This window comes from Astyanax mexicanus, chromosome 9, assembly GCF_023375975.1.
Source record: "Astyanax mexicanus isolate ESR-SI-001 chromosome 9, AstMex3_surface, whole genome shotgun sequence".
Classification (NCBI taxonomy): domain Eukaryota; kingdom Metazoa; phylum Chordata; class Actinopteri; order Characiformes; family Acestrorhamphidae; genus Astyanax; species Astyanax mexicanus.
Genome location: NC_064416.1, coordinates 19,381,043 through 19,525,221, shown reverse-complemented (window position 1 = coordinate 19,525,221; position 144,179 = coordinate 19,381,043). Strand labels below are relative to the sequence as shown.

The following is a 144,179-nucleotide window of genomic DNA, read 5'->3' as shown; positions in this document are numbered from 1 at the left end:
ATGGTTCTATGATCAAAACAGGGAGTCACATACATTTATTAATCTGCTTTAATTAATTAATCTATTAATTGAAAATGTGATGTAAAGGCTCGAATCCAATTATTTTATTTTAATCAGAATTCTCAGAATTCAGTTATGCAAGTCCCTCTAGTTCCCCAGATCTCTGCCTATTTATGCCAAATTAAAGGCCAGTTTGTGCAGACTACATAACTGCTCAACAACCTCCTACTTTGAAGAGACGAGGTAATTTGACTGATATGCGAATCTCAGAAAAAAAAATCTTGTAGTTGTGGCTGGTTTATTAAGGGTATTCTGATATATAAATGCTGATATATTTTATAGTTTTCAACATTATATCAGTTTTAGGGCACAGTATGGATATTAATTTTAACATCTTAGGTGTGAAGATTTGTGGCTGACCATAGATTTATTTTGTGTTGTGTTATTGCTCAAGCTCTATCTTCAGAACATAAATATTAAAGTAATATTTTTCTAAATTTGATTAAAAGAAAAAAAATCTGTTTGCAGTAATATGGTGCTCCATATTTAAGTCTTTTATCAGATATTAACAAATCCCTTCTGCTTTCTAGTATAGGTCAACAAAGAGTCCATGGTTTCTTACCTGAATGTTATCTGAAATGTCCTGGGTGAGCGCTACATGCAAGACCACCAGAGGTTCTCCAGGCATGGAGGCGTGGGTGAAGGCATAGCAGCGTCTGTAGGGTCCCACTCTGCGCTTAATATCGGTCCAGTTGCGCACTGGATGGACTGCCTCATATCTGTTATAAAAGGTAAAACAAATAGAGTAAAACTTAACAAGAATTTAACCAATGAAAGAAGGTATTTGAGATCTTGTGAGCTAGTTTATGGAACAAAGCTTTGTTCATGAAGAGGTCTTGGATGCCTTCAGCCAGTACTGTAAGTGGATATGTTTAATTCCATTACCAGCTTACATGATTTAACATCAATAATCACTGATTCATCCAACCAGGTTTTGCATTATTATGCAATTACTATAAATCATTCTAGACTCCTACGAGGAGACCTTTGGAGATGTTCCATTTATTTTGGTTAAAAACATGCAAAAAAAAAAAAAAAAAAGCATTTTTACATTGCGGATGTAATCAGTTTTACATTTAAGAACCAAGAAAAGAGCACATTTGAGTAATTTGAGTAATTTATTTAATGGAAAAAATATTCTATAAATAAATATATATACATATTTACATTACATTATTATATTACATTGTATATATCATAACATGAATGGGATCTGGGACGAAACATTTTCAGTATTCAGCATAATGTTTCCAAATGTTCATAAACTAGGGATTAGTGTATCCCAAGTTTTAATAAACACTACTTTTACTATTAATATTATGTGTATTTATTGTAATATCAATGTTTAACTAAGTTAATAAACACTAACAGTCCAGATAAGGAGCTTTTTATGTATCTCATGAAACACTGTGTTGTGTGCATTTCTTACTGGCTGATCTTCTGTAGGAGCTCACAGGGTGACTGCCAGGTGATTCTCTCCAGCCGGAGCAGCCCCACAGAAAACCACTCAGACAGGAGGCTCTTCAGAGTGCTGTTGAGTTCCTGAAACACAAACAGATACACACATAATTACACATTCTAAGCACGTAATATCAAAGACATGTGTCTGTACAGCCAAGTCCAGCACTGAATAGGATGACTAAATAAAGCATTCTGTTATTCGATAAGCCGTATAGAGCCGTATAGAAAAACTAATCAAATCTCCTCTAATACGCCAATGAAAGAGTCCGCTGAAAAGAGCTAATTCAACACGAATTTAATTTTCCTCTGGATTATGTTATATTTGCATGTACCATCTATCGTCTCCTCAGCCGCGTTAATATTTCCGAGACCGTTTCTGATCACATGCTGCCTGGCGTGCCGAGTTTCAGATTTAGACGCGTTTCATTTCTCTGTGCCGGCTGCAGCATTTCAGGCCTGTTTGTTTGCCCTGCAGGTGGTTTTATTAGATGTGCTCCAGGAGAGGAGGCAGAGATCAGAGGTAAACACACCGGCCTTTCAGCAAGGAGCTGTCCCAGTCCTTCACTCAAGCAGCTCAGAGATTTACAGGCCCGTGCTCCAGCACATGGAGACACAGACACACGCGGTCAGAGTATACATGCACCCTCAGGCACAGCTATCAGCAAAATCAGTCTGACCATTTCCTCATCCACACAGGCTCTTTCTGAAGATAACAAGCTGAACAGAAATGCCTCACAATCGATAACCACACACACTTCCACTATAGGACTGTAGCCTAAACTCGCTGAACTGTCCAAACCAGCACACGAGAAACTGCACAACAAACATCTCACCTACTGCTCCGTTTTCTTCTCACATACAACAACAGTCCACTCAGCTTAACAAGTACACTGAGAAGACATTCTCCTCAGTAAGACAGAGAGGTGAGGATATAGGCACACAGAATTTCTGGGCTGAAAACTGATGCTCAAACCAAAAATGTATCATTCACCTACATACATGGGATATAGATCTCTACTTACTGCTGTCCACTTCTGAACTGTGTTCAACATCACTAGGGACAAGACCAGGAGAATGTGACGATTATTATCATTATTTAATTCCACACAATGTCAGTGTCAGAAAATAAGTCAGAATTAATTTTTTTTTTTTTTTTTTTTTTTTATTGCTGTTGCATTTAAGGTGGAACAAAATATTAAACGTGTGTAAGATATAAATGCACTAAAATTGAGATGAGTCTTGTTTAAACCCTTGAACAGGCAGGCTAATAACATTGTGTGGTGGCGCTCGTGACACACCATAGACCCAAGTAAAAGGCGCTTCAACTAAATTGCCCAACCTTTTTGTTTTGTCCAGGCAGTGCTCATCACAATCCATAATAATTTTTAAACAAATGTATGCTATTTATTTTATATACATTACTTACAGCTGCTGTCACTGCCTTATGTTCATTCAATGATGCATTACATTCACTGTAATTACATTACATTTATCTGTTTTTCAAAGGTTTGTAGATGCATCCATCTAGAGAAAACAATTCAACTGTGCAGCTCAACTGGGTCCCCTTAGACCAGGGTTGGAACCACTGGGTTAAAAAATACCTCATTTACCAGTAAATAGATGATGTAAAATGTGGCAGATATTTTACCTAGCATCCCAACTCACAGGCATACAGCAGTGCATGAAGAAAAAAAAAGGAAAGCAGTAAATGAACCTGAGGCATTAAACCCCCAAACAGCAACATTTTCCCCAACAGCAGCAGAAGCGCACCAGCGAGCAGCAGAAGCGCTGCCTAGGAGGAAGAGGAGCACAGGGGACAGCAGGCTATTTCCCACAGCAGCTCAGGTATGGATATAGTCTCCCTCGCTCCACTTTTCTGTCAATCACAGGTCTCGTCTAAGTGCTATCCCTGGCCCGTGGCCCCCCGAACCAGGCACATTTCCACTTAACTTTAAAAATTATCAAACCCACTATGGACAGAGAAATTACTTCTAAGCACTTACTGGATGTTATTCCACTTTGCACGCTAGGGCAGCTGGCAGCACTTAAAATTCTGCACCCAGCACACTTTTCTATTTGCTTACATGGCTGAATTTCCTCCAGGGCCGGAGGTAAATCAAGGAATCACACGCCGATATATGGCATCATGCTCCAGGCCCAAACTTCTAAAACTGCAGCGTTCTCAGCATTTGTGTTTTGTACATGTTCATACCCACATATACACATACACTTAAAAATTTCATCAGACCAGAAACATACCACATGTGCTTTTATCCAACATAAGCAACAAACCTGACAACAAGAACAATTAACACTAGCCCCATATGTTGATTAATCCATCTAAAACTTTTTTTTCACCACAATGTGCTTAAAGTGATGTTCTGCTGCCGTTCTCAGCCTCCAGCGAAAGAGAGATCTAACTTCTTTCCCCTCTCACAAAGCAGCAGCAAGAAAGAGGAAAAGTCCGGGACAAATCTGTACTTCAATAACCTTGCGGCTGATCAAAACTCTTTGAAATCGAGGCTGTGCAGTTCTCAACTCTGGTGACATGACGGAGAGCAGGGCAGGGAAGAGTGAGGAGAACAGATGAAGGAATGAAGTACTGACTTTGATAATTTACCATTTTTCATTAGACTACAGTAGACAAGTAGTGAAACAATCAATTCATTAAGTCAATAAAAGTTAATTCCTTAAAGTATTACAATGCACAGAAGTCAAACTTTAGCTTCACACCACAGTTCAGACCCTAATAGTTTGATTCAAGTTTGGTACAATGTGAGTAAAAAAAACTATTAAATGCGCAAGTCTTTCCTTTTCCTTTTTTTTTTTTTTTTTTTACTTAATTTAAACAGATAGTTGTGCAAGTTCGTTTGTTACACCTAGTGTTGTACAGTGTAAATATGACTATTGTAATACATTTAATTACTGAAATATTTTACCCTGATGCATGTTTTAAATCTATAAGCATAATTAATCCAAACTAGTTGAATGGAGGGCAGTGGATTTTGAATAAAGATTACTCTAGTAAAGGAAAGGTTCTGCATTGCAGTTAGCAGTTCAAATCTGTTGTAGAGCTGCAATTATTATTATTTTTTTATAGTCAAATAATCGTTTGACTATTTTTCAAATTAATCAATTATTCAACAATAATTTATTCCATACCTTCCATCACTGCTTTCAGTGGATACTGTTCCTAGTTTTATTTATTGCTTAAAAACTATAGAAACAGCTAATAGAAGAATAATCTGCTGATTAGAATTGCAGTTATGGAATTGCAGTAACAAATTAAATATTAGACAATGCCAGGATTTGAAGTCAACAAATCTTTATAATCAATATTGTTGATTATGTACACTAACCATCGCAGCCCCACACTATATTTTGAATTTTGTCAAAATACTATGATCAATATGGTACTGTAAAAAAAAGGTGAAATATTGTGCCATAATATATACCATCGCCTGGTCTTTGTATCATTTCCATAAAAAAAGCACTGACAATACACTCTTCAATATAGAGGAAGAACCTTAATATCAAGCCAAAGAACACTTATGTCAAACAAAGGGTTATTCCAAATCATGCAGCTCTATTAATAATATTGACGCTCAAAGGTTTTAAGAGTGCTGAACAGGACACTCTGGTGCAGAACAAGGGAACATAAGTGCCACCAAGGTCACAATGTCAATGCCAAGCACTGGCTGCAGTTCCTCAGCACTGAGCAGTGGAACTGCATTCTCTGGAGTGATGGGATTCCATCAAGCACCTACCATCGCACTGAGTTTGTGAAGCAGAACAAATCATAAAACATCAGGTCCTGACCTCACCAATCAAACGGTCAGAGCAATGTTATCCAGACTTCTCATATGAATAGAGGCTATTACAGCAGTAAAAGGGAAGCCATGATTAGTTTACTTCATGATCTCATATATTCAAACAAAGCAGCATGATCATGCATCTACACAGTTGAGGCCTACAGTACATAAATTCTATAGATTACAGATCTGTTTCTCAGTTATGGATGGGAAATCTCCATTCAAAATGCTTTGCAGTCCAAGACTAGACATAATTCTTAACAAGTCCAATCAGATCACATTAAATTACTGGCTGTAGTGTTTCAGTCATTTAGTGCAGATGCACAGTCTCAACAGAGAGTATAGCTTTCAGGATACTTAACAACAGAACCAAAGCAGAACTTTAAACCCTATTTCATGCTCCCCCAGAATCCCTGAACAACCCAGGCAAAAAAAGGATCAGCAAGTTAAGTGCATATAGCTTTGAACTTGCTGCAAAGCTAAAATGACTTACAGCCACAAAGTCTACGGCCCTTATACTCAACTAGGGGGCACACAGCGTGCACTTATCTCAGGATACACTGCTGCCTTTAAAAATCCATGGGAATGATAGCAATTTTTAACGTGATTATTTTCTCAAAAAAAAAAAAAAAAAATTGTAGAGTCAATCGATTAAAATAATTAACTGGATTAATCATACCTTTTCTTCTACTTAAGACTAGTAGTTTAATCAAGGATATTTAAATGTAAATAAAACAACGTTAGATAGATTATTAAATAATACAAATTATATTTCGATTAGTGGTGTTAATTGCTTATTCACTGTAAAAAGTCACAAAAATATTCAGGGATTAATCATGATTAATATCATAAAGAAAGCATTTTAAATGATGGAACTTTATTATTTATTTATTAAATAACAAACCAAATTTGTTTTGATGTGATTAACCTGCGTTTAAAAACAAAAAAAAAATCCTTAATGCATTAAAGTTTTCAGATTAATCACTTGTGGTAACATTTACAGCACTCATAAAAATAAATCAATGTACACTAGAACTATAAGAGAGAGAGAAAAAAAATATTATTATCAATATTTATATTATTGTTATTATTAAAGTCATATAATTTCTAAAACCACTTAACTTTTAAAATCAAGCTTAACGTTCTAAAACAATACCTGGCCCATTGGTTAGTCTTTTTACATCGTTTTAAAGCTTTGTCTGGTCTGGTCACAATGCCTCAATACTTGGGTTTCTGAATGAGAAACCAAATCAACCTTAAGCCAATGAAACTGGTCTTAAATGGCAAAATTGGATTTCTCAAACTCAGTTTCACTCAGCCCAGTGTGTGAGAGTGTGTGAACATCAAACACAGCTTCAGTCCTGCCCCAGTGCATCTCTGAGTAGCGAAACAGCAGGATGCGTGATACACGGAATAGTCTAGAGTGCTTTAAATCATTTTACAGAGCTTTTGAAGTTCCTTTGATTTCGTCTCTATGTCAATTATGAGTTCAAACGTCTCTATTGACAACGCACCACTTAATCATCCTTCACTTCTGCTTTTTAATGGACCCGTTACGAAAGTTAAGATGTGAGATTTAGCCTGAATCTAAAAACTGAGGTCAAAGAATATATATGAAAATCACACTGTAAATCAATAGACTTATTTTCTTAAGAAATAACCTTGAAAAGTGTGATTTAAATAGCTGCGCAAAAAAATAAAAAATAAAAATAAGGCTGAGCATTTCGGGCTTAGTCTTTACTCAAATTCATAAACAATCAGTGAAAGCAGAAGCTTATAAATATATCTATCCAACAGAACTAAAACTTGGCAGGTAGTTGTATCTACCAGCGAATGTGTGTGTGGTGGCACCTTGGGGACTGGGGGTACAATTTCTTACAATACCAGATTACCTTTAGTGTTCATTACAGGCACTCTGACAGCCCAATGTTACAATAATCAGGTCCTGCAACCAATGGACTTACCTTTGCACTACTCCAACAGGACAATGCTAAATATGCTCACATACTGCTGCCATACCAAGACCTTTCCTTGAGGACACAAATACTACGCCATGACCAGTATCATCGCCAGACCTATCCCTGACTGAAAATGCTGCGATGCTATTGGATGCGCCATCAAGCAATGAAATCAGACACTTCCTTATGGGTGCAACTATTTATTTGCAGAAGAGAGCACATCCAGGACTGAGCCAAATACAACTTTCTGAACATGTATCAGTCATAACATATACAGCAGCACAGACATTTAAAAAAAAAGCATAATCTTAACTACCAAACAAACTGTTGACACAGCACATTAGAAACTTAGAAATCCTTCCTGCAACTACAGCTATCTATAAAGAGGCCAAATAATACCTGGAGGTAAGACGCCAAAGGAAAAAAAAACTAAAAAAGATGCTATGCTGAGCAAGGATTCCTTAGCTGATGAGCCATTAGAATTTCAAGCTTAGGCAACATTCACACACTGGAAATGACCGCTCCATCTCCTCCTGTCCACAGAATTACCAGATATATAGGATACACATTTTGCTGATGCACCATCCACAGTGTCTCACAGAAAAGTTACTGAAAACCCAGATCACTACATCTTCACAACAGTGCAGGAATTATGCCTTAATACCAGCAGGGAAAATGGTCAGAAGAGATAAGCTAACAACTCCCTAACAGGTACTGCCAAAAAATAAGACCTACAGATAAAGCAATGATAAAAAAAAATCATATTAGGTTTTAAACTATATTTAGTGCAGCACAATTATCAGGATAAAATGACTGAGCACAATCTAAGGCTAGGGATAGCTTAGATTTCAACAATAAAAACACCTCTAAACATCTGAATGTATAATATATAAACATATGCAAGCAATTACAGTCAACACTGTGTGAAACTTACCAAAATAAAATTACTTACACAAATAAAATAGCCTGAGTATGTTTCATTTATAATATATATTTCTTGGTCACACTTCTGATCAGTGTGTTCAAGAGCTTTGGATCAGGGGTGCATAAACCTGGTACTGGAGATCTAGGGGCAGTTTCCAGACAGGGATTAACGCCTGACTATGTAACATCTAGTTTTTATCCAGCACACTGAATCCAGGTAATGAGGGCCTTCAAGCGCATTGAAATATTATATCTGTCGTATTTGCTGTATCTTATCTCTTCAGAGTTGTACAAACTTGCTAAAATATGCTGGATGTACTAAGACATCCTGCTGAGGTTCTTTAGGTCTTTTTCAACCAGATTCTAACCTTTTTTTTGTTGCATCTTTTAACTGGGTTGGGTTGGGTAGCCGAGTTTAACGCCACATCAGCTCGTCGGCTATTTCGCGGCAGGAAAGGTACTGTCTAATCACAAGGTTCTACGATCTAAGCCATCGCAAGGCAGACAGACACAGACAGACACACAGACACATTCACTCACACACTCACACCTAAGGGGCAATTTCAATCAAGTTCCAATTAGCCTGAACGTGCCGTCTTTGGACTGTGGGAGGAAACCGGAGAACCCGGAGGAAACCCACGCAGACACGGGGAGAACGTGCAAACTCCACACAGAAAGACCCGGGTCGCCCCAGCCGGGAATCGAACCCAGGCCGTCTTGCTGTGAGGCGGAAGTGCTACCCACCGCGCCGCCCCCATCTTTTAACTGCAGTAACTAAATCTTTAATGGAGTGTGGATTCAAGCTACTTAAAAAACAAAATAAAGAAATAAATCAAAATAAGTAGAGTGGTTACTTTTCTCTCTCACACCAGTACTTACAATTAGTGCAGAGTGATATGGCCAAAATGTATGTAATGATATGCATCTTAATTTTGGTCGATACAATATAATTCAGATATCATCAATATGAACATTGCAAAAGCCCCCTTGGTGTAACAAAGAGTTAATACTCTTTCATGCATAGTACAGTGATTTTAGGACTGGGAAGTAAAAATGAATTAATCTGGTTAATGTAAACATGTAAAGAACTCTATGTGTCAGTGATTTCCATATTTTGCACTTTTCTCAACGGAAATACAAGGACACTATGTTTGCGCCGTGTTTAATATAAAAGCTGCATGTAGGGTTTAAATGCTGTTTATTTACAAATGTTTACAAATACAAAAAATGAAAAATGTTATGTAGGACCTAAAAATCATAATCAAAATTACGAATTGCTCATATATATGAAGAATATTTAGATATATATATTCATTATACTTATATTGCTGCACCTAATCTAATTTAACAAATTTTTTTACACTCTCTGTAATGAACTGTACAGTTGGGTCAATGTTCATACTGGTGATATCCTCAATAGGCATATTGTCGATATGATTAAAAAAAAAAATGTAATACAATATGATCAAATATCAATATATTGTCCAGCTCTACTTGTAATAGCAGACATAAAGGATATAGTTAACTCTAATAACTTGCTTTAGTACATGGATAACTTGCATTCCATACATGTAGGAGTAAATTCAGGCCTGGCTATTTACAGCCCACCTCGTGATTGAGTAAGAACACAGGGTTTAGCCATGAAGTAGGGCAAAAGTCACCCTCTTTACTGGGTGAGGGTGTTATTTACACCCCCCTCCTCTCAGTGTAGCTCAGTGTTGTAATGGAAACCAATGCCTATGTGGGTGAAGGGCGACTCTGACGTCATCAAAAAGCTTCCAAGCACCTGATGAAATTCCAGACACCAGAAAAGGCATTACTATTAAAATCACCTCAACATACGACTAAACTAAATATACACTATCAGCAGCCAGGTCACAGAGGACACTGCTGCATGTGTTAGCTAGCAGTTAGTAGTGTATTTACCCTCATGTAGGGACTGTCAGTGATCTTAGAAGACGTAAGACCAAGCAGATCTGCACGCAGGTCCACCAGAAACTTCACTCCCCCTTCTACTCTGCTTATATGGCCGAGTAAATGTCTGTATCTGGGGGTTAAACTGTAGCGCAGCCGGTCCTCCGCCTGCAGCACTGTGGCCGAGTCCCTCAGCTGCGTGTCCAGCAGCTTCACAGCCAGCTCCGAGACACCCCGGTGGTCCACTCCGTACTCCCTAGCCAGCTTGTCCAGAAGCGTGTGTTTTCCCTCCTTGTCCAGCTTCCTGTAGAAGTACATGAACTCCAGGCTGCTGGAGTCTGGCGGCGGGGGGGACTTGTCTCTGGTCTCGTATGTGGGCAAAGGAACCACCGTCCTGCGCAGGATCTCCTCCATGCTCCTCATATCGCCGCCGTTCAGCTGAGCCGAGGAGCACCGTGGCCGAGCACCTCCACACTGCCTCCCTCTGAGGCTCTGCACGCTCCTCAAAACACACCAGTGACGCCAAGCCCGCAGAGGAATGTTCAACCGGGCAGGAGGCATCCTTAACCCCGCTCACCAGATCCAGCACAGAACCAAAATAAACCCCTGACCTCTAGCAACACAGCGCTGATCACTTCCGGTGTCTTAAAGAGACAGAGCGACTTTCAACACTGCTCAGTTTCACCAGTTTTTTTCCAACAGGACAATGCTAAATATATGCTAAATTTTTTCAGCAGTTTAAATCAGGTTTTAAAAAGATTCGAATCTTTTGAAATAGAAGTTCAAATCAGTTAAAAAAATTAGATGAGTATTTTAAATAGTAGTTCAAATTAGTTAAAAAAAACTTTTAAAATAGAAGTTCAAATCATTATTTTAGGATTCAACTCTTTTAAAATAGCAGTTCAAATCAGTTTTTAGAAAGATTACAATATTTCAAATAGTAGTTCAAATTGGTTTAAAAAAGAATCGTTTAAAATAGTAGTTCAAATCGGTTTAAAAAAAGAATCGTTTAAAATAGTAGTTCAAATCGGTTTTAAAAAGAATCGTTTAAAATAGTAGTTCAAATTAGTTTTCAAAAAGATTTTAATTGTTTAAATAGTAATTCAAATCAGTTAAAAATATATTTTAAAATAGTAGTTCAAATTAGTTTTCAAAAAGATTAAATCTTTTGAAATAGAAGTTCAAATTAGTATTTAAAAATATTTAAATATTCAAATCAGTCTAACACAATCTTTCAAAATAAACGCTAAATCAGTTTTTAAAAAAAGATTCGAATAAAAATAGTAGTAGATTTAAATAGTAGTTTAAATCAGTTTAAAATATATAATATTTAAAAAAGAGAAGTTCAAATCAGTGATCAATCTTTTTAAATATAAGTTCAAATCTGTTTTCAAAATTATTCCAATCTTTAAAATAGTAGTTCAAATTAGTTTTCAAAAATATTTTTTTAAAGATCAAATTATAAAAAAAGATTCCAATATTCTAATTAGTGGTACTAAAAAGATCCAATTATTTTAAAATAGTATTTACCATTTACCATGTAAACCGCTAGAGGAAGCCCGCGAGCCCTCAATGTATGGGGTAAAAAATTAAATTTAATAATTTTTAATTTATTTAATTAATTTATTTATTTTATTCAGATTTATCTATTCTTTTAAGCTCACCTTTCACCTTTGCCACCCCCCGCAATTCCATCAGACGCCACTGGGGGAGCGCGCCTCCTTTTCTGGAGTCAGTGAGGAGAATTATCAAAGCTCCGACCAATCAGAACGCTCGGTTTCGCGTCTGGGAGTTGAGCGTTGTTGGTGAGTGTTGAGCAGCACGTGGTGTAAAAATCATATTATGTTGTTAACTATACCCTGGATAAGAGAATGCAGGATTTCTGCGGCTCATTTAATACTAAATTAAGTTTTTAGAGATACGTCAGCTCATATTCTCATATTCTGAACAATCACATCTACATTAGAGATATATTAGAACTGTTAAGCTGTTAACAACAGCATGGTGACGATGCTGTGCACGCTAGTTATGGTTAACCAGGTTAGCCAGCTGAGTGTCATTATGTTCGCTTTTAAACGTTACTGTAGTTATTTAGCTAGTTATGTTGGACTGAATATTTTGTAACGTTATATAGATCATGTATTAGACATTTTTATGTGAAGGATGGAGAGTTGTGAGCTAGTAATGTTAATTATACTTAGTAAGCTACTCTAAGCTACATATTTTTTGTTTGTATGCCAGTACTAGCTAGATACACTTTCTATATGGCCTTGTCAGTGGGAAAAACTCTATTCCAATTGTAGTATAGGCTAGCCCATACCTTCCAATTAATGCAGTCACCTGGCTAGAGGTATTGCCAGCAGAACAGAACTCTTGGGACCAAATGAGCTAAGCCTTAACCTGTTGGCACCTAAGGACAATATGTTAAATGTCTGCTATGGCTCAGTGGGGTATAAACCCCCTCAGCATTGAGCTGTGGGGCAGTGGAACTGTGTTCTCTGGAATGATGGAGTTCCATCCAGTACTTTTGGGGTGATTTAGGGAGTTGTTAATACTGTGGATTAAATCGTCCTGAACATCTTGACTAATCTAATGAGTGTACCACTGAATGCAATCAGATCCCCAGAGTGAATCATTACTATGGCCAAGCTGGTTACCATCCATTATAGCAGAAAGAATTACGTAACACTTATATTTTAATATTATTTTACTTAACTATTAACTTTTATCAGTTGTTTGTATTATAAATCTTGGATTAACCATAGTTTATAGGGTTGGATTTCCAGACAGGGATTATGCCTAGTCCCAATGTAAAATCTCTGTTCACAGTGCTGAATAATCCAAGACTAGGCTTAATCCCTGTCTGCAAAACCGGCCCTAAATGTGATTCATTCAATATTAAAGAGACAGTGGATTGTCTAGTGGTTGCTAGTCCTAAGGGAGGGACCCTCTCTATTTTAAACAATCTCAGCATCAGTACTCTAACAAAACTTAACTTCCATATTATGTTTGGATAATATTATTTTAATCAGGAGTGCTCTAATTTCAGGAACCACAGATGTAGAGCCTTTGATTTAAGGTTTTATCTGAGCCTTGTAAACATAGTAAACATAAAGTCGAATAAATGTGTGCTGTCTTACAACTTTGTGTGAATGTTGGCAGGTAAAATTAGTACTCAAACTAAGGACATGTTGGTTTTCCATCAGCACTGCTTTTTCTAAATACTATGCTCTGTTTTGTGTCCAGTTTTAGCTGTGTGTGTTTTTAAGAGACTGTGTCTGGCATCTGACTGGAGCGATGGCGAAAGAGGGCAAAGAAGGGAAGTCCAAACTGAAGAAAAACAAGAAGAAAGGCGCAAGCAATGACCATTCCAATGGAGATGTTCTACGGTTGGTAGCAAACTTTGATTGTTGGAAAAATTAGATTTTTACTACTACTGCACAGTATTGGAAAAAAAATACTTTGTAATGTTTTTTTTGTTCGGCATAGTATATTGCGAATTTCTAAAGCAAATTTTGCCTGCCGTCAATGATTCAGCGTGTCAAGATATTAATCTTGAAATCTGTGCATTATTGCGTTGGGCTGAGTGCCACCCAACCACTGAGGACAAATTTGTATTGCAAATCTCTCTCTCTCTCTCTCTCTCTCTCTTTCTCTCTGTATCTCTCTCTGTATCTCTCTCTCTCTCTCTCTCTCTCTCTCTCTGTTTACACTGTGTAAATGAAGCACATGCACATACACGTGCACATGCGTGAAGTTTTTCTTCTTTGCCAGAATCACAGGAGCTACTATGGTGTTCCAACTAGGCTCACAGAGAACACACTCTGTCCAGGGGAACGTATTTGCTTTGTGCCCTTGTTTTTTTTTTTTTTTTTTTCTTCCCAGACTTTCTAATAATTTAATTACGGCTGCATTTTCCCTTCTTTTTACGCTCATTGTTTTCCTTTTTACTGCTTTGGACCAAATCTGGGATAAAAAATTCCGAATCAATGCTCAGTATTTTGAACTGTCTAAATGTTCTTTTTGCATCTCAAAATGTAAAAGGCCCTTGGCTCCTCTTGATGTGGCACACTTTGTATTCCATACTCCGCTCAGTGTAATATTTGTTATTCAAGTGAAAGTAACCAGAAGTTAATAGCATCACAAACAACAGCTGTGCATTATTATACACAACGCTACGTTTCGCAGCAGAAAAACGCCTTCCGTGTTGGAGCCAAAAGATGGAGACAAATTAAGCTTCTGAATAAATGATCTGCACCAGCAATCGTTCATCTAACCAAGTGTGAAGTGAGTGGGTGGGAGCTTGCCTTCATTATTGGGCGCGTTGTATTTCATCTTTTTTTATGAATAAATTAATTTCCCATGATATCTGATGTGTTATATGGACAGGAGAACGTGGGCATAGCCATCCGTCTCTGGCGTTTGTAATTAATCAGTCGAAAGGGAGAAGAATAGACACCTGTAACTGTTACTGACAGCAGCCTCTTGTGACGAGGCCTGCTGGCTTGCTGTCTCACACTCCAGTGAGCCAGCCTGGGTTTGTCTGTATTCGTCTCTACTATTTGTGTTGTTCACCAGCATGTCCTCTTCAGCCCTCACCTCCTTTGTTCTAACCCTCGTTAATTGTTTAACATCTTTCTTCTTCTGTAGTGGGAAATCCGATAAGGCCAAGGCCAAAACCACAGAGAAGTCTCAGCTGGGACAGAAGGGGACAAAGCAGCAGAAGGTACTTCTTCACTGTCACTAGCAGCTCCTCTTCTTTCTACCTCAGGGAGAAGGACTTCAAGTTCAGCTTAATTAAGAGGCCCAATTACCTTTTCTATGACTGCCCGTTTATCATAGTTGGTCTTTGAGCTCCTTTATTGGTGTTGGACGCACAGAACAGTCTGGCCTTTTATTCAGTTATTAGTTAAACACTGATACTCTGGCCTTGATCCTATTCAGAAGTATTTCATAAGCTGTCAATATGAGCAGTAAGTTCTCTCCCTTATGTAAGAGTCCTTTTATGCTGTCATATCCAGTGAGATATTTTTTGCTTTATGAAAACGACACCATGTTCGCTCATCTTGGCAGCTGGCTTGGCTCATATGATCTGCTGGCTCTGCCAAACAGTCTGAGTGCTCCAGTGCTCCTTTGAGTGTGTCTGTAATGAGCCTGGACACAAGAAAACGCCGCCTCTGTCTATGTTACCTGTAACCGGCTTTTTCCTGCCAGCTTAATGGACAGTCTAGAGTCTTATCTGTGCAGAAGGGTTTTGTTTGTTTCTGCGTGTTCATGCCCTGCTCAATTTTTAACCTTTCACTGTGGAAGTTGACTCAAGGTACTCACTCTCTTAAGCTAGGTCAGGTTTGATGGTTTTGCTCTTAAGTTCAAAGCTTTTGAAAGTTTTGTAGATTACACTTCTGAGTTGTTATATTGTTTTTCTTTGAAATATTCACTTTTTGACTATTTCCTATTTTATGCCAATCATAAATTGACAATTGAATTGTAGAAAATTTAAATCTGACCTCTTTAAAGAGCAGTAAGCTTTGTAATTCGCACATTGGAAATGGATTATAAATAATAATAAATAATACCAGTAAAATCATGAATTTCAAACAAAGTCAGCATACCAGCCCATATTCATGCACTAAACATTTTGTGGTTTCTTTGTTTTTTTGATGGTGCAGAATCTTGGTAAATGATGTTGTTTACAAAACTGAAAGGTTTGCAGACATTTCTTTCTACTGAATGTGTAAGACGGTTGCACACTATTTTTCATTTATTTTGTTGCAATAGTATATTCTTGAGTTAATCGAATACTTTATTCTAAATGTCGTGTCAGACGGTCTCAGTAAGGTGTAGCAGATCTAAATTATCTTCACTGTTAGACTTCAAAAGCAGCAGAGTGTTTATTTATGCAGGAAATGTGTTAAAATTAGGTTGTCAGAACAGATGTTATGATTAAAGTCCATCATGACACATTAGAGTCTGCCTTAGTATAAAACTGGCTCTCAGCAGATTTCACGTTCATCAGAAAGAAAAAAGAAGCGAGTAAAGACAGGAAAGCAGAGGGGAATAGAGTGAGAGAATAATGTCATTTCTAAAATAGGGCACAATGTGGACATTTTTGACAACAGTGCTGGATGTTGCTATGCAAAAGGTAGGATAATTATTTCTTATTATTTCTCTTAGTTTTTGTTAGTTATTTATTATTGTGACTTTAAAATAAAGTAATTCTAATTGTGTTTACATGCAATAATTAATAATGTGGTTATTTCACAGTCAGCCTAAACACCAGGTTCACCAGTATCATCAACAATGAGGAGCATCACACTGTTTAATTACACTAACTTGCCATAAGTCATGGGAAAGCAGTAATAAAATGAATAGAGTTGTTATCTGAGAACACAGCTTTTGGAACAGGTTTAGGTGTTATCTTGTACAAGAGAGACATGATAGTGGTTGCCAGGACAATGAATGTAACATTCCAGTTCTGAAGTTTTGTGGGTATTTACCATTCCTTGATCCACAGTGTCATCTGTGTACTGGGAATATGTTATAGAAATCATTACCACCCACAGTGGACAGCTCAGTGGGAGGTAATGATTGAGTGGACTTGGTTGCTTGGTGGACATGGTGGACAATTCTTGCCAGATGCCGTCAATGCTGTTCACTATGGACGTCATTTTATAGCGTATTCCTGGTACACGTCACATTATTAGGGCTGGGTATTAAAATGTAATAAAAAAAGGCACTGACTGAAAGGTCTAAAAACAAAATGTGTTGCCTGTTTCCGATACTCGTGCTGTCTCTTGCTAACTCAGGCTGTCTTTCTTACTCGCCCTGTCTCTTCATCTCTCTCTCTCCTGAGATATTATAATGCGGTAAAAAAGCTCTAGTCTTCCTGACCTAAACCACACTACACTATTATTACTGCCCCCCTCACAAAATACAAGAAACTTGCAGCATTCAAAAAATGAATCATGATTATAATTATTTTTTTAATGATTGACACCACTAAAATAATTTTATTTTGTCAATGTAATGCTTAAAATAACTTTTAAACTGAAATGCATAAAGAAATATGCATATGAAACATTTTTGTAGTTTAACCACAAGCAATGATTTTTGTTCCTAATAAAGTGCCACAAACATGCTCACTGTTTGTTCCTACAAGATCCAGAAAGATGATGAGATTACTCATGTCGGCTGTTAAATAAATACACTGTGTAATAATTTTTTCGTTACAATTTAAAAAAGGTATCGAAAAAAAGTATTGTTTGGATATCGGTACAGAAATAAAAGTACAATATACAGTTATCGAAAATTTCAAAATGATACCCAGCCCTAGACATTTTAAAATGGAATGTCCCATCCATCTGACACCCACTACATCAGGCCTTGCTCTAATTAACTTCTGTCTTGCTGTGAGCATGCTGACCAGTGTTTAACTTCGCTCACAAGATAGTACCTCACTATGTCTACAGGTGTGAGCATTTCCAAGCTGTAGTCTCCTAAAGTAACCTTTCATAATCAATATACAAACTGCAGTGGTACTGACTTGGCATGGTGTATGTGTATGAATGTGTGAATTGTGAATTTTTTATTCTTTAATGCATGTTGTGTTTCTGTTTATTTCGTTCTTCTTCAGGTGAAAACAGAAGAAGAGAGCACAGAGTTTGAAATACCTGAAGACCCAAGGTACTAAACATTTTCTCCTCCGTCTGCATCTCCTTCAGTTCTGTCCGTAATTCAGCATCATGCTGTGTTTCTCTCTGCTCTGAAGCTAGAGCTGATTCTAGGTGCAGGCTGATCTGGAGCTGTCCCAGTAGCCAGCAGCTGCACTTGGAAAGCAGCTGGAATCCACTTATGATTGAATTGCAGTCACACTTTTTCGTGCCTTTGAGGTTGATGGAAATTAACTCTGATGATTTGGATGTCCGCAATTGTGGACAATATCCGGTGTGATTGTGCGACTGTATTGGCTGGCTGTCTTTCAGGAAATTAATTTCTTTATTGGAAGGAAATCTGTGGTGTGTCAGGAAAGCTATATGTGATAATCCTCTCGGCTGATGAGATGAGCCGTGCTGGAACGAGGGGGAGGAGGAGGATGTCCACCACACATTACATCACGCCTTTCATTTGACTGCTTGCTCCAGTTGCTTTCTCTCTGTCAGGTTCCTCACAATCTTTCTCTCTCTCTCTCTCTCTCTCTCTTTCCTCTCTCCTCTCTCCTCTCTCTTCTCTCTCTTCTCCCTCTTTCTCTCTCTTCTTTGTTGTCTCTTGCTCACTTATTCTTTGACTCTTGATCTTTCACCCTACCTCTTGCTTACTTTCTCTCCCTCTCTCTATCCCTCTTCTTCTTTCTGCATCTTTCACTCTCTCGTTTACTCAGATTCTAACTCTCAGTACTTCTCACTTTATCTCTAGCATTTTTCCACTCTCTTGCATTCTCTTTCAGGTGTCCTTATGTTTTAGCTCTCAGTCCCTTATTAATTTTATCGCTATAATTTTTCATTAATTTCTTTCTCTGATATTACTATTATTCTGCTTTCTCTCTTTTATGTTTTACACTTTATTGCTCTCCTTTATTCTCTCTCTACTGTTCTCTCCTCCTTGCTTACTACTTGTCTCACTCCCTCAATTCCTCACATTCTTGCTTACTCTTAGTTTTCTTACCTCACCACAGTTTCTTGCTCTCTCATTCTGTCACTGTTGCTAATGCATTCATCCTTTCTTACGGTCTTTCTTACATTCTCTTTTGCTCTCTAAACTTTGTCTACTTTATTCTGTGTTGTATGTTTGGTTTCTCTCTTTGCTCGCTATATCTGAATCTCTCTCTCTCTCTCCCTCTCTCTCTCTCTCTCTCTCTCTCTTCATTACTTGTTCCTTTATTCTTTCTTGCTTTGACACTGATTCTCAGTGTCTCCCACAGGTTTTCTTTTAGTCATTTTCTCTCTCATTCTCTTGTTCATTTTTTCTTGCCTGCTTACTCCCGCACTTTCTCACAGTTTCCCACTCTTTCAATCTCTGTTTTTCACTCTATTTCTCAGGCTCTCAGTCTTTCTCGTTTATCTCTCTCACTTTGCCTTTGACTATGGCCTCTATTTTTTCTCATGTCGCGCCATCTTACTTTTTTCTATATCGCTGTCTTTCTCACTGTTGCTTTCTCTCTTTGTTGCACGGGTTGTTTCTCTCTCATTCTCTTGCTTTCTCTTTTTCTCATACTTTTGCTTTTGTTCTTTTCCTTAATTCTCTTGCTTCCTCTTTTTTAGGCTCGTGCTTTTGCCCTTTTTCTCTCTGTTTATTATGCCCTTATACTCTTTTTCTTCTCTCGCTTGTCCTGTTTATCTCATTTACCCAATTGCCTCATACTGTCCTTAATATACACAGTGATGGTATTCCTCTTTAATCATTAGAACAGATTAATCAGATGGTTTTTTTTTTGTAAATCAGACCCTGCTGGTGGTTTGCCAGAGGGAGGGTGATTGTCAGGAAGGGGGTCAGATGTTAAAATGATAACACTACTGAAGTGTTACTTCTCACTTATTCTGTCTGAAAAGAGATGTGTGATTGAGTGGAACAGGATGCTGTTTTGGTTCTTATGATTAATTTATTTGATTCAGTCGGCCCCCCTTTCATGTGGGCCAGGCTGTGTGACGATCGAAGCCTGAGTTTCTACAATTATTCCGGCATCTAATTGCTGTAATTATATAATTATCATCAGTAGCGATTAAGCAATATTGTGTAATTGCTGTAATTATGTCCTTGCCATCGGACAATGAACGCTTGTCTTTTAGTTTTTAAGTTGAGAACTTGAAGGACCCCTAATGAGTGTTTTCTACTTCATTTTTCTCCCCCCCCTTCTCGCTCTCTCTCTCTCTCTCTTGTTTGCTCTTGCTCTCTCTTTCTGATTTTTTTTCCAGGTTCCAGCTAAGTGTGAAGGAGGAGGCAGGTGATAGTGACTTTGTAACAGAAAAGAAGGGGAAGAAAAGGAAAAGGAAGAGAGAGTCTGTTTCTGGTTCTTCTTCAGGACCTTCTGTGTAAGTAAAGCAGAAGTGGTGCTAAGGACTATAAAACGAATGGATGCACCCCAATAATACCTAGTTTTTGACTAAAATGTATACAGTATGGATTCAAGTATGGATTCAGTATGGATTTAATACATTATGTTTTTGTTCATTTTTGAAATACTTTGCAAAGGTAGAGAGCAATTATAACCAATAAACCTACCAGAACACTCTGTTTTAAAAATGAATGTATTAGTCATGGGGAGTGGTCATGCCAGTACACTGAAGTACCAGTCATTATAAGTAATGAAATACCAGAAATACCACTGTATTCAATTTAAATTAAAAAAGCTTAGGGAAGCTTAAATGAGCTTTTTAATAAAATAATAATAACAAATAATATATATATTTTTTTGTTTTATGCCTCACAGGCCACAGAAGAAGAAGAGGGTGACAGAAGAGGACGAGGGAACCTCTGGTGCTGAAAAAAAGAAGACAAAAAAGAAAAAAGAAAAAGAGAAGGTATGCTCCTCTACTCAGCAGGGTAGCAGTGTGTTAGAAAGAGACGAAGAGTCACGGACCGCTGAATAGCTGGTAATGGATGTGAGAAGAAGAAAATATCTGTGAAGATTATAAAGTCTCCAGATTTTAGCCATGGACTTAAACCTGAATAATTGAATTTGTCACGAATGAGTGTCTAACACTGATGTTGAAATACGCTTTTATCCTGCTATTATATCGATTGTCAGACATTCTGTAGATCAATTTGTAGAAAATAGCTTAATTTTATTCCATGACATTTTTCATTACATTTTGAAGACAATACTTATTTCTAAAGTGACTGCTACACTTTTTCCATCTTTTATTTTACAGCTTTTTGTTTATAACCCATTTTTGACTAACCTTTTTGACTCCCACCCCCCCAATGAAATTGGTTTAAAAGACTTTCATCAAAATAACAAAAGTCTCTGATTGCCTATTCTTAAGAACAGTAATCTTCTGCACAGTTGTGAGCACTTTTTTCTCGTTCACTACTTTTTGAAGTGGTACAAGGTGTTCAACATCAGGGCAAAGTGGTTATTTTCGTTTTATTGTTTCCTGTTTTTTTAGATTTATCAAAAGGCTTTACAGAAATTTAGAGAAACTAATGTGCCTTGTACTGCTGACAAATAGTTGTTCTTTCTGCTTGTCAATAATAAAGCACATTGTATATTATTTTTCTACACTGTAGCAAAGTTAAAGTTAGCTAAAGTTAAAGTTCTTTTTATTTTGATGCGGAAAATGATCTTCTTTTAAAAATCTGCATTTTCATTTTATGTATGACTTGAAAGTGTTCCTGAGTAATCTGAATTCCTTAATTAAGCAATAATTGCTATAGTGCTATAACATGTAATATTGGCACTGCAGTTTGATTATCAATGTTTATTGAAAGATTTTGAGTTAAAGAGGAGGAAAAAAATACGATCTGTTTGGTTATAAAATCTCTGCGATTTAAAATAGTTCCATTGCTGCTCTGTTTGTAGCTCTTTGTAGCACTGTTTGGCTTGTAAGTGCTGCATCATTGCTAGGATACCTGTATGTGGCGGAGTAATACATGGAGAGCTTATAGATAGTGGCACTCACAGAATGCCTCTTAGCCAATCACATCGCAGGGTCCGAACTCACTGTGGTATAATTTAAAATATAGAATGATATTACAGTTAGAGAACCTCTTCTTCTCGTTAATATTTTTAGGCATTTTGAGCCTAAAAATCCTGGAAGGTATAGCATTTTTATGTAGATTGAAAATGAAGACATGAAGCACCAACAGTTTTGTGTTAATTTTCTTGCCAAGCTCTAATTATATTCTGCTATTCTGCCACTATTAAATCACAAAACTGTAAGAATAAGGACTGTTGGTGTTTTAATTCTTTCAGAAGGTCAAAAAGGAAGAGGGTGAGAAGCCAGTCACAAAAAAGAAGAAAACAAAGGAAGAGATTGAGGCTTCCAGAGCCCTTAAAATCAAAAAGAAAGAGGAAGAGGAGCAACAGCGATGGCGCTGGTAATGTATTTGTTATTGTAGACTCCTTCATATGCAGAAGACAAATGTATTTCAAGTTGGCTTCAATAATCAGTGACTTAGCACCTATCCTTTATACCGTGATTGCCTTCCCTGGTCTTGGAGGCCCCCTGTCCTGCATATTTTAGTGGTTTCCAGCTACAACACACCACCCATAACTCAGGATTGGCTCGTTAATTGATTAGCTGAATCATGTGTTGGGAGCAGCACAAGCTCTAAAAGATGCAGACAAGGTTCATTCAGAATCAGGTTTGGAGACCAGTGCTGTAGGATTATCTGCAAAGAAAAAAAAAACAAATCAAGTTTTACTTTACCCAGATGCAGTCAATCAGCCCAAGACATGTTTGATATCTGAGGTTTGAAACGTAAGTTTGGAACAGGTGATGCTAGTTTAACACTGCTAACACTAAACTTGGGGTACATACTCACCACAAAACATATATAAACAGAGTCAAAAGAAATACAGCATTAGTTTGGCACAGATAAATCAATATGGTTTAGGGTGCTGTTAGAAAGTTTAAGGGGGTATGATTTAATTTCATTTATAAAAAGCAAATAATGTTTGCAGAGCTTAATGAAAGTCTAGTTTTTATGTTTAATAGGGGTAAAAAAAATCTTGGCACCTTACGATTCTATTTGATTATGATTCAGAGGTCTGTGATACGATTATAAAGAAATTATCGATGCATCTTTATGCATCTGTTTCTTTTTTCCTTTTTTTTTAAACAAGCAATGCAGTTACAGGGAATGCAGAAACAAGAAGGTGATTATAATGTTATGCAGTGCAATGTATATATGTGGCTGATCTGTTTTGGATCTGCCTGTAAGTGAAGTATTCATAATTATATATATATATATATTAGAACTATATATAATAGAAAGTAACACATTTTAATAGGCTTCGTAATGCTTTATATATGCACAGAGAAATAGGTTCCCAGAGTGGCTTACCTGATATTTAAGTACAAGTAAATTTGAAGAATTTACATAAAAATAAATGTAATACCACAAGGAGAACAACAGTAGTAAGCATTTTTTTATTTGACATTTATTAAAACAGAAGTGAAATAATCCAGGGTAATGCAGGTTTATTAAAAACTCTGCTGTTACACTTTTGCACTTTTGAGTTTCATCATCGTATAGAAAATTGATTTGTCATTTGTGAATTGAGATGCATCTAAGAATCAAAAAATTCCCCAATCCGTATTGTTTAAATAAAATCTGTTTTTGGTGTTCTGTTTAATTTTTTAATCAGGTCATTAAATATTTTTGACATATGTTTTAATTTAATCATTTTTTAAGTGTGATGTTTATTAGCAGCATTAACTTAGCAGATCTTCCATTCTAAACTTTAGAAGCACTTGTCAGGTATGAAAAATAAGAGTGCTGTTTGACTCCTTTTGGGGTTAGTGATGAATCATGATCATTTTAGATGTCATATTGTTTATACAAGATGATCAGCTTCTGAAATAAAAATACTTTCTTTTCTGTGTATGTTCTTTTCAGCATGGTTGCGTTGGTTTCCATTGTTTAATGGAAAATTCAAGAAGTGTATTTCTGCTCTGTGCAGTCAAAATGCACTCTTTGTTCCTGCAGGTGGGAGGAGGAGAAGTATGAAGATGGTGTCAAATGGAAGTTTCTGGAACACAAAGGACCATATTTCCCGCCCGAATATCAGCCTCTTCCAGACAATGTCAGGTTCTACTATGATGGTACGTGTTTTATGTCTGTGTCCAAGAAAGTGCCAGCTTCTGAAGTCGCTTAAACTTATTTTCTCAAACAAGGTGGGTGCTGGTTAAAGCCCGGAGCAGAGGAGGACACTTGGCGAAGAACACTTTGTGAAAGCTTCGAAGACACATTGAGAATAGCTTTACATTTTTGTGAAATCCTCTTTTTTTCACCTTTCCCCCCACTTCATCTCTCTCTGCCTGGGCACGGAGCCCAGCTCTGGGCCAGCAACGTCCACCGTCTGGGTCAGCGGGCCTCTGGAGAGAACATAGAGGAGCCTCTAATCGTTTTCCTTTAGCTGCATCTGTTAATATCCACTCTGCAATGAAAAGAAGAGACCCCTCTTTTAAAGTATGAGGCCACGCCGCGGGGCAGAGCCCATTCATCTTGCTGGAGCAAAAAGCCTAGCCTCAGAAAACATTTAGGTTTTTCAGGCTCTAACCCCTCTCAGTGTTTAGATGGAGGTTTGATTATAGCTGCTAGAGAAGCAGCTCCCCAGAATGCATTTAAACAGATTTACTCTCTCCCTGCATCTCTACTCTGAGCGTTTCCTGAGTTCGTCCTGCGGGATGGCGCCCGCTTGCTGACTCATGCTTGTTTTGTTGAAAGTAAACCCTCACACGCTCATTGATCAGACTAGAATAAGACATGATGAATGAGCGATGGAGGGTTGTGTAGCTCCTGCTTTCACACTACTGCTGCAGCAATGTAGCAGGTAGTGCCTGGCAACAAGTAAATGGAGAGTTTAAATTCTGCAAAATTAAATTCAGTAACTTAGTTGAATTGCATTTAAATGACATCTTTTGCCAATTCCCATGTTAGGAGTGTGATGCTACCTGTATACATACTGAATCCTCACTATACAAATCAAATCAAAATTGTCAATACAGAACCTTTTACAACCGATGTTGTTGCAAAGCAGCTTTACAGAAATTTGGCAGCTGGAGAGAGAATCAGACAAAACATTAAACGTACAAAACAGAACCCCCAGTGAGCAACAGAGCCAAAATAGAAACTCCCTCAGAGCTGGAGGAACAATAAATCTTCGGAGGAACCAAGGCTCACATGTACTTTGTACTATCACTTGTACTTTCTATGCTAATATATAAGGGGGACCCATCCTCCTCTGGTCAATCAACCTGTAAATGAATGTTTTAAAGTCATAATACATCCATATAGGTCAAACATATTCAGGTGAATAGCCACACCGTCAGTGGACACAGTTAGAAAGTTTTTTATCTAAAGTGTATATAATGGATGACATATAAAGTTTATATGTGGTGGATGCCTGGGACTTCCATCAGCCTGGAGAACAGGTGACAGGAGAACCTGGCAGTCAAACATCCATCAGTATCAGGCAGTAGCAAATATACCATGCATAAAGATATATGCAAAACCATTTATTAATGTTTTATTTAAACGTAAATATATCAACATATTAAACAGCCTAATCCAGCTCAGTTTACTAAGTCTTATTATTAGTATCTTATTATTAAAGATCATACCCCTTAGTTACACAGTTAGGTGTTTACTCTTTAAGTTTATATCAGAAAACAGCCCAGGTGAGAAACACCATTAACTGGATTCCCCTCTGTAGAGTCCATCACTCAGCCTAGTACAGTATCAGAACACAGCAAAGCTAACAAACACCACAATCCCAACCAAAATAGCACCAGAAGTAAAGCAGCAACATTTGGCTACAGTAATCATACGATGAAGCAATGTCTTGTTTTAACATTAAATCAGCATTTTGGTAGAGTTTCCACTTTGAGTTGCATAGTGCAGTTCAGAATAGGACACACACAAAGGCTCTATAAGCTGATGATGTCATGCTTTGATGTAATACCTTCTGGGTGCCCTCGTTCCGCCATTATAAGAAAGAAAAAAAAATCCAATTTTAATAAGCTGACTCTGTGTGAATAGGTCTTCAAATACTAAGCTTAGGTTAGACTTATTGGTGTCTAAAACAAAATAAAAAAATGAAAAGAAACATAGTATTATGATTTTTTTTTTCATGAAAAGAAAGAACACTGTACCAAAGGTTGTACCAAAGTCGTACCTGCATTATTTGTACTCAGAATACCCTGATTCCGTGTTTGTTTTCTACATGTTCGCACAGAAACATTTTGCTCAAGCAGTGATCTGAGAATAACCTCAGCCTCAAACTGCTGACACTGTTGACATAGTGTTGCTTGGTGATGTATCTGTGAATCTTTTTGTGTGAGAGAATATCTTACTTGTAGCTTCTTAAACTGCTAATATCAACTTTACAGCAGAAGCAACACAAGCCTCCAAACGTTTAACAGAAAATAGTATAAAATACTTTGTTGCAAGTAATTTGTGAACATTCCTATGTATAGGATTGCTGTCATATTTACATTATTCAAAGTGAATTGTATGAAACAGGTTTTTGGTGGGATACTGACAGTAAGTATGCCTTTGCGTTTGTGTGAAAAACAGGTAAGGCTGTGAAGCTGAGTCTACAAGCTGAGGAGGTGGCTCTGTTCTTTGGCCAGATGCTGGACCATGAATACACCACTAAAGAGGTGTTCCGCAACAATTTCTTCAAAGACTGGAGGAAGGTGCGTGCAGTATATATGTGGCCGTGTCTGTAATCTAGTCCTAAAGGAGACTATGGAATGTATAGCTTTTAAATAGCAGAAATCCCAGGGGTTTGATTCAGTGTTTCACTCATTCACCAGTTTTTGATGTGGATAGACATGGAAATGACAAAGATTCTATTCTCCTTATTACAGTTAGTAAAGCATTGATGTGATTTAAGGTGATTCTGGATTTAAGTAAAGACTATAGCAGTGAATGTCTGTTCACTCCATTGGAAGATAATAAGTTTTTGGGTTTAGAATAAACTGCAATGTGATTTTTTTTTTTTTTTTATGTTGATCTCATTATAATATTTTTCAATATATATTTTTTAACTTTGCGATTTCTCCCATGTCTTTCCTCAGCAGGTGATTTTTATCAGCTTAAATAGATTTTTTTGTAGTTCATAGCGGTGTCCAGACTCAAGATTTTTGGGTAGATTTGTATGGCTGTAAAAGAAGAGATGAATGATGGATGATTGATTATTCATTTGGAGTGAGGTGGGGAGAGGTTGGGGGGGGGTTAGGGTACCATGGCCGTGCTCGCCGCACCCCAGCAGGGCCTAGGGCCTATCATGCAGAATTAATTTTGTGCTGCTTAGCGCTCAATGCTCTTGAAAATATGATTTGTGTAAAGGCATTGATATGCTAATCCAGACAACTCGCTCCCCACATACGAACAAATCCAATTTAACTGTTTTATTATAACACGGAAGCCTCGCCTCGCCTGACTGAGCACAGTCTCCGCCCACTGCCCTGCTGTCAATCAGAGAGAGAGAGAGAGGGGGAGGGCAAAAAATGGAGGAGATGAGGGAACAGAGGCTGATAAGATGACTGTAAGATCAGTCTATCTCTGCACACTCTGTTCTGTATGGAGTTGTATTCTGCCTGTATAGTGTAGGTTCACAGGCAGTTACTGCTTTAGCCTGTTCCTTATTATAGCCTCCTTATTGCTCTGGAAACAGATCTGTTAGATCTGTACTAGCAACATACGGACTGCTCTGCAGTACTGATGTCAACCGCATATTTATTTATTTATATATTTATTTATTTATTAAACTTTCAGTTAGATCCTCATTAAATGTAAATCCGTGTCATGGCTCGGGTGCAAGTGCTAATGAATTCCATGCATTTCAATGCATGGCTTACTTGCCCTTAGAACACAGTGTGGCTTCTACAGGAGGGTGTTGGGCAAACGGTAATGAGGAGACAGGAGGTTAAGTGGAAGTGCACACATGGGAATGTGTGTACAGAGGAGGGTCTGGTGTGCTTATGTAGATTGTCTTTGGTTGTTGGTGGTAATTGGCTCACATTAGAGGGTTGTTTGTGGTGTTGGTGATGAGATATAAAAAAAAAGCACATGGCTGTCCTTACATGGCTTGTGCTATTTCCTTTGTATTTCAGTTGTAAATGTTATATAAAAAACTGCCCAGGGACCATAGGGATCGGGTTTATGAAAGCCTACTGTTGCTAACAAGACAGTGCTAAGCATTTTATGCCATTTTGCAACAATATATAGTCCCAGATATGACAGATATTTTTGTCAGTATAGTTGTCCCCAGATAATATAAAATCATAACAATGCACAACAAAAGCACTATTTTTAGAGACATATATCCCCAATTGTCAATATTGAGGAAGAACATTTTTTTTTACATTTGTCCTTATATTGTCGATAATTATTTACGATGATTATTGGAAATGTCCTAGTTTCAGTTTAATTCCTATTTTCCAGTCCTAATGCCAATTCTTCTGCGTCAAACCTATGCCATAGCCTTCACATAGCCATGTACCCTGTACCCCACTTCTGAGGCGGCAGCTGGTTTGCTGAGTCTTGTGTTCCGTCCGCACATTCTGGTCTTTGAGGTTGAACTGCAGAACATGCAGACACACAAATGCATGAGTATAAACATACACAGCAGCATAAGGAACTCTCACAGGCTACACCCTAAATGCGATGTCTCAATGCAAAAAGTATAAACCAGCCTTTCTCCTGCATTCACACCGGCAGTTTTTCAGGTAGTCTCAGGTTTGTCTGTTATTTATATGTTTGAGGTCACATGTACAGGTGCTGGTCAACGAATTAGAATAATTTGAAATAGTGCAATCATGAAATTCTTTGAATGCATTTTTTGTGCAGAAAGCAAATCAGGTGTTCACCGCACCTGTCCTACTCGTTAGACTAATCACAGAACTCGTTACCTGGAAAGAAATTTGCTCATCTGAGCTTTCCAAAAGGCCCATTTAGGCCATTTAACTGTGACACAGTTAAATGAATTATTATTAAATTAGAATAATGGAGAAACCGTTTCATTGAATTAGAATAAATGCTCGAATTTTTGTTTTCTGTGAAGAGTGTTCACTGTGCAGTATAAAGTCAGGGTTGAGTAGAATTTCTAAGTTGTAAAATCAATCATGGGTAAGCAGCGCGACCTCTCAACCGGAATAGTGGCTCAAATTCAAGCCCTTCGCCAACAAGGCTTGACCCAAACTAAAATTGCTGAGCAGCTCGGCATCAGCCAGTCTTCCGTCTGCAAAGCTCTCAAGAAAAACTGCAGCAAGCGCACCAACTGTTCCGGCGTCCGAAAAACTTCTGCTCGCGACAACAAGCAGCTGAGAAAGATCGCAGTCAGCAACCGGTTCAAGTCCACTTCCGAGCTCACCGACTTGTGGAACAAGCAGACCGGCGCTGACGTCTCCAGATCAACCACTTACCGTCGTCTGCGCGAACTCGGCTTCAAATCTCGCGTTCCAGCAGTAAAACCGATGCTGAACAAGAAACAAATGGAGAAACGGCTGAAGTGGGCCAAAGAACACGGCGAGTGGACTGCTGAAGACTGGCAGAAAGTGGTCTTCAGTGACGAATCACGCTTCTGCATCTCCTTCGGTGACCAAGGTCCTCGTGTCTGGCGTCGTGGTGGCGAAACCTACAACCACGAGTGCGTGAAAAGATCCGTCAAGTTTCCCCAGAGCGTTATGGTCTGGGGATGCATGTCCGCTCGAGGTGTAGGGAAAATCTGCTTCCTCAAGAAGACTGTCAATGCTGCCGTATATCAAGATGTTCTGGAAACGTTCCTGATTCTGACTGTTGAGGAACAGTTCGGCGAAGAAGACTTCATATTTCAACAGGATCTTGCACCGGCTCATGCGGCAAAGTCGACCAAAGATTGGTTCACTAAAAAACAGCTTGAAGTTTTGGCATGGCCGGCCAACTCGCCTGACCTCAATGTCATTGAAAACCTTTGGGCCATCGTCAAGCGGAAAATTCGCGACAGAAAGCCTACTACGCTGGACCAACTGAAGCAGAACATCGCCACTGCCTGGGAAGCTGTGAGTGCGGAAACTTGCGACAAGCTGGTCAAATCGATGCCGCGGAGACTTCAGGCAGTCATACAAGCCAAGGGGGCAGCCACAAAATACTGAGAAAGTGATGATTGTAATTATAAAAAAAATTATTCTAATTCAATGAAACGGTTTCTCCATTATTCTAATTCAATAAAACAACAGTGTCACAGTTAAATGGCCTGAATGGGCCTTTTGGAAAGCTCAGCTGAGCAATTTTTTTTTCCAGGTAACGAGTTCTGTGATTAGTCTAACGAGTAGGACAGGTGCGGTGAACACCTGATTTGCTTTCTGCACAAAAAATGCATTCAAAGAATTTCATGATTGCACTATTTCAAATTATTCTAATTCGTTGACCAGCACCTGTACAGCCTCTAGAAGAGGATCCGGCTCGGTTTTACTGAAAGGAGACGGCATTACACCCGCCCAGTTTAAAATTATTCTTCTGCATCTCGGTGTAATTACCCATTCTCACCAGAGAGGGCCCTCAATTGCAAAACTTAAAAACAAAGACATGTATAACTTGATCAAATAAAGTCTCTCTCACAACACAACTAACCGCTGGAGTCACATACTAATGTGTGAAAACACATTCACAGTCACATAATGGGATCAGATGATTTCTATTCAAGATTTTGCAATTATGCAGGATTAATTATAACTCTCTTTTTAGTGATAAACTGCTTCATGCTGTTGTTTAGTGTTCTAAAAGTACTACAGATACAGTATTACACTGCATTTTTGCAGGATATCCACAGTGTTCAGAAAAAAAACAAACGTGGCATATTTTGTGATGTAAGTTATCGCAATAAATGGGATTATATTTACCATAAACTGTTATTTATACCTTTTTGTTTTTTTTTACTGTCAGCATTGTTTGTTGGTCAGGTCATCGGCAGCCGGCAGTATTAGAGCCGTCCTGCACTGAAAGCATTGGCTGGGAGAGTTATTATCAGAGAGCGGCTTCAGTAAACCCTGATTGCTTTGTGATTGCAGGTACTGAATTAGATTTATTCAATAGCGCAGGCTCTGAGGTCAAGCTGGGATTATGTCAGAGGTGATTGATTCCTGATAGTGTGCTGCTGGGTCTCGGAGCCGCTGTACGTGCGGAAAGGCCAAAGAGTTTGTAGTCCATTTCACTCTCTTGTCCTTTTTGCCTCCCTCTCTCCGGCTTATGTAGAAGCACCCCAGGGGTGCCATTGGTGGGTGTGTGTGTGTGTCCACAAGAGAGAGTGGCAGGCGGGTCACCCTTTTTGAAAGGATAAAATTGAAATTGCCTGTATGAGGGCCTGTGGTTCCAGCCCCGGGAGAGGAGATTACAGTGATTCACTGTTAGGGTGACATTTAACAAAGGGAAAGACGAAACTTTGGAATTTATAATAAAACAAGCCGGAGAGAAAGTTGCGTGGCGCTCCCTGGAGCTGTAACCTCTGCACTGGTCAAACCGCTCTGTCTTTTTTTTTGTTTTTTTTTCCTCTCCCCCTCGAGCTCCCGGGATGGAGTGCTCATTACAGGTGAGGCAGGTCGCTGCTCTGCCTCTCTCAGGTGGTTTGAATTAGTCCAAGTGCGCCAGGCTGCATTATGGCACTCATTATCCAGCTGCTGAGAAGCAAAGGTCCAATTCAAATCCCTCAGAAACATCAGTTTGAGGAGTTGCACCCTGATGGAAGTCATAACACCAGTTCGTCCACAAATATAATTGCATATAATGCAACCTAGTAACGGTATAAAACATGCTAACGCTAGCCCCTTTAGCTGAATAACAACAGAGTCAACACACTGTTGGATCTCGCTGTGTGGTCAGCTGCATTGTGAGATGTGAGTCCAATTTATTTCTGAGGCACGGAACATAAAGGATTGAACAATGGTATTAAAAACATTTTTCTGTATAGGTTTTCTACAAGGTTTTGCAGCATTGCTGTGAGGATTTGATTGAAGATCACCCATCTAATCCTCACCTAACCAACTCATCCCAAAAGCATACCCGTCAAGTTTTAGATTTAAAAATAAGGGATATTTTCCTCTGTCCGCTTAAAGCCGCCCCACCAGCCCAACGAAGGTTCAGTATCCCTTACATTTTAAGACAGGTTTACAAAAAATCTAAAATAACCACATGTGAACCACTTACACACTACAATTAGATTATCAGAATCTGAAATGTTGTGGACATTCCTACATATGTCATTCTTTTAATACAGCCAAATTAAAAATCCTTTTCTAGATATTAAAAAAAAGTTAAGATTTTTTGCCATAAATGCACTCTTTTATATTATATATTTTTTATTTATTTAATAGATTTAAAATTGAACAAAGGGTGCACAAATTCTGCTAAATGACTGTAGGTGACCTAAAAATAGTATTATGAGCTTTTACTAAAAGGACATGGATCAGATATATTCCATCAGTAAAAATTAGTCTTAAGGGGCCTACACAATAATTTTTAATTAATACTTCTTTCTTTTGATCACTCAACCCCTGATCAGTTCAGTTAATTTCGGTCCTCTCCACATTTCTAGTTAAACTGAGTCACAAGCTGTAATTTTTTTATTTTAAAAGGTTTCATCTGTGTGTTTTGTTTCGGAGACGAGTATTTTTAAGCAGCTATCAGAAAAATCTCATCACAGTTTACATGATTAGCCTACCGTTACCTTTCTTTTAGAAAAATCGCTGTATATCCAGATATGTTTTAACATCAGCAGCTCCGACGAGCTGCCTGAACTCACAGCGACGGGGGGCTTCCCCACACTGACCCTCCTTTGCAAGCTGTTTGGCTGTTTCTCCTGAAAGGCGGGACTTTCTCCTTGAACCGGCTCCACGATTGGTTAAGAGACACAGCGCGGTCAGTGCACTGTATCCTCAATAATATATATTTTTTTATTTTAATATAATACGGGAAATTTACGGGAAAATACTAATACGGGAGGACGGCGGGGAAGAGGAGTAAAATACGGTAGTTTCCCGGCCAAAACGGGAGACTTGACAGGTATGCCCAAAAGTACTGGAAGAAGCTCCACCATTCCAGAGAATTAAATGCTTTCAGCAAACTCTATGACTCTAGATGTGCAAATGCACACCGACAGCTTGTAACAGTTAGTGTGCCCTGTAGAGAAGTAAAAGTGTATTTGTCCCATGCCTAATGGCAGGTGTAGGATAGAGAGGGGCTATAAATTAGCCAAGCATTGAGCTTTGGAGCAGTGGAACTGTGATCTCTGGGATGATGGTGCTGCCATATCCAGTACTTTTGTGATGAGTTTGGGCATAAAGTATGGTTGTGATCATCCAACATCCTCACCTCACTAATGCTCTTTTTGCAGATAGAAATCAAATCCTCCTGACTAATGCTGCTCCAGCTGTGCTAGCTGGGGTTAGCAGCTGGCTGCAGGCTGAAAATACTCACCCTGAAATGGCAAAAGAGTTAGCGCTTAGTGGTTGGCGGCTAGTCCTAATGCTACTTTAACAGTTAGCAGCAGGCTACAGACCGATAAAACTCAAGGGCCAAAAAATTAGCACTTCGCACGGGTAGCGGCAAATGCTGCTCCAGCCTCGGTGCTGTGTAACGCTGTACTTCAGCAGAGTGGCTTTACTGCTCCTTTACAACCTGACTGGTAAAAATCATACAAAAGGCGCGCTGCATTATAAGGCACACTGATGATTTTTGGAAAAAAAAAATGAAATTCATATAAGTGTGCCGTATAGTGCAAAAAATACAGTACTATAGTTCTTCCACAGGGGGCGCTGTTAGTCCTTGAATAGCATTTGGCTGCTTCATGTTAGTGAAAGATTTTATATTTATCATGAAGCGCAAATAAGTACTTTTACATTGCAGAGGGGGCTCATCAGTGTCTTATGGTGGATGCATTTCACCATTAAAAGCAATTGTAGAATGTAATTTTTTGCCAAATTGTGTAAAGTGAAGCTGTGTGTTTGTTTAGGAGATGACTCTGGAGGAGCGAATGCTGATCACTGACCTTAATAAGTGTGACTTTGGAGAGCTCCATACTATGCATAAGGAGAGGGTGGAGGTCAGGAAGAACATGAGCAAGGAAGAGAAGCTTGTATGTTCCATATTTCTTATAAACAAATGTAGCAAGACTGAAAAAGAGAGTTGAATATAGCTTTTCTTAGGCACACTTATCACTTAACACTTATCAATGTGTTGTACTACATTTTTTAATCATTTACAGGTTATTAAAGAAGCCAATCAGAAGATTGTTGAGGAGTATGGCTTTTGCATGTTGGACCACCACCGGGAGCGCATTGGAAACTTCAAGATTGAGCCTCCTGCGCTGTTCAGAGGCAGAGGAGAGCATCCTAAGCAGGGTATGCTGAAGAAGAGGATCCAGCCGGAGGACGTCATCATCAACTGCAGCAAGTAACTATCTTTATGCAGCATTGTATTTAAATAGAGCCTGTTTTAGCCTCCTTTATTAGGGTGAATTGTTTGATATAATATGTGGGCAAAGGACAAAAAAAGCAGTGAGAAACTTTCCATGTGTTTTAAAGGGTCTTTGACACACTCGATATGTCATATTTGGGCATTATTTATATGAAATTATGGCTATTTTTTTGATACCACACATTGGATTGACATGTCTATGACTCTAAAAATGTAAGGTATTTTAATGAATCAGGACACAGAAAACTGGGACAGCTCTTGCGAAACTGTTGCATAATTGTAGTATATAAATGTATCAGTTTCTTAAGTAAGTCTTATTTTTAAACGTGTTCTACATTCTTTTTGCAATGTCTGTTTCTCATACTGTATCTGCCCTGCAGGGATTCCTGTATTCCACAGCCCCCTGCTGGTCACAAATGGAAGGAGGTTCGGCATGATAACACGGTCACATGGTTGGCTAGTTGGACTGAGAATGTGCAGGGTTCCTGCAAATACGTGATGCTCAACGCAAACTCCAAACTCAAGGTATAAAGTTCTGAAAGTCTGTCTCTCATTAGCTGTTTGGCAAATTTAGATTTTTATTTTCTCTCATCCTCTCTCTCCCTCTCTTTCTCTCTCTTCCTACCTTGTTTAGTTTTTTCCCCCTCTGTACCTCATGTCAATCTGTATTTGCCTCTCTTGGTTAATAGATTAGGTTGTGATGACATTTAGCTGTAGCACTTTCTGCTTGTTAATCAAACAGAGCAGAAAGCGAAATGCATTCCGAGGCGACGCGGAGTTTTCACTCTGTCCCTCTCGCCGTGCTTCATCTCATCATTTGTCTCGCTCCACTCTCTGCCTCTCTCTCACACACAATCAAATCAGGATGCAAAGCAATCAATTCCATCATTACTCAATTACCGACGCCTCACAATAAGCAAGGTTATTCCCCTGAGAATGCAGATTCTTCTGTTTCCCTTTTACTTGCTAATGCAACTGTCTTTGTTTCTCTTTCTCTCACACACACACAAGCACTCACACTCTCTTTCTGTCTCTTTGTACTTATATTTCTTTAAATCTTCTTTTTCCTGCCTCTCCTTCTGCTCTATAGCAGCGGATGCAGAGTGTTACTGTGGCAACACAAGGTGTAGAGGGTAACTGTGTTGTGGGCCAATTAAATTGCCGCAAACCACAGGCACCAAAACATAATCTAACCTCTGACACGCAGATTCATGGAAAATTAATACACAAATACACCTCGCAGTGGAAAATCCAAGCCTTCCTCTTAACCTGCACTCTTTATATAGTGTGTGCATGCACTTAACTGACGGCACTGAAGGTACATACATAGGAGTTGCGTAAAACATTCATAAACCCTTAGTAATGCATTCATAAAGCAACACTTGAATATTTATAAATAGTTTTTATGCCAGTCCCGAGCAACATAAGACATTTTCTGAATAACTGAAACTGTGTTGAAATAACTTGCATACATGCAACTATGCTGAATATCATATTTAAATTGAAATTCAGTTTATTTAAATATACATAAACCCCCACTATTTACAGTGAAGCTGTATTTATTGGAGCTGTATTTAAGACATTTGTGTTTGTATAAAGTTGTGGCAAATCATTTTTTATTTTTTATTTATTTTTTATTCTTTGAACAGATGTACACTACTTTAATATAACTTTAAATATTACAGAGTAATGGGATAAGCCTCCATGTAGGTATCAAATAAAATGTTACCCAGTATTTATTGTAATGTGATTAGTAGTGGAAATCACAGGGCGTCACACAATATAACATTATTATTGTATGTTGCCCAAGGTAATGATTTCACAATGCTGTGTTACTACAGTGCTCAATATATATTACAAGACAATTCTCTGGTACTTTACCGCATCTGTTTTGCTGAAGAGGTAAAATACTCCTAAATAACCAGTAACCATTCCTTACCGCAGGTTTACACTATTCGTTGGATAACCAACAAGATGCAGAGTAATGAAGCAGTAACCTAGAATGTCAGTGTTTTAATAAAAAAAATTATATTTGTCGAGTTAAAAATTTCTTTTTGTAACTTAGAACCTGAGAGACACCTTAGTTTGAATGGACACAGCATTATTCTTAAAATAAAAATCTGATTTCACCAGATTAAATTCTTTCCCAGGTAGATAAATATGAAGTGATGCCGTTTACTAATGAAAGCCGTGAAGGGTGTTTCAGGGTCCATCTCCGCCACTGTGAAACAGTACACATTATTTGATTTCAATATGTTTTTTTCTACCAGCAATTGTAGAGAAATACTGCTGGAATCTGGCATCATCGAGCTGGAGCTCCTATGCCAGCCGGTCATACTTGCCGTGCCAGATAAAACGGCAGTGGTGCAATAGATGGCTGCAATTGCCAAAAACAAACACAGTTGTTTACACAGACAGTGATGCACTGCGCTGGGATGGAATGCATAGATAAGCAGTTCTATTTTAGGATTTTTATTTTTGCAAGAACATGGATATAATTTGTAGTAAAAAACGTACAGTAATATACAATATAAAAAAATTAGATGCATCAAGTGTCCGATTGCAGTGCTATTCGGCAGGAAGTGATAATCCATTTCATGGAGCTTAATTATTCACAAACAGTTCCTGCAGATTTTGCGGTTAAGCTGTTAATAGAATGTTGATATGCATCAAATAGCATCTGATATATTTTTTATTACGGGTAGGTCTGGTGATGCAACTGACCATGGCCTAGCATCTATGTCTTCTAGGCAAGCTCATGACACAACAGCAATATGTGGATGAGCATTGTCTGCCCAGTGTAATGTAATTTAATGTAATCTCAACAGTGTGTTCAGAAAAGATAGGGCTACTGTTTGCAGGACCTCTTTGATATAACGTTGGCTTGTCAAAACGCTTATAATGTAGGCCAAAGGTGATCTTGCATTTTACAAAATTGTATGCACCTTACATCATGACACCAGGCCTTCTGGACCTATAACACGTCAACAAGAATCATGCTGGTGCAGATCGTACTGCCTCCACACAAGGATTAATTGGTATTCTACACAAAGACAAAAGCAGGACTCACCATTTTGTCTTGTCTTCACAAAACGCCATTAGTAGTTTCTTCAAAAGATGCCAAGACATCTGGCATGTTGCGTTAAACATGCTTTACACACTTGCATGTTCAGTAAATTACTGTGAATGTAAAGTAATGGATCTTGTTTTAAAGCATGCAGATGCTGTCTGAAACTGAACTTCCGCTTGTGTCTGACATAAGCTGGCATGTTTCACGGTGTGCAGGGGGAGAAAGACTGGGAGAAGTATGAAGTGGCTCGCAAACTCAAAACCTGTGTGGATGCCATCCGATCCCAGTACCAGGAAGACCTGAAGTCTAAACAGATGGGCACTCGCCAGAGAGCCGTGGCGCTTTACTTCATCGACAAGGTCAGGCCTCACACTCATTTTCTGTCCTCTTGCTTGATAATGGTGGGCTTTTGGGCACCATGCTGTAATTGTTCATTTACAGTCTTAGCTACTGGAGCTTATTGGTAAATTCATGACGATAAGAAAACTGCAGCAGGTGGAGAAAACATTCATTAAAGTGCAGAAAGTTCAAATAAAGAGCCCTGCTGCACATCACATGTTATGACCTCAGCAAAGGTCATACTTTAGCTCATTTCCACCATATGCAGTGATGAAATATTGATATTTGACAGTGTATAGAAATGTAAGCAATGCATGTTTGACTACGTGTCAGTTACCATGTGAGAGCAGAAGGCATAATCTTTTAGAATAATTTGTGAAAATAGGGATTGCTGCAACCACAAATTAGAATAAGTTAGGAATTGTGAAAAAAGGAAATAAAATGTTTTACGTTTACTTTTATTTATTTATTTATTTTTTACTTTTATTTTATTTAAGACAGAACCCACAATTTTTCATTTGTTAATCTATATCCCCGTCCTGCATTTCAGGCCTAAATGATGATGGGACATTTAAAAGATTTCCCACCTTGTAACATTGCCTTTCTCATAGAACATACCATACCATACCATACCATAAAAGTACCGATGACACAGTATTGATCGGTTATTTATCTCAGTGTTACTGAGCTCTACTAAAGCATGAGTAGACTGATAAATCACTGTGCATAAACAGTCATGTTTCTTAGTGTGAATGAGCTCTACTAAAGCATGAACAGACTGACAAATCACTGTGATGACCAGTTATTTATCTCCGTGATTATTAGTCTACTCATGCTTTAGCAGAGCTCAGAAACATTGAGATAAATGACTGATCTTCACAGAAATTCTTCTAAAATATAAAAAATAACTCTACTGTGGTTATGGTTACTGCCTTCATAAAAGTCGTTTCACTTCTGTGTTCTGAATATTTATTTCCCATACTTTTATTCTATGACATCCTCCCACTGTAAACGCCTCTGTGTAGAGATAAGGAATCAGAAGTTGACACACATTATTAGCCTCTACCCTGCCCTGGAGTGTTCAGGGGTTAAGTGCTTACAGGACGCAACAGCAGCATGCTATGACTGACACAGCCACAAATTGAGCTCATGACCTTCTGGTAGCTGGACGGCGTCCCGTCCTGCAGCGCTGCCCAAACTCCTTCACACGGGGCCTGGGTCCAAGTTTTATTTTAAACATTTGTGTGTGTGTGTGTGTGTGTTAACACAGCTGGCTCTGAGAGCAGGTAATGAAAAGGAAGAAGGAGAAACAGCCGATACAGTGGGTTGCTGCTCTCTGCGAGTGGAACACATCACTTTACACGACACGATCGACGGAGAGAAGTGTGTGGTGGAGTTCGACTTCCTGGGTAAAGATTGCATCCGGTACTACAACAAGGTTCCTGTCTCTAAAAGGGTAAGATTCACAAGTATAATCATTATGTCAATCACCGTCTGCCTACACCTGCCATCTTCAGTCTCCAAATACACTACAAATGTCTGTGGACACCCTTTCTAATGAATGCGTTCAGATAATCTTCAGCTATGTTGCACCCATTGCTGACACAGCTAGTCAAGTCCCTGTGGAGAAGTACTCCCAATAGAATGGGGCTCTCTGTATCAAATAAACATGAAGCTATTGATACCATGCTTAAAACCAGGTGTGGGCGTGTGGGGTATACTGCAAATCCCCTTGGAATTGAGATGTGGAGCATGAAACTGTTCTCTGGAATGATTTTGCTCCATCAAATACTTTTGGGATTAGTTGGGGATGAGTTGGGGAGTTGAGGGTCTATTGGGTAGTTGAGGATGGGTTGAGGATGAGTTGGGGAGTTGAGGATGGGTTGCAGATGGGTTGGGGAGTTGAGGATGCATTGGGGATGCGTTGGGGAGTTGAGGATGAGTTGGGGGGGTTAAGGGTGGATTGGGGAGTTGAGGATGCATTGGGGAGGTAATATGCATTGGGGAGTTGAGGATATATTGGGGAGTTGATGCGTTGAAGAGTTGAGGGTGGATTGGGGATGGGTTTGGGGGGTTGAGAGTGGATGGGGAGTTGGGGATGAGTTGGGGAGTTAAGGTTGGATCGGGGAGTTGGGGATGAGTTGAGTGTGTATTGGGGAGTTGAGGATGAGTTTTGGATGGGTTGGGGATGTATTGGGGAGTTGAGGGTGTATTGGGGTGTTAGGGATGAGTTGGGGACTTGATGCATTGGGGGGTTGAGAGTGTATTGCTGAGTTTGGGATGGGTTGGGGAGTTGAGGATGAGTTGGGGAATTTAGGGCGTATTGGGGAGTTGAGGATGGGTTGGGGAGTTGAGGATGGGTTGGGGAAGAGTTGTGGTGATCATCCAACATTTTGATCTCACTAGCAATCTTGTTTATTCAATTAAAGCAATAAATAAGCTGGTGTCCTAAGATAGAAGTTAGCTAGAAGACTAAACCCTACAGAACAGACTGTTTTCTGGCTAATCAAGGCTGAAATTACACACGTTTAGAGGACAAAGCTTGTGTCTGAGTGCACAAATTTGAGTGAATGGTCTTGGGAATAGCTCACACTCAATATTTAATGTGTTCAGGCCACCGCCAAATTATAGTACAGTGCAATAGGGCCATGTCTGAATGTGATTTGAGTGATCTAGTCATAATCCGATCACAGTTCATTCTGGATAGGGGTGGGAATTACAGGCCGTCTCACAATATAATATCACAAAACGTTGCCCACGATAACAATTATATCATGATACTGTGACTGTGTGAAGCTCAATTTAATGGGGGGATTATTATTCATTGGTAAGTTTCTCAGAATTTGAAAAACAGTAATATTTACTGCATGTAAATACCTATTAATTTGATTAGCGCCACCAAGTGGAGTAAAGAAGCAGTAACTTGGACGTACCACAAGACGGAAATAGACTCCCTGTTGCATGGCACCACATACAGTGAGGCAGCTGTAGGTTTAATATTAGGAAGCATATTAAAATATGAGGAGGATCCATTGCCTGATGCTGCTGCTATACAGCAGCTGCGGTCACTCTTCTTGGCTCTGGAATTTTTGGTGCAGTTTTGCTTCTACTATGGAGCCAATCTAGTTCACAGTGCAAAACAGAGAGAATGTGAGAGTGCGTGAAAGATGTTTGCTTCTATCAGGCTCTGTTTGCCGGCACAAGCTTTCATTATTTAAATGAGAACATTTAAGTGAAAGTCATCAGGTAAGAAATAATTAGTTCCCTGAATATTTAACAGGTTCATTGGGAGAGGAGAGTTGTTGGAAATGTCAGACATAATTGAAGGGAAATGTAATTTCCATCCCCCCCCTCAGTTCCTGTCTTCACAATGAATAAGAGGTGGAGCCCCTGGATCGTGGCATCTGGTGCCAGCTGATTCTGTAAGCTTTGTGTCATATTGGTCTATTTTGTCTTTGTGCTTCTAATGACGTGTTGAAAGCCTGCTACAGTGTGTGTGTGTGCATGCATGTGCGTGTGCATGCGAGCCATGCAGAGGCAGTTGCTGCCGTGTGGCCAGATTGTGCCGCTCAAACTATAGTGTAAGCGTGGCAACGCTGTGGAAAGCTTGTTGCTTGCTACACTCTCCATGATTATGATTCTAACGGGTCTGCATACAAGTTAATCAGCAAGTCAGAACTTTGGTCAGCGCACTGTTCGGTCAGTCAAGGCCCGAATCCTTCACTGCTTGACAAGCATGTCTGCTGGATTAGTTATTTCCTCTGCATTTGGCTCAAGGACAAACAGTTATTCAAATGAGGCTGTTTTAAAGGAAACACATCTGCTATCATTAATTAGTAGCGTGCATATTTTAGCCTTTAGTTGGTTGACAGAAGTGGAAGAGAAGGAAAAAAAGGAACTCCATGGAAATGTCAAATATGATTGAGTGCTATTCCTTTCCCAACCCCCTACTAGACTCTTTCTCTCACACACACACACACACACACACACACACTCCGGAGTACTAAATTCTAAAGTACTTTAGTGGTGGTACAGGCCTAAAGTTTGATTTGTTGTCCTTGTCTTTCAGGTTTTTAAAAATCTCAAGCTTTTCATGGAAAACAAGCAGGAGGGGGATGACCTGTTTGATCGACTGAATGTAAGTAAAGGATTAATCGATTCAGAATCTGTTCACAGTCAGGCCATAAGTAAATGAGCTGCAGCTGATATTGATTAAATACTGTTCAATATGTTTAGCCTCTGTTCGTCCTTTTTAATTTATGTACTGTTTATTTCCAAGTCTATCACATATGGGATGACCTTCTGTTCTCAGGCTTCTGACCATAGAAGGCTGTGATGTTCTGTTTCTTGACAAGCAGGCAGTTAGACAGTTGCTCCACTCTGCAGCTGTAAAATAATGTAAACATTTGTATCCTAGAATGCAAAGGTAAATTACCTTGGAAGTGTGTTTTATGTAGTGTAATTTTACAGCTTAAGTGGCCCTACAGTCTAACTGCTCATCCTATCCTGAGTGTGAGGTGATCGTAAGCTCAAATCCCAGCAAGGCTTCAGTGATCCATTATCAAAGGGCTTCTGATCAGATGTGCTAAAGAGGGCACACACTAAAATATGATGTTCAGGGTGTCTTCGGGACCAAAGTTGAGTTAGATAAAAAAAAAAAAAAAAAGTCAAATCTTGTCTTAAGACCACAGTCAAGCCAATGTATTTAAATAAAGCCAAATAACAAGTAACGGGCAATTCAGTATGAATCATCACTAGCAAAACTATCCACTATTATCTACGATGTACTCAGGAAAATGATTTATTTCATTAAAAATTGTTACATTGTTACATTGTTCAGAATTTGTCCCAGCTCTATAACAAATCTTCATGTTTGCACAGTTCTCACTTTGGTTTTAAGTTATCTAGATTACTGAGCAATCCTGCTGTGAAATGTCCTCCTGGCATGTAGATTTTTTATTTCTTTATTTATTTTTGCCCTATTTGTCCCTTATCTCTATGTAAAACCTCTGTGCTCCCTGACAGCAGATTTATTGGCAAGCTTTAGGTCGTGTGTCTGACCTGACACGCGCTGTGTTTTAAAACGGAATGTGGGTGGCTGTATTATCTGTTGATGCCTGGCCTGAATGGCAGCGATAGAAAATGTACAGAGAGGAAGAGCAAGAACGAAAAAGAAAGATAGAGAGGAGAGAGAGTGAGTGAGTGAAAGATAGAGAGGCAGGCCAGTTTTGGTAATCGTAGGCGGAAATGCAGGAAGATGATATTGTGCTTTGTGTTACACTTTTGACACTGCAAAGGTCCAAGTAAAGGAGAAAGAGAAGCCACAGCTTCCAGTGTCTGGCCTCTGCCATGCAGGCCTGCGAATCTTACAGCAAATCATATTATATGCTGCTCCGTGTGTGAACATGTGCATCTGTATCAAAGAGGTGCTGCTATGCTGATTTCTTTATCCATGAAAATGGGCAAATACCCAAATACCTGATCTTTACACAGGCTTAGTTCATGACTGGGTCAGATATTTCACACTCTGCTTAGCTTATACCAGTTTAATGTGCAGACTTTTCCTTCCATCTCTCTCACAGTGTGGAGTGTGAAGAATGAACTGTGGAGGTTTTTAGTGTGTATGCTTTTGGTTCAGAACTCCATCTTGAATCTGAAATGAAACAAAACAGCTTCGAAGTCAAAGTGCATAATGTCAGCTTTTATTTGAGGGTATTTATATTTATTTTGAGTGAACTAAACAGCAATCTCAGAATCTGTTTTGAGTGTACAAGTGGGTGGATACTTGGCCACTCATTTTTTTTTTTTTTTTGCAGGAATATATCTTACTGTTGGAACAAACCTCATATTTGGGTTTTTAGAGGTGTGGTGTACAAGTACCCAAAACACACAACAGGTTGGAGAACAATGAAATTCCCAAAGTTTACAATAATTTAGGATTGTTTCTATATATTTTGAATAGCCATTAGGGCAAGTGTCATAGAGTGCCCCCCTGAGGAAGTGGGGGGGGGGGGGGGGTAGTCTGGGGAAGAGGTCAAATCAAATTTATTTGTATAGCGCATTTTTACAACTGGTGTTGTCACAAAGCAGCTTTACAGAAACATGATCACAAGACAAAGAATCAGGCAAAACATTAAACATAGAAAATACAGAATTCAGAACCCCCAGTGAGCGCGGAGGCAAGGAAAAACTCCCTCAGAGCTGCAGGAGGAGGAAGAAACCTTGGGAGGACCAAGACTCACATTTAAGGGGGAACCATCCCACCACTGGTCAAATGGCTTTTAAATTAATTTTAAAAAGTCTTTATACATTCACATAGGTCTTATATATTCAAGAGCATAGCAGTGCTATAGGGCAGTGATGGCTCAGTGGGTAAAGCACTGGGCCATGGATAACAAGGTTGTGGGTTCAAGACTGTTAACCCTCACTGCTTCCAGGGGCCCCACAACAAAGGCAGCCCATCGCTCCAGGCAAGTGTGCTCACAATCAGTGTGTGCCTCTTCTTAGTGTGCTCACAGGTATGTATCTGTGTGTTCACTGCACTTGTGTGCACTTGACTTGTCTTGTTTTTTCTGAAATTAAGCAGGAAAATGTTAACATTACATTGTAGCTCATAGCTTTTCTATCTCGCTATGAGTATCCAATGACATCATTAGGGACTGTGGTTAAGAGCTATAAGATTAAGCTCATTTTTATGCTCTACTTGCGAACATTAATGAAAAAATGGATTCAGCATCACTTATCACACTAGGTGTCTGTTTACTACCTCTTCACAAACTGGAGGTTTTTCAGCTTAAAGATGTGAGCTGCACAGGTATAGGATAGTAGAATTAGTTGAGTTGACTTAGCCTTGGAATTTGTTTGTTTATCAAAACACAGACTTCCTTCTGTGTCTGCAGTTAGTCTAGTTCTGTTATTGTGCTGTCTATGAAAAGCAAGACAAATACATTTAGTTTATTAGAGTTACTGAATGGTAAAGACAGTTAGCAAAATTAATAAAAATTGAAACACGTTCAATCAAATTTTTTATTTTGTTCAGTTTCTGCAAAATATTTTAATTTTGGTGTAAAATTGAGGGTTTGTTCTGAAAGCAGTAACGAAGTAACGAACTGCATAAACATGTGCTCAGAGCTGTTTAAGATACACATGTGAGTTAGACATTCAGCTTCATGCAAAGTTCCTGTCGCATCTAATATAAAGTGCTAGTGGAAGGTGTGTATTAGATGCAGGTAATTTGAGAGTGTTTGTGAACTCTGCAGTCCCAGCTGGTGGTGTTGAGGTTTAGTAGATGCTTCCTGAGCTTCGCAACTGTTTTCACTTTGAATGAAGTCTGGTGCGATGGCACGGTTAATAGGCTCCCCGAAGCCTGCGTACGGCAGTAGTCTGAACAGTCTGAGTTTCACTTTGTGCAGACATAATTGTATGTTGTTTGCTGTGTGTGTAGACTTGCACAGAGCATAGTCCCCAGTTTGCAGACCTTTTTTTTTATAGGCAGGAATTTGTACACACACTTGTTTGGGTTTTATTTTAAAAAACCTGATTTTATGAGGAAGTAAATTTTAGCCCCAAAATCACTGATTTGTTGGTCAATCAGATTTACATGTCCATTTTTCAACTTCACGCACTTAAAAAAAATCCCTGTTGTTTTAGTTGCTGTGATTTTTTTTTTTTTTTTTCTCCCCGAATATCGATTTGTCACGACATCATGGCTCACGGCTCATGGCTATACCTTTGTCAATACCCAGTGTTAAGTGTACTGCTAAAAGAAAAACAGGTGCATTTTAATCAGATTAGAGATTGAGAGATATTTTTGGGTGTCTGTTTATAATGGATGAGACTGATAACAGTCCAGTCCATTGTTAATTAGCAACACTAGCCTAGCATCTTTCATTTTTAATTAAAGGCCCATAAGAAACAAATGTTGTTTTGACCTTCACTTATTTATTTGGTGTTTTTTCTTCCCTTTTTTAACTCTTGTTTACTCCCCTTTTTGCCCCTTATCAAATCCCAATCACACATTTATCCAAAATCCACAACAAGTTCTAGTCCACAGCCATACTGACCCCATACTGATCATTTTTATTTCAGATTTTTATCCCATTTTTACCTCAATTTTACAGGGCAAATTACCGAACCCACTCATTGGGACTCCCCCTATCATTAGTGATGTCCCGACACCAGGAGGGCAGCACATGCCTCCTCCGATACATGTAAAGTCAGCCACCACCTCTTTTTGAACTGCTGCTGATGCAGCATTGCTGAGTAGCATCACAGCGCGCTCAGACTCTGTTCCTATACATCAGCTCACAGATACTTTGTTCTGATTGACATCACCCTTTGGAGTGATGTGGGGAGAGAATGCCATCTACCCACCCAGAGAAAGCAAGGCCAGTTGTGCTCTCTCAGGGCTCCGATAACCAATGGCAAGCTACATGAACAGGATTCAAACCAGCGATTTGCTGACCATAGTTGCAGCGCTTAGCATTCTATTGCAAAACCTACAATTGCTGCAGATGGAGTACTGGGCCAAAACTATTCCACCATATTCAGACACTGTCTATTGAATGCTAACTATTGAAATGTCATAAGAAAGGGTGTTACATATTTAATCTTACAAATAGAATAATTATCATTCTTTTCAATTAGGAGTTTAAATTAAAAGTAGCCATCTATTGGTGGAACAGTGTGGAATTTGAAGAAATACTGGCTTCAGTGAATTTTGCCGGAAACTTTATATTTACCTAATTGGCCTGGTCAACAGACAGAGCTGAGGGGTAAAAAGCATCCAGATGCCGGAAGACTCGGCGTGTGAGTTAACAGTGTATGGACATAAAGAATTAGTCAGGCTTCAGTGGAGGCAGCCGCAGCAGTTGGTGCAGATGTTCTGCCAGCCTTATTACAGCTCAGATTTGCAAATATGCTCCCAGATCAAAGCTAAAAGTCTACACTGCCATTAATAGCTAGAATATATTATAAGTTAACCTTGGTTGGGGGAGATTGCAGGAGCAGAACTAGGCTGAAGTCGTGAGCCGGAAGGGAAAATAAAGCCGGTCCGTGGTGCATTGTTTTGGTGTGTTCTGGTGCGTTTGCTGCTTGTGTTGTGTGTATGCAGCTGATGGGAATTGGTGTGCGGTGTTGTGGGTATGCCTGCAGTTGTGCAGTAATGGGCTGTAGGTGTTTCTGAATGGTAATCCTTTTAGACACATGGATTCTTCTACAAATGGTAAAACACTAATGTGTGGATCCAGGATTAATGGCTGTGTGTTGCTTCTGTTTTACATACAGAGCCCACACTTCTGCCCTCACGGATCTGTTTAAATGGGTCTGCGCGTTAACTAATGTCTTTAAAGACCCTGTCTTCTCCTCTGAATGTTAGCCTGGGTAGTTCTAAAAACCTTTGGACATGCTGAAGACCGTCTGTTCCAATCTCAAGACAACAGTGCCATCTAGTGAAATGAAATGTGGATTGAGATAAAAAAAAAAAAGCTTACTGTGTGGGATTTAGTTCAGGTTTGTACTGTGTTTGAATACGCCTGTTATGATAATTACTTTATCGACTTATCGTACAATATATATTTATTACATCCAATTTTTTGGCTGGTATCAATTTTGCCCATTGTATTGACTGGCGTGTTTATTTTAAAAGAATAAACTTATTGGACCAATATTGAACCCATACTAGTACTAGTGTTTTTATTTTTTTATTTTTTTATTATTAATAAGCTGCAAACCTCTGACAGGCCAACAAACATTTGGCTCTGAAACTATTATTAATAACAAGTTAATTGTTTTTTAAAGTGGCAGTTTATATGCTTTGGGAATTTAAATATCTCTTTGGTAAGTATGTGTATTTGCACAGAGTATGTTGAGAATTACTTTTAAAACGTGCATTGTGGTGAGGTATCCTTTTTAGAATGGTATCCTTTAAAATCTGTCGATTTTAGTGCACACTCTCTTAACTTGCCAGCTCTCTTCAGTCCTATTTTTTACATTTCTTTGGTTTAAAGATAAATGAAGGAACAGACAAAGACTTGATTTTGCCATTCTGATATCTCCATGTTTGCAGTATCTCTCGTGTCAGTGCCAGTAGCAGTGCCACAGCAAAAGCTCTCATGGACCACTCTGTTTTCAGAATTGATATATTTGCAGGGATGGTCACAAGCACACTAATGCCATTTATTGGAATATTTTGTCTTTACTATGCCACTTTTAAAAAAGTGTATTTGTGTTATTACGCTTTTATATTAATAATCTGTCAGTGGCATAAAATTAGGATATTGTATATCGTAATTATTTCTTGAAAAGCATATTGTCTCAAAAAATAGTTTTGTATTTCTTTTCCCCTTCAGACAGCAACATTGAATAAACATCTGAGTTCTCTCATGCCTGGTCTGACTGCCAAGGTTTTTAGGACATATAACGCCTCCATCACACTGCAGCAGCAGCTCAAAGAGCTCAGCAACCGTGAGTATTTCTCTGTTTTCCTGCTTCTTTAGTTTCAGTCCATCAGTTCTAGTCTTTTCACACTTTTTTTTTTTTCTTCAGACTGTGCTGTTAGTCTTCACCTCCTTTTGTCCTGTACTGATCAAGAATATCATTATGACTACCCCCTTGTTACTTTACCTTTTATCCTTTTTTTTATACTGAGCGTATACTGTAGGACACTGTAGTTCTATAGTTGCCGATTCTAGTCCTGTAACTGTTCCCCTCCATATATTAATTAGTCCTCCCTTTACTCTTTTCTTCAATGGTCACGACCCCACATCACCACCACAGAGCAGGTATTATTTGGGCGGTGGGCATAAACCAGCCAATAAAGGCAAAATAACAGGGTAGTAAATAGTCTTGTAAGTCATCACAATGTGTGCAAGTGCAATAGTTACATCGCAGTTGCAATGTTTTGATTCTTGACACAAAAAGAAGATGCACAGCGTTGTCTCTATGTCTCTATAAGTGACAGGCAGCTGCTGTCTAAGAACCGTAAACAGGAAGTAACTGCATAGCCTCCATCCACATGGTTGGGCACGGGTTTGTAAAAAAAACAAGCACGTGTCGAAAGCTGTGCCCCTCAGTCCAGCACAGTTTTGTGCAGATATTAACAGTTACAGCTGAATTCACGCTGTTAATCCCAGAAAAACGCTCTTATTTACGGGTGGGGGCGATGCTGGTGACGTCATGGGCCCTGTATTGTTTAATATTGCGATATAACGTCGAAAAAAAGAACATTTGCAATGTAAAATTGTTCCAATATCGTGCAGCCCTACTTGTAAGCCAGTGTCTGAGCATCTTGTACCACACCCAAAGTTACCCGAACACTCTCACTATTTCTACTCTCGCTATTTCCTCAAGTGCATACTTTGGCACCTCTAAAGCAGTCACTGTTGCCTGTAGGTCTCTAAATTGGTGTGAGCGATGCTGCTTACATTAGACAAATTAAGGAAATGGCTATTGATTGTGGCACTGGACCCTGAAACAAAACAAATTACGTTAAAGACTCTTAGGAAGAAAACCGAGCTGTTTGACAAGCTTCTTGCTATACAGAACCTTGTTTTTGAATGTAAAGTCATTCCTCGTCATTTCTCAGCAGTAGCTCGCACAGCTGTACAGTAATGACCTTCTCTTACTTTAGAGCGAAACAAACTATTCCATTATTGACCAGTATGGGGTCTGGAGGAGAGTCCACAGGAGCATATGTCTCAGCGCTGGCGTGCTTTGTGCCTACTCTGCTTCTCCCAGCAGGCCATATGCTTAACACATCCATCACTGAAGTTCAATGTGTGTGTGTGTGTGTACACGTGTTTAAATCGTGCTGTATGTTTGCATGTTTGTGGCCACGCTGTGCTCCATTTTTAGCTAATAATTGCTGCGGGTGTCCGCTGTGCCAGTGTTCCAGGCTTTGTAGTGTGTGATTGGGGGTGGGTGTAAGATCTCTCTGTCTTCATGCGCTGCAGCTAAGAGTAAATCTGTTTACTGTATCTGCTACAAGCCATAATTAAATCAGCTACACACACAGCACCGGCTCAGCCCACGGGTGGCGTGTATGTGTGAGCAAGCATGCAAGTGGCAGATGGTAGGGATGTGGTGTTAAATGCACCCGCACACAGAAAGCACACTTTTAAACGCTACATTACGTACAAAAGTGGAAAGGATGGTCGGGGTCCTCTTAACCTTTTTTAAGGTCATGTTTATAAATGATTTAACCCTTTCAGACCCTGCATTAATTACAATGAACATAATTTATTTTCTTTATTTCTAAATGTCTTGTGGCACATAACACTATTTGAGAGCTGTTGTCCATCAGCATATCAGAATAGACCATGAACCAGCCAATGAACAAGTTTATAAACCGATGTAACAGTAACTTGGCCCCACCCACTGCAAAAACAGTAGTACTAGAGCATAACAGCATATTTTTACTAATTTAATGTGATTTAGAACATTACATTTTTAATCATGTATATATAATTAGGTATGTATATTTTTATAGTAGGATATTAAAGTCTTCTTTTCTGTGCATTACAGACAGAAAACGGCATTCTTAGCCACATTTTCTTTCACCATTGGAGATGATTCAGGTCTGGAAGGGTTAAGGAAACGTATTGGGACACCTGCTCAACTGTTTGTTTGTTTTTTCTTAAAAAAAACATAGGGTATCAAAGTTTAGAGTTTATTCTGCTTTTGTTGGAATAACATTCTCTGCTCTCCAGGGGTTTTTAAAATATATTTTCTAGATTTTGGAGCTTTACTGTGAGGATTTGATTGCACTCAGAGATTGTGAGAGTGTAATTGAGGTCAGGATGTTGTATCATCACCATCAAACTCATTTCAAACTCATCTTGACTGTACTAGATGGAGCTCAATCATTTTAGTGAATACCGTTCTACCACTTCTCCACAGCTCAATGCTGGGGGAATTTATTACCCTCTAGACATGCATAAGTATTAGAATATGTGTGCGCATTTGCTCTTCTGTGTCAGCAATGTGTGCAAATTAAGGTAGCTAAATGCATTTTTAGAAGGGGTGTCCAAAAAGATTACATGTGGCCCACAAAAAACACCTTTTATCCCACATTTTAATCTCTTTTTCTTCTTCTTCATATGTAGCATCAGACAATGTGCCTGAGAAGTTGCTCTCCTACAACCGGGCAAACCGTGCGGTTGCAGTTCTCTGTAACCATCAGCGGGCGCCACCAAAAACCTTTGAGCAGTCTATGGCAAACCTGCAGGCTAAGGTCAGTGAATAGAAGCCTACATGTAGACCTGGAGTGTTTTAACAGTTGCACTTTTAGCATTTTCACTCTTGGTGTTATATATTTTTGAATAGTTTAACTGGAACTGGTACTGGAAGTGTGGCAGCTTACATTAAACAGTTTTAAATGTGTTTCTTCTCCTGTAGATCGACAGCAGGAAAGAGCAGCTAGTGCTAGCCAAAAAAGAGCTGAAACAGGCAAAGAAAGAAGCTAAAGAGAGCTCTGACAACAAGCTACTTGTGTAAGTGTTCTTTACTCTACTGAGAAGTACTTGGTAAAGATCCTGTTTTCTACCCTGTAGAAAGGTTATTAGAGGTTATTAGAGGGTTTGTTTGTGTGTTTATGTGCTCGTGCATTTGTGTCCACAGTCTGGTAGAAAAGAAGAAGAAAGCAGTGCAGCGCTGTGAGGAGCAGCTGCTGAAGATGGAGGTTCAGGCAACAGACAGAGAAGAGAACAAGCAGATCGCCCTGAGCACCTCCAAGCTAAACTACTTGGACCCACGCATTAGCGTGGCCTGGTGAGAGAGAGACACACACACACAGCATGCACTTACATTTTTATAACATGTATGTAGTTTCCTGTGAAGCTTTAAGGGTATTTTTTGTATAATAGTGCATCTCAATTTTTTTTTTTTAATTAGTTAGTAATTAGTTGTAAAAATGTGAAACTCATATTTTATATAGATGTATTACACACAGAGTGATCTATTTTAAGCGTTTATTTCTTTTCTTGTTTACAGACAATAAAAACCCAATAATTAGTATCTCTGAAAATTTGATTATTATATAAGACCAATGGATATTTGATACCAATTGTGCCCACTCCTGCTAGAAAATGAAATCCTCACCTCCCTAAAAGTTGTCAGCAGAGAGAAGCATGAAGCTCTGTAAGAGACCCAGGAAAACACTGCACTGACTTTAGACTTGATATAACAGTGCACCAACACCAGCAGATGACATGACTCTCCAAACCGTCACTGATCATCAGTAAATTTTGCATTTCATTTGTAAATCAAGGGAGCAGAGTCTGGAGGAAGAGTGGAGAGACACACGGTCTAAGCTGCTTGAGGTCTAGTGTGAAGTTTCCACAATCAGTGATGGTTTGGAGATGCCGTGAAGTATTGTAGAGAATTGCCTTTTGATTATATAGGGTATTGCAGAATCACAGTATGATTATAATTATCCAAGGCAAATTATTGAGATGACATTGTATTGTGAGATGCTCCTGTTATTTACAGTTTTATGTTTAGAATTAGCTTTTTATTTCTACTGAATGTTTAAAATGGTTATACTAAAGCAAAAAAAAAAATCTGGAGTGAAATGGGCTTGGGTTATAGTGAAACATGATAATGAGTACCAATTTTTGTTGAATAGCTCACCTTAATTTCATTCTGAAATACAGCGCTTTTAGCAGATGTTCCCAACAAACAATGCTATCAATAGGGGTATAGAGCTGCCCATGCAAAAACATTCATATTTTTACACCATTAATAAGCTCAAAGCTCCACACTTTATTGGAAGAGTTCTGAGGGCCTTTTGAGAACTTTATTAAAAAAACACACACACACACACACAGTACCATAAGGTAGTTCTCCATAAGTGCAGTCATCTAGAAATTAAGTCACTTATCTCATACATGTCAACTATAATTGGTCACATGTGTGGAGTTTTGCTGCTTGTGCAATCTATAATCATGGTGTAGAGGTCTGTCTAATCTAGCATGGTAGGATATTTGATTATTTTTTCATATTGTGGTATCCCATAGGGTTATATATTAGAACCTATTAAGCTGATGTTAATAATTACAGTACTGTAGTTATGGGAGTGAAGAACTATAATGTGGGCTTATAAACAGTGTGTGAGGGCCACTAATTTTAGCGATTGTGTATTGACAATTGACAAAATATTAGCATTCATTTCCTATTGTTTGTTTGTTTACTGTTGTGTAGGTGTAAGAACTTGGAGGTGCCACTGGATAAAATCTACAACAAGTCCCTGAGAGATAAATTTGCTTGGGCCATCGATATGACTGAAATGGACTTTCAGTTCTGACCCCCTCACATCACTTCTATGTAGTTGAAAATAGACTTTGAAATTAAGTTCTTTTATAAGCAAATTTTAAAATCAAGTTGTTGACTTGCAGTTGCAACTATAAATGTTTTATAAATGCTGTTGGCACTTTAACTGTTTTTTTACACATATATATATCAAGTCTCTACTTTTCTATGAAAGATTTCAATAAACGCATGTGCAAAGGAATCAATGTGTTCTGTGATTAATAACAATGCAGTGCTTAACCTATGACTTACTCCCTGCATCCATTCACAAAATAACACTTTAATAAATGCAATTAATTCATCCATTTTTTAATGGAAACTAATTGTGACATATAAGCAAGTTTATTTAGCGTTATAACAGCATCACTACTGTAGAGAGTTCAATGTTACATTAGAGTAATTTCCTAGATTAAAGGTCTCCTTTAAAACAGTTTCTCAGCACATTAAATTATTCTAATTGAACTACCCTGAGATATAAAGATATTATAATAAAGTATAAAAGGCTCTATTCTGCCAGGGCTCATCCACACCACACTATTATTAATATCTCTACAGGGAAATACTAGCATTTAAAAATGTAATTATGATTTGAATATATATTTTTTACACCTCTAATATAAATATAAATTAGATAAAAAATGTACACATTCTACCAGGTAGAAATGACTGAAAGCCTAATATCGTAATGTCATTTATGTCCAGTGTATGTATACTTCTGTCCACAGCCATGGGTGGAGAGTTTTGTTGCATACATCTTCTAAAGCTGACAAAGCATCTTTACTGTTGCCTTTAAAGGTTTTATATTCACACAGCCCTTGTATTTGCCTGCATTCATACTAGTGACTTTGTTTGCTAGACTTTGCATACAAACATGATTTACATGTGATGTGGGAAACGCTCCTAATTTGCTTCAGCATAGTAAGGCTTTTTGTTCTCTTTTGTTGCTGTACAACTGCTGTGTCTCCACGGAAAGGTTTGTGATTAAGCAGTCGCTATTGGCCTTTATCTGACAGAACAAAGGAAACTGAGGAAAACATTGTTTTGTATGAAACCATTTTAATAGCAGAAATTCAGTGGAAACTGGAATGAAGTCTGATTAGCACACAAGAAGTGCTCATAATAGAGTAACTAAGGCCTCGACTGGGTGGATAGCTGGCCTTAAATGGGTTTAAAAAGTGACTTGAAATATCTGTTAAAGAAAACAACCTAAAGGATAGCAGCTCTATCAGGAAATATTACCATTATTAGAACTCAGTATAAAAAGAACTATACAACACATCAAATCAGATCAGTCACCACTAGAGGGCAGGAGAATCATCGCTGCTCTTGAATGTCCTTACTTCACTTTTACTTGGCAGCCTGTAAAAAAAAAATACACAAATTTAAAGAAAATCAGAAATCGGAAATACTCTAAATTATTAAAGTATGAAAATGGAGAGTAAATGTAGGAACAAGAAGGTAACCTTAACAGGTGTAATATTTTTTATACTTGTTTGTTAAAGTATATGTATTCAGTCACAATAATGTTTGAGTAAAGCATATTTCATCTAAAATAGCTCTACAGTAAAGAATAATTTATTCTTCAGTAAAGAAGAATTCATCTGCAGCACGGGGGCTCCACAGGGAACAGTTCTTGCTCCTTTCTTGTTCACCCTCTACACTGCAGACTTCAAGTACAGCTCTGCCAGCTGCCACCTGCAAAAGTTCTCAGACGACTCTGCTATCGTCGGACTCATCAGTGATGGAGATGACAAGGAGTACAGAGAACTGATGCAGGACCTGCAGATCAACACAGGAAAAACCAAAGAGCTGGTGGTGGACTTCCGCAGGACCAAACACTCTCCTCCGGTGCCTGTGAACATCCAGGGCTCGGATATTGAGATAGTGAGGTCCTACAAGTACCTAGGTGTCCACCTTAACAACAAGCTGGACTGGACTGACAACACGGCTGCTCTCTACAGGAAAGGTCAGAGCAGACTGCATCTCCTGAGGAGACTCCGGTCCTTTGGCATGCGGGGGACACTACTGAGGACCTTCTTTGATGCCGTGGTGGCATCAGCCATCTTTTATGGAGTGGTCTGCTGGGGCAGCAGCATCTCCACCGCTGACAGGAAGAGACTGGACAGAATCATCAGGAAGTCCAGCTCTGTCCTGGGGTGTCCTCTGGACCCAGTGGAGGTGGTGGGAAACAGGAGGATGAGGACTAAGCTTAACAACATGCTGAAGAACCTGTCCCATCCCATGCATCACTCTATGACAGCACTGAGCAGCTCCTTCAGTACCCGGCTGCTGCACCCACGCTGCGTGAAGGAGAGATACCGCAGGTCCTTCCTTCCACACGCCATCAGACTTTACAACACACCGCGCTCCCAGTGAACACTAGTTTACTATCTCAGGACTTCATACAAACCTACATACTACTCAGTGTAGCTGTAATGCTTACCGTGTGCAATATCCATCTCACTACGAGTACTGTGATCATCATTTGTGCAATCTCACTTTTGTTTTTATCTATTATTTATTTGATATTTATTCACTGTTACTCTTTAGAGGTGTGCCAAAAAATCGATTCACATAAGAATCTTGATTCTCATTTACTACGATTCAGAATCGATTTAAAATGTCCCAAAATCGATTCTGAGGGGCGGGTTTTAGACTGATTTTGGGCTGGGTATTTTTGTTGGACCTGGCAACCCTGGGGATAGCGCTTGTCCTTTCAAACGGAGATCTTCCAGACACACACAGAGCGTAGGTGTTTGAGAATCACCGGTAAGATGGCAGAACAAGCACTATATTACATTAGATTAACGTGTAGTTTCAATGTTTTATGGCAGAATGCTTCATAACAAGCATAAAAAAGATCGCTAGTAGTTAGTTTCAGTTTCTGTTAGCTAGCTAACTAGCTAACTTTCCAGTTCCACCTTAAATAACGCTACAGGTGGCAGCGGGCTGCAGCATTTAAGGCGGAACGGAAAAATACAATAAGCTAATCAGAGCTAATTTCAGCTCCTCATCACAGAGGAATTAAGGAATGGACCATATGAATTAATTTCTCCACCTCCTGCCCCCTTTCTGAAGAAATACAACGACCTTAAATTAACTAGTTAATCAGCAGCTGCTCCTGAACTTTAGCGCTCCACTGCTATCATCACATCAGCCCAGCAGCGTCACCTACACACCACCGCTAGTAGCCTGGTAATAAAGCAGTGTTATTTATTATTTATTTATTGTTCATTAACGTCATTGTGATATCCCAGTGATTCCTCTGTCACTGAGGACCCACATTCCTGCACATTTTATTGTTTTTGTAACACATTACCTGCTCCAGGACCAGTGTATATTATGGAGGTTTTTTTTTTCAATAAGATTCATAAGCCAGAAGCAGAAATTTTTATAATTCAAATCGTTTTGAATCAAAAATCGATTTTGAATCGAATCGTGGCCCCCAAAATCGGAATCGAATCGTGAGATAGTAAACGATTCCCACCCCTATTACTCTTGTGCAATAATACTGGTCCACCCTACCATAATCATATCTCTATGCACTAGATGTATATATATTTTTTATTTTACTATATGTAATTTTTTAAACTCTTAATATATTTTCCTACAATAGGTTTTCTGTATATATAGATTTATCATTATTTTGTATTTACCTTTTCCTGACCTGTTTCTCTGTCCTTTACTCTGCACTGCTGTAACATGGTAAATTTCCCCATTGTGGGATTAATAAAGGATTATCTTATCTTATCTAAAGTTTTCACTAAAATCATACCTTCACTAAGAGGCCTCGCCTTCCTTGGGCTTGTTCTCTCCCTCTACCTCCTCCACCCCAGCCTGAGTCATCAGGTCAGCGATGTTCTTCTCCAGGTCATCAATGCGCGTGCTCATCTCATCAAGTGACTCTCGTTAAGGAACACAGATGAAACTCTATGCAGCTTCCTTACCAAATTCCTCATGTATAGTGCACAGTTTGAAGTAGTGGCAAAGGGTAAGCATGTTTTCTTCAGTCTTAGACTCTTGAATTTGGAGTTTCTCTCTTCTCTATAGTTGGGTGTGGTGATGCTAATTGCTAACTGTGCTGTGTTTTAGGTATATTTGTATTGTGTCTATTATCCGAGGTTGTGCTAAAATTTAGGATTTTTATACTTTGTGATATTAAATGGTACGATCTATTTCAGGGTATTTTTACAATATTGATATTCTTATTGATATAACACCATTGTTTTTTTTATGTTTTATTTTTGGTGTACACTACTCCAACAAAATAAACAAATAATTTTTATTTAGTATCAATAAAAGTTTTATACATTTAGTAGAAAATAAAATCTATAGCTTTTGTCTAATTTGTAAACAATAACTTACCAGGTGGTAAATTTTTTTATGTACCAACCAAACTTTAAAAAATTGCACACATATAAACAGCAAACAAACAATTAAAAGTAAATACAGTAAATAGCCAAACAAATATAAAATTGGCTGCTTTATATTGCAATATCATAAATAGATTTTTTCTAAGCACATCAAACTTTTTGGCAATGTTTTCGATTACGATATGGCCCACCCCTAATTTGCAGCTCCAAACAACACATGATAATCCAAGTTTTGATACCAGACAGTTCAATTTTCACTGCCTAGATCTCTCTTTAGAATAAAGGGTCTTTAACTGGGTATTATCAGCAATGCTGTGAAAGAATCACTTCTGTTTTATAAAGGACCATGTTCATAAAAAAAGACATACACACATATCTAATACAAACATGGTTCTTTGTGGCATCACAAATATTTAAAACCTTAATTTAAGAGTGCACAATGAAGCAATCCTGCAACTAGGCTTACATTTTCTTGAATGTGAAGGTGACTTCTGTCGTCCTTAAGGACCATTGCCCTGCACATTTTAGTGGTCCTCCTACCTTAACAAATCCTTAAACTCAATCATTAATGGTCTGTTAAGAAGCTGAGTAGTTGGATCAGTTGTGTTAGGAGCAGATAAAACACCAACAAATGCAGGGGCAGTGTGTCTCCAGAACAGAACTGAGAAATAATAGTCTTAAGTGGCCCTGTATAGTCATGGTAGTTTTGAAAAAGCATCAAAATTATACCCTATACTCATGAACTAGCTTAGCTCCTGACCACTTTTTCCATACCAACACAGTGTACGTTTTTATCTCATTTTAATCAACTAGCTGCTCTACCAATATGACCAACTTACTCGTCAGGCTGGTTAGCCACAATTTTAAATAGTTTGGTCAAGCTGGACCAGGGTGGTAAGAGCAAGCTGATTAACCACTATGGTCATGCTAAACCATCAGTTAAGAGCTAGGTTAAGAGCTAAGCTGGTCAACCAACTTAACCACTTTTGTCCAGTTCAGCATGGTTTTCTCTGCTTAGTGTTGTGAAATACTGCAGGAATCACACAAAAGGATATTTCTCCCGATGATCTGATCTGACATGGTCTGAAATTTGTCCTGCATCTGCTGCAGCAATGTCTGCACCTGTGTATAGACAAATAGACAAACAAATATAGATTAGTATAAATAGATTTGTGCATTTTGTTGTGTCTATACATAGTACCAGTCAAAAGTTTGGACACACTTTCTCATGCAATATTTTCTTTTTGTGAACATTTTTTTTTGTATTATGAATTATGAAGTAAACAAAAGGTTGTTGTCCTCCACAATCCCCAGACCTAAACCTGATAAACTGAGAAGGGTGATTTGAGATGAGCTGGAGCTATAATGCATAAAGGAAAAGCAGTAACTATTGCTTAGCACCTTCAGAAACTCCTTCAAGATGCTGAGAAATCTATTCCAGCTGACTCTACCGCATGAAGAGACTGAGATTAAAATACCAAGAGCAGATCTGTCCCCAAAACTAAAAAATGGCTACTTAGAATAATCTATGATAATACTTCTGGTTTGTTTAATACATTTTTTTGCTAAATTATTCCATGGTTGGTCCTTTATAGCTTTAATGTCTTCAATACTAAATTTACAATGTAAAAATTATAAAAAGAAAGAAACCACATTAAATGAGAAGAGGTGTGTGTGTGGAATTAAGAGACCATTTCAGTTTCTCTATTATATATGAATTTTATATGATTCTATCTCTTATTTTTTTCCAGAGTTATATAGCTTTAGAAAGAAGACTACCGGTAGTTCTTTTTCAATGTATCCACAGTGTCTGAGAAACAAATGAAGACATTAAAACACTAATGCTATATTAAAATCTTTATTAAATAAAGGAGTTTTCACTCTCTAAATTGGGAGCAAGCTCAATGTTTTGAAATAGCTGTTAGCTAGTTAGGTAGGTTAGCTAATCTAAGCTAGATGGCTAAGCACTCATTTACAACCGCAACTTAACGTTAAATAAGACTTGATCAGCGCTAAATATAACAGTACAGAGTTGTTTGTATGTTTTAAGTTAGTAGATAGGTTAGGTTAGCTAAAATAAACGTTTTCCGTTTGGTCCTCAGTTCTGCTAAATGACTCAACTAGCCTTAGCTTAGCATAGCTCAGCTTCGTTTAGCCTAGCTACTGTAGCTGGTCTGTCGGAAGCCTAGCTCAGCAAAACCGATGTTTTTAAGTACTCACCACCCCTGTAAGATCCTGCACCGATTTGGGATCTGTTTCTGCCATCCTTACCGCGCGTGAAAAAAAGTCTAATTAATGATCTGACAAACTGTCCACATTAAATTGAGCTGATATGCTGGCAACTAGGTTAGCTAGCTTAATATCTGCCCCAAATAATCAGCTGAACCTAGCGGTAATCTCGCGACAGGACGAAAGGAAATCCCGTGGTAGCAGCAGTTTCTGTGGCTGTGTCCCAAATGCGGCTCCTCCCTCCTCAGCTTATCTCCTAGTTTGAAGGGTACATGGTAAGGAACCTTGTGCGTTTTTAAGGGACCGCGTTCCTAATATAGAAACTGGTGCATTTGCATTCCATTAGTCATGAGTAGAGACAACCTTGAGAATGCTAAAGTCAAACAGGGCAGTGTGTGTTTCAGGTTTCATAGACTTAGAGAGGTTTCTACATTCTGGAGACTATTATGTATAAAATGAGTTCACAAAAAATATCCAATCATTCTAATAAAGATGTTATTTAAAAAATATTTTTAATTAATTTATTTCATATTATTTTGTATGTAGTTAGGGGTGTATTCATTTTGGTCTTACCCAAGTGTCCTTTTCCAAAGGTAAACATTTGGGAGTTGCCAGGTTTGCAGCTTTCACACCTTTTAATTACTTTTTTGCCTACTTTGAAAATGTACAGCAGCCAGCAAAACATTAAAATGCATTATTAGGGTGTAATAATTATAATACCTCATAAAGCTGACTGAGAAACTACAGAGATGTACAAAACTGTCATCTAAGCAAGAGTCGCCTACTTTGAAGAATATAAAATATAAAACATAATCTGGTTTGTTTAAAACTTTTTGTTTACTAAATAAGTCCATAGGATTTTTTTTTTCAGTCCAGAGGACTTTAGTATTACTCTACAATGCTGAACATTTTAAAATAATGAAAAAAAAAAAACCCACTGAATTTAAGGTGTATCCAAGCTTTTGACTGGTACTGTATATATCTTGTTGTATTACATTGTATTAGGTTTTCTGCTGAATTTTAGTTTGTGACTTTTTTATTTTTATTTTAGTGACTTTTTGAGATCAAAGGAATAGGGGTGGGCGATATGGCTCTAAAATAATGTCACAATATTTCAGGGTATTTTTGCGATAACTATATACTTGGCGATATAGGAAAACAGAAAAAATAATTAATTCATTTCAGGAATATAGTATAAGAGTATAACAGCATAATCATAATGTGGCAAAATAAATAATATAGCATAAAATAATATAATGCAGCAAAAAATATTGCAGAATATTTAGTGCATGCATATAAAATGCAAACTAAAACAATTATACAATAAATACACCTAAAGCTTCACAGTAAATAATATAGTACTTTTAATACAAAACATCTCTTTTATCACAATATGGATTTTTAATATCATGATATTTCTGTGTCATGATATATTGTATTCGATATAATATTGCCCACCCCTACAAAGGAATATAAATACAGTAAATTCAAATCATGAATATATATATTTTTTTTACTGATGCAGGATAACTGTCTGTGCGTTATAAACTTTATCAAGATCAAAAAATACAGTGAAACATACGACTTACAATTTTTTTTCTCAAAGTTAACTGTTTTTATTTAAAAAATAACATTGTCGAACTATTAGGCAATGTTAAATAAATATTGTTTTTCCATCATCAACATTAAAATATGCAATGGAACCAAAAAAGCAAGTTTAATTTGATGTCCTTTGTTATCCAGAAAACAGATAAACAAAAAAATATATATATTGTATTTATTATTTTTAAGTTTCAGCATGTGTTGGGTGCTGGCAGGGTTTTTACGTCTCTTTGGACGGGTGTTTTTGCGTAATCTGGCAACCCTGTAGTGGCAGTTTTCCATAGCGTATGCGTTCTTTAGTACTGGAACATTATTGAACGTGGAAAATGAGTTTAAAAGAGCGAAACATACATTGAGAAAAATACATTTAGACTATTGGAACATCCCTTTAATTTATTAATAGCTTACTAGCCCTGTATTCCTTACAAATGCAAAAAAACAGAGCCATAAGAAACACACATGGTGCAAACGTGCTGCAGTGGTTAGAAATAGTTAGAGCTAGGATTTAGTGTGGTTTATATAACCTGTATTTCTCTCATTTCCTGCTTCATACCTTTTTGTACTACTGAACTACTACGTTTACCTGCTAAATCACAGCCCCTCAGCCCAGCAGTGAGTGAATGTACAGTTATAATAAGGCAATATGCTGTGCTGTATATATGAGACAGTGCCGTGTGTCTGCAGCAGGAGGCTATACTATACTATAAACACACCAGCGCTGGAGAAGGCTATGGAGGAGGTAAGCTATACTGAGACTGAGCGCGCTCCTGAACATATAGGCTGTGTATAAAAAAGTCGAATAAAGGGTTATTTATGCACGTTTAATTCCGCGTTGTTGAAACGACGCGTATGTGCCAGTAGATAGCCTGCCGAGCCCCTTCATGGGTTTACCAGTAGTATATACTACAGCAGCAGCAGCAACAGCAGGAGCAGGCTATTGTAATACTGTAGCTACTGAAGTAGTTAATGCTCGGGCTTTGGTGTGAGCTCTAGTAAGCGTTTAATTTGTAAACCCATGTTTTTAGACGTATTTCAAAGTTTCATTCCTCGCTAAGAAGTGGTTTCGCTCACACTGCGCTTTCTCACTTTCTGTGTGAGCTATTCGGAATTCCTCGAGATTCCTCCCAGTGAAGATTCAGTGAGGAGATCCTGAAGGAAACCTCAGAAGTTTGGATCTTCTCACTCAACAGGCACACACTCAACAACTACACATTCAAACGTCAAAACCGGACTAATATTTCCAATTCAGTGCTTACGGTATGTCCAGTTAGAGGACTGTGGAGTGAGTATGCTATTCTTAGATTGGGATTAGATTAGTCTTCTTGTGTTCTTCGCATATCATTTACAGACCACCACCTCAACTACAGCAATAACAACAACACGGAGAGCTGCTGGAAAGAAAAAGAGTGTGTGTGAGAGCAGCTTGGGCTAGAGTAGCTATTTAGCTTGGTTAACTTCTGGTATGTGAATTAAAGCCCATGGGCACACAGTGCTAGTATGGAGCACTGCAGCTGCTGTATAGGAGCATGTGTTAGGGTAAGTTAAATACTGCTTTTGTAGACTGCAGTGAGTATAACTTATACACACACCTCAGACTCTCCATTATAACACACCAGTCTTTCACTACTCCACTTATAATTTTCCAAAAACTGAGGTAGGGAAAATCGAATTGATTCATAATATACAAGTAAAAAAGTCAATAATTATTGGTAGGGCAAAGTAGACTACATTTAATTTATACATACAAACTTGGGCAATCAAGAACTATAAGCTGTGGTCCTTACTACCTCATTTCAATTTTGCATAACATTCACTGACTTGTAGAAATGTATATGCATATAACTTTAACATGTTGGTGTCCTATATTTTGTCATGTCATTTAAAATGTAAATATAAATAGAATTCTGGTCATTTCTTATAATATAGGTTTTATTTGCACATATTTTCAGATTCACAATAGTCAACATTGAAAAAACAAAAATAAATGGATAAATATATTACATTAGCAGTTTAAGACATTATCAAGACATTATTCATTATCAGAAAAGTTAAGTGGCACTCAGATCTTTTTAAAAACTTTTTTGAAAGACATTAATCTTTTTGAAAATTGATTCAAACAACTTTTTTGAAAGGTTAGATTTTTTTTAAACAGATTCAAACAACTTTTTGAATATTTTTTTATACTTTTCATTTAAACAATTTTTTTAAAGACTTGAATCAAATGCAAAATATTTGATTTACTATTTAAAGGACTCAAATCACTTTTCAAAAGGTCCATACAAAGTTTAAAAAAACAGATTTAAATCTATAAGAAAACTCCACTAGAAAAGTCCTCTACACAGTACTGTCCAACTTCTGACTGCAGACCTGTTTTTCTGGTATTGCTCACAATACTGTATAAATACGAACCTGTTACTTAACAGTAAATATTTGACTGGATTTGTAAAAAAATGATGAATGACTGTCAAAACAAGCGATCAACTCTGAAGTCTTTAGCCAGTCCTTTTAAATAATATAGATAAATGATTAAATGTACAAAAAATAAAAAAGTCAAATGACTGCAAAACAGTAATACCACAGAAGAACTACTTGTGTTCTTAAATAACTTAACACACATTGCATCAAAAACATGTTTTTATAGAAGCAAATCTCCTTCTACTAGTACTAGTGCTTGAAGAAACATTAAAGTTCCTAATTGAGATTGTATTTCACCATATATTACACTCACTGTAACACACCAGTCATATACATATGCTCATGAAGTTTCCAATAATGCTACAGTAGTATCCATAGTGAACTGAGCAGTGCTGACATTTCAGGAATCATGATGTGCTTCCAGAACCCATGACTGGGTTCATTGTCTTGGAAGAACATCTGTTTGGTGAGACAGTAGGGTCTTATCTTTTATAGCATTGCTCTGTGAGTGCAGGCTTGCCATTGCAGCAGTCTTATCTAGAGTAGAAGAGGGCCTGTGGTTGAAGTGGCAGGGTTTAGTGATCACTGCCTGTGGCTGAAGTGGCAGTTTTTCTTCTTTGAATTCTGAGGCGTAAGTGTCAGAACAGAGCAGGGCTAGTCTAACCACGGTTAATCAACAGGTTTGGGCATGTGTGTCTTGGATTTTTAGGTAGGGGAGGTAACGCTGTTTCCTGTAGTTGAGGGAATGTTTCACACTGTATGAAGACGTGGTATAAAGCACAGTTGAATTTACTGAATGTTGATACCAGACAGAGTAAGGGGATTCATCACTGTAATGCAAAAACCTTGTATCTCCAAAGAAGAAGAAAAAAAACATCAGTCTAAAATTATTTTATTCCAAGTGATCATGAAACTGAGACACAACTGTTTCAAATCATTTAAAACGTGCAGATAAACTGGTGTACATATACACGTGTTGTTTTTTGTTCAGACACAGTAATGTGGCTTGTATCTAAATAGCAGAGATATCATTCTCAGAACACAGTGAACATACTGTAGTGTGAAATAGGCATTTGTTTGTGGTCAAACAGTGAATATATATATATATATATAGTTTCATATTCTGTGAATCTGTATTCCGGTACAAGCATGAAGTGTTGCTGTTCAATACAAGCAAGCAAAAATCACAAGCAAAAACCTATTAACTTTAAAGAGCTGTTGCTTGAAAGTTCATAGAGTTTCTTCTAAATATTAAAAATATTTTATGATATACAGTCTAATGCAAACATTTTGGCACATTTTAATAATCTTGTAACTGATAGTAAGTAAACAAATCCATTACATTGAATTCCTAAATATGTTTAAAGTGGTGAGAATGTGTAGTGAGTTTGAACATACTAAAGAGTACTTTTAAAACGTCCATTCTGGTGCAGTCCCATTTTAAATGGATGACTGTTGTGATTTTAACGAGAATTCTGTTGAGCTTTTCATTTAGTGTCATGAACTCATGATGAGAGCTTGCACCAGGAAACAGACATAATTGCAAGTAATGTTTATTGACAATAAATTAAGAAACTAAACTAAATTAAAACTAAAGCAAAAAGCTGGACAGAAAGTCAGAAAGATAATGAAACCAACACAAGAAACAAACAGACAAAACACAAATTAAACAAGCCAGTATGCATCATGAACTAACATTAATTAACACCAAGTTTTTATAAAAACATATATTTTTTTGCGTTTTTGAACAAGCTAAACTAATGTTAACAAAAACAAGCAGACTGGCTGTGTGAGAGTTTTCATAAAACTGTGTTAACATTGTTCACACAGCTCCACTGCCAGCAGGTTTCCAAAATCTCCACATTGAAAAGCTCTGTTTTTTTAATTGGACCGTGACCTCTCAATGACCCAAAATGTTGTTTTTTTGTAGATGACCGGCCAAAACACAAAGACAAAACCCTTTTTAAAAATATCCAGATTCATGTGGACAGGGCCTAATATTACTGAAACCAAGGATCTATATATACACTGAGACAGACAAGAAACACCTGGAGAAGATAATGAGAGGGATGGGCTACATATAAAGCACAGGTGGGAACTCTAATCTAGACGAGGCTAGGGTGAAGACCAGACAGAAACAAAACAGAGCTATGTGTTTAAGAGCACATGCCAGAGCAATGACGACCACAGAGACAGTTCAGGACACATTACTTTTTTTGTATATTTTAATATAAGTAGATTGTTTATATAAGGCATTGATGCTGCTAAATAAACTAATGCATAAGATGAGTTTACATTTGTAACATTACATTTTACGTAATGAACAGTATCAAAAAACGTCTTCTGTATTCAGCGACTTTAATATTTTGTACACTTATTGCTGTTCAATTCCACACACACATATTGAATATATTCCACAGAAAAACAGTGTGTGTTTGTGTGTGTGTGCAGCTGCTTTCTGCAGAGTGATGGAGCATCATTAAATTCCTCTGAGAGGAGTTGGGGTGGGGTTTGTGATCCAGAACTAATGGTCCGACATCCGGACTTGACTTCACTAATGGTCCTCTGTTTAAATGCATTCATATCCTCACATCGGTGTTCCAACATATACAGTAAAGTAGAGGCTTTTACTGTATCTAGTGGTTGGTGGGGGTTGATGAGGAAGTCTTCAAACTTTTGGGCACAAATTGTTGAAGTATGTTGAAGTACTGTGGTAGGCCCCTGGGGTTAGGGGCGTACCCACTGTGACCCGGAAGGAGGAAGCGCACAGATAACACAGACACGTGGAGTAAATGAACTCAAAACATACCTTTTATTGCGGCTTTAAAACGCCCTCCACCACACCCAAAACAAACTTAAACAAACATATGGCCCAATGGGGCTCTAGAGTCTGTAGAATTACTTTTAGTTCAAGTTAAAGGTCCGTGCAGCCTCAGCCCTCAGCTCCCCAGTCAAGAGTCCTCCTTCAGTGAGCTGAGGCTGAGTTTTTATACCTGTCCCAGCCGGCTGCTTAATCAGTCCTGAATGCACACCGGCTGGGACAGACATGGCTGTGAGTTCCGGCGTGGGGCGGACCCACGGTTCCCCCGCCTCCTCACGCCACAGTACATACAGTTATTTACTGTAAAAAGAATACTTATGTGTATCAGTTTATACTATAGCACTGGATTTCAAACTGTGGTATGTGTATGAATGTTTTTAATGTATCAAAAGCAAAAGATTATACAGGAGAATGCAGGTGGGTACCAAGAGATGTCCAAATTCTTAAGAATTTCTTAAGAATTTGCCTGGTTTCCTTGGAGAAAATGACATATCTCTATCTCTAAATATTACATCTCTAAAATGAACATAATTTTCTTCTAATATCCTGAACTTCAAAATGAATGTAGTTGTCCAGCGCTTCTATTTAAAATTTGGAATATACGTTTTAAAAGCTTATTGTGTTTCACCTCAACATCAGAATATCCAACAACGTTATTACACATTGCATTTTTTGCCCATATCATTCACCCCTAGTTTGTTTGCAAACTGTAAACATATGTTCCTGTGGATGACTTGTAGGTGGTATTTTGAGTTTTACTTTGACTGTGGGTGATACATGAACTAAAATGTGTGAGAACTAACTGAGATACTAAAAAATACAATAATTTTATCAGATTTGTAACAGAAGTCAATTATCCAGAATGTCATGATACTGATAATGCACTCCAAATATCTCCATATATCCAGGATTAAAGTAAAATAAATGATACTAGACAGATATGATCTGTTTCTAGTAGATATATAATGTGAAATGAGAATTTTTCTTTTGATAAAAACAGCAAAAAGAAGTAGTAGTAGTACCCTGATGTGATAATTAGGGTATGTGATAATTAGATATGGCAGATTTCAGGGTATAATATCGTTGACAAAATTAAAAAATGTTGCCATTATTATTACGTACGATACGATATGGCACATCCCTAATATAGTGTACTGTTCTGTCATTTTCTGTTGAGTCCAGAACGTTTGAATGTGCTTGTAGATCAGATTGTCCTGTCTGAACATTGTTCTTGAGTTTTGTCCTCTCGTGTGAAATCTAAGCTAAGCTGCAGTGTGATGTCTCAGCAGCACAGTGTATGAGTGCAGCAGCAGCAGCAGTGACGGCACTGGCAGTGGTGTGAGGCCTTGGAGCCATGGATTCAGAGCTGGAGGAGGACGTGGAGAGCTCATGGACCGTGCTGTCGTGGCTGGCCTCCTGTGTGATGGTGTTTGGAGGTGCCGTGCCCTACATCCCCCAGTACCAGGAGATCCAGAGGACTGGCAACACTGAGGGTTTCTCCACCCGCGTCTGCCTTGTGCTGCTCATTGCCAACATACTGCGCATTTTCTTCTGGTGAGTGGAGCTAAAAGGGAGCTCTGGGCTCTGGGTAGTGTTACTGCAAATCAGAGATGGGTTGACTATAGTCAGTACAGGCTGTGACAGGGAACTAATGAAAAGTGCTTTTGGTCAAACTTAAGTGATAATTTAAATGTGCTTATTAGACTAAATAGATTTGCCAATTTTTGCTTAAACATTTAAAAATGTGAGGCTGATTAATAGCGGTGGGAATCACAGGGTATCTCGTGATATGATGTAATCACGATAATAATAATAATAATATTATGTGTTGCCCGATGATTGAACGATGATATCACAATCTTGTTATTCTGTGATACTTCATATATCACAGCCAATATTCTTTGCAGCAGGTTTACCCTATTCATTTGGTTAGCACCACCTCATGGAGTAATGAAACAGCAACTTTAGTAAATAAAATAGCAGGATGAGTCTAAGAGTGACTATTTCAATAAATATATCAATATTCAACACCATTTGGATAAGATGATAGGATAAGATACATTTAAAATGAATCCCACCTCTACTGAAAAAAGTGTATAATCCCAGAGAAGTAAATTTAACCTGTCACAAAAATGTAATCATCTGTATTATATTATTTTTTACATACAAATACATTTCACCAATATTTTAGCCGGTCAAACCAACGCATTGACCAATGCATCAATAACTTTCTATACACAGAATGGCCTCCAGCGATAAATAAATCTCAAACTATAAATAACTAAAAGCACACTGTACATTAAAATGGTGTAAATTTATTGTACTGCTATTATGTCATTATAATGTTATTATAAACCATGTTGTTTCTCTTTCTAAAGATAATTCAGCATGAATTGAAATAGAGCTCGACAACAGGCTAATTCCATAATCTCAAAACTGTTACATAACAGTCTTGACTTAATTTCATACTCCCAAATTTACACAAGCCCATCCCACTCAGCCATAGTTTTAAAGCTGGAGAAACAGTAAAACATGACAACAACATTAGGAGAGTATGATGTTGTTAGTACTGGAAAGCAGCTCATCACCTTTAGACTCTACTAGTTATGGGAAAAAAACGTGTAAAGAAGTTGCTACTAGAACCAGACCTCAAGACCACAGCTTTTCCAGACATCCAAAGGTAATTTCAGATTGGTAACCCCGGAAAAGAACCTGGATAGGGTGAATACAGCTCTGGAAAAACTAAAAAAAAAAAAATAAGATACCACTTCGGGTTCTGAATGAGTTTCTCTGATTTTGCTATTTATAGGTATATGTTTGATTAAAATGAACATTGTTGTTTTATTCTATAAACTAAAGACAACATTTCTCCCAAATTCCAAATAAACATATTGTCATTTAGAGCCTTTATTTGCAGAAAATGAGAAATGGCTGATATAACAAAAGAAATGCAGAGCTTTCAGACCTCAAATAATGCAAAGAAAACAAGTTCATATATGTAAAGTTTTAAGCGTTTAGGCCACTTGTTCTATTGATATGCGGTAGACTCCTGCAACATCCGGGAGACTTGGCAAGTCTGCTTTTCCTGCACTAGTGTCTGTAGACAGGGGCTCAGATTTGGCACACAACAATGCACAATGTGGGTGGAGAGAGCTAAAGTGAAAGTGAAAGTTCTGGCAAATAATTTAGCTGTAAAACTTGAAGCCAAACCTGGAGAAATGAGGGGTTAGGCTAAATGCTAAGCAGCAACAATCACTTCAGTTTGCTAAAAGCCCAACACACAAGGAGGAAACAACGAGATGATAGCAACACCACCCAGATCAGAATAATTACACTGTTTTTATTATGCTTTTAAAAGTAAAACTATGCTATAATCCAGTAAAAGTGTGGCATGGGGGTTTATGGTCTTTTGACTGTAAAAGGAAGTTTAGCATGTTTCAATCTTGGAAAAGAGAACAGAGTGGAAAAAAAAAATTTGAGCACTTGTTGCTCCAAATATAGTCACATACCTATATGTATATAGCCTATACAATAAGAACAACTTTTATGCAATAAAAATAATATATTTTGTTGCACATTAAATAATGACAATTACTGTATTAAAATGTAAAAAAATCCAAAGCTATAGTTCTGCTTACATTATCATTATACTACCGTGACAGTATTAAATGACTGTATGTTGTTTTGAATTAATTGAATAAAAAGAGACTTTTGGACACATTGTAAGACATGATGACAGACAGTAATAAAAGTCCATAAATAGAGATTGTTTGTGTATGTTTCTCTGCAGGATTGGGAAGCAGTTTGAGCTGACCTTGCTTCTGCAGAGTGTGGTTATGATTCTCACCATGTTAGCTATGCTTCACCTGTGCTGCGCCATCCAAAGCACCAACCGGGTCAGCACCAAGCAACACCGCATCACAGGTAATGAAGTTTCACAACATGCTATTAGCTATAGCAGGCTATACCATACTATTGCATAGAGTGCTAAGAGAAATGTTATCTACTGGCTTAATTTTGATGTTTCCATCATCTCCACATGCTTAAAGCCTAAGTTTTTTTTTATGTGAAAACAATTGAGCATCTATGAACCATTCAATAGACCCACACTGCAAACAGAACCCCCAGCCCTCCCTCACCATTATGTGAACTGCTTTGAAGTGCTCTAGTTTTACCAAAAGAGGGTGCCATGGCACTGAGAACAGCATTGTTGATGGCCAGGTCATTTTCTTTCTCTCTCTTTTTGTCATCTCATCCATCTGTCTGCTCCTTTTTTCTTAGTCACTCATTACTCTACATATGTCCTTTGGCTCATCTCTAACTGTTCTCTATGATCACATTCACAGTGATGTATGTGATTACAGTAATTTGTAGTGCAGCAACCTGCATCACAGTTCAGTTGAATTATTGTGCAAAAGATAGCAGTGAATCAGTTAAAAGCAACAAAGTTTAAGAGGAATCCAGAGTAATATATTTTTAAATGAAATTAAGTAAATATTCAAACAATAAAATGAATGTTCAGAATTCCCTGCATTTGTAAAGTATTGATCAAAGGCAGTGAATTTGGCATTGATTATAGTCTATAATCAGAGAGGTACAGTTGTTCACTGTTCCATTCTTGTTCACAAAATGTAGAATATATTTTTGGTGTCCAATTGATAAATATTATGACTGCATATTTTGTATTCTTATAGTGTATAAAACAGATTGTACTTATTAAAATAAATTAATTTGTACATTTAGAGTTGCAACTTAAAAAAAAGTATGGTAAACATGAATTAATGGTACCACTTTAAAATAAGACTACCTCTATAAAGGGTTTGTAAATGGTTTACAATTTAAAAAACAGTTTATTAATGGTTACTAATTAGGTTGTAAATGCCTAAAAATCATTAATAATCAGTTATAACAAATACGTATGAAGGGCAACAGTGACCTGTTGTTTGCCAAATAGTGAACCCACTGCCATCTATATTGTTGTTATTTCTATGTATGTGTTATAACTGATTATTAATGATTTTTAAATGTTTTAAGGCATTTACATCCTAATTATTAACCATTAACAAACTAATTGTAAACCATTTACAAACCCTTTATAAAGGTAGTCTTATTTTAAAGTGGTACCGAATTCATTTCTGATTCTGGATTTTTCTTCCTTTTGTGCTCAGAGCCTTTTTTTACACCACCCCATATCATCCAGATTAGGACTGTTAGGTTAGATCTTTATCTTCTTTTTCATCCATTCATTATTTGATTTACTGTACTTGTGGGCTTTGGGTCATTGTCTTGTTGCATTACCCAGTGCCTCTTCAGCTTGAGGTTGTGGATTCTTTTATAAAATGTGTCCACATGCCACAACATTTGCAATTAACCTGGGACCTGTTTTACAGATTTAGAGTAAGGATGGAGTTTTAGTTAAGATGTGCGGTGTTCATTTTCTGCATTATGGAACATTTAAGTTATCTAGGGCAAATTTGAGACAGGCCAAAATCATATATTACACTGCGAATGCTTTCATGGTGTCCTCCCATAAACACTATATTTTTCCACTTATTTTCTAGTTTCGAACACATAACCCCAAGTTTGTAGACTCTCCTCGGCTCTTTCAAGATTTCTCTTCCTTAGCTGAAACAGATTTTACCAGTCTTGGAGAGAAATCCACTTGCTTTGTGTAGTCTGCGCCTGGGATGCTAACTCAATGAGCTCAATAGACAAAAGACATCGACAGTACAATAGTTTAGAATATTATGTGTAAATTATTAGTTAAGTTTTGGAGTTAAATGACAATAAAATGACATTTATTATTAATTAATGCAGAAATTCTGGTAATTCCAAAAAACCTTTAAACCAGTCATTTATACAGATATAATAGTCAAAACATCTACCTTTTCACCTTGGTTTCCTTGTAATTAATTATCTCCAGCATGCAAGTGGTTCAATTTGTCATTGGTTGGTCATAGCTGATCTTGTCACGTTGCTCATAAAAACACACCTGTAGTCCTCCATATATGTATTAATGTTCTGAATTGATGACTTACAAGCATTATGAATAATTCAAAACAGACCATAATTCTTAAATACATTTTGAAACACTGACAAGCTCCACTCAACCCCACAATTAGCATTTCTGTGGAACTTAGTCTCGGTCACGCTCTGTTGATGCTAATGCCCTGTCTGGGGGTCGCATGCATATGATATGATGGTGGGAACTGGTGTGTAAATCTGAGCAGAAGGGCGGCTATTTGCGATCAGGTTCGGCTGACTCAGCTGTCGCCTCTGGGACGTTACAGCAGCCTGTGAAAGAGCGTGACTTGTTGCCTGCAGCCAGTCAGGTCCTGTGCTCTGTGTTTAGAGTGTGAATGTTTTGCGGCTGCTGGCTCAGACTCGCTTGGGGAAAGAAAGGCCAGGTTCACGCAGGGTCAGTTTAGTGCAGTGATGATTTATGGTGAATTCAAGCCCCTGTTGATTGGCTTTTTCTTCTGCGAGCTGGAAGAGGCTCAATCTAAGTCAGCCTTTTTATGAGTCCACTGCCTGGGAGGGAGATGGGGTGATGAAATTGTGTAATATAGGAATAATTAGAGCGCCGAATGTGGAATCAGACAGCAGCCTAATTTACCTGTCGCGCTGATTGATTGGAGCGCAGAAGTCAAAGTTCTTGCCTCAGCATTGGTGTGATTTTTCTCAGTTTGCTACATCATGCTGGTGGTGCTCAGTGTGGGTGAGAGTGTGTGTGCGTGAGTGTGTGTGTATTTGTGTATGTGTGTCTGTGCTGCTAATTTGAATAGCATCAGAGGGTTTGTGGCCTTGCGTGAATGCGTACATAGTTTGAATAATTTGAATACCATGTGTTTATTTGTGCCTATGTGTTTGTGGGACGAAAACACCAACTAATTATTAACTACGCATATGCTCAGATCTGCCATACCATTAAAACCACTGACAGGCGATCTGAATAACATTAATTATCGGGTTACAGTGGCAGCAGTCAAGTTGTGGGATCTACATATTAGGCAGCAAGTAAACAAGCAGGAAATGAGTAAACTTAAAAGTCAGAGACACTTGTTAAAAGACTGAAGACTCTCAATTGGACTCTTTATAGCAGATAAACATAAACCTACTGATACCATGTTTAATGCCAGTTGTGAGGTAGATACATTATTATAAAGCCCCCAGCATTGAGCTGTAAAGCAGTGGAACTGTGTTCTTTGGAACATACTGACCTCACTAACAATATTGTTGCTGAATACAATCAAATCCACACAGCAATGCTTTAAAATCTGGTAGAAAGCTTTCTCTGAACTGTTCTCTGAGAGACAGTCTTTTCAACAAATGCAGAATCAGATCTTTTTTAATACTCTTAATTTGTGAAGAAACAGTAAGTGAACAGGTGTCCCAAGAATTTTGTTCATACACTGTCGAAAAGTGTGTGTATGTGTGTGTGTGTTAGCCTGTAAAGTTACAGAAATAATGTTCCGGGAACATTCTGAAAATGTGAGACATAATAATGGTTTGCATCACAGTGTTATTAGAATGTCTCTTACATAATGGTCCCAGCTTCCAATACTAATATTATGGACATGTAAAACACTCCCAGAATTGAAAATTGTAAACACTGATACAAGTGACGTTGCAGCGGCATTACCAGAATATTTAAAAGTGTTAATTAATCATTCTAAGGACATCCAGAAAACTTGTATGTTCTAAGAATGTTAATTGTAATGAAAACTTACCAAAAATTGTTAGCTGTACTTATAGTGTGTGTGTGTGTGTTGTGTGTGTGTGTGTGTTTGGATCAAAATCGGCTTATATATTGCTTGTGTGCATTTGGGACTGTTTGTGGAGCCGGATCAACTTGTGTATGTGTGCAGTTGGGACTGTTTGTGTCTGCATTTGTGGACTGTGTGTGTGTGCTTTATTCTGAGAGTGCTGAGTGTATCAGTGAAGTCGTGAGTTGATTGTATCTTGTGTGCTTCATTTCCTGGCTCTGCTGCTTTGAGGAAGTCAAGGGAGTTGCTGGCTTCCAGCCTGTCTGTGTTTCTGTGTGTGCAGCCGGAGTGACTACACCGACTGCACTGTAAACCTCAGGACCTCCAGCTGCACAGCCCCTGTTCCAACTTCAGCTACTGGAATGTACAGTATACACTGACTGACCTGAAGTCGCTTCCTGTATTTAACCTAGAAAATGATCTGAGGTTGATGCCGCAGTTGGTCAGGTTTAGGTTCAGCAACAGTATGTGCTGAAAGAATGAGGTCAGCTGACTACCTGAATATACTGAATATAGACCAGGTTATTCCATCAATGTATTTTTTCTTCCCTGATGACACGGGCATATTCCAAGATGACAATGTCAGGATTCATGGAGCTGGAATTGTGGAAGAGTGATTCAGGGAGCATGAGATCATCATTTACACACATGGATTTCACACCACAGAGTCCAGATCTTAACCCCATTGAGAATCTTTGGGATGTGCTGGAGAAGCGCTGCTTTGTGCAGTGGTCAGACTCTACCATCATCAGTGCTGCAAGATCTTGGTAAAAAAATTAATGCAACACTGGATTAAAATAAATCTTGTGACATTGCAGAAGCTTAATGAAACAATGAATGCGTGCAGAAATCAAAGTTAAAGGTGATCCAACCAAATATTAAAGTTTGTGACCTTTTTTTTGTCCTAGGCAGTGTATAAACTCTATACATCCAAACCACCACCCCTCCTCCTCACTCTCTGTAAATGGACCAGTTTAGTGTCAAGCATTATGTTTCATATCCAGCACTGGTTTGTCCAGGTTAGCAGACTAGCAGCCCAGCAGGCATGTGTTTGAGGAATTGCATGGAAGTCAGGGACTGATTGGAGGGGGAGTGGGTTGGGCCCGGAATAGCCTGGAACAGCCCGGAACCCCTCCCACTATAGAGTGCAGGCAATCTGAGACCCTTCTGTTCACACACACTGTATCCCAGCAGCACTGTACCACAAATAGATCTCGGGGGTCTCTCACAGATCAAGATTTCTCAGTTAGGGGGTGTGAATCTCTTTCAGATCTCTTTCTCTCTTTTAGAACTTTAGTGTGGTTTACAACATGAAATAAAAATGACATTAAAACAAACAAGGATTCAAAATACTCTGATTTACTGCTAATATGATCTGATGCAGTCCAGTGGCAGTGGTATGATTCAATTAAGGCCTGATCTAAGATAATTCAAGTTTTAAATTGATAAAGGACAACTATTACTGTCATCCTTCTGCTTGAATGCAATGTCTGTGCTACCTTCTGGCACTCATTTTAGTTATAATAAAGTCAGATCTGCTGTTATTTGTTGAGATTTGTGTTATTATTTTTTTCTGTAAAGCTGCTAAAACACTGTATAGATACCTTTTAATTTTATTTCAATTAAAACAAGAAAAACATTTATTCACTCTTTCAAAGATGTAGTATTCCTTGTTTATAGAAATTATTCATATGTATCTATATATTCTTTCTAAGGCAGAGAAAGTACCACTACAGTACCAATCAAAAGTTTGGACACACACAAAAGTTTTTTTTTTCATTCAATGTGAATTTAATATTTAAGTGCTATTTAATATTGAAGACATTAAAGATGTACAGGAACATATATAGAATTATTTTGTTAACAGAAAGTGTTAAACAAAACAGAATATGTTTTGTACTTTAGCAACATTTAGCTTTGATGAAAGATTTGCACACTCTTGGTATTGTAATGTCATTGTCTTCATGAGGGAGAGTCACCTGGAATAGTTTTCTCAGCGTCTTGAAGGAGTTCCTAGATGTGCTGACATTCGCTGGTTTGGTTTTTAGAGGTTATGAGCTTCTCTCCAGTATCTAAAACGATTGTGTTTTACCGTTTACTAGCATTTACTTGGGTTATGCTTGTGGGCCGCATTTACGTACGTTTTATGGCTTTGAATATGAGGAGTCAAATCACTGTTATGTGACAGTTTTTGGAAAAGGGTTTTGGAATTGGCCTGTTTTAGAGCTATGTTTTCATTATGCTGGGTTCTCAGCCTATATGCTCGTATGGGGCTAATTGGGTAGACTGTGGAGTGGCTAAGTGGGTTCAAGGTCCCAGTTGGTCTCACGTGGGTCCCAACTAGGCCCCATGTGCAGTGTACAACACAGACTTTGCCCAAATTTAACCTCTCCTAGTCCTATCACTAAACCTTATCAGTCCCATCACTAGCATTCATGGGGCAACATGGAACTGGTGGACAAAACTTTATGATTTCCAGTTGGGCCACCCATTCAGGCCAGCCCCACGTGGGGTCTTTTAAATCATTATAATCAGAGTTCAAGGTCATTTCTATTGGCCAATACTCATTTTTGTCTAAAGTAATTCAGCTAAATAGAAATCCAGCTTTGTGTAATACTCAAAGAACCTTGTGATGTTTGATGTTATGAAGCTACATTTGTTTATTTGGAAGAGTTTATAGTTAGGCAACGTGAGAGAGAGAGCGAGCGAGAGAGAGAGAGAGAGAGAGAGAGAGAGAGAGAGAGAGTAGACCTGAAGGTTTATGTCTTGTTTATGTGTTCAGCAGCTGCAGCGTTACGCCATGCAATAAATGTCAGGGTGCCCTATTCAGAAACTTCAGAATAAAGGGCACTGAAGAAGACTGAAGAAAGAGCGCCCTCTACTGAACACAACTGACATCTACATTTGTGTTAACAGCATGGCTTGTCTCAGATGTTGAGCTTAGCAGAAGCAGGGAAATAGCGGGAGATGCAATGAGCATGCTCAGCAGGGGCGCTGTGATGTCCTGAGAGCGGAGGAAGCTGCAGTGTTATCAGTGTTTCACAGTGCTGCAGCATGACTGATCAGGTGTGACCACCCCGAGACTCTGAGTTAGGAGCCCCTCAGTTGCCTCTATCAACGTACCTATGTATATATGTGTGTGTGTGTGTGTGTGTGTGTGTGTGTGTTTGTAATCAAGTTAGATAATAATTCAATTAGCACATTCAGCCAAGTGCAATCAGCTCTGTATTCAATAAAGACTTGGTGGTTGGTTGAGAAAGTGCAGACACGTGAACTTGAACTTACCTGATATATGACCACTATCTTCCCATAGCCGGGGGATTTTTCATGGCATGTGTGTGCGTGCGTGTGTGTGTGCATGTGTGAGTGTGTGTGTGACTATAATCTGTGTGCTATTCTTACCACAAAGTGCAGGAGAGATAAACTCAAAGAAACCAATCTCCACTTCTATTTTCCACAAACGCTTCTCATATATGGCAGGACTGACCTCTATCTCTCTCTGTCACTCTACACTGTGCTCATACAGAGCAACTAGTTTAAACTTTGTAAACAGTTTCTTAACTGTTTATTAAAAACGTAAATATCAGTATATATTTGAAAATGAAACATGGCATTTGAATTTATAATCAGGGATCAAATCCTAGCCTTATTTGTAACAGTCTATTTAAAAATAACCTGGAGATACAGAGGCTGTACTTTAGTCTGGTCCACACCATAACAGTGCAGACCAATTAGACCAGTCTAGACCAGTGTTCAGAGCTTAGTTATATAGTGTTTATTTAGTCACATTGCAGTTTACTACATGCTTAAGAACATTGCTACATCCTATCTGGGCTGCATCTCCCTGTACTTAATAATCATTGGTTTGGCAAATTGACTTTCTAGCTATTGTACTGAATTCTGCCTACCTTAGAGAATTTGACTCCCTTTCATTCACACGCACCATGCAGAAGAATTAACAATTTTTTTTTTTTAACAAATGAATCTGTTCATTAATAAATAAACTTTTAATTCATTATTTATAAATAACAGCTGGTCTACAGATAGAGTAGATGCAGAAACATTTAGAGTAGAAACATTTGATGGGTTATTGAGGACAAGGTTGTGGGTTTGCAGACACTCGCAAGCCATGCTTCACAGGTTCACAGATGGCATAAGGTTTTTACTTCAAAAACAGTGTTATATTTTTGCGCTCACTCCTTTGTTAATCCCACAATGTTATCAAGGCACCCCCACTTCCACCCGACACTTCCACCACCATGCTTTACAGTTTTATATATTTACACATAAACTGGGGGACATGATGGCCAAAAAGCATCTGTTCATAACAGGATTATTGATGACAGGGTTGTGGGTTCTATACCTGATTCTCCAAATCTCTGTTGGGCACCTGAGAAACACCATTAACTCTCACCGTGCTGCTCTGGACTTGTGTGCTTACCATTCATTACTGTCTGTGTGTATGTGTGTGTGTGTTCATTGTATGGCTAGGTTAAAAACTGAGGCCACATTCCATTTATGTGCAATACAAGTATGGAAAATATGGTTTCTTGTTTTCTCTCGTCTTTGTAGTCAAAGGCTTCCTGCAATTGGTATCCAGTGAATTTCCTCTGTTGAGATGCTTTACCAGGCCTTGGTAGTGCAATCACCTTTAGACGCTGCTGGTTCTGCTTTCTTATACTTTCAGTTTGAGAGCCGACTCAATCATGCCGATGAGTGGAAAAAGCCAAAAAGTCCAACCAGTGTTGGAGCGTCTCAGACTGTGTGTGTTTGCAGGTTATTTGTGGGCAGCTTTTATTTATTCATGGCTTGATGCTTGACCCGGTGTGCTGGGTCCAGTCTCAGTGGTGTATCTGACGTCTCACTCTCGCTCAGCAGTGTAGTGTGAGATAGACAGTGCTAACTCTGCCTCAGTCATTTGGCCCATGTCGAGGTCTGACAGGTCAGTCAGTGTTCCATTACAGGTGTGAGGCCAATGAAGGGCCAAGCACACAGAGCTTTAGAGACCTGTTGTGTGCTTCGTCTGCCTCTCAGCAGGATCACAATCCCACAATCCTTTGCTTTCTTCTTATCTTGCTTAATCCAAAGCTGTGTACTGTATTCGTCTTCACTGTCACACAAAAACATTATATCTCTAAAAATGGTAGCTTTATAAGAGACAGAAAAAACTTTACCTTTACTGGAAATAAATGTAAAAAAAATTCCAAGCCATTTTGGAGCATTTCTATTGGCTTGTTCATCAAATGAAATTGAAATTAAATGAAATTCTGATCATTTTTTAAGAACAACTGCTAAAAAAAACTGACATCATGTAAAAAAAACTGATCTTCCAATGGGACAGCATGACTGTTACTAAAAATTACAACCACATCATTAATAAACACAACAATTTTGTGTATAATGTGCTCAATTAGAAAGTCCCATGAAATTGAAGTTGTGAACAGAACACAAAAAAGTAAATTAGCTAGAGCTGCATCTATGGTTAAAGACACTAAATCAGACACTAAATCAGCTCAAACATCCATACATCTGTTCTTACCATTCTGTAAGGAAAACCAACACCATAAAGTGACTGTTCCATTTGAACTTAACAACCAACAACATTTGGTTGGACCGTCTTTAGCTTTTTTTTTTTATTGCAGGACACATGCATTTCCACAAGCTTCTGCAATGTCACAAGATTTATTTCAATCCAGTGTTGCATTATTTTTTTTTTTTCAAGATTTTGCATTGAGGATGGAAGATTTGGAGCACTGGGCAACATCTTCTCCAGCAGATCCCAAATATTCTCAATGGGGTTAAGGTCTGGACTCTGTGGTGAACAATCTATGTGTGAAAATGATGATCTCATGCTCCCTGAATCACAATTCACTTTCACAATTCCAGCCCCATGAATCCTGGCATTGTCACCTTGGAATATGCCCGTGCCATCAGGGATGAACTTCAAGTTCAATACTGGTGGTTCCACATGTTCAGGTAGTCAGCTGACCTCATTCTTTGGGCACAAAACCTTTCACAACCTAGACCTGACCAATTTCAGCAACCCCAGATCATAGCACTTTTACAGACCACAGGCTTTTACAGTAGGCACTAGGCATGACGGGTTCATTACTCCAGCTGCCAACTGCTTACCCTGATACACCTATCACTCTCGAGCAGACTAAATCTGGACTCATCATGACCTTCTTTATGCTACCTTGCTAATTGAAGCCGTTTTTGCCATTTGGTTTTAAGTATTAGTGGTTTTCTTAAAGCTACACAGCTGTTTCATCCATTAGGTTCCTTTCCCACTGTGTATCTGGAGCAAAAAAAACACTATTAAACATATGTCTCAGTTCTAGTGTTGTTTTTATACTATTTGACCAAAAGTTAAAGGGATAGTTGGTTACTAGGCCTGTCACGATAATAATTTTTTAAGGACGATATATTGTCCCAGAAATTATTGTGATACACGATATTTTTGTAATTTTAAGACTATTAAATGCCACCGATATAATGATAACAGAATAGCATAAAAAAGTAATTATACACTTTTTAAAGACAGCAAAAATTTTAATAATTATTTATTGTAATTAGTTTGGGAATTATATACTTATTTCTTCACCGACTTTTGTGCACACTGTATGTATGGAGTCACAGTTATTGAAGCATGACCGGCTAAAATACGGTTCACTGTTATATGTGTGAACAAACATACAAATAAACACAATAGACAATATCACGATTATCAAAAATAATTGAGGTCATGTTCATTTATTGTACAATAAATCGATATTGCAATTATTGTGACAGGCCTATTGATTACAACCATGCACAATTTTTCCTCACAATTTTCCAGAAAATTCTTAACCCAATTTTCCAGTAGTTCCAGCAATCTCCTTGATGTTTCCTTTGCTTGATGCTTTCCAACATCTTTTCCCCAACCATAGAATGCATCTTTTCACATGGTTGTGTACATGCCTTATGAAACATAACCACCCATGCAGTAATCATCCAATGGGAGGCTCTTACCAATTGCCATAGTTTAATCCAGGTAGTGAACATATCTTTGGCCAGGCAGTGTATTTCTATCTGCTTTTCTTCTGGATAGTAGCACATGTGTATATACTTTGTTTCAAAGTGTGCCTGAGTGTTTTTTGATGGATTAGAAGTATTTTTGAAGTGACTTTGGATTTATTCTGTACCCATCTTCAAAGCCAAAAATCAGATTGTAAAAATAGATGGTTGGTAATATGAGCAAGTCCATGGGTACCATGGCCAGAACACCACTCCCATGATGCTCTCCAGAGTATCTCAGTATTCTTTTGAAATTGCTTTTGTGACAGTGATTTATCTGTGATGTTCCCTATAAGAAAGTGAAAGGCTCTAAAAGGCTTTATAAGTGTTCTAAAACACTAGGTCACAAGCCCTGCTGGTTTACCTCCAACCTTAATCTGTACAGCTCCTTCATCTCATCAAGCACTTCCGAAGGTAATAACTAGATCAGCTGGGATCAATTAGGGGTTGGAGCTTAAGTCACAGGAAAGTACAAAGCAGTGCCTCAGAGCAGTCTGGTGGCCATAGATGCAGTGAAGCATATGCACAAACACAGATCTGAGGGTTATATTCATTTAGAAGTCAAATCTGGCTAAATAGAAGAGGTCCGTTCAGCTCTGAATCTGTTTCCGGCAGCAGTGTTTTAACTACACTGCCTGGCCAAAAAAAGTGGACCACCTTTAGCTCCGGTTGCAGCACGCATTTGCTGTGGCATTGTTTTGATAAACTTCTGCAATGTCAAAAGATTTATTTCAATCCAGTGTCAATCCAAAATCTTGCATTGATGATGGTAAAGTCTGACCACTAGACAAAGTCTTCTCCAGCACATCCCAAAGTTTCTCAATGAGGTTAAGGTCTGGACTCTGTGGTGAACAATCCATGTGTGAAAATGATGATCTCATGCTCCCTGAACCACTCTTTCACAATTCCAGACACATAAACCATGGTATTGTCATCTTGGAATAAGCCAATCAGGGAAGAAAAAATCCATTGATGGAATAACCTGGTCTATATTCAGCATATTCAGGTAGTCAGCTGACCTCATTCTTTCAGCACATACTGTTGCTGAACCTAGACCTGACCAACTGCAGCAACACCACATCATTTACTTAGTTAAATCCAATCCTATCTAATTACATTTAGGACAGGACCAACCTGATATTTAATAAATCATACTTATGTCTAAATACTGTAGTATACTTTATTACTATGACCACCAAACCTAAACACAGTCATACAAAGTCACAACATTTGTTTTACAGGCCAAGCTCCGGTATTACAAACCTTGTAATAAATAACTTTCAAGCAACATAATTGGTCAAAGCAATTCAATTGACCTGTAGGAACCACCCCCAGAGCTGGAGAACACTGTGTAGCAGTAAGAACATCCATCACTCCACTTTATGGGTCAAATATCAATAAAGGCCAATTTATACCTCTGCGTCAAGTCTACAATGTGTCCTACATATTGCACCATACCCTAGACTGAAGCACACCTTTGTCAATAAGACTGCATCAATTGTATATATATATATATATATAGATATAGTGCTATTTGCTGGAATAATCTACCCTCAGTGTGGATCAAGTTAGTGCTAATGACCTTTACCCAGCTTTCCTGCAGGGCTGGCTAGTTTTACACATTCTACAGTAGTTCAGAGTGAGTTTGAGTGAGATAAGGTAAAAAGCTAACTGATGTCTTTAATCGGAACTGGCAGCAAATCCAACTCTGCATGTACAGATTCAGAAGGTTAAATTATGATTAAATGGTGTGAAAGACTAGATCAGCAGTAAAACTGTACTCCACACTCTGTCAGGGTGTGCTTGTATGTGTGTTTGTGGAATGTTCTCACCTCTGTCAGAGCACAGACGAAAGAACAGATCAGCGTGACTAAAATCAACTTCTCAGCTGAAATACATGCAAATAATTGCTACTGGCAATATTGATGGCAAAAAAAATTATAAATGTCATGTCCATATTGTATGAATTCTCATGTTATGTCTACTTTGTAGCATAATGCTAATGAACTGAATTAGTTTACTTGGTTCAACCATATCTCTCTCTTTTGTTGCAATATTACTAACAACAAGTAACAACAGCTACTAGCTATTAGCTCCAACGCAACATAATCCACTTAGTTTTAGCTGGAATTATTTGTAGTAAACAGAGAAAGTCAACACAGTGGCAATAAAAAAACTGTATTGCAAGACTACTGTTTTGGCAGTGCAATCGCAAATTGGCGCAGATACACCAATTCACAAATTTAAATGCTTACAGGGGCGTAGGCCATTTGCACAGACATAGAATGTTGTAGACTCAGCATTGACTTGACACAGTACCATAAATTGTTTTAAGAGTTGGCTTAAAAAAAAATGAAGTAAACTGTTTTAACCTTCAGTCATGTCTTCCATCCTCTCTCGCTCATTCTGACAGATTGTTGATGTGACAGCCCTGTGAAAGAGCGCAGATGGATAATTGATGAGAGTGCTGTTTAGCAAACTTTGGCCTCCAGGGTCTTGTGTGCCTCATCTAGGTCACTCCGCTGCTCGCGTTGATGGACTGCGGCTCGGACCTCACTGAGCTGAATCACAGCTGAGGGTGATTTCTGAGGTCAGAGGCTCTGGACAGTGCTTATCATGTTGCGTGGGCTTCCAGACACAGCAGCTTGATTAGAACAGGCCTAAGAGACTCAAGCCCTCTGTCCCTGGCCGCCTCATTAAAAATGACATTGGCATCAGAGCCTGTAAGAGCTAAGAGATGTACAGGCTGGTCCGGAGTGGATTGCTTTTCTGCACTGCTCTTTCATACGCAGCTGAAGAGTACAGTATGACAGCATGTCTCCAACAGTGACAAGGAGATACTATCAACATGGCAACCCCTTCTTACCAGTGGAGTACACACAGCGCTCTGTGTGTCTGCTCTGACTGAGCTGCTTTTCATCTGCTTGCTTTCTCTCCCACACCACACTCTCTCCTCCTTTTTTATTTCATTCATTCTCTCTGTCTCTCTTTCTCTCTCTCTCTCTCTTTCTTCGGAGCCTATTAAAAGCTAGGCTGCAGCATCCATCAAAGGCAGATGAGCAGATCACACGTACAGTATTTCATTAGCTAGGAGATAAAAGGCCTCTCTGCTCTGCAGTGATCATGCGTTGGACTGTCGGGAGGACAGCTGTGATTTGTCCAGCAAAATTGCTGGATTGGTTATAGGTTGCATACTGCCTGTTCACTGGTTGATTTCCGGATCTGGAGAGTAGAGCTTTATACACAACTATAGGTGGGCAGTATATAAGTATATTATTACAATGTTATTACAAAGAGCATAATTAGTCCTGATTAATTGGATGAAGTGCAGCAAAAACTGAAACAAATCACTGTGCAATGCACCAGGGAGTACTTGAATATCAATTTTGATACAAAACAAATAACGTCCAGTGGAGTAATGCGCTGCTCTTGTGATCCGAGGATCGCTGGTTCAAATCCCTGGTCATGCTTAACACCATCAGCAGCCAGAGTCCGAGAGAGCACCACTGGCTTTGCACTCTCTTGGTGGGTAGAGGGCACTCTCTTTTCTCATCACTCTTAGTGTGATGTTGGTCAGCACCAACAGATGTCTGTTGGCTGATATATGGGAACTGGGTCACTGAACATTCCCCCCGAGCATGCTGGCTACCTGGTAATGCTAAAGAGGTGGTGATTGACTTTATTTGTTTTTAGAGGAGGCATGTGTTGTGTTCACTCTCCTATTTTTGGGGGCATTACTAATGATAGTTAGTAGCAGTCCTAATGAGTGAGATGGGTAATTGGTCTTTGAAATTGGGTAGAAAATGAAATACAGTTTTAATTTAAACATATTTAAAATGAAAAATAAATAATAATAAGAAATAATGTTACTGGTCTCAGCCACTCTTGGTCTTTGATCAGATGTGGCTTTAGCTTTTCTTGACTGTAACACTACTGGCAGTTGATGAGACAGCAGTGCATGATGGTGCTTTTATACTTTTATATTTATATCAATATCTGAATTTTATTGTATCGACTGAAATAAAGAAGTATTATCATGATATAAATGTTGGCCCATAACCATGTCTGCTTAACCTGCATTTAAACTGGCAGACAACAAGTCGCTCAGGTCGTCCCAATGTTGTCTCTTGTGGGTGTGTCTAAGGACAGCATGTTAGCAAGCTGGCTAATCTAGCAAGCTACATATTGAGCTGTCAGCACCTTTCTTCAATGATTTCTTTTTCTCCAGTCACTGCTCTTGGTGTACATAATCACACACTGTTAGAACTGGTTGATATGGCAAAAAATATTATATAATTATATTTGAATACATTTAAAGACATTATTACACACTTTGTGATGAAATGGGTCAGTTGGTTAAGTTTTTTAAGCACTAATGATATCCTTGATATTCTTAAGAAAAGCATAATGTTGATACAATAAGAAATTTTATCACAATGCATTAAAATATCGATATATTGCCCAGCTCTAGTTTGGCCAATAGGTTTAGAATGTCACTTTAACCAGTTCAATGTGTTGCTTGTTGATCTGTCGCAGTATTACTTGCAGCTACAAGTTACTAGTCATACAAAATGACTAGTTGTTTTTGGTAAAGATGCCTGGACCTCCTGAGAGCCTTCATGCCTTAGCCCTTACTGACCATGTGTGTCCATCACAGAAACAGTAAGGAGAGTGTTTGGCCTCAGCTCTTTTTGACCCACACATTGAGAAAAAGTGGAAATATGGTTCCAGACACACAGTGAACACACACACAGCCACTGACAGGATTTGCAGAAAAGCCAGTGCACTTTAGTGTCCAGCCATTGATTTCTGCGTTAGGCCCGTGCGGTTACATGGGCCATTAAAAGGAATTGACAGACCCGTATTGGAAACGACTCTGCTAAGTGGGGGAGATGAAAGCAGCTTGGTTGCATGATGAGTTCGGCTTGACTGTATTGTATTATCTGACAGAGGTCAAGTTCTGGCTAATTCATAGCATGATCCCTGGTGTGAACTCCTCTTTCTCCAGAGTGTATAGCTTGACCTTTGAGGTTGAGATTGACCTTATAAAGCCAGTTTCAGGCAGGAATGGTTTTACTTCGGGATGTGGATGGAAAATAATTTTACTCCAGGACATCAGGAAAATTTAGTATCGATTTGCAAAGGATTAGAAATCTCAGAATGAAGGACTGAGATGGGAGTAGCTACTCGATTTACACACTGCTGTCACCTGTAGAACAACACAACTGACACATAGCTTATGTATGTGGGCTGCAAAGAGAGTATCAGGCACCTCAGTGTCACGGATAAACCAATAATCAATCTTTTAACCTACTTAAAGTAATAATTAAATTTTAATTAGAGAATTAGCAGCTTCATTGTTCATAACGCATGTTGGCTATAGACTATGCTACCAAATGGCTTAACTTAATCTGCCAGAAGTGTCCTGCCTCAAAGATGTTACTTGGCGCAGGTTAAAAAAGTGAATGAGTTTCAAACCAAAGGAAAGAAAATGTATAAATACATTTCTAAAAGACATATACAGGCACACCTCACACAGAATGTCACACTGTGTCATATGTCACACTGTGAGATGAGTTACATGTGAAAATCTGGCTGGTATTATTGCAATAAGAAAAAATCTAAATCTAAATAACAATGTAAAAACTGAAACTGAATAGTAACTGATAGTATTAACTCTGTCTTTTTATATGCATGTGCCTGTATGCTTGTTGTGCATGATTTTGTACGTGTGTGTGTGTACTTGCTGCTTGCCCAGAAGGCTCATTGTGTGTCTAATGGGACTAAACAGCTGACACTGGGAGATCCCTAAACTCCTGTAGGCTCTGGTGCACCCTAGGAGACAAGGAGAGAGAGAGGCAAAGAAAGAAGGAGAGAGAGATTCAGGGAGAGAAAGAGAGAGAGAGTCATTAATGTCATTGTCTTTGACCCTTATTGTGAATTTCCATAATTAACCAGTGCTTTCTCTTTTTATTTACTAGGTCCTTCTGTAAATCTCCATTAATTTATATGACAGTGATACACTGTATGGGAAAAACACCATGGGACATCTGTTCATTTATTGTTTCTTGTAAAACTAAGGGTATTAAATGTTTCTTTTTTTTTTTTGACTGACTGTGTCTACTCTCTTGGCAAGGATTTCTACCAGGTTTTGGAATATTGCTGTAAGAAATTGAAAGAAGCTGCTTTGTACAGTATATATGGTATAAATGACTTATTATATACCATTCTACCAACAGCAGCAGCAAACCTGTATTCCACACTGTTATGGTTAACCCTTAGCAATTATATAGGGGGCTCAATGGTGACCCTTCTATTGCAAGTCCTAAGATCTGGGCAGCTGATCCAGAATCTACAGATCGAGCTACAATCACGTAACTTTACTTTCCTGTCTCTTTACTCTGTGTTCTGGCTTCCTGTAGCTGCCTGCATCAGATTGAAAACTACAAAGAACTACAAATAAAAAATGTTAACAGGGGTCAAAACCCTGAGCCCTATCAAGCTCAGCTTAATCTACCATCCCTTAAGACACGTGGAAGACAAGCACCTAGACTTTTCTCTGTCCTGGCTCAAAGGTGATGGAACAAAAGTCCCCTGGGTTGCTTGCTGTTTTCAAAAGACCATCTCTTTTAAGAGCACTTAAATCAGCACCAATCTCACACTTATAAAAGGTTAGCAGTTGCACTCAGGTCTTACTTTGATTTCTTTGACTTCTTTGAGAATCAAGGGTATTAAAAAGAGTTGATTCAGCTTCTGCAGAAGTAGTTGTTTCCACTGTCCAGAGAAGGCTTTCTGCTAGATTTTAGAACATTCCCGTGATGATTCGATTGCATTCCAATCACCTTATCCACAAATCATCACAAAAGTACTTGATAGAGCACCATAATTTCAGAAAAGAAGGTACCACTGCTCCACAGCTCAATGTTAGGACACTTTACACTCATCTAGCTCTTCTAGTTTCAGTAGGTTAATGTTTATCTCCTCCATAGAATACTATTCAATTTACACATGTGTGTCAGCAATTGTTTCCACTTAACATAGTTGAATGCGTACAGAATGCAGAAGTAATGTTCACCAGTATTTGTATGTATACATATTCATCGGATTGTGGTACATCTATATTAGTTATTTAGAGCAATGCCATAGCAGGTACCATTCACTGACATGAAATATGTCATGGAATATAGGAGTGTCATTGTGTCCCATGGAAAAAAGGGCAGTAAATAACCAGTGGAATATGCATGTGGGGCCTCCTGCATTAAATGTGAATATGATTCTCTGTTTGCATGTACAATTTTAACCAGATGCTGCTGGTCACAATCCTTAAGACCCACTGCACTGTCAGTCCAGTGTCAGTGGGTTGTGATGCCTTCTGCGATACATTGCTGGTGCACTTAATCAATTTGTGCTCAAAATGTACTTACGTGCTATGCTATGACTTTTGGCATGTCACTGTGGATTTGGTGCTGTAAAGCAACCCTATCACATAAGCAATGTTAAGCAATGCTTCTAACACTATGAGGTTGAAAATTTTAAACTGCTGCCAATGCAGCATACCCAAAGGGTCCGGAGGAGGAAAGCGCCAGATCCCCAGCTCAGATCCATCTACTAATAGACACCTGTGTCATCCAGCATTAAAAAAGAACCTGGGAAGAAAGAGAAAGAGAGCAAGGCCAATTGTATGTACTCTCTCTGGCTCCGGCTGCTAATGGCAAAGCAGCATTACCCAGAATTCTAAGTTCAGGCCATAGTGTCATTGTCCTGGTCCGCTAAGCCACTCAAGGCCCAATATCACCCTTATTTGTGTATCCAGGGATGTGATCAGTGAGGCACTTCTGTACATCACTCTAGTTAAGCCACACAGGTAAATATAACACTTCTGGTGGCAGATTTGAACCTGTAGAAACAAATATTCTACCAGTTATTTCAGTTCAGCATAGAAAATTACCTCAAGGGGGTCTACCTGCAAAAGGAGGCTACCTGACTAAGTGAGGGAAAGAGAAAGACTGAAAATTGTCCTTCTTATCTGCGGTAGATAAGCTGAACAACTTTCATTCTTGCGCTCATACTCACCCACTTTGAATACTAAAGAAAGCAGGAGTCTTATCCTTTTTGAAAGGTAATCTGAGAGTTTTCCAGCTCATTTATCAACTTGACGTCTATAGAGCATCTCTTGCAAGACTGCACACACTCCTGCAACGTTCTCATCGCGTACATTTCCAAATATCACAGCTGCCACTGCCGCCGAGATCCTGACGGAGCCAGCCCGGATGTCCTTGTGTCAGCTCTGCCCTTGTGGTCACAGACGTAGTGGGCTTGCCGAGGGTCACACACCCTGATCTAACAGCCCTGCCCCGCCCACCCTGACAGCAAAATGGATGCATGCGTCGTACCTTTGCCTCCAGCTATGCTGCCTTTATTTTGGTGATGAATCGCTGCAGCCTGACTTCAGCCACCCCCAGCTGCTGGGCCTGTTTTTTTTTTTCTCTCTTTTTTTTTACACTTTCATACTCACACTCAGTCCATGCTCTCCTTCACCTCTTTATCTCTGCTCCGCTCCCATCTGGCTGCTGTCCATTTCATGCTCTCTTCCTCAAATGCCCGTTTTTCAGCGCTCTCTCACCTCGGAGTGTCCGGGTCACTGACTGTGTGTGCTGAACCGGTACAAACAGCATGAATGACTCCAGTCTGTCTACTCTTTGTGTGTAAGTGTGTAAGTGTGTGAGTGTGTGTGTGGTTATTAGATACATGGTGCCCTTGTCACTTCTGCTACTGTCCAACATAGGCAGGGCCTGACTTTTCACATCACTCACATCATTACTCAAATGTTAGTAAGGCTCAGGCCAGGTTCAGATTCTACACTGACATGGCTAAAGTCATTGTATAACAGTACGCACATCGATCAAAATGTGTTACATTAGGGGATGGCCCGGGAATGCACACACTGCTTGTCTTCTCCCTGTATTGAAGTACTTCCAAAAGAATTGGACTCTCTAAAGTAAATTAACGTGAACCTATACCATCATGCCTAATGCCAGTATAAAGCCTACTTACTGCATTGAGCTGTGAAACAGTGAAACTGTGTTCTCTGGAATGATGGTGCTCCATCCAATAATATTTGGGTTGTGGAGTTATGGGTGGGGTGGTGAGCATCCAACATCCAGCCCTCACTAGCTCTAGTTCTTTTGTCACTAAATGATACCAGTTCCTTGCAGCAGTGCTCCAAAATGCCTTCCCTGGATAGAAGAGAAATTTACTCATAATATAAAACTGCTGATTTCAGAGGAAACTAAAAATAAGCTGGTGTCCCCCAATACTTTTTAATCCCTTTTTTTAACGTTTTTTAAGTTGGAGTAGGAGCAGTTGAGGTCTCTCTGTCACAGATGAAGCAAACCGAGATCATGAGGAGAGCTTCATTCCATTACAGTGACTGCAGGGGGTCTCTGTCTCCTGCCCTCCTGTCATCTTGCTCTCTCTTCCAGATCGTTTTAATTTAGCATAAAAGGTATGCTTTTTATCCAGAGTGGTTGAGTAGAATATAAAGTGTGGCCCCACTGCAAAGGCTAACCTCACTTTTTATCTCTCAAGGCCTCAGTACGTATACTTCTTGTGGAGGCATTGTTCGCTTGGTTGCCTAGAAACGCCCAAACAGATGTTGTACAGGTGTTTAGCAAATTAAAGCTGATCCAACTCTGCAGATGAAGGCACTACGCAACAACACCTGTGTTGGTCATTCAAAAAGAGCAATTAAAAATGCAAAAATGCAAGTACCATATGTGGCCTTATAAGCTTGCAAAGGTGTGTTCGTGGGAACTTTGGGGAGGCCTTTAGTTTCGGACCCCAGAGCTTGAAGAAAACTGAAAGTTATGTGGCCGGTTGTAGGCTTAGTGAAGTTATTAGCCACATTAACTTTGTTTGTGGCACTAACCAAAGTCTCCAATAAGTGACTTCGTTTTTTATTTAATTTAATTATTTTTAATACCTTAACTTCTGAGAATTGGAAAGTATTGGGACACTTTCTCATTCATGCGCTCATTCAAGAGTGTATCCTGCTTTTGTTGGAGTAAACTGTCTCGACTATTTTTTACTAGATTTGGTTCATTGCTGTGAGGGTTTTTTTATTGCATTCAGCAAAACAAGCATTTAGTGAGGTCTGCATAATGGTTAATCAACACCCAACCTCATCACAAAGCTATTGGATGTGACTCAATCATTCCAGAGAATACACTTCCACTACTCCACAGCTCATAGCTGGGAGAATACCCATTTAGCTCACAACTGACACTAGGAGTGCTGCCTATAAATACTTTCCTGTTGTTAGTACTTCTCTACAAGGACTAGACAAGCTACAGTCATTAAAGAAAATTGAGCACCCCTCTTAATCTTAATCATTTGGCTGTCAATCAATGGCTGAAACAGCCATTTCAGTTTGATATATCTAATAACTGATGGACACAGTAATATTTCAGGATTGAAATGAGGTTTATTGTACTAACAGAAAATGTGCAATATGCATTAAACCAAAATTTGACCGGTGCAAAAGTATGGGCACCCTTATCATTTTATTTATTTGAATACTCCTAACTACTTTTTACTGACTTACTGAAGCACAAAATTGGTTTGGTAACCTCATTGAGCTTTGAACTTCATAGCCAAGTGTATCCAATCATGAGAAAAGGTATTTAATTTGGCCAATTGCGAGTTGTTCTCCTATTTGAATCTCCTCTAAAGAGTGGCATCATGGGCTCATCAAAACAACTCTCTATGATCTAAAAACAAAGATTGTTCAACATAGTTGTTCAGGGGAAGGATACAAAAAGTTGTCTCAGAGATTTAACCTGTCAGTTTCCACTGTGAGGAACATAGTAAGGAAATGGAAGACCACAGGGACAGTTCTTGTTAAGCCCAGAAGTGGCAGGCCAAGAAAAGTCGCAAAAGTATGCAAAAGCACAATACAATAAACAAAAGCAAAAAAAAAGCAAAAGCACAGTACAATAAACTTCATTTCAATCCTGAAATATTACTGTGTCCATCAGTTATTAGATATATCAAACTGAAATGGCTGTTGCAAACACCCAAATGTTTAGAACTAAAAATGATTAAAATTTAATAGGCGTGCCCAAACTTTTTCATATGACTGTATGTGTGTGCATTTGCACATCTGGGTCAGCAGTATGTTCATTAGAAGGCCTGTCCATCCACAAATACACAATATTTTTAAAAGTATTTGCTCACCTGCTTTACACTAAGTGATCTTAGACTTGGATGGAGCTGCTCAGCCCTGGAAACCCATACTATGGAGCTGTCTTTGCACTTTTCTTGAGCTAATCTGAAGGCCATATGAAGTTTGGAGGTTTGTAGAAATTGGCTGCAGAAAGTTACTGAGTTGCTTTCATTGACAGTCACTTTCACTTTGTTATGATACCACTGACAGTTGACTGTGGAATATTTAGTAGTAAGGAAACTGACACCCTTTATGCATTTCTTTTGTTCAAATTAATATTTTAACGCTCTATCATATGAATTAAGAAATACATTTAGACAAATTGTTCAGCAGTTTGCAAGTAATTTGGGCAGCAATCAGTACAGGAGGATGTACCATTCTGATACCATAGCTGGACATGAGCTACAACTATATGAACACAAAATCCTTGTCAGCACTGGAGGTCAAGATCCTGACTGGGAGGGAGCAGAATGGCTATTAATCATCTTTTTGCGCATTTTACACCCATAAAGATATCATCCACTGAAGGATGAAGATTTGTGTATCTGTACACACACACACACACACACACAGAGATACACATGCACACAGCGTGAACGTAATCTTAAAGTTAATCTAAGTAGCTGAGCTGCAGGTCAGGGAAATAGCGATAATAGGAAGAGGACAATGGGGTTGCTGCTCTGTATGTATCATGAGACTTGAATTTCCTCCCTTTGCAGTTTCTAGTAAGAGCAGGCTGGTAGTTCTGAGTGAGATAAGACACAGTGAATTACAGAAGTACCATCATTTTTGACACCTTTGAGCAGAGGCCAAATAACTCCAGTAAGAAATGCAGTAAATAAACAAGAATATATGACGATAAAGCCCTGGTTGCTTTGCTAAAGACTGCCCTAGTTTAAAAGGGGATGGTTTAATTGTATATGTAGATTAAGCATCATTAAACATGTATGTATAATGTATGCAGGGTTATTCACAGAGCAACTGCAAATATTAAGCAATACGCAGTACATGTACTGTATGTGAAGTATGGAGTATGTGCACTATAAAAACAGTGTAAATCGGTGATATACAAGACAAATAAACCCAAGATGGCGGCGCGTTAACACGCAGCGGCCGCTCTGGGTCCGTTAAATGGTGCTTTTGTGTTACTATTTGTCGTTTTTTCCGTTTATTTCCTGCAAATATGTGCATCGGAACACCCGTGCACATGTTCTACCATCGCCAGACCCTGCTACAGTGGAGAAATCAGCCAGAAAACACGCTACCGGACGAGGTTCTGCAGACGCTACTTGAGCTTAGCCTGCTAAGAGACCCAGGCCGCCAGCCCGCGGTGTTTCTTGACGCCGGAGCCCAGCGGAAGTGCCATCGCAAGCGGTGCGAGTGTAAGCGTAAGCACGGAAAGAGAGCCGGCTATACCATCGCTCTTTCTGGCAAACGTCTGTTCCCTTGACAATAAACTGGACTACATCCGACTCCAGCGAACAACCCAGCGTGAGTTCAGAGACTGCTATGTTTTGGTTTTTGTGGAATCACGGCTGAACGACAACATTCCGGACAGCGCCATTCAGCTAGCCGGGCTAACCGCGTTCAGAGCGGATAGGAGCGCGGCTCTATCCGGGAAGACCCGCGGTGGAGGCGTGTATGTTAACATCAACACGGAATGGTGTAACAACGCTGTGACTGTCGCCAAACACTGCTCTCCGCTGGTGGAGTTCCTGATAGTCAAGTGCAGACCTTTTTATTTAGTACGGGAGTTCTCCGCCGTGCTAATAGCTGCTGTGTACATCCCACCCAGTGCTAGCATTGGTGCTAATGCTAAAGAGGCTCTGTGTGAACTCTATCGGACTATCAGCGATCTGCAGAACAAACACCCAGACGGACTGTTTATTATCGCCGGAGATTTCAACCACGCAAATCTCAAGTCAGTGCTCCTTAAATTCCATCAACATGTGGACTTTGCAACGAGAGGAGCGAACGCGCTGGATCTTGTTTACACAAACATCCCCGGCGCGTACCGGGTGGAGCCCCGCCCCCACCTCGCTTTCTCGGACCACATGTGTGTTTGGCTGACTCCAACATACACACCACTCATCAGACGCTCCAGACCAGTTCAGAAGCAGGTGAAAACCTGGCCGGCAGGCTCCATCTCTGCCCTTCAGGACTGTTTTGAGTGCACTGCATGGGACATGTTTAAGGAGGCTGCTACTGAAGGCGATTCTGTTGATTTGGAGGAGTATGCAGCATCAGTCACTGGCTACATCAGCAAGTGTATTGATGATGTCACTGTCTCCAAGACCATCACCACACGCCCAAACCAGAAGCCTTGGATGACTGCTGAGGTACGTGCGCTGCTGAGGACCCATGACTCCGCCTTCAGAGTGGGTGACAAGGTGGCCCTGAGGGAAGCGAGAGCCGACCTGTCACGAGCCATCAGAGAGGCAAAGCGCGCACACGACCAGAGAATCCACAGCCACTTCAAGGACACGGGTGACGCACGGCGCATGTGGCAGGGCATCCAGGCAATCACCAACTACAGGACAATGCCACCGTCCTGTGAACGTGATGCCTCCCTCCCTGATGCCCTGAATAACTTTTATGCCCCGGTTTGAGGCACAAAACAACACGTTGGTGAGAAAGTCCATGCCCAAGCTGGACGAGCAGGTGTTGTGCCTGACTGCAGTGGACGTGAGGAACACTCTGTGCAGAGTCAACCCACGGAAAGCTGCAGGACCGACCAGACAACATCCTCGGCAGAGTGCTCAGGGAGTGCGCAGACCAGCTGACAGTTCAGCTGTGTTCTCACGGACATCTTCAACATCTCCCTGTGCAGCGCCACTGTCCCAACGTGCCTCAAGTCCACCACCATCGTTCCCGTGCCGAAGAAGTCCACTGTGTCCTGCCTCAATGACTACCGTCCCGTTGCACTTACACCCATCATCATGAAGTGCTTCGAGAGGCTAGTCATGAGGAACATCAAGACACAACTGCCCTCTTCACTGGACCCCCTGCAGTTTGCTTATCGTCCCAATCGCTCCACGGATGATGCCATCACCACCACCCTTCATCTCTCCGTCACCCACCTGGAGAAGAAGGACACTTACGTCAGAATGCTGTTTATAGACTTCAGTTCGGCATTCAACTCCATCATCCCACAGAACCTCATCAGGAAGCTAAGCTCGCTCGGCCTCAACACCCCCCTCTGCAACTGGATCCTGGACTTTCTGATGGGGAGACCCCAGTCAGTCCGGTTCGGGGGCAGCACCTCCAGCACCATCACACTGAACACTGGGGCCCCCCAGGGCAGTTTCCTGAGTCCTCTGCTGTTCACCCTGCTGACTCATGACTGTGCTGCAAAACACAGTTCTAACAGCTTTATCAAGTTCGCCGATGATACAACCATGCTGGGTCTCATCACCAAAGGCGACGAGTCAGCATACAGAGAGGAGGTGCAGCGGCTGACAGACTGGTGTACAGTCAACAACCTTCACCTGAATGTGGACAAGACAAAGGAAATGGTTGTTGACTTCAGGAGAGCACAACACACCCACTCTCCACTCAACATCGACGGGTCCTCTGTGGAGATTGTTAAGAGCACCAAGTTCCTTGGTGTCCACTTAGCAGATAACCTCACCTGGACCCTGAACACCAGCTCTACAGCCAAGAAAGCCCAGCAGCGTCTCTACTTCCTCCGGAAGCTGAGAAAGGCCCATCTCCCTCCACCCATCCTCACACTCTTCTATAGAGGGACCATTGAGAGCATCCTGAGCAGCTGCATCACTGCCTGGTTTGGGACCTGCACCGTCTCTGACCGCAAGACCCTCCAGCGTATTGTGAGGACAGCTGAGAGGATCATCGGCGTCTCTCTCCCCTCCATCACGGACATTTACACCACCCGCAGCATCCGCAAAGTAACCAGCATTGTGAATGACCCCACTCATCCCTCACACGAACTGTTCTCCCTCCTGCCTTCGGAAAGAAGGTACCGCAGCATCCGGTCCAGCACGACCAGATTCTGCAACAGCTTCTACCCCCAAGCCATCAGACTCCTCAACTGCAGAGACTGAACTGATGGTTTTTCTGTACATGCACACACACTCTTACCCCACTTACCCCAGAAAATGGAAAGCACTAAAAACCCTACTACCTCACTGGACTCTATTGCACACTGTGTAATACAGGTAATTACTACCTCACTGGTCTTTTTTGCACACTGCATAATTTACACACTGTCTTGTTATTTATTATTCTTTGTCTGTATTGTGTTGTATTGTCTGTCTGCACTTTTGTACTGTTGCACTATTGTTCTGTCTACACTGGGTTTATGTGCACCATGGTCCCTGGAGGAACGTTGTTTCGTTTCACTGTGTACTCTGTATATAGCTGAAATGACAATAAAAAACACTTTGACTTTGACTTTGACAGTATATATGCATTATACAATATATTGCATATACAGTTATTATATATATGTGGTATATAGTATGTGTGCACAGAGGCAGCAAATATATGCAGTATACATTATAAACATTATACCAGTTGTATACATTTACTGTGTAAAGAATGTGCACTATGCAGACAATATATATGTGTCATATACAGTAGACTATTTGAGCTATGTGTGCAGCATACAGGATGTGCACTTCACAGGTAGGATACATGTGCGGTATACAGTAAGGGCACTATACACATAGTATATATGCAGTATGTGCACTACACGGACAGTGTATATACGGTATAAAGAATATCCACTATATAGGGAGTGTCTACATGCGGTATGTGCACAATATAGACCCCTGTACAATTCCCATTTTTACTCTGTCCCTTTAATGTAAATGTATCATATGTATATGTATAACCTTTAATATATATGTATTAGCTATTAAATACATTATACTATTATTTCACATACAGTGTACAACCCTGTACAGTATAAATATATATATATATATATATATATATATATATATATATATATTAATTATTGATCTTGTTCATAAGTGCTTTAGTGATTTCATAGTGAGTGGTTTTGTCTTTCTTTCACATACTGACCTTGATACCTGACAGCTCTTCCCCAATTACCCAGCCGTTAGCACAGAGTTAGGTAATATACTCTAGCTGCTCTGACTACTGTACTTTCTGCTCTGCAGTCCTGGAGCTCTTTTGTTCCTTCTCGGAGGAACAATTACTTAATTAGCCCACCCGATCCTTTGTTTAATGGACCTGATTGAGCCTAATTACGAGTCTTTATTCGGATCCAGTGTCTATTGACCCGTTTCCTGCATGGTCTGTTGTTCAGCCAAGGGCGAATCTGCAGGCCACCCTAGCTTGCGCTAACCATTCCACTCCAATGTGTTGCTTGAACGTTGCGTCAGTGTAGTGCTGTCAGAGCTCATCAGAGTTAGTTGACTGTGTGGAGACTTGAAGCTGACTGCCCAGTGAGGGGGGTATACAGTGTACAGCCACGCACCATCTACTTTTACCAGGCCCCCAATTTCCTCCCCAAGTACTGAAATGCTCCCGAAATGTCTGTGCTTATTTCTGGAGCTTCCCGTTGAAACACGCGGAATCCTGGCTTTGCTATTAATATTCAGTGTTGTTTAATGGAACTTAATATAGATTAAAATTGTGACCCATGGCAGAATATGTGCACATCTAGCATATGAATAATGAAACGGAATACCCGGAATACCCCTTTTATCTCTCGGTTCAAAACGTACATCGTGCATTGGCAGTGTATGAGGTTGTGTCAGTCAAAAGCGAAACAGGGAATGCTGAATATGTATTCAGATAACGGGGAAAAGGAAGCATGCACAGTGCCTGAAGGATATATATTATACATATATATTAGTTTTATCTACTTCCTAATATAGAAGGTCTCCCGCAGGTCATTTTCCATTTGCTGTATTGGATAAGTTAGCCTCCTCCAATATGAATACCCCCACATAAATGCTTTACTGCTGCTTCCCTTCTTTTTATATGACAATAATTGCAGATGTAGACCTTCAGCGGTAAACAGAAGACATGTCTTTAGCATTTCAGTTTCAACAGCCAGGCATTTTGTTTAATGTGTAAAAAAATTGTAAACAATATCAATATGTCAGACCAAATTAAAAATTGGGTGACTGATTACAGACCATTTTAGAGCAGTTAATACAGCAGTTAATTTTTTAGTCAAAAAGATTGCACATTTTTATGTCTGCATCGTACTTTGGTCAATTAAACATAATGAGTCTGACTTTTCTGGCAGAACTATAAAATCTAATGACTCAATTATTTCCATAAATCTTAAATAACTCCAACTCCCACCAATAACCATCTAGTCTTACGATCTCACTAACCTGAGTACTGATTCTATTCACCTGTGCTTTATTACAAATAATGTATAGAAATATAGTTAGCTGCCCAACTTTGCCCTTTATGAAATATTGCTACTACTCAGGTCTGTGCATTTGTTTGATGAGCAGCTTGATGAGCAGCAGTTAGGCCGTAGGGCCTCTTTAGAGCTGTGAAATTGCACTACATAAAAATAATTATATGTAAACACCTTTCAGTTCATTTTTGAAGACTAAGTCTAAATAGGAGTTAGGGGAAATTTTGACTAAAACAAAATTGAGCAATCAGTTTAAGTTATATAAATTTCAGTTGGTCTGAATTTACAGTTTTACCATGATGGCAGCCCTTTAAATTAAAATAATTTGCACCAATATACCCTGACTGCAGGCTCAATCATAATTACATGAGTAGCTTAGATGTGTCTGTCTCTATATGCACGACAAAGCACAAGGATATTGGGGGCATGACCTTCATCAGTGTAAGGGTGTATCTGTGTGTGAGGGATCTGAGCATATATGCATGTGTTCCTGAATCTTTTTATGTGTGTGTGTGTGTGTGTGTGTGTTTTAAGAAAGAGAAAGTGAGTTAGTGGGCCAAGCACAGCTTCTTTTTCTGAACAGGATCCACTATTTCTGAGCCTCCTGGTTTATACATTATTCAGTATTAGCTTCACTGCTTGACATCTGCTCTGGAGAATGCCCTCCTTAATCATGGTCCCAAAACCCAGAAACCTGAGGAGCATGCACACATTCTCTTTTTTTATCATCAAACTAGTCAGGGTCCATAGAAGGTAACACCCACACACACACACACACACCACTTAATGCATCATAATTCAATACGTATAATCTTATGTATCTACTGTATGTAAATTCAGCTTGCTTCTGGAATGTGACACACACCACAAATCTGACACCACTTAAAAGTGTACTCCAGCCCTGTACACTCAATAATCCACAGAGTGAGTGTGTGTGTGTTCACCATGTGCAAGAACAACAAAAAAAAGGAAAAATTACTGGTAAATTTTAAATATGCATGCGATTTTAGACACATAAAGCACACAATACCAAAATACCAAAAACACAAGTCAGTTAATCTTCTTCTCTAAATTACTATGAAATATAAAATATGTTAGTTTCCCAAACATCTGTAGAACTATTTGAGTTTAAACACACAGCTCCTTGTTCAGTGAACAGCTTTATTGGCTCATCTATTGCCAACATCTCGCAGGCGTTTGGGGTCAGGGTGTAAAAACTGACCACTTCAATCCAAATTACCTGTTTTATTGCTGGCCTACAGTGGGCCAGCCGACTTGGCATTTACAGGCTATCATAACCACAGCCGCAAATTGAGCTTGGCCTTGCATGAGTACCCATATGTGTGTTTTTCAGTTTCGTGCATCACTGGACTTTTGTATTTGTATTGCCCTTGAAGGCATGATTTATTGTATGCGCAGTGAAATAAACAGTATGCCTGCACATATGGATGTCTGCAGACGTGCTTCTGCACACATATGTGCCTAATCATGTATGTAAGCAGTCAGCAGTTCAGCTGTTTGCGCTCACCAACAAGGGCATATGTATGTATGAATTAATGCTCCAGCTGAAACAGTGTCATCAGTGAAGAAGCAGTGATTGGTTGGAAGCTCTGTGGCTCAGCTGATGGGCAGGAGGCAGTTAGAGCTTGTGTAAGCCTCATCCAGGCGGCACGGCCTGGTTTGAGCATCTGCCCCTGGGCTCCTGGCCTCTATCCAAGCATGACCTGGTGCATGGAAGCTCATGGTTGGCTGTGAACCTTGGTTTCTTCAACTGCACAGGCTTGTGAATTGAGCAGCAGGGCGAGAGTGTTCCCTTTTGCCTACCGACCGATTTCTCCAAAAGCCTCCCTTGCTGCCACTCTGTGTTTTCTGGCTGAGATTGACAGGCCCCACAGAGCAAAGTAGACAGTGAACCCTGGCAGTTGTGAGCTCTGCCTTGGCTTGTAGATGAATGACAGAGGGATTGGTTTGACAGGTTTACTTACGGAGATTGAAGCAAGACTCAACAGTAGAAGTACAGAGTTTTGGCGGTTTATGGGGAAGTGGAAGTGCTTCTTACCTCTGTCCAGTTGTGGGAACTGTTTTGGTTCGCTTTGCCCACCACTATGCTCCTTTGAGTGTTTGTATGACTGGTGTGCACCATCTATGATCTCCACAATCCTGAGGAAGCTAAATATTTGTTTGGCTTTGTGAGATTTTTTTTGTGTGCATTATATTAAAACATAGGTAATTACAATGGTATTGAATGACATCAGGGGTTACAATGTTGACAGTGTGATTATACCTATACCTAAGTTTTCTGAATGCTCTTTGAATGTTTTTATGTAGCGTTTTTAATTGTTCTGGTAAACTTGCTGCAGCTTTACTTGGGTCAATGTTTTAATTTTTTGTTTTGGGAATGTTACATTTCCATAATGTGCATATTCATCTAGCTGGCAATGTATGAGACATGTTCTAATGACGTTGTGATGCAAACCATTATGATGTCACCTGTTTCTGTAACAGTACAGGCTAACCTACCTGGAACCTTTTAAAAATATTTTTTGATGTTCTCTGTTTGCTGAGTTGTTTTGTCTGATTGTGTGATTAAGACTATACTGTTTTTTTTAAGAATTTACAATTTTCTTATAAAAGCTTGCTAAACAAATCTGAGATTTGTTTATTAATCTCTTCAGGTGTGCTAAAACAACTTCTTTTTGTCATATTTACTTATATGGACAGTTTGTAAACCTTTAAACTAAACTATATCGGGGTATTGTGATGTATTTTTAGGTGCAGGGTCAAAGGTAATTTAGTCACTGTGCACTAAGTGACATTGTGACTACAATTTTCACCTATTTTATCTTTTATTTCTTGCTCTAGCTTAAAAATCGTCTGCAGTATTGTGGTGATTTTTTTTGCACATGTTCACTCCCAGGCTTTTTAGGAACTCTGTCTCAGCATGTTGGAGTAAATAAGGGTCACAACAGATGCTCTGTTTACATATTACACAGATTCTCCAATAAATATTGTATGCTAAATTGGTCAAAACTATGAGAATCTCCTTACACTAATTACTCTCTTACTGGGTACCTACATTTCCATATGTATGTGTGTGTATATGCTGTTATTCTAATTGATCCCTTGAGAAAAAACATATGGTTGTTAATCAAGCTAAATGCTAATCAGTCAACAGTTGCCCAGGCTACACATTGTAACAAAAATGAGCCTTATTTAGATTGAAAAAAGTTTATTTTCTCGATATACTGCTTTAAAATGTCGTCAGTGCCCCTGACTCTGGCAGGTCTTTGTGTCAGTGAAAAAGTTTTTTCTAAATAGCAGTGCCATCTGATGTGTCAAATATCTGTCTATCTAGCACATAACCAAATGTGTATATAGGTGGTGTGGGAGCTCACTGATTGGTAATGAGTCAATTAAAATGGAGATCAAACTAACCTGGACCAACCTGTCTACAAGATGTGCCTCAAACTGTTGATACAATACTTCTATACTCAAAATATAAGATATTTGGGCCTCTATTTAGCCTGCTAGCTAGCTAGCTAGCTAGTTATGAATAGTTATCAGTTAGCTATAATCTAAACACAGCATAACTTGTCATATTTATTTGGTATTTCTGTCAGTCTGACACATATTTTTATCGTCAACACTTGCTAGCTAGCTAATTTGGCAAATGCTAGCTTAGTGTTTGGGCTAAAAACTCAAAACCACAGCAGAAAAAACACACATGAATTTCAGCTTTCTTTCTATCCAGTGCTCAATTCAATTTAATCTAATTTCGAAATATCTAGATAAATGGGGATTTAGTCAGCCAGGCTTAAACATGTGAATCATTAGAAGTTATCATATTAGCTAAGTAAGCTAATGTTAACCAGTTTCTCTTCCTGATTAATAACTGTTTAATATTGCCGCTTCTGTCTGATTGTGGTTTAAATTGAATAATAAATTGATTTAAAATTGCACAGTGTTCACTGAGTTTGCCAGCATGTTTTTGGGTGAAAAAATAACTAGATTGCTTTGTAATTAGACTGTATGTAAGCCATGTAAATATAGAACTATCTACAAAGTGCACTATAATTCTTTGGTCCTCCTCCACAATGACCTACAAACTCACGCAAAGACACAGAGGATGATTGGTTGGTGACTAAAGTGTAGTGTTGCCAGTTCCCATAGTAAGTCACTAAATGAAGATAAATGCTTAATCTGACATAGTGAACATCGTAAAAAAAAAAAAGACAAAAATGTTGTGTAATCTGAGCTTGACATAAGGCATAGTACACCACTGAGTAAAAATCCAAAGCAGTGGCTGAAGAAAAGACTGTATAGTAGGAGTGAGTGATATGCATTTGATTTTACTCTTTAACCCTAGGGGTCTGTGTGAGTGCTCACACTTCAATTCTTCATTCTCATTACTACATAACTTATGTATAAGTTTTATAGTAGTTTCTGAATCATTTATTCTGGTTGCTTTGAGGTTAATAACTCAGTAATAAGCCTGGGGTTCAAGTGTCTAATTGAGTGAATGAGCTCCACTAAACTTTGCTTTAAACTTGATACATACATGTTTTTTAAAAAAAAGGTTTTACAATAGACAAACTGACAAACTTTTTTTGTTAAAATGTATATGTGCGTGGAGAACCTTTGTGTTAAATGTTTAAATATGTCAATATAAAGTTTTTTTCCTAATTTATAGGTTTTCATTGTTCAACTGTGGCCCACAGTCGAACCATGATTATTTGCAACAAATTGAACATTATATTTAAGTGGAGCTTTTTGGTTGGTCTACAGGGATCACACGGTTATGAAAAACCTGAAAAAGTCATGGAATCTCAAAATAGCCAGGCCTGGATAAGTTTTGGAAAAATAAAAATATCCAGAACATTTTGTAAAAGTCGTGGAAATTTGGTCTACAAATCTTTGTGTTTCAGTTTATCTATGATCTCAGGATCTGACAAATTTCATTATTAAAAATTGTATGTCACATTCATTTTAGGTTTATTTCGATTATAGTTTTAGTTGATTTCTGGTTTTCCTTTAGTCATGGAAATTTGCCTTGATGGCATGGAAAATTCATGAAAAAAAAACATGGAAATTTATTGGCTAATAAGTATATGGACCCTGGGTCTAGCATAGTACAGTGCCATGACTGACAGTGCTTGCTGGTAGATTAGTTGGCTATTTATGTAAGTATTATTGCAGATTTGAGTGAAAGGTTTTAATTTTATTGTTTGTGTTTTACCCATCGTGCATAAGAAACAATTCAAGATGCTTTATTTTATTAGATTTCTAATGGCCGAGATGGTTGAGGAATGTTTTGTAGATGGCAGCCCAGTTTGAAAAAGGAAAGGTGGGAAAATGTGGTTCTAGGGCATCATATCACTTTTGTAACACCTTTGTAGTGCTTTTATTTTGAAGAGTGTAATATTAATGTTAAAATATTCTGCTGCGGTTGGAGACAGACATGAGAAAAGTGCAGGAGGTTTCCTCTCCACTGTCACCGATGTTGTCAGCATGTTCTGCAGTTTTATTTAAGGCAAAATAGATCTTTCATGTTCCTGACAAAGGGCAGCGCCCGGCCCTATAGCTGCCAGTGCCTCACTGTAGAAGAGGAGGAATCAATCGTTTTTGCGGCACAGGTGAAAAATGAGTCCCTCACAGCTCTGCCAAGCCTACCATTCGCATTCCATCAGGACTCGCGTCTGTCACTGCACATCATATTAATGTGCCTTGACCACAGTCACTGCCATACACTGCCGTACATGCCGTGTGTATATGTGTATGTCTGTGATTCTCTCTTTCCAATTCTCCCGCTCTCTAGCTCTGGTGCCTTTTGCTCACTTGTTCATTTCTCTTCAATGACAGTGGGAGGTGGACCTCAGTTTTTCTTGAAATTCTTCCACTTCCTCGCTTTTCTTGCTCTCTTTTTTTCTGTTCCTCTGGCTCATATGCTATCTTCTTTTCGTTTTTTTTTTTTTGCCTTTCAGCTGCTTAATGGGAAGCATTAGTCACACATTTACAAATATACTGTACATACACACACATACACTGAAATGTTCATGTTCAGAGGTTAAATTGGGATTTAGGAGGGTGGTAAAGCCAGCTTTTAGCCTTGTCCCCACTTGCTTCCCTATTTTTTTTTTAAAGCCTGTACCTTCCCCCCTTATTTAGCTTATGTTTGTTTTCCATTTTCTTCCCAATTTTTGCACAGCCAATTACCCAAACCATTCATTAGGACTCCTATCACTAGTAATGCCCCAACACACCAGGAGGGTGAAGGGTAACACATGCTTCCTCCGATATATGTGAAGCCAGCCACGGCCTCTTTTCGAGCTGCTGCTGATGCAGCATTGCCGAGCAGCATCACAGTGCGCTCAGAGGAAAGCGTAGCTACTTGGTTCCAATACATCAGCAAACAGACGCACTGTGCTGCAGACATCGCTTTTTAGTGATGTGGAGAGAGAGCACCATCTACCCACCCGGAGGGAGCAAGGTCAATTTTGCTCCCTCTTTGCGCCGGCAGTTGATGGCAAAGCTGCATGGGGGGGGGGTTCAATCCTGCAATCTCCCACTTATAGTGGCAGCGCTTTAGAGCACTGGACCACTCGGCACCCCCAGTTTGTTTTTAAAGAAGCACAACCCATATTCCTATAGCAGAGTCTGGAGGCGATGAGCTGCTCTCCAGTATCAACAACACCATATTCTCTTTTTTGTAACAAATGAGAGACCGTTTAATATTTAAACAAGGATTTAATCTTGGATACTACTAAAATGTATTTAAATAAAAGGTGAATTCATATATTTGTTTGATGCACAGCTATTGACAAATACAATAAAAGTAATCCACAGCATCAGAACTGAAAAGGATCTTAGTCCTTAATAAGAAATGGTTGAATTCAGACTGACACTGCTTTCTTAAGCAAACTAGGGTCAAATTATTTTGTCAAATCTGAGCACAATGTAAGACTTGTACTGAAACATAAGCAGAGATTTTTCTTAGATTAATGAAGTCTTTATCTCAGAATACACTTATGGGTTTATCTGGCATGAACCATCCTTCTCCAAGTATGTTGAGCTACATGAGCAGCAGTTTGGAATAATTTAGTGTGTGCTAGCCTTCACCATCTCTGCATATATTAGGCTCAAGACATACTTGCTATTTGGTCATGTGCTCGCTAAGAAGACTGAATGTGTTGTGAACGTAACTGTTTACATACTTGTCTGTGTGCTAAAACTACATAACGCAGACTCCAACTAGAGGGCAGCTCAGGCGTCTGACAACTGCTAGACAAAACATCCGACGGCTTTGTTCCCAATCCATCAACTCGCCAGTTTTTCACATCATACAGCTGCTTCTCAAAACTTTCCACCATGCAGGAGTGACTGCACTTCCCCTGTAGCTGGTTCACGTGTACTGTACCTTGTGTATACCAGTGTATATCAGTATATCTCTTCCATTAGCATTGTGTGAAAGGTGCCTAAATACGTGATGGAAATCAGAAACTAAAGATTGAAGGTCCAACTTTAAAAACGAGATATCTTGAGGTCTATTGAACTAATTCCTGTATCATGTTAAAATAGGCTGAAACAGCTTGAAGGATTGAGAATGTAGGACCATAAAGTATTAATGATCATGGAATATTAGAAGGCGTTCAAATAAAGGAGTGTAAATCCATTAGATTTCTCTCAACGAGAATTAAGGAGAATCAAGTAGAATGTATCTTAGTAATACCAGAGCTTAGCTGTACTTTTTATTCATATAAACCAAAAAGCTCTGGTTTGGTGGCCCGGCCTCACCCCAGTTCATATTGAGATGTCTCGCTCGCTGCTTGCTTTGTTGCCCACTGTTCTGGGGTGCGTTTCCCGATAGCGATTGTTCTTAGGGATTTAAGAACAACTTTAAGAACGACTTAACTTTAAGAACGCCATTTTTCCGACTGTTTCCAGAAGCCACTCTTAAGTCTCCATACTTACGAAGGACCTTTAAGTAGCACTTTGGTGGCTCCGCCCCCGTGTCTGTGAGGTTTAAGGCAAAGCCAGATGAAAACTAGACCACCGATTTATATACAGTTCTTCATTATTAAGCCACAAAGGTATAATTTTGTATGATATAAAAAGCCAAATAAAATATATTTACTTATAAGTAAATAACATTTATAAAAAAATTTCACTTGCAATTACACGTCAAGCCTATAAATAGGCACACAATTGACACATCATTCCTCAATCTGGAAGCATGTCTACCCGACCACGCAAACGTAATTTCTCACAAGACGAACTAAGCCACATGCTGGAGGAAATCGAAAAGAATCAGCAAATACTCTTTTCTAAAGCTCGGGGAAGTTCAACAAACAGAGAAAAAAGGCAAAAATGGGAGGATATTGGCAAAAACATAAGTGCATGTAGTACAATCCAACGGACAGCGATGGACATAAAAAAAAAATGGCATGACTTTTCCAGTCAAGCAAAAAAAAAAGGAGCAGAAATACGGAAAGAGAGGGCTAAGACTGGTGGGGGTCAGTCATCTATACCAGCCCTATCTCCTGAAGAGGAAAGAGCTCTTGCAATACTAGGGCCAACTGCAACCAGAGGGATCTCTGGTGGGGTAGATGTGTGTTCAAATGAGTTCCCATCTACCCCACCTCAACCTACATCCCCTGTACATCCCTCATCAGCATCAGACAGTCCTGCATCATCTCCTGGCCCTTCCGTTACACAGACTAGTCTTAGAGCTCCACCTACTACAGAGACCCCCCGAAACACCTGTGCCTGTAGTGAGGAGTTAATTTTAATAGAAAGAGAACGACTGAACATTGAAAAGGAGCGGCTCCAGTTAAAAAGGGAAAAGCTGCAACAGAGGGAGAGGCAACATCAAGAGCTGGTGGACCTGAAGAGAGCTAAACTTGAAATAATGGCCAAACAGCTTTCTGTGGCTGAATTTCAGCTGTCCAGGCCAGCTATCTCCGTTCCCATCATACTGCCCTCTGAACAAGGTAAGATACTTCTGCCAAGTAATAATAGTGTACATATAATTTACTGATCTCTCATATATAAAATGTAATCATACTAACAATATATTTATCTATATCTTTAAAATACTTTACAGTTTTGTGTTCATTAACTTAAAGATGAACCTTTTCTTCCAGACCCCAGTTCCACTGAAAACCCACAGCAGATATAAAAAAAGATGCCAGGACAAGTTTGTTTTTTTTTTCAGTTTAATGACTGTTTCATTTATTTATTTTGTATGTAATATGTTGGACTGTAAATAAAATGTGAATATTTTGAAAAGCAAAATGTGTGAAATGAAAACTAAAATAAAAAATTACACAAACAAAAAGAAGTCTTGCATCCCAAAGACATGTTATTTCCAGTAAGTTAAGTAAACACATCCCTAATGATTTGCATCCGTGCTTGCCAGCCAGCCTGGTAAAGTCCTTCTCTCCTCATTCCTGGTAATACTTCAGGAACATTTCCTTTCTCTCTCTCCTCATCATCCTCCTCATCTTCCTCACTCTCTTCATCAGGAAGGTGTATACCAGCCTGCACCGCAATGTTATGAAGCATAGCACATACAACAATTATGGCACAGCTGCGTTCTGGTGAACACCGGAGGCCTCCTGATGACTTGTGAAGGCACCTAAAACGCATTTTCAAAATGCCCAAAGCTCTCTCTACAACACTGCGTGTTCTGCGGTGTGCCATGTTGTATCTCTCCTCAGCCTCTGTCTGGGGATTCAGGACAGGAGTATGAATAAAGCTTCGGAGTGGATAACCACTGTCACCCAGGACATGTCCACCAGCAATTGCACCCCGGCTTGCCATCTGACACACTCCGGAATTTGCCCAAATGAAGGAGTCATGAGTACTTCCGGGCCATTTGGCCACAATGTCAGTAAAGAGGCCTTGGTGGTTACATATGACCTGGATATTTAATGCAGAGTAGCCTTTACGACAGGTGTAGATGGGGCTCAAGAGGCTGGGAGTGTGTATGGGGATAAGTGTACCGTCCACCACACCAACAATTCCAGGAATGCTTCCAATTGCATGAAAGCCTATTTTGTTCCTTGCAATGCATCCCTGGTACGTGGAAACGTAATGTATGTTGGTGCATGGCGCAGGAGCGCTTTAGTGACAGCATGCACACATTTACATACAGCAGCTTTGCTTAGGCCATAGGCATCACCCAGAGTCTGCAGAAACCCACCAGTGGCATAAAAACGAAGCGTTGTCAGTAGTTGAATGGTGGGACTAAGTGCATAATTTCTCTTCGTCCGTCTTGTCAGCTCCTCCTGTACTAGACCGAGAAGAACCATGATCTCTTCCCTAGGCAGCCGGTATCTGTCACACAGGACATCATCAGGGAGATCTAGTAGGTCCAGATTTAAACGGCGAACAGCATTGGGACGAACTAACTGTCCTCGTGGATTACGGCGTCTTCTCAAACGGCGTCTCTGATTTAAAAACAGTATTCTTTGGACAGCCGCCATATTCCTCGAATGCGCACCATTATCAGCCTTCCAATTGGTTACTTATATACGTTAAGAAAAAAAATTATTTACTTATTTGTTTACTACTACGACTGTCAGACTGGGGAAAACCGTTAATTTAATCCATATGTGTGTGATATGTGTGAATAAAAATTATATTTGTAGGTAATTGTAACTTTTTCTTCACGTGAATACGATTATTTCAACCATATAATAAACCCAAATACTATGAATAAATATGCGCAGGTTAATAAATTAATTTAAATAGTCTGGAATTTAGTCTTTTTTTTATTGTTTATTTTTTTATAAATACGTATGCTGAATGCATCTTTAAATGCATTTTTTTAAGGATCAAAAGCGGCCTCTTTCGTTTTTGAGTCAGAACTGCACGTGGATTCCACGTTAAGAAGAACTTAGTTATTTACGAGTGGGTCAGACCACTCGTAAAGTTACGAACGAGTTTAAGTACTACGTTAGTTACGAAGGCTTTCGGGAAACGCTCGTAATTTTAAGATTGTTCGTAAGTACGAAGTTACGAAGTACTTAGCGTTAAGAACGTTTTGGGAAACGCACCCCTGTTTTGTTCCTGTTTCAGCAGTAGCAGCAGTAGTAGCTGTCGGGTACTGAGGCCCGCGGGTAGTGGACGGGTAGTGGGAAGAACGGAATCCGCCTAATGACAGCTCGGCACACAGCTTCTCCTCCACGCAACGTCTCCCTCCAGTCAGGGCCGTAACGAATGGGCTCTTATTTAGCCATCAATTCTGTTCTGCTGCTGTCAGCTCATTCCAGCTCGCCCTGTGTGGGAAAGAGGCAGGTAGTCATTGATCATGTCAGGATGTCGGACATGGCTGTGATCAGGAGCGTGGAGAAAGCACGGGAGAGTACAAGCTTCATCTCTGCTAGTCTGGGTCACGTAGCTTAGCTATCTCTAGCTTGGGCTGCACAGATGGCTCAGTATCTCTGGCTGATGCTGGAACGGCCTGTTCTTTGCATGTATGTGATAAATCAAAGGTGTCAGACTCTGTAGAGCCTGCTTTAGAGTCCTTCAGAGCCACAGTGCTACTACTGGACTGTTAGTGTTCTGCTCCAGCACACCCAATTTTTCTATAGTTTTCAATTGTCCAATTCTGAGGCTCTCCGGGTCCAGAGTCCTGACCCTCCATTGATAAATCGTCATCGTGCCCAGGCCTGCTGCTGTTCTCCTGAGAAAGAACTGCATTGAGGGATATCATGAATGAAGTGTGCAATTATCTTTAAATAGGCCTGACAAAAATAAAGAGAATTTGCGCAGGGAGATGGTGGCACATTTCATTGGAATGGTACGTCAGACAGCTGAGGCGGATGGCTGAGCTGATTTAGGTTCCGCATTGTACTTTCAGCGAGGCCTCTCGAGTCAGTTGTCCGAATCAGCTGAAGAGATGTTTACTCAGCAAATGCCAATAATATGCTGCTTTTATGAGAATTGTATGAGGAGTCTGAATGTAGGAATTGTTGGTTATCTGCAGTACATCTCCAGTACATTGTTAAATATAAAGAGGCTTCAGAGGGTTCTTTGACCATTGCATTAGCTCTGCCTTTTGATGAAATGCAGAATTGTCCATAGCTTTGCTTATATGATAGATCCTATTGTTTTTGTAAACTGAACAGCACACATTGGTGAATGTTACAATCTATATGAAAACTGCATAAGTTGGTTTAAAGATTTGTTTACGTACTAAAAATTTTATTCATGTTTATTGTGACATAAAGATTGTGAATAACCAATATATGAGCTCTCTTCAGAACCTTTAGATTTTAAGACTAAAGACATATTTCAAGAATAAAGTCATTTTGTTAATAAAGTTGTAAAATTAAGACATAAAAAGGGACATTACCACCAGGAAAAATCACAATATTATGGCCATAGGTAGATGGCATGCTCTACAGTATGTCTCACCCAACTTAAGATAGATGGGTTTCAGGTGGGTATGGACTAAGAACAGATTTTTCCTTTTTTCTGGGACCCAGTTAGGCTTCTAAAGAACTTCTGTTGTTACAGCCCAGCTTAATTTTACTTGGGTCCAATCTAGGCCCCATGGCCAGGGTACAACCAAGATTGATCCCAGCTCATGATTGAACCCAGCCGGTCTCTTCACTGATATACATATGTTGGGCCAACATGAAACCTGTGGACAAAAAGGTCTAGTTTCCAGTTGGGCTGCCCATACAGACCCCATGTTAACGTGTTATTCAGGTTAGTGTTTTGTTTTTGCAGAATTCAGAATAAATGATTTATTTTCTAAATATTATTAAATCTTTTTTTAACAGAGACACAAAAATGCTGTTCAAACTACTGCAGACAGAAAGACATCTGTGGCCAAATGGTGCTTCTGTTTCTGCCTCATTGTTTTACAGTTCTCTCCTTGTAATTGTTTTACTAGGAGCATTATGGGAATAATCTCAGGGAAAGGAATCTAGTTATAACCTTTCAAAATAATGACCCTGCAAGATTGTCAGCCTTTGCAAAATTATAGTCTGTAACTGAAAACTCAAAGTAGTAACAAATCGTCTTGTGACAGATGTAAAAGTATTCGTTTGTGTGAGTCTTCCAGTGAATGGTTAGTATAAGATTGTAGAGGATATTGAGATATCTCTTAAACTCTCCCCTTTATTCTCTCTTTCTCTCTCTATCTCCCTCTCTCTCACTCACAGATCTGGACCTGCGGTATTTTTGGAGCTGGAGTGCTTTTGAGGACTATCTGCTCTTCTGCTTCGGCTTCACGCTGCTCTGTGCCTTCGTCACGCTCCTCTTCTTGGACTGGGCGGTGTTCGTAGAGACTCTGGGCTCGCTGGCCCTCATGTCCGAGGCCATGCTGGGCCTGCCTCAGCTCCTGCAGAACTACACCAACCGCTCCACTCGCGGCATGAGGTCAGACACTGCTCAGCCTGCCTTTACACCGCTGTTTACAGCCCAGAGTGCTCCAGGGCTTCACCATGGCTTTAGTTTTGTTAAATTATCCTTCAAGGTCCTTTCACTGTAGCCTATATGATGGTTTTATAAAGTCCATAAACTAGAAAACAGCAGGTAGGTGGAAAATCAGTCATCATAAAATTACCATCGAGCTCAAGCAGCGAAGAAACAGTCAATGGGTCATTCTAGGCCGGGCTGGGAAGAAAGATTACATTAGACCAGTTATGACTCGCCCAGAGTCATAGTGGGGACCTCAGAGTTCTGATTCATTCATGCTACAGTGCACATACACATATCATTCTGTCCTAACCTGTGCAGTACATACACACACTGACTGTAATACCACATTCTGACACTATGAGCCATGACTGTGCAAATTCTGACATTGATACATAGACACATAAAATTAGCTTGGCTACTGGAACCCCTTTAGGGATCGCTATAGCATGGAACAGTGGTAAGGCTAAAATCACATCAAGGGCATAACACTACACACAATGGACGCAATACACACAATGACATGACAGCGGCACATCGATTATGTTGTATAAGAAAAAAAAAAGATAGCGTTTCCGCAGGAAAAGCATTTGAATTAGCTTTGGTGTTTCCCATTCCGTGCCTAAACTGTGCTCACAGGCTTTCATTTGACTTGTAAAGCTCAGCCCGAGGTGGCCAGTGCTGTCAGACGCATGCAGCGGAGCGAGAAGTGTGAGGAGAGTATAAGAGAAAGAAAGAGATAGATAGAGGCAAAGGATGAGATGAGAGCTAGCTTCAGCTATCAGCGCCGCTGCTGCCGGGCCTCAGAAAAGAGATGTTAACTTTACTCACAGTCTCTGGCTCACTCACAGCTTAGGACAATTTTCCAATAATACCAGTAAGGCCAATTTTGTATGCCCAAGGAGCCTTAAGGGAAGGCTCTATTGACTTTAACATCAATTATAGTGTTAATTATGCGCTCCACTACTAATTATGATCATTATTTGCCCATTATGAGTTATGGGTCACATGGAGATTTGCCTACAGCTAAGCACAGCAGGCTATATGAGTTTGACTTTACTTGACCTCTGCCAATCATCTCACCACCATCCATTACTGAATGGCATTTATACTGTCTCAGTTGAACCCTCTAAAGCATGGTGGTCACTGTTAGAATCCTCTTAGTTTTTTTTTATCACTCTCATTGCAAGAAATCTGCAAACAGCTAAAAAAATGTAGCACACAGGAGCTCATGTAAGCCCTGTTTGAGCACTGTTTCTCAGTGCGCCACAGCACACTACGCCATGCCATTGTGCATCAAACTTTATGCTACCACAGTTCTGTGTTTACTCTGCTGCCTGCCTATCTGGTGGGTCTTCATAGATGTTAATTAGTATCAGTGGAGCTCAGTGAATCATGCATGGTCATAACAAACAAAAACGATTTGTGTTTATTCTTTTGTTATTACATTATGTCTGTGAACTAGACAGCATAGCGCTGCCCAAGTAATTCAGTAAAAAAGCATATCAGGTCTCTTTCTTGCGGCTGTTTCTCTAGCCTTAAATCTACCTGCCCTTTGTGCCACCAAAACAACTCTGATCTGTAAAGACTTGAACTCCACAAAACCTCTGAAGGTGTCCTGTGGAATCTGGCATCAAGATGTCTAGCAGCAGATCCTTTTGAGCCAGTTGTCATTTCTTGAAGCAATTTTGGTAGCTACTGACTACTGAATTCCAGGGACAGTTCACAAAACATGCAATTTTGCAGGGTTCCAGAGAATATTTGTAAATATTTGACTTGAGCACCACTACTGAGGTAATTCATGATTAGAATAGCACTGTTAAGGTAAATATATGACTAAAAGTTTACTGCTGAAGCTTCTTTTGAAGAGTAAAAAATAAATTTAGGCTAATTAAAATGATATAGTACTGTGGCACAATTAATGAAAACCTGTAAAACAGTATTCAATGTATTACTTTGGTTTCAGACAAAAAAAAAGCACAATAACGTGCACAAAAAAGCACCTGTCAAAGTGTGTCAGATTCTTACACATTCCTATTTACCCTGCTTTCAACACATTAACTTTAATCAGTAGATCCCGCCCCCTGATTATTGCCACTGAAACAGAAAATCATTGTTATTCCCTTCACCTGTGAGTGGTTTTAATGTTATGGCTGATCAATGTACATTGAATCCTGTTCTGTCGCAGTACCTGGTCTAACGTTACAAGCTGAGCTGCTTTTTACAAGCCCAGATTAATTTATGCACTTATATAGCTCATATTATGGGCTGCTGGAGAGAGGATGGCTCATATTATGGGCTGCTAGAGAGGGGATGGTCCACTGATATACTCAATGCCCTTGAGTCTGATGTTTATTGGAGGATTTACCAAGCCACGACTTCTACTGTTCTGTTCTTAAAGTGCCGTATTCCTTTATTCACCTCTTTTAAAGCTCTAACAATGAGTAGTACTATTAAATTCATCTTATGTTTATTGTAGAGACAGATGTGTAGACAACTGTTCTTAGGTGTGTGTGTGTGTGTGTGTGTGTGTGTGTGTGTTTGTGTGTACGTGTCTACTTCAGTGTGTCAGACTGTGACAGACGTTAATGGACCAGGCATTCAGTGACATGCTGTCTTTTCAGTCCCACAGGGACACACTCCATTTTCCTGGGTCAGGAATGTCCTCAGAGTTTTTGACAAGGTCTTTTCTGGCGTCTGATTGTCGACTGTTCCATGTTCCATTTTTCATGACCCAAGCTATTAATGTAGCATGGTAGAATGTGTAAACTGTATAAAGTTAAGCTGTTTCAAATGTTTTTTGATTGATGTCACATAGCGCTTTTTCACCAGTGTAGAACCGTCATCATTGTGGTCCGCATACCTAATTTGGAACCGTTTGGCACGTTCCCACCAAAAAAAGTAGGTACTGGAAACATGAACGTTTGTTTGCATCAGCAACCGAAGAATACTAGGTTCTTCAGCGCGAACCATGAGCGCTTTTGTTCACCACCACTGTGACACACCCTCTGTTGATGATGTTTGATGTGACGTTTTGACGGTTCCACTAAAACTGGTGGAAACGCAGACTGGTTCGCTGAATAGCACCACGATTCTCTTAAACCTGAACGGAACTGGTTTAAGAAACATGGTTCTTTATAAAACGAAAGGTGGTTCCTCTATGGCATTGTTTAAAGAACCATTTAAAGTATATTTCATTTACAATACATGTTAGTCTTGTTTATGGTGTTAAGTAGCTAAATTCATAATCTGTACAATGCTGGCTCATGACATCAATACGGTTTTCTTTATTGATTACACGCCAAAGTGACTTACAGGTGTAGTGTCTTGACCAAGGACTCTGACTAGAGTAGCCCATTGTTATCCAAACCGGGGCTTGAACCCCACTGAAATTCAGCATCTGTTCATTGTATCTGTAGAAGATGGGTGGAATGTAGTTGTTAGAAGTAGTTGTCAGAAGATGGATAATTTGTGGCCATGAAGGGAAGCACATGGTCAGCAACAATACAACAAATAAGCTGTGAGATTCAAGCAATATTTAATTGCTCATTTGCTCATTCTAGAATTGTGTACAGTATGGGATCTTTCAGAAGCAAAGTGTGAGTTTCTGAAAGACCAGGGCTGCTTTGTGAATCTACAGAAGCTCTGGAGAAACTACAACTACTGTGAGAAATTGGTTTCTTTTGAGCCCTGCGGGGTTGCTGCCTTGGTGTGAATTAGCTTCCTGTCCTCCTGTGCTGTAGGCTGGTCTATAGACCTGTCCTGACCTGGAGATGGTGATGAAGGTGTAGAGACTCTTACAACCATTACATCCGAGTATTTCCATCTACTGTCCAGCACACACACACACACACACACACGCACACATGTCTGCAGCCCCCAGCCCAGATTGACTGCAGTGTTTGGCATGGCTGTTAAAGTTAAAGATAGAATCTCTTGGGAAGTTTGCTAAATTCAGTCGTTCTGATGAGATATTTTTTTACGGTCGAACTGGCTACTGTGCCCTGACGGCACACTACATTCATTAACAGCGGTGCTAAAGCCAGCCATGGGGAAATAATAGCAGCCGCAGTGGTGCGTGGCCCACCTGAACCCTCTACCAGCCACATAAACAAGCCTGGCTGATACAGTAGAAGTATTTAAGTGGGCAAACTTTGGGCCAGGTTTGTAGTTAGCATTCAGCTCCTGCTGTGGCGAAGAGGCTGAAAACGCTGTAATCTGTCTTTTAAACAAGCAGGGACATGCAGCAGTTCCTCCCCAGGGAGGAGGCTCCTGTGTGGGCTCCTGATTCGTCCTGATTACCCCTGGGTGTCCTGTTCCCAGAGGAAAAGGTTCTGTTATTTACAAAAATAAAATAATGAATTTGTGGGACTGTGGTGATAACTCACTTCCATGCTATACCTGGACAAATTTGTACACACACATACTGTATCTATATATATCTGCAGTATATATAGAGAGACAGAGATACACAGGCGCCTTATTGAGCTGTTGTTATTGTTATGGCAAATCGTCTGAGCCATTTATCATTGTGTGTGTGTGTTTGTGTGAGTGTGTGTGTTTGTTTATCTACCCCATGCTCTCATCAAACAGTGCTCAGCTGCACAGTCGGGTAATTAAATCTCATAAGTCATCCAGAGGGGTAATGAAGGAGTGCTGAAATATGGACACCCATTCACGTAATTCGCACCAGCAGCGAAGGACACACACAAACAAACACACACACACACTCACACTCATGAAAGTGATGGAGAGTGTTGCGGTCTCATGTCGTATACAATACACATTATACGCTGTTTAACCCTCACGCAAATGATCACGTCACATCAGCAGATGCTCACGTCACACTTCTTCTGCTTTTAGATCATTATTGATTACAGCCCAGATTAACCAAAGCATCCCAGGGCAAACAGTATTTTAAACCCACATTTTCCCACCTGATGTGGCTGCTCACTGAATGGTAGTGGTGTTATCCACTGTGCCACATCAACAACTACTATACATTTCTAATTATACCACAGTTAGTTCTGACCCTGCAATGTGATTGGCTGAGAGGCGTTTTATGAGTGACGTTATTAGCCGATAATGCACTGTAACTAAAGCTCTCCATTTATTACTCCGCCACATACATGTAACCTAGCAACGATGCAGCACTTACAAACCAAATACAAATCAAATGTGATGTCATTATACACCACTGGATCCTATAGGCACAGTCCAGAAACCTTACGTTTCCGAAAATACGTATTATTACACATATTATCAGCCACAAATATCAGATTAGGAGTTGTTATTTTTAAAATAAAAGCTTAAGTGTATATATTTTTTCAGTTAGTATAGGGTATTTTAAGCTGAATGTAGGGTGGACTCATGTAATTCCGCAGGTCTTGCCGCTTGCCCTCTCGTATTATTATATATAGATATATATCGACAATTTATCGTCATTTAAACTGTATTAAAGTGACAGTCTGTAGATTTTGGGGTTTTAAATATATTTCTGGTGAGAATGTGTAATTTTACCTAGCAACCAGGAAAGTACATTTAAAATATGCATTTTGTTTGTGAATTATGTGGTTGTTTTATCAATGACTCTATAACAATCTCTTTTACCTCACCAGCTTTTTTTTTTCAGTTTCTAATTCTGTGTTTTACTTTTTGGTTCAACAGTGTGTGAATCAGCAGATACATACTTTGAGGAGATGGTAGCAGAAGCACATTAATGCCATTTATTATAAAATACTACTAATAATAATGCCTCTAATTTTAAAAGGGAAATTCTAAGTGCTGCTGCTTGATAATGACTAAAAATGTAGCTGTGTGATTGAGATGTTTGATTGTGAATAATCTTTAATTTATTTTTGAAGAAACAATAATGACCAAAAGCTGTGTTAGTTAAGGATTCTTTTTAGAGGTTTTACAGTATATTGAACTTTATATTGAAGATTCATTCCACTCAGAAATCTCTGGTGCTCAGTAGGGATGTCCCAATCCAAACCAGCAGACAATACATTTTTAATGGATTGGGTATCAGCTTTAAAAGCCCAAGCCATCTCTGATCCTTAGTTGTATCATAGCAGAGCATCCTCTTATGCCCTTTATTCCCCCATTAACAGACAAGATTCTCAGCTTTGCCATTTTACTGATAACATTGGCTAAGCTTTTGTTAGATTCTGTGCCCATTTTTCCCAAACACTACCCTAGGCAGTGTTCATTTTTTAATCTTAAAAGAAAAAAACTTTATATTAACTGACGAATGAAGTTGGCTTCTACTGCTACAACATCTGTTTCCTTTAGATAGTTTAGCAGATACATTGTGTACAATTCAACAGCTGCTGTATCATTAAATGTGGTCTGTAAAGTTAAGAGTAAGGGGGCAACTTTAAAGCTATTCTATTCCATTTTATCTATTTGGGTAGAAATACTCCCACTCTGTATTTACTCCTGAATTATGTCTGATTACAAACAGAACTATCATAAAAAAATGCTCTGTGGGAAAACAGCGCTCCTTTCTGTGGTTCTTATCCAGAACACGCCTCCACTGAAGTGATAAATTACACTCCTCCATCTAGCAATTCGAAGGACAAGTCTGGGATTGGCAGTTGATTAGAAGAAGAACAAAACTTGTCTGACTGCATTGTGCCAAATGTTTGGTGGAGGGGAATCATAGTGTGGGTTTGTTTTTCAGAAGTTGGACCCGCCCCTTTACTTCCAGTGAAAGGAACTTTTAAAGCTTCAACATTCCAAGAGATTATGCATTTTGGAAAATTTCATCCTCACAACTTTGGTGGAACAGTTTGGAGATGATTGCACACTAGTGCACAAAGCAAGCTCCTTAAAGTCAAGGGTACACTGGTTTGGATTGGAAGAACTTGACTGCTCTGCACAGAGTCTGACCTGCATCTCAACCTAATAGAACACCTTTGGAATGAATTAGAGTGGAGACTGTGAGCCAGGACTTCTCATCCAACATCAGTGTCTGACCTCACAAGTGCGTTTTTTGGAAGAATGGCTGAAAAAAATCATAAATAGACTCCTAAACCTTGTGTAAAGCTACTCTTAAGTCCTTACTATAACTACAACATTATTTTAGAAGTATTCGTTTGGTCAGGAACTTGTAAAAACCCAATTCTTATTCTATTAGTTTCTCGTTAGACGTTCCAGCCCACCTCTGCCCCTTTCAGACTTTTTATCTAAAGTTGTTTCCTATACAGATCCTTCCATGACACTTTTAACGATGCTCACCTCTCGTCCACTTTATTAGAATGAGTGACAGTTTCGGTTGGACTGTTAAACGATGTCCCACATCATGCTGCACCGGCGTCAATGGGTACACCTGCCAGTGCCCATCTCACTTCTCCTGCTCGTGTGAATAAAGTGATGAGAATGGAGGCTCAGTGTGCTTGGAGCGAGTGTGTTGGGAGTGCGTCAGAGCAGTGTGGAGTGGGCTTATGTGTCACGGTTCATTAGTGAAGCAAGAGTCAGTGCTGGTTGAAAGAGGCGGGGTGGCGAGGGGTGCATCATGAGTTACACTAGAGAGGTAAGACGGCCCTCCTGCCTGCGCCCAATTGATCACCCACCCTCAGCTCTGTGATTAAATTAACGTCTCTGCTAGCTGCCACGCTTTTGCTTCTCCCCCACCACCCCTCCAGTGGCACAAAGCACACCAGAATTATTCATGGCTCCTGCAGGCCAAAGCGAGACAGTGCAGGAGATGAGTGAGAGGAAAGAACAGAGGAGTTTAGGAATGACGGAGGGAGAGGGAAGGCAGGGGGAGAGCGGCTCGGCCATCTGTTTTGTTCCAACAGGCAGACATGTCTGACATTAGCACTCGGCTTAATGAGTTTGTGTACACCACCACCTGTATTCAGAAGAGGGAAAGTGTCGATTCGCACGGACCTTTGGGGGTGTTATTGTCTCAAGGCCCACTGGCTAGCATGATTTAGAGCCTGCTCTACACTCTGCTCGCATCCTAATCACATTGCAGGTGTATTTCGTTCTAGTTGAACTGTGCGCACCTGACATCTCAAGTTCACAACCCAATGTTTGAGTATGGCGTAAGTCTGTTACCAGATGGTGGATGGAATTACCAGACTTAATGTCTTCATTATCAGTCTCTCTCTCTCATTTTCTCTCTTTCTCACCAAGCGCCACTCTCTTGTTCTGTCTGTCTGACTGGAATTCAAGGGATTGTTTACTTTCTTCAAGAGAATTCTAAATGGATATGTCTCTCTAAACCCCTCGTTTCAAGGGAAGCAGATCCATTTCTTTCAGGTATTGTGCAAACTTTCCACTGTTTGAGACAGCTGGATCGATCCACATGCATATTTCATATTTTGTCTCCAGCACGGCCTCCTTTCCCCCCTCTCTCACCAGCTCTTTTGATTTATTCTTCTCCTCTTGGCACAAGCTGGAAATGTGTAGTAATTTGGGGACTGCTGGATGGGGAGCTATAGATTGCGATAGTCTCTTTCCTTCTTAAGACACTTCTCAAGGTTGTTTCTACAGCTCACTAACAGGTTAGTTTATTTCTTTGTTCTGACCTAGCCAAGTAAAGGGTGGGAATAAAAAGCTTTATTCTCTCACTTTGTTTTTGCTCAATAGATTCTGTCTGCCACAAACTGCCTTTTTCTCTGGCAGATTTTAACTCTGATATTGCAGCAAGCTATGGAGCAGATCACTTCTAGGAGACAAGCCTATAGCTGTTAATGTTTATAAGAGAACTAGAAAGACAAATATAAGTGAAAATACCCAGCAAAAAAAAATCGGAGCTTTATGACAAATTTCTCCATTGGGTCTTTGGAATATAGCAAACTGCAAGCTTGCAGTTTAGAGTATTTTTAGACCTGAGCCAAGCCCAATTTTTGATCAATGCTTTTAAACATGTTTAATCTCTTGAGCCTGGTTTGGACTGCAATCTAACAGGAGCACAAAGTTATAGAATTGTGTAGAGAGTTGTATAAAAAGGAGGAGCAGGGGGGCAGTCATGACCTAAAAGTTTCAGAAGCAGTGTTTGGCCCAGAAGATTGCTGGTTTAATCATCTGGAATTGGGACTAAGAAAGAAAAACAATAGCAATATCTTCTCCATTAATGTTTAGTAATCAGGTTTTTTTTTTTTTAAACATTTTGCCTAGGTTTCATCCCCCTCATTTTAGAGAAAATTACATTGAAATGAATACAAAGTGGTAATGCAGGCTACTTTAACTTTGTTTCATTAAATCATTTTTCACCCTAGCCCCCCAGATTTAGCAACACTTGCATTTTAGGAACAAAAAAAGTTAATGAAGGCTACTTGTTTTTATCCAAGTGTTTCACCCATCCCTGCAGGATTGCAGACTTGATTTACATGGTATGTTTTTAAGGAAAAAGAAAATAATAAAATTGGTGAAAAAGGAAGAGCTTCATTAACAAATATTCAAAACAAACAGCCACACATTCTAAACTTGTTCTCTAGTATCACACTAGGGAATCAAACAGACAGCACCAAAGAATGGACCAGAACATTAAGGAAAAATATATCAGATGAAATGCAAAGTGGTTATGTAGGATACTTGGTTTCAGTTCAGTGTTTCTTACATGTATTGCTGGCTATTGTATTGATTCCATGCAAATGTTTCACTCCCCAATTCTCTAAGCTTTGGAGAAATTCACTTTTCGCTAATTAGAAAATGTTTTATTTGGTTTCATCCAAGGGTTTCAATCTCTATATTAGAGAGACTTACATCCAGTTAAGAAAAAATAAGTAACACAGGCTAATTTACCTGGTTCCATACACATGTTTAATCTCTCCAAGCCCACAACATGGGGAAATTTACATTCAGCTAATACAAAATGTTAATCTAGCCTACATTACTTGGTTCCATCCAGATGGTTCATTCCCCAACTCCAGGCTTTGGGAAATTTAAATCCAGGGAATCAATAAATGTCAGTCTAGGCACTACTTTATTTGATTTCATCCAAGTGTTTCACCACTCCACCCCCACTGTTAAAGGAAACTACTTGCGTTTGGTGAAAAAGGTAATCTAGGAAATATTACATAATCTTTCCAGGTGTTTAGTCCCTAATCCCCAGTTTTGGGAAATGTGTCAATCTAGGCTACTGTAATTGATTCCATCCAAATGTTTCTCTCCCCAATCTGCTAACTTTGGGAAATTTACATAAATACCTATTTTTTATTTTATTTGTTATTTTATAAGGTTTCATCCAAGTGTTCTCCACCAAAACATCCCTAAACGAATCTTACATCCAGTTGATAAAAAATGCTTATATTGGCTTTGTTAATTGACTTTTTCCAAATTTTGTAGTCCTCAAAACACCACCAACTCCCATCAAATACACATTAAATTAATAAAAAATGGTAATCTGGGATATTATACTTGCTTCTATCCAAGTTTTTAACTCATCAACCCGTCAGCTTTAGGAAATGTACATTCAATGAATAAAACATACTAATCAAGTCTACATTACTTGGTTCCTTCCAGATGTTTTACTCCCCAACCCCCAGCTTTGTCAATCTAGGCTACGTTACTTGATTAAGGAACTACTCTCAGTATTCTCCATCCACTGCAGTAGCAATATCAGACATATGTTATGTTATGAGAAGCTGATGTCCAGTACTGGCATCCACCTCGAAGATGTTATAACATATGTGAAGGCACAAATGCTTTGCTAGAGTTTTGCTGTAGTGCTAGTGTTTCATCAGTTGGTCGAGAGGCTGATGTTGACCTTTTTGGCTACAGAATAAATTATCTTGATGTGTGTGGATTGGTCAGGCAAAAAAAATATGTAAAATGCTGAAATTCGCACATTTTTAACTTTTCAAACCCCCAAATGCTGATAATTAACCAAAACTGGAGAGTTCATGCTGTTTAAACTCCATTTAAAAAAGTCCTTTGTCTTGCCTGGTGAGCAAACCAGGCTTTAGGCGGAGAGTGGAGCGAGCATTAGAAAGGATATTAAAACACTTTTGTTTCAGCTGAGTAGAGACAATCTGAAAGAGCTGCATTTGCATCCCTTTTATCAGCTCAGCAGTTTAAAAAATCTCATTTGAAACGACATTAGTATCATTTGTCTTTCCTTTAAGCGGCTCCTCGTTGCGTTGTGTCTGTAAACAGCTTCTAAATTTTGGCTCTCTGTCTGACACCTGTCCCGTCTCCACCCTCCCTCCTCGTTGCCCCATCCCCCGCTGCGCTGCAGGCCCTGCTGGAGTTCTCTGGCTGCAGCTCATTAAGTGTGCTACTGAGTTCCTCACTGCGTATCAGCCGCTCTCCTCAGCCTGTCTCCTGCTTTGCTTTACAAAGAGACAGAACTTTGTAAGAATTCACACACGCTTGGAAAGAAAAACTGGGAAGGTTTGGCAAAAGTTGAAGTCAGTGATTAAAAAGTGGACTGTCCTGGATGATCTGCCTCCCTGGCAGTGGATGAGAGTGGGCTCTTTCACAGCTTTCACTCTGTACTGAACAGAATGGAAGCTCCACCACACTTGTTACTACAACATACACACATACACACACACACACATTCACTACCTCATTATTATTTTGTTTTCTTTTTTAAGCAGTCCACAGTAGACAATGGCCATTTGCAGAACAACTATTGAGACAGTATACTGTATATTAACTCCAGACTGAATCAAAACTGTATGAATTCACTGCAGGATGTACTTTATTAGAGACAGAAATACTGGGGCATCTGCTCAAAGAATTTCATCGATTCCTTTGAAACCAAGGCTATTAAATAGCTTTTATTTGAGTAACTTTCTTTAATGTCAAGGGAAAGCTATTCTCAACTCTCTAATAAATGTTGGAGCATTGCTGTGAATATAAAAGAGTTTGGTTCCAAAACGCTATAAATCCATTTTTATCAATTTGAGTAAAAAAGAGTCTTCTTCAGCGAGAAAGTGGTAGGCTGAAAACCACCGTTTTCTGTTTCAAACTATCAAATACCATACCAAGGTTAAAATAACACAAAAAAATCAAATCAAGATTTTAATATTTAAAGATTTATTTTAAAAAAATTATTAGTTTTTTCGCAAAACGCAATAAATCCATGCCATGTTTTTTTTTCAAAATGTCTTATATATCCTTTGGCATCAATAGAATTTTTTTTTACTAAAAATTTGCAAAATACAATAATAAATAACAGTAAATTGTACATCTGAATATAATAGTTTGACCATTGGGCCTAAAAACACAAATCACGTTACATTCATGTGCTGTAGTGTAGTGTAGTGTAGTATAGTGTGTATTGTGTGTATTGTGTGTGTGTGTGTGTGTGTGAACTGCAGATGACAGCGGGCATTTCCCCCCTCCTGAATGCCTAATTGTTTTTAGCGTTTACATTCTATAGCTCGTGGAATGCTGCACTGTGATTGGATGAGGGGAGATGTGGCGTTCTGCGGAAAATCAAGACTGGCGTTTATCGCGTTTTGGAAAGAAAGAGAGAAAGCAGGGCAGTATTACACGGCGGATGGGGTCTTTTGATGAAAATTGAATATTGGCTTTTCAAGAGTGGTCACATAACATTCTGATTCTGGCTCTAACTCATTTTTTTTTAATGGCGTTTATCGCGTTTTGGAATCAAACTCTTAACAACCTGCAGTAAGAACTAGTGCTGTCAATGTTAACATGTTAACATACATGATTAACCTGAAAACTTAAATTCTCAAATTAAAGTCTCACAACCACCAGACAATGCTACTGTTGAGTTTATAAGTTAGATTACATTTTATTTCTGTTAAAATATGGATTAAACTGTTAGACACTGTTAAAGCTGGAACATGAAACTTGTGTTACTGTTACTACTTGTGAAATTCATTTCCTCCATGAAAGCTTGTGTGTCTGAGCATCCCTCTAAACGTTGCTAATGTTGTACATTAAGCTTTTACTCAGCACATTAAAGGCCTTTGATTCGAAAAGCATAAAAACTACCCTATATAGACATTATAATAATACTGTAATAAGGCTCTAGTCTGTTTGCCAGGCCAAACACACATCATTTAATGTGTTGAACTGCTGTGGTTGGAACTCTGTGATATTCAAAACTCTTCCCATCACTCTAACTTTCCACCTCGTTCTAGAGTCTACTTTTTTTTTTTTTTATCATTTTCCATTTTTTTCTTTTAATTTTCAAAATGTGCAAAAGCTTACTAGATAGAAAACTCAGTACAGGTCTCGCTCTCCCTGTTCTCGGTGTTCTCTTTCTAGTATTTTCTGTTCTTCAGCACATTTTATGTGTTTGTGTTTGTGAGTCTCAGATCCAGGAGGATCAATGCGGGACTTGTTATGGTTGAGTGCAGGAAGGTGTAGTCCAGCCTGTGAGTGCTGATCCGGTGGCCTCAGTATCCCTGATCAATATAATCATCATTTCTACTCCGCTCACGGCCCTCCTCAGACCCAGCTCAAGTGGGAGCATTTTGTTCATCTCCTATCACTCTGCAGAGGACTTAGCGGCAAGGGCAAGCGAGGGAGGGATCCAGAAAGAGAGAGAGAGGAAGATAGAGGGAGAGAGAAAGAATACAAAAGTGTTTTTAATTTGTGCGTGAAAAAAGGGACAGCAAGAGAGGGGGAGTGTGACTTTGTGCAAAGAAGTGTGTGAGAGGAACAACCTTTAAGTGGCGTGCTGTCTCCATTGTGACGCCACGCTGGTGGCTTTGCTCTTGTACAGATGACCCACCCCCGTTAATTACCTCTTTAATGTTTCATCCCTGTTAATGATGTTTGTAGTCTCTGAGGCATAGCAGCTCACACTGAGGACGGAGAGAATGGGCCGGGAGAGAAAGAAGAGGGAGAGGGATTAATGTGGCAGGGCCGTGGGTTGGAAGAGGGCTTTCAGATGAGAGCTAAAGGGCACATTTTCTGCATAAATCCTCCACATGGGTTTCAAAGAGCACCAAAGTGGGAATCTACCGGCGGAGCACAGCCGTAGGCAGCTCTGTGCAGGCCCAAGATGTAATTTAACTTTTAGTGAACTGACATTTTATGAATATTGCACTTTTTGCTAAGTTTCACAGTGAATGGTATAATCAAATTGCTCCAAATTGACTCAGAATACAATGTTTTTTATGCTGACGTCCAATAAAAGTTGGGAACCTTTGTTCCTTTACCTTTAAAGTTGCCATTCTGGATATACACACTATTGTCAAGAAAGGGTGCAGGGAAGACGTGGAGGCGGATGTAAACGCAGGTAAGAAATAAATTATTTATTAAATAAATAACAAAGATAAACAAAGAAACAAGTAAACACGTAACAAAGATAATAAACCAAATTAAACGAGGAAGACTAGAGAACATACACAAACTAGAGATAATAATAATAATAATAATAATAATAATAATAATATTAATAAACAAACAGAGAATATATACAAGGAGCTAAACTTAGAAATAAACACAAAGCAGGGTATATACAGGGAGCTAGGGAACACAGAGCTAAACAAGAAACTAGAAAAAAAAAAAACAAGAAATAGAGGTAAACACGGAGCAAATAAACGACTAGAGCGAAGAGATACGAGGAAAGACAAAACAACAGGGGAAGGTGCAAAGACCGACATTTATATGAACAGGAAACACACCAGAATTGGAAACACCTGGGGAAGGGGCGGAGCTCAAATGAGACACGTGGTGGAAAATTACTGAGACAGGAGAGACAGAGGGGCACAGGTCACGTGGGGAAAACACACAGAGACATGAGACAAGTCCAGGACATGACAACTATATGGAGTTATGAGACACCTGCACATCACACCTACAGGAGTTTTTATTTATGACATCCTGCTGTAAATCTATAGACTTTAATATAAAGTTGCCTCTTCTATGTAGCTAAGAGCAGGTTCTTAACTCTCATTGACCCCACGCTTAAATTTACATAAAGTCTTGTGGTAACTTTTAATAATACTACACACAGTCAAAAATGTAGATGGAATATCAAGTAGAGAAGATATTTTACTAACTGACTTCAACTTGCAATTATGGCTTTTTATTACAGTACCACTCTGGAATTCAGTGATCTCTTTAGAACTGCCTATTCTTCAGGTCAATCTCCTTATTTCTGCTGTAGACTAAAAACATTTGGGTTGGACATTAGAATATATTATGCAAAATGGTCAACATTTTAGCTTTCATTTCTATTTGTATTTACATCTGGATATAATACACAGGTTAGAAGCATCTTTTTATCTGAACCCACCCATTTGTCTTGTGTTTTGTTGCCCAGATGTGTCCAAAAACATAGGTTATTCAAACAGTAAATAGTGCTGAATGTTTATGTTCAGTTTTAGATTTGGGTTTTATCATACTGTGCATTTATAGTTAGACAAGGAACCAACATGGAAACCAGAGAGCTGTCTGTGGGTGAAAAACAAGCACTTTTTAAGCTGAGAGATGATTTAAAAAAATCTATTAGCCATTGCAAAATGTTGGCCATAGCCAATTCAACCGTTTGAAACGTCCTAAAGAAGAAAATCATCACTGGTGTGCTAAGGAACAGATGTTAAATTGGTAGACCAAGGAAACTAACAGCAGTTGATGAGAGAGAAATATTGTGAGTACTTCAAAAAAGACCCTAAAATAACTATTAGTGACATCAAAAGTACCCTCCAGAGAGCAAAAGTATCAGAATCTACTGTTCTCAGAAGACTTCATGAACAAAAGTACAAAGGCGAAGAATGCAAAAAAAAATTAATTGATGTTAGTGGGTCACAGGGTTAATTTAATTATTGCACGTAAATGATCTGCGTAAATGATTTTAAGTTTGGACAAAGGGTCTTCTAAACTGTGTATCAACTGTGTATACATACCTGGACATAAAAGCTGATCTTTTAACGTAAACCCAAATGTTTTTGGTCTACAGCATAAAGGGATAATAAAGGATTTGGCCTCACTGTTTTGTTTTTAATACTTTGAAAGGGAATGTATATATTTAATCAACAACAGCACAAACATCATAAAAGAAGTAAGTCATGGATTTTTAAAAACTGCAGTCATGCCTTCTAAAACACAGGGGAAGAGAGTATGATAAAAAATGTCTCTTATTTTCTGGAAATGGAGCTCCGTCTTTAACGATACTCTGCACAAATAGTAATAATATCCTTTACAAACTCACACCTTGCATTGGAAATGACAGACTCTCTGAGCTTAATTTTACTCATGCATTTTGGATTTAATATCGCTGTTTTTGTTTCTTGTCTGTAGAAAGTTGGCAAAACTCATAGAAGGCCTGTTGCCACAGTTTATAAAGAAAAATATTGATTAAAGCTATTGATAATACATCATGATTATGATTCAATTTCATGATTCTATACTGCGGAAATCTTAGGGCCATTTGCAAGGTACTTAATTTTGTAAACCTGCAATGGGAATTAATTAAACATCAAATTCTCTTCATTTCGAATATATTCATGCTATTTATGCTGTTGCTGAGTTTTACCAGAGTACTTCTGCTTCTGATCTTAGAATCAATGGCACTGAGGCATGTCTGACATACAATATATTTAAGATATATGCTTTTCTATGATGAAGCATGTCCATTTTAATTCCCAGACATGCACTAAGTGTTTTGGTCATTAATATTAAATAACTCATTAAGATTTGTAATGGCTTTTATCGACAGCATGCATCACGAATTACCACGGTGGTAAGGGGCTTCAGCATTAGCTTTTAGACCAGCATATTCTTTACTGATAATCGACTGATGTAATGCATATGAATGAACATCAATCTGTCAAAGTATTCTCTGTGCTGTTATGAGTGCCATATATTATGATGGAAACTCCTTCAGCCTTAAAACCTAAGCAGACACTTGATTGATATTAGTTCCACAGAAATGCTAGTCCACACATTGTGAAGTCCATTGATAGATCCAGATTAGCCATGTGGAGCTGAATTAACAAAACTTCTGTATTGAATCTGGTAGCAGGACACCAGATCTATTTAAAGCTGCTGTCACTGAGCCAGACAGGTAATCATCTTTTACACTCACATTACCACCCTCCTGATGCCTTGTCTTCAGAGACGAGGTACTTACATCCTGAACACACACTCGAGATCTCTCGGTGTCCCTCTAAAGTCAAAGCAATGCCTGTAGTAGTTAACGAGGACATAACCTTGCCGTGTCAAGGTCATGGGAAACCCAAGTGAATAAGCCTGGACCCTGAAGGAAACCAGGAGGAACGGACCGGTACATTAATGCAGTCATTCAATTTTCTGTCTCTGTTTCGTATGAAAGCCTCGTTTCTCTCCCCGTGAAGACCCCCAGGATGCTGAGGAGTCAATCTCTCTGCTTTCCCTGACAGCTGACGGATGGTCCGCACTGGCCCGCAGCCTGTTTCACTCTCTCTGCACGAAAAAAAATGAATAAACTCTCTCTGCGTAAATACTACCGGGGAGATAGATGCACAGCCTAAGGACAGGGGAAAGCTTGGGGGCAGTATGTGAGAAAACGTTTGTCTTGATGACGTGTGTCTGTGTGCCTTGATGTTGTGTTAGTATGCATTCACTATGCATTTGAAGCCAACATTCATTTTACTACGCCCTCATGTCCACATGTATTTGGATATAAAACCTGCAATTTTACATTGTATTTTTTTTCTTTATTGGGTTTGTGAATAAATAAAGTTAAATAAAGTATATAGCAGGGGTGTGCCATATCATATTGTACGCAATAATATCGCCATGTTCCTTATTTCCCATTATTTATCTACTAGAGACAGATTATATCTGTCCAGAATCATTTATTTTACTTTAATCCTGGATATATGGAGATATTTGGAGTACATTATTAGTATCATGATATATTGGATCATTGACTTCTGAGACAATTTGCCATAAGCCATATATATTAGCAATAATACATTGTAATTTAATTTATGTTGAAATGCATATATTTGTTTTATTCAGTATTTTCTCATATCGCCAAGAGTATCGTTATCGCAAAATACCATGAAATATTGTGATATTATTTTAGGCCCACCCCTAGTATATAGCACTTTCTAGAAACCCAATGGCTCTTTACAATCATGTTTTACATACAATCATTTACACACCGATGAGAAGCCAACTGTGTACAGCATACTCTTAACCGGAAATTAACACCTACCTGGCGGACTGCATCGGGCACTGCGAGTGCCAATCCATACACTGTACATACAGTTCATACATTTTTCTGTTGATTTTAGATTACCCAATTTGCCTGATCTTAACGTTTTTGGAGTTCCTGGAGAAAACCCATGCAGACATAAACAGAAAACAAGAAACTCCACCCCGATAGGGACTTGAACCCAAGATCTCAGTGCTGAGAGGCAAACATGCTATACATAAAGACACCGTGCCAACCACAAGGTTCATGCTGGTTCAGGTTCATGTGGTTTCAGTTTAGTGAACTAGGTGAGATATAGATAACTGACATTAAATCCTATCATCACCTATATGGGCTCTGTCTCCCTATACTTGGTTTGTTGTGGTTTCAGCAAGTTGTCTTTGCAGTAGGGATGCACTGAATATTGACAAACAAACATATTCAGTCAAAAATGTAAAAAAAAAAAAAAGTGTTATTTCATAGCAGCGGAATTAATAAAAATACTGCAAAAAAGTGTTCTATAGTTAAGTTTTGTTTCATTTTATTAATTTGGCCAAAATATTTCATTTCAGTACATCTCTACTTTACAGCTGTTGTGCCGATTTATACCACCCTACAGAAAGTATATATAAGTGCACTCCTCATATTTCTTTTATTTCTGTTTATAATTAAGGATTAATCCGCATTTACAGTAAATACGGGGATCACAGTATAATCTGTTCTTCACGATGTGCATGCAAGTCAAGAGGTGTTGAATTTTTTTACACCAATCGTTCTGTTTCTTCTGATTTTTTTATTGGTAACAGTAGTCTACATCAACTACCTGTAATTGCTCTGAAAGTTTGTACCAGTGTTCAGTTTGTGCTGAAAGCTTGAAGTAATTCTATCCAGAACAGGGCACTAATACCTCTGAATTTTTAAAGTCAAACTCCACGAGAAGTAGGGGTAATGGCCAGAACAGACCTAAATACAATGCAGTGCTAAAGTACATTTTTTGACAACATAAATACAGTGATATTTCCTAAACCCCAGAACACACTCATTCAAACTTGGTTTGTACCAGACAAAAAGCCATTTTTTTCCATTTGTAACTTAAAAAAAAAGTAAGCACAGGACGTTCTGTCACAGTGTAATGGAAAATCCAGTCATTAGTTGATAATAACCATCCACAGTTTAACATCCTGATGTCAGCATTTTTTAAAAAGCTGTATTTTACCCATCCACATTCCGCACATGGAGTTCTCAAAAGCTGCACCCTGGAGAGCGTTCTCAAAAACCTACTTTTTCTGTGACCTAAAGCACCGTGTTCATGTGAACAGGATGCTGAAACGCAGAGAGAAAGTCAGCATTTTTTAAAATATCCTGCTACGTCTGGAAGAAGCCTAAGGCTGTAGCTAATCATGCAAGCTATTCACACCTTCTGTGGCGACTGATTGCACCTGCTTTTGAGGCACAGGATTCTAAAAGGTCAGGACAAATGAGAAAGTGCAATTAATAGACTGGGGCATAGCAGTGTTTATAAATTAACTTCTTTCCCACCAAAACATTTTACTATAATTTGATTTCAGCTCAATAATTTAGTGTATGGGAATCAGGAACATGAGAAGTTAGAGCCTTGGGAGTCCCTTGGTTCCTAATTCCAATATTCCGCTAATGGAATATTAAATATTCTATCAGCATGTGTTTAAGACCTGGCCTTCTTCAAGCTACTATGATTACTGGCTTTGCCAGAAGTCCTCCAGTGCATTGCTGTTTTAAATTGGGCTAACATACAACTAGAATCCAATGAGGGGCTAGCAGATATTTTAGCATTATCATAGATGAAAACATTCTACTTTTCCTGCAACTCACAGGATTCTACCTGTGGTAGTTAATGGCGGGTCCCTGAAAGCTGCAAATCATATATAATATTCCAGAAATCGAGACACTAGGTCTAATGTGGCATGTTCCCCACCGTATTTTTTAAAACACAGTTTTTACACTGATTTCATACAAAATACAGACAGAATGGATCATATTTGCTCCTAAAACTGGCAGGAAAAAAGTCTTAATACATCTGGCTGTCTTTCTTAAAAGCAAGAGTTTCTCACCTGAACCTTACAAGGTTTACAGAGGGCTTGCCAGAGTGCAGAACTGGAATAATCTACATATGATTTACAGGAGAGAAGGCTTTCTGCCCTTCCTTCCTCAAACCTTCTCCTGGAGAGACTGTTTTGACTGAGAAAGTGGTTCTCCTACAGAGAAAGGAATACATTTTCAGTTTTCCTGTTGCTATATTTTGAATGATTTGTAAATTGCATATTCAGTTTTAATGTTTAATTATACTGTGCAATTAGCGCAATTGGAAGCACTTCATTTTGAGAAAATGCAGTTTAGAAATCATTAAATTGGATATGGTGAGAAAATTGATATTGTGAGGGAATAGACGAGTGAATCGACAGCGTGGATTTTAAATACTCTTCTTTTCCTCTCTTTTAAAATGTGGCGTATTATGCCGTATTATCTCTAACTGGCTGTAGAAATTAAGTGAAGCGAATGAGAGATGCAGGTTGACAATTTAACAATTTAATACAACATCACTCTGATGTTTCTGCATGTTCAGTCTTTGGGAGTTTATGAAATTGTAAATGGTCCATAATGCAGTCTGCACTATAGATAACCATTCTGCTCTCCCATTTCTTAAGTACTTTAATGCACTGTAGAATCTAACTGTTTGTGCTGGGATTGCAGTGGTCTGAGTCACTTCCATAAATATGGTGAGCTTAGGGTGTGCCTCACTGTATGTTTGAGTAGTGCAACCTTAAGGAGTGTAACACCTTTTCTATTTGCTCCTGAGACAATCGATTGGCATACTGGGTATGTCTTTCCCACTCTTTGCTAACCATCAGTTTGAAGTCATTCCCCCAGGCTACCTTTCCCCATGTGTTTATTTGTATTATATATATTGTGATACATCTGCTCAACCTTAGTGTTGAAGGCTGTAAGAGCGAGATAACATTTTCCTTGCTTCTGAGAGTTGATTTATGTTGGATAAAATGCTACATTGACCACTCATGCACTGAGTTAAACAGAATTATGCCATCAGTACCTGTAACTTGACAGTAAACTGTGCCAGACTCCATCCCCTGTTTCCAACTTGGGACCTTGAATCTAGTTTATAATACTGGATAATAGCCAATGATTAAACAAGTGCACTGTTTGTGCAGGGTTCAGTCTGTTCAAATTTTCTAAAGCCCTATCCGGATGGGATTACTTTCTCGGGGGGACGTCTGTGAAAAATATTTCACATTTCTACTCAGTGATAAAACTCTTGCATCCGGACTGCAATTAAAAAAACAGGAGGACCAGTGAGTTTTCAGGCTTTCTCGGTCACATGACATCACGTTCAGTAGCTCCTCCATGCCCACTCTCTGTAGTCTTTATGTGGATCTCAGTGAAAACACGTGCCCTAAGTATAATTTCGGTGTCAGTGAACAAATAGCTATTTTATTAAAGGCGAGGTGACGAAACTCAGATATTTAAGACCGAACAGGAATAAAATTACCAGAGAATTACCACAGAGTTTAGTGAAAAACAGCAGGTAATTCAGCCTGTAATTTTCTCAAAGGACGGAAATAAAATCACAGAGGACCCCCCCCCCCAAAAAAGAGAAAATGACCTCAGGACCCCCTGAGAAACTAATCCCTTCTTAAGAATGTTTTAAGATTGACTTTATCAAACCACTTAAGTTATTTTATCTCATCATATTTTAAAGTGTGTTACCTTACATTCTTTTACATGATCTTAATATAGATCTGTCTCTCCCTGTTCAGCATAAAGATGGTGCTCCTGTGGACTGCTGGCGACATCTTCAAGACCACGTACTTCGTGATCAACGAGAGCCCCATGCAGTTCTGGTTGTGCGGTGCCATCCAGATCTTGATCGACGTCTTCATTCTGCTGCAGGTGGGCTACTACGGCCAGGACTCCAGAGTCAAACTGGGATGAGCGTTTTTCGGACAGTCGTCACAAACCTAACTCCAAATCAAGGGCTCCTTTGTTATGTGAATGCATGCTTTTAATGATCTTACGAGGTGGACATGTGTTTAACTGTTGTGTTTTATTTTTTTAAAGATATTTTAATATAAATAGGTCAATTTTCGCCGCAGTTACTGATGACTGACGGCACTGTTCAAAAGAAAGAGGGCTTTAGCGAGTGCTGTACCTGGTGCTGTTACATGAATCATTTGCGATCGTACTTTGCACTTTTCACTCGCTGCGTTTTTAAGATGATATATGTTCTCAAAGCCACAAACAGGGTGTCTCATTTATTCATTACACCCATTTGCCCTATGCTTTGATAAATGATACTTTCATATTCTGATTTTAAAAATAACTCGGCTCTTGGCAAGCCGTGAGAATAGCCCAGAACGTTTTCAGTGCAATTGGAGCTGGCAGGAGGCTCCGGAGAGAAAACTGTGCCAAATTCATCTGCCACAGACTGCCTGCAATGACCAGTTTATCCACACTTTGGAGGGTTCCAGGGCCAAAACCCTCCCATTTGCTCTCCATCTTGAGAGTATTTATGATACTGCACCTGTCGAGGTGAAACTAATAAAACAGGCTTTAAACGGCAGTTTGATGTTAGTCTTTTAGATATGAGGCTTTTCCGATTCCTTTATTTGAAGAAAAAGCATTTTTTTTCTCTCTTTAAGAGAGAAAAAAATCAGATCAAATTAGTTTTTGTCACATACAAAGTCCTACTTAGTGCAACTACACAGATCAGCCATAACATTAGCACCTCTGACAGTGTTAACTTCCTCAGGGTGTAAAAGGAAACCAGTCCAGACCTCCTCCTGTCTGCTGACCTGTATTTGTATTTTAGTAATGTGCTGTATTTAAACTAATACTCTTCACTAAATGTGGTTACAGTGTATGGCTGTTATGTCACTGTACAAATATTGCATAAATACATCAATGATCTGTTCCACCTTAAAAGTTCAAATCTTCATCCTGAAGCCACATAGGTGAAATAATACAGTATATTTATAATAATAATCTACTCACAGTCTAACAACTTCATGTGATCGATGTACTGAAGGCAATAAAGTGCATTAAGAAAGCTAGATAGCAGCTACTTACACAGTGCAGTGGCTTGTGCAGGTGCTACCTTAATTAGGACACAAGTCACGTGACCAATAATGAGTGAGGCATGCAGATGAGAGGAATGTTCAATTATAAGGAATAGTATGATTCACTTTACTATTAGCAGTGTGGGGAATTGTATTACAAAACTCTTTCAGGCATGGAGGCTGTAAATGTATTGTAATATTTAGCATAATAGATAAGAAGATTATGTTAATGTTTTGATGCCCAAACTATTGTTTTTACCTTTTTGGGTTGGTTCAAGTCTTAATTAGGGGAGTCAGAGCCCTCAAATCACTCCGTAATTCATGCTCTAATCTACAGTGGCATCTGTCAAAGAATGGCATTTTACATATTAGGCAGCAAGTGATCACTCAGTTACTAAAGCTGATGTGTTAAAAGGAGGAAGAAAATAGGCTGGCATGTTCTTTTGGTTAGATTACTGGGTCAGAACATCTCAAAAACATCTTTTGTCTTGGTTTTGTGATGTTTCCGTGGTATGCAGTGGTCAATAACTGCCAAAAGTGCTCCAAAAAAGGGCAACCAGTGAATCTGCCTCACGATCATGGGCATTTAACTCCAGACAAGATGAGACAATCATATTGATCATACTTGTGCTGGAAGCACAGAATTTGGAATTTGGCCTGCACTTGTAACCCATCAGTTTAGTGAAAACACACATACACACCAGTGAGTTCACACACTCAGAAAACACACACATGGACATACAGTAAGCAGATGCGCAGAACAGCAAAGATTAATGCCTTAATCAAGAGCCCAACAGTGACAACTTGCTGAGCTGATGTATTGAACCACCATATTGATGGCCCTTAAAGCTGACCTCACAATTTACAGGACTTAAAGGATCAGCTGCTTGAGTTTTGACCTGATACCAGATGTGCCAGATACCACAAAACACCTTCAGAGGTCTTGTGGAGTCCATGCTTCAAAAGGTCAGATCTGTTGTGGCAACACTAATACTCAATGTTAGACAAGTAGTTTTGATGTTATGGCTGATCAGTGCAGTAAAAATATCATTGGTATTAATGATTAATTATCATTGGAATCAATGGTATAGTCACATGTAAATATAAAAAAAAGTATAAAAAAAAAAAAAGGAATATTACTGCTTTCTTAAGGATTGTTGCTTTAAAGCAGCATTAAAATGGATCTTTGGAATCAAAGCCTTTATTTATGGTCTAGTCACATTAAAACATCAATGGATAATAAAAAATAGTACTGCTTTTAATAAATCAAGAAGCAATCTTAAGGACTGCTCCTTTAATGCAGCATTCAAATGGATCTTTGCGAAGTCATTTTATACCCAACACCATTTCCTTTTCTAAAGGACCCTTAAAGGACCAAAGTATATGGCCCCTTTAAGTTGAGAACTTATATATGACTCTGCTCTATATTGAAAAAAAGAAAAAATCACATCTCAGTGCCCACACAAGCCCAATCATGAACATGTTCCGGCTCATTACCTCCAGAAATATGTCTAAGAGTTCTAGCCGCATGCTGGTTGACCCTGTGGTTAATGTCATTTAAGAGTAATAACAACATAAACACAGTCTTCTCTCAGACCACACATATTTCCTGTTCAGCTTTATGTGTAGATGGGTAATATGTTCATTATTGATCCTCAGACTGGAACTCAGTAATGTGGAGCAATCCGTTACTGTTGCTGGGCTGAGGATGTTTTTTATGAGCCCATCGATGTGAGCAACAGTAAGACCACCGATTAATGATCAGCCTGGAAAATGTTGGAGGGGAAGTTGTAAAGCCACAATGAGTCTTCCATCAGGAAAACGTTCCACCCCATTAAGCTTCAGAACACACTGGTGCTGGGAGTGGGACGCTATTGATCATTGGCCAGAACAGGCCACTCTCAGGCCGAATTCTGTCCTAGTGCCTTCCTGCTGCAGGGACACATCTGAGGCATTAAAGGCCCTCTAGCTTCTCGCTGTTCCTCATTCCCGTTTCTTCACTGTGTCCTTTCATTTTTAGAGAACAGAAGTAGAATGCTGGCCTCAGTGTTTTTCTGCAAACGCAACTTGATTGCTTTTTTATAGCTGATACAGAGGAAGAGTTTGGGTGTTAGACACATATTGACACTTCAGTGCGAGTCTCCAGCTTTTTTGCTATTCATTTCGAATATGTTGAATCTGTGTGAAAAAAAAAAATAGGACACCCCATGAAAACCATATGCAGGCATCAGAGAGCTCTTTGGATGTTGGTGTTATCGGTGGCATCAAAGCAATTAAAAGCAAACCAAACTAATTGCCTGAGGTTTAAATAAGACAGGCTCCTCCAGCAACTTTTTAATCATGTTCTAAATACCACTACTAATTAGGTTAGTCTGGTTTTTAGGTTTTATGGCCCACAGTGTAAATGTAAAAATTACCTTATGTCTTATAAATATCTTCCAGAAGTATATTTAATGTAAATAAAAGACTGTATTTCAACAGTATAGTATAGTTCCAAAAGTAGTCAGGCTATTGTCAGCCTGATCCTAACCAATAACAAGGCAACCAGTTGGATGGATCCACCCACTCTTCGAGTCTGAGCAACCTTGCGAGCCAAAGCTTGACTTATGCCACCTTTACCCCAAAATTGTTTTTAATTGCATATGCATTTCGAATGCATTTCAATGTTGTGTCAGTGTTGTGAACACTGTAACATTAGATTGTCAAAATTGTGTCACAATGCAACATGTATGTTTGCTGGGATTAATTATCTAGGTATAGGCTGGTGGAGTTTCTTCTTTATCACAATGTGCATTTCATTAAAAACACCTCGAAAGAACTGTGATAAAACATTGAAGTACAACATACTTAAACTGTGTTACTCACATGCAGCAACAGAGGGAGCTCTTCACAGTGTAGACTGTGATGTAACAAGGTTGGAGATGGAGCGAGGTATAGGTACACAGTGAAGACACACACCAAACTTAGTTGCCATGTTGCAGATCTCAGATGAGTCTGCTGAGGGCATTTTAACGATTAAACATTTTTAAACACTTCAACTAACACCCATTTTTATGTATTTCATAAAAAAAATCTAGGGCACGTCATTATTTTTAAATGTTGAAAAAGACAAAGTTTTTCATGGGTTGACCTATGTTTTTTCACATAACTGTATGTGTGTGTATTTGCAGTTCTGGAGTTAATCCTCTCCCTCTGTTTGTTTCATCAGTAACTAAGTAAAGTGTAGACACAGCAGAGCTTAGGACCAGCTGTCCACTCGTTATTAGCAGAGAATACTCTGTGTGATGGGCTGCTGCTCAGCGAAATGAGATGGATGTGGAAATGGGGCTATTTTCGGAGGTGTTTATTGTTTTCCCGATTACCTAACCTCGTGTCCGTCCATTTACCCAGTTACTTCCAAAAAGCTCTCCATTTGCCTGTCCTACACTCTTATACAACATCCATATCCTTATATAACTATAAATCACAGAGAATGGTTTCTGAAAGCTTTTAAAACCAAAGACGTTCCCTCTACCCGTCACGTAATGTCCCACAAACACAAACGCCAGTTAATGTGCCTGCTGCGATTAGAGCCAGTTAGTTTTGCATGACTGATGAACGTCTTGGCGTAGCTTCACAGTATGATGACATGGTGTATTGTAGAAGTGTTGCTGATGACAATGGTAACGGTCTATCATGTGCTTAATGGCCGTTTAATGCTGCCTTAATAGTCCACACATTATCTGTCTTCTGACTGTGGATATACACTGAAGCCTCAAAAAGCACTCCAGACATCATGAAGGTGTTTATTTCTATGCATGCCGTTGTTGAAGTGAAGACTGGTGTTGGCATTATGTTCACTGTGATCATTTGTGAGTGAAATGTTACTATAAGCCAATGAATTATTTTTCGTTTTAGTACTTTTAAAGAAAAGAATGTATACAATAAATGAAATGCTGTACTTGTCTGTATGTGTGTGGATGCTCATTATCCTGCTGAAACCCAGAAAAAAAAAAAATTTTTACACTGTTACAGTGACAAAATATATATAAACATTTTTCTTTATTTATACTTTATGTTCTTTATTCTTTTTTTTTCTTGTAATGAGCATTGAATCATGCTCGGTCTTAGAATGTAGGGGTTATGTAATGATATTCTGTTCATTTCTAGGTGCGTGTTTAAAATATTTCTTTTCTTTTCATATACATAAAAAATAAGATGACGTAGAAAGCAAATCTGGAAAGTCCTTTTCTATTAGCATTACTACTCTACAGGGACTATACAAGCTGTGTGTGCATTTGTACACTCATGACAGTAATGGGTACAATTTACAATTTACAGCAAAGTGCATTCATTACAAGGGGAGTCCACAAACATTTGACATTTTATTTCTTTATTTACTTTACTGTAGATTAATATTAAACACACGAAAACAGTTAAGGGATACATATGAAATAATGTAGTACACAACAATCCCCTGACGTAAACCTGATCAACTGAGATGGTGATTTGAGGTGATTTGGGATGAGCTGGAGCTTCACAGCATAAAGGAAAAGCAGCAACTATTGTTCAGCACCTCCAGGAACTCCTTCAAGACGCTGAGAAAACTATTCCAGGTTCATGAAGACACTGAGAATTGAATACCAAGAGTGTGCAGATCTGTCCTCAAAGCTAAATATGACTACTTAAAAGAATCTGCAGAATAAAACATATTCTGGTTCGTTTAACACTTTTTCTTCACAAAATAATTCCACAAGTGTTCCTGTATAGCATAGGTCAACAATAGGCTTCTCAGGCGAACTTTAGTTTACATGTCTTCCCTGTCTCTTTGTCGTGCTCGGCCTGATTTTAGTTTCTTGTTCTTGTTTTTCTGCCTGTTCTTGGGCTCCTATCTCCTTAAGGTTTTTTCCCAATTGTATCAATCCACTAGCCGGGGCAGCAGTAGTTTAAAGGATTGCGACCCTGACGACTTGGGTTCGATCCCGCGTGAGGAGCGGTGTGTTTATTTATTTATTTTTTCCTTTCTTCCTGAGTTTACTTTAATTTTCCAAAAACAGATTTTTTTTGTGGCCCACCATGTAATGGCTTGGAAAATATCTGGCCCACGGCCAAAACTAATTGCCGACCCCTGCTGTATAGCTTTACTGTCTTCAATATTAAATTTACAATGTAAAAAATCACAAAAAGAAAACACATTGAATGAACTTTTGACTGGAAATGTATAGTGTAATCATTTTTTTTTATGTTAGCATGCTAGCAGCACCATAATGCATAATTGCAGCATGCAGTTATGTCTCAGGCTGTTATTTCAATGACTATAGATGTGGTCTGATTAGATACAGGCTCTTGCCACAATAATGTATCTCTGCTACTGCCCGTCAAAAGGCTATTATTGGCTGCTACTGGTTAGTGTACCTCTTGGTGAGAAACTGTTGATTGGGAGACATGCCTCTATGAAGCACTTGAATATCTTGTGCCAAGACTGAGAGAAGCATGATGGTAGTTTTGACTAATTGCCCGCCTAACGTCTCTGCTAAATTGCAACAATTTCTTAGCCTAGTTGGTTGCCATATTTATCACAAATCGATCATTCATGTGACCAGCTGGGACTCCAGATTTAGCAACTTACAGTACAAGTGTGCAGAATCTACATCTGTGGGCAAATGTGCTGCAGGATGCCATACAGAACCTTTATGCCTACATGTTCAATCATATTTCATCAGTATCCAGGCTAGAGGTACCCAAGAGTGTACTAGAGCCTCCTTTCAGTTATAAAATTTGCCCTAGTGAACTTATCAATTTACTCTAAAATTGTAATCACTTATTGTAATCATCATCACATTCACACTACTATAAAATTGACTATAAATGAATTCATTTAACATGCAGTATTAAACAGTATGTATCCTGTATATAAAGAGTACTGTACACATATAGTTTTGAAGTGTATTTTTACAGGAACAGTACCAATAGTAGCAGAAAAGCTGCAGAGCCACACTTTAGCAAAAGCAATCAAAACCACTGTATACCATGATATTTTTTTGTTCAGTGTCTCAAGTACTGCGCATCACTGCATCCAATTAGGCAGGACCAATTATGCTTTCTTGGACTCTCTGCATCATCCGGACTCAGACTCCGCTCTCTCCTGACAACAGGGTAAAACCTTAGACAGCTAGGCCTCTTGGGAGCCCTGATGAAATTTCCTTTTTAATGAAACTCGCAGTCAGTGTTCTCTAACTGCAGAAAAGCTTACTGTGCTGTGATTTATTGTGCAGGATAAAGCAATTTCACTGTACTGTTGAAAAACGTCCCCAAAGAAAAAAAAATTGAACAGTAACTTTAAGTACTTGATAGTTAATCAAGTTTTAAAGCCTCAGCACAGATTTTGCATATTTAACTCTAACTACAAATACGTTAAGATAGTGTGTAAAATTAAAATAAATACATCAAATCTCATAGACCCTTTTTATTTACTATTTAACAAAGAAAAAAATATCAGATATTGAAGGTGAGAAATTTTACCATTTAATGAAAAACATTAACTTATTCCGAACTTGTTGGGCAACAAAAGCCCAATTAGTGGTACTAAACGTGTTAGTGGCACTAAAAACCCAGCTGCAATTGGGGCAATTTGAGACCAATATGACTGAATCTAAAAAGAGCTTTTTTTGGGAGGATCTTTGAAGAAAAGATGGGCTGATGTCCACAAACTGTATCCTAAAAGTACATACCATTAGGAAATTCAGAAAATCTGGAGAAATCACTGTGTTCAAAGCACAAGATCAATCTTGGTCAATCATGTCAGTTGTGCTGACTTATGGCTTCTTCTTTTTATGGTACAGCTGTTAATTGCACTATCAACTGTGTTGCCTGATTTCTGTAGTGATTTCCAGTATATAATCAGTACAGGCTATTTTTAATTCAGTGCTGTCTAAGGGCCTGAAAATCACCAGCATCCCATATTAACCATCCCCGTTCCTAGCCCCTTGTACACAGGGATTTATCCAGATTGTATTGTTTTTTTTTTGGTTGAAGACTGGAGAAACATTACCTGGTATGATTAACCTTGATTTCTGTTGAGACACACAGATGGTAGGGTTAGAATTTGGCACCAACATAAAGCAATGATTTCAATTTGCTTTGGCTCATTAATACCAAGAAAGCTTTACTTAAATGCCATAGACTATTTAAGTATTTTGCTGACCCTGTGCATCCCTTTATGACCATAATTTGTGGATTGTTTATTGGCTAAATATCTAAAACTGTTTTTATGAACATGGCAATAAGTTTAACGCTGTTCAGTGACCTTTTTTTATTTGGGATGTTGTATATTAGCAATTAATTAACCCAATAAATCTGCATTTGATTGTGTGACCTGTTTTAGTTGTTTTAACATGGACATGAACCAGATGGAATTTTGTGGAATACATATAAATAAAATACTGTATGTATTATAGGTAATATATGTATTATTGTACATTGGCAATGTCTGTTTAATTTTACATTCTGGCTTCTGAATTATTGGACGACATCATGTCTGTGTGAGGTGTCAGTAGTGGACGTGTCTGCGTATCAAATATTTAAAGGTGTGGGAAGGCCTGTTTTATGCATGAGGAACGAGGGCTGTTGGATACCTGGCCCCTTCCATTATTCGAAGGCCCATGCATTAATGATATAATACAGTGTGTCACGATGATGACTGCTGGGATTTGGGGTTTTAACCTCGACTCCGGGGTAACCGAGGAGGAAATAGAGTAGCCCCATGCTGAGGCAGGGTCAGTGAAAGATGGATTGCACTGTTTCTGCTATTCCATACTTCCATAGACCCTGGACAGAGGAATGTGACTGACTAAAATGAGTTACATTAAATCACTAAGTATTTACACAGAATTCATCAGCGCAATTTGGATACACTCTGTAATAGCAGTAAATTGCAGTCCAGGATAATAATAAAATTATAAGTAATAAGATGCCAAAGCTTGCATCCCAGCTGGTTCCATAAAGGCTTGATTGGTGATAAATCTGGCAACCAGGCAGGCCAAGCATCGTTTGCAATCTGAGCTGAGGTCGCATGTTATATATGTATATATAACAAGGAGTTCAGGATGCAAATGTAGGTCTAGATAATTTTGCATATCACAAATAATAAACAAAGAACAAACACTAGGGAATTAAAACAAACACTAAGACTACTGAAATAAAGACTATAAAACAAATGATTAACCATAAGACTAATAAACAAACAAGCAAAATAAGCAAACAAAGAAACATAAAGTAAAGAAAATAAACCAGAAACTAAACTAAACAAAAAACTGCAGGACTGAGGATCCAACAAAGAGAAATCAAACAAAAGACTGGGTCTACTAGAACAGGGTCAAACACAAAAAGCACGACAGAGAACAAAGGAGCACATGGGGTATTTATGCACAGGCACAGACAACGGACACCTGTGGAAGTAACGAGGGGGCGGGGTTACAAATGAGACAGGAGGAAGAACAGATGACAGGGCGGGGCTAAGGTGGAGACAAGACCAAATACAAAACAGAGCCATGTGAAGCACATGGAGAGGTAAACAAAACGTATTTAAAATAAATAGTAATAAGGCTCAGTCCGGTTGGTTGAACTTGTGAACTTTGTGAAAATCGACTGAGAACAGTCTATCTGTGTTGAGTTTTGCTTTCTATGCGTTCAGGCAAGAAAAGCTGTGTGTGTTGTGTTTCATCCATGATTTATGCCTGTAGCCGACTGCTATCTAGATGGCGAGACATATT

The 144,179-nt window shown here is 39.0% G+C and overlaps 4 protein-coding genes across 7 annotated transcripts in view; 2 read left to right on the top strand and 2 right to left on the bottom strand.

Moving 5' to 3' along the window:
- mlycd (malonyl-CoA decarboxylase) overlaps nt 1-10,788 on the bottom strand; it is a 16,928-nt gene extending 6,140 nt beyond the window's left edge. Inside the window, exons 1-3 of the mRNA XM_007250515.4 lie at nt 10,142-10,788; nt 1,490-1,602; nt 623-779 (exon numbers count right to left, since the gene is read on the bottom strand). Of these exons, the coding sequence (XP_007250577.3) occupies nt 623-779; nt 1,490-1,602; nt 10,142-10,690 (819 nt within the window). The 5' untranslated portion in view covers nt 10,691-10,788. The remainder of the gene's footprint in view (nt 1-622; nt 780-1,489; nt 1,603-10,141) is intronic.
- Nucleotides 10,789-11,801: 1,013 nt separating this feature from the next.
- zgc:173742 (DNA topoisomerase I, mitochondrial) lies at nt 11,802-53,163 on the top strand. Of its 2 annotated transcripts, none has more exons than XM_049483567.1 (20): nt 11,802-11,934; nt 13,376-13,518; nt 14,780-14,855; nt 17,763-17,812; nt 20,038-20,154; nt 20,553-20,643; nt 22,041-22,162; nt 23,777-23,892; nt 26,369-26,490; nt 33,783-33,905; nt 34,035-34,222; nt 34,627-34,771; nt 37,532-37,675; nt 38,926-39,111; nt 41,725-41,793; nt 48,005-48,119; nt 50,759-50,886; nt 51,051-51,145; nt 51,273-51,422; nt 52,854-53,163. In XM_049483567.1, exons 2-20 carry the CDS (start codon nt 13,427-13,429, stop codon nt 52,954-52,956), a joined length of 2,232 nt encoding a protein of 743 aa, XP_049339524.1. In that variant the 5' UTR covers nt 11,802-11,934; nt 13,376-13,426; the 3' UTR covers nt 52,957-53,163. The 2 variants fall into 2 exon arrangements, with proteins under 2 accessions (XP_049339524.1, XP_022535346.2); XM_022679625.2 differs by having other exon boundaries at nt 11,803-11,934; nt 22,038-22,162.
- Nucleotides 53,164-53,997: 834 nt separating this feature from the next.
- On the bottom strand, nt 53,998-59,827 carry hsbp1b (heat shock factor binding protein 1b). The gene is made up of 4 exons (XM_007250514.4): nt 59,555-59,827; nt 58,390-58,456; nt 56,737-56,860; nt 53,998-54,320 (listed from the first exon to the last, which is right to left on the bottom strand). Exons 1-3 carry the CDS (start codon nt 59,597-59,599, stop codon nt 56,742-56,744), a joined length of 231 nt encoding a protein of 76 aa, XP_007250576.1. The 5' UTR covers nt 59,600-59,827; the 3' UTR covers nt 53,998-54,320; nt 56,737-56,741.
- A 1,641-nt stretch (nt 59,828-61,468) lies between these two features.
- Nucleotides 61,469-139,375, top strand: si:dkey-246g23.2 (solute carrier family 66 member 2). Of its 3 annotated transcripts, none has more exons than XM_007250511.3 (5): nt 61,469-61,904; nt 67,691-67,955; nt 70,192-70,325; nt 111,993-112,209; nt 134,131-139,375. In XM_007250511.3, exons 2-5 carry the CDS (start codon nt 67,756-67,758, stop codon nt 134,303-134,305), a joined length of 726 nt encoding a protein of 241 aa, XP_007250573.3. In that variant the 5' UTR covers nt 61,469-61,904; nt 67,691-67,755; the 3' UTR covers nt 134,306-139,375. The 3 variants fall into 3 exon arrangements, with proteins under 3 accessions (XP_007250573.3, XP_022535344.2, XP_007250574.3); XM_022679623.2 differs by having other exon boundaries at nt 67,688-67,955; XM_007250512.4 differs by lacking the exon at nt 61,469-61,904 and adding an exon at nt 62,370-62,422.
- Nucleotides 139,376-144,179: the final 4,804 nt, after the last annotated feature.

Excerpts from the sequence above, each read along its gene's own strand:
- zgc:173742 (XM_022679625.2), top strand. The coding sequence starts at position 13,427 with ATGGCGAAAGAGGGCAAAGAAGGGAAGTCCAAACTGAAGAAAAACAAG. Across the intron at positions 26,491-33,782 it reads TCTTCAAAGACTGGAGGAAG|GAGATGACTCTGGAGGAGCG; the intron begins GTGCGTGCAGTA and ends GTGTTTGTTTAG. Across the intron at positions 51,146-51,272 it reads TCTGACAACAAGCTACTTGT|TCTGGTAGAAAAGAAGAAGA; the intron begins GTAAGTGTTCTT and ends TTGTGTCCACAG.
- hsbp1b (XM_007250514.4), bottom strand. The coding sequence starts at position 59,599 with ATGGCAGAAACAGATCCCAAATCGGTGCAGGATCTTACAGGGGTG. Across the intron at positions 58,457-59,554 it reads TGCAGGATCTTACAGGGGTG|GTGCAGACATTGCTGCAGCA; the intron begins GTGAGTACTTAA and ends GTCTATACACAG. Across the intron at positions 56,861-58,389 it reads AGATCAGATCATCGGGAGAA|TTGATGAGATGAGCACGCGC; the intron begins ATATCCTTTTGT and ends AACGAGAGTCAC.
- si:dkey-246g23.2 (XM_007250511.3), top strand. The coding sequence starts at position 67,756 with ATGGATTCAGAGCTGGAGGAGGACGTGGAGAGCTCATGGACCGTGCTG. Across the intron at positions 67,956-70,191 it reads ATACTGCGCATTTTCTTCTG|GATTGGGAAGCAGTTTGAGC; the intron begins GTGAGTGGAGCT and ends GTTTCTCTGCAG. Across the intron at positions 112,210-134,130 it reads CGCTCCACTCGCGGCATGAG|CATAAAGATGGTGCTCCTGT; the intron begins GTCAGACACTGC and ends CTCCCTGTTCAG.